General features: G+C 38.1%; 1 protein-coding gene across 9 annotated transcripts; it reads left to right on the top strand.

The window, feature by feature from the left end:
• The first annotated feature begins 9,860 nt into the window (after positions 1 to 9,860).
• On the top strand, positions 9,861 to 71,789 carry LGSN (lengsin, lens protein with glutamine synthetase domain). Of its 9 annotated transcripts, none has more exons than XM_048299309.1 (13): positions 9,861 to 10,015; positions 12,758 to 12,871; positions 22,685 to 22,873; positions 33,486 to 33,624; positions 35,657 to 35,750; positions 36,771 to 36,868; positions 41,672 to 41,760; positions 45,630 to 45,700; positions 51,102 to 51,181; positions 56,869 to 56,928; positions 57,980 to 58,976; positions 68,373 to 68,551; positions 70,201 to 71,789. In XM_048299309.1, the coding sequence occupies exons 9-13, from the start codon at positions 51,152 to 51,154 to the stop codon at positions 71,398 to 71,400; spliced, it is 2,466 nt and encodes an 821-aa protein (XP_048155266.1). In that variant the 5' UTR covers positions 9,861 to 10,015; positions 12,758 to 12,871; positions 22,685 to 22,873; positions 33,486 to 33,624; positions 35,657 to 35,750; positions 36,771 to 36,868; positions 41,672 to 41,760; positions 45,630 to 45,700; positions 51,102 to 51,151; the 3' UTR covers positions 71,401 to 71,789. The 9 variants fall into 9 exon arrangements, with proteins under 9 accessions (XP_048155266.1, XP_048155267.1, XP_048155261.1 ...); XM_048299310.1 differs by having other exon boundaries at positions 35,654 to 35,750; XM_048299304.1 differs by having other exon boundaries at positions 33,486 to 35,750.
• Positions 71,790 to 129,229: the final 57,440 nt, after the last annotated feature.

Below are 129,229 nucleotides of genomic sequence, written 5' to 3'. Positions count from 1 at the left end.
TTTGCTATGGTGAATTTCTCCTGTCTCTATTTTAATCTTTGTTGATCTGGATTTATCGTGACCTCTCTTAGAGAAATTATTTTGTCTAACCTGTTTTTTTTTTATTAGGATTTAAATGATTGTTTCAGCTATATCCCTGAGTGGGGTTTTTTGGTTTGTTTGTTTATTGGGGTTTTTTTGTGTGTAGTTTTCCTCTTCAGATTATTTCTGTTTTATTTTTGTTGTGTTGCTGTTTTCTTGGTGACCTACTTGCTGTCATTATGTCCAGACTCGGTCTTTTTGGCTACGCACTTTTTAAAAGGCTGTTTCTAGAAATCTGCCTGCTTGAACAGCATACAAATAAAACAACATTTCAAATCTTCTTCTGACAATGTGCAATATTTGCCACAGCATCTCTTAGTTTTGGTGTTTTTCTGTGGTGGCTTTAGCTCTGGTATTGAAGTGAATATACAGCTTTCTATCAACTCTAAGATATTGAATACTGCAGTTTCTAGTGTATTCCAATTCTAGTTGAAGTATCAAGCTGTGGCTTTCCTTGGACACTGTTTTTGTAAATATGGCACTTTCTTACGAGGTTAATCTATTCCTTTATTACTTGAGAGCCACCCCTGTAAAAGTAAGCAATTGACAAAGTTGAAAATACATTCCAGCTACTCCCATTCACATTCCTGCTAACTCCATTCACATCTCTAGATTTAACATCAAGGACATATTTGTATGGCTGATTTTAGCTGGCAGCAGTTAAAAATGGTATAAAGTCTGTGGACATGTAGCACAGACTAAAATTTCAAACCTTCAAAGTCAAGTGATGCTAAAACCAACTGGGCAGTAAAAATGTCCTTTAGAGGTGAAACAGGGCAAGAAATGATAAATTTTTATCTGTTCTGCTGTTCATTTATGTGATTTCATAGCCTGTAGTGAGAGTGAATCCTTCCTCCATTAGTGTATTGATAATTTATTTTTCCTGATGGTCAGCAACTGAAAGATTAAGTTCCAAAACAGTAAGGGACATTATCTCTTCAGTGACTTTTCAGCTCACACAAGAGTTGCAAACATGCAAGGCAGGTCATACAGTGAGAAAAACTGTAAATACAAAATATTCTCAGTAGTGATTAATAACAATTACAAGGAGAAACAATTGTGGCACTCAGAAATAAGTCCTTTTCTATCCAGAGTCTGTAGAATTTAACATAAACTACAGACTTAAAGTGCTGCAGCAGCAAAATTCACTGTTTTAAAGACTACAAACATATGCACAAACATAAAAATGTGAGTAAGGTTGAGAAACCAAGCACTAAAAAGTTCATAAATGCCAAAATGAAAAATGCCTCTGCAATCTTAATTTGGCATTCCAGTGCTTATGTATTATGACATAGAAGCACATATTTATAATATTACCTAATTCATTACAGCTGACAGTGCATACTATTGAAATTCTTCTCTGAATCATTACCTTTCTCACAGATTTTTCTATGAGATGTATCACTTGCATCTGGAAGCACCACAAAATTCATTGATTTATTACTTTATGCCTTGTGAAACAATGGAATATTTTATCCTTATCTAATTTGAAGGAAGCTGAAGTATGGAGAGGTTAAGGTCAAAGGGATCCTTTAATTTCATGTATCTAACTGAGAAGACTGAGGCCTCATTTTTCAAATTAGATAGTATTTTTAGCAAGCCATATGTCTAGAGCAGAGGTTCCTCTAACAACTGTTACAGTGTGAGTGCTTAATACTTAAAGAAACAGGTTATAACATTGCAGTTTTCACTTTTTGTCCCAGGCAGAGCAGCTGAGACAGCCAGGAAAATGAAAAAAATTTCTGAATGTGCGTGTGAGCTAAATCATTCACTTTGTGAAGATGGTGTAGGAACAGGTTACTCATCACTCCAAGTCTTGTATAACTTAAATGTGTTCAGTGAGTACGGAATTTCTAAGGATTTTGACTCCTCTTTCACAGGATTCTGAGGGTATGTGTCAGTGATACTTTTAAGTTTACAATGTGGCCATTTAAGATGGTATTTCACAGGGACAATGACAAGTTCATCCTTTAAATGTCCATATCTTGCTCAAGTTCAAAACTGTGGCACGAAGTAAGGAAGTGGGGAAGACAGGAAGAGTGAGATAGGGCTAAAATATTGCCAAGAAAAGACCTCAGATTTTTTTTATTATGTAGAAAACAACCTGGGTTTCCTTATTTCCTTCTCACAAATAATCAAAGTATTATTGCTAGTGTTTTCTAGAAGTTTTCAGGCTCAGCCAGATTTCCAGCATGGAAACTATTATCCTAAACAACTGGTGTTGGGCAAGTTTAAATTATCTGATCCAACTTCTGCTGGAAAGTGTTAGCTATGGTTATCTCAGCCACCTGCCCTCCCTGTAAATCTAAGGGCTTCATTCTGCCTCAAATTGCATCAGTACAAGTCCAAAATATTTTCATTTTTTCAAAATAATATCAGTGAAAAAGTGATAGCAAATAATAAAAGTAACGTCAAATTAAAAAATTTTATAATTTCTGAAAACAAGAGATCTGAATTGACCCAGGAGAAAAGAGGATCACAAAATATCTCTGTTCTCCATTGCATTTTTTTCCTATTCCTTTTAACCAATTTCCTATAGAAGTTGCAAAATAGGATTCATGTTACTAAGGTGGTTGCACTGTTGGAAGAGAGGAGTGGCAGCATTCATGTTAATTTTCTACATTATAACAAGAACTACTTTCATTAAAATGGAAAGATGTTGAAATATCCAGTTTACCATAGCTGGAATATTTCTCAGATGTGTACATTTTCAGAAATCTTCAGCAGAATTTAATAGCATGATTAATCTCTGGCAGGGTTCTCTAATTATTACTAGTGATCGCACTTGAGTTCTTGAAATTTAAAGGGCTGTTTCGACAGAATTTCATTGGGAAAAAAAAAATCTACCTTTTTTTCTTTTCATTCTACATCTAAATTAAAGTGATCTCAAAAGCTATTAGCAAATGGAATTGTTTTCCATATAATCTCACTAATTAACTTTTTTCCAGTAGAGTTACTAAGTACAGTAGCTACTGCAGTTCATCTTTATTAACCGAGGCATGGCTGGCAAATCCACTTCTGTTACACTCCCTGAGATGTAGTTTAATAACCAGTGTGTGTCAAATGTCAGCTCTGCTGTTCCTTTTGGGATTCTTCCGTCAAGAGAATACATGTTCTTTCTGTGCTATCCTGGCATTTTCTAAAGCCATCCTCCAATTTGCTTGCCCAAGACCCACAGTGGATTCAGAAAAACAGTGCAGGAAGTTTTTTAAACTACTACATGAGTAGTTTTAAATAAACAATTCTTTCTTCATCATAAGTTAGGGAAAGGTGAAAATGCCATTTCAACCAACTGTTCCATAAAAATCTATTTTACTGCCCAGGAGAAGGAGTATTGCTGTGTAGCAATTGTGAATGAAGCAAAACTTGGTTGGGAAGAGGGGCTTTCTTCTCTGGATTTGCAAACTCAGTGGTATTCTGGTTCCTTTCTGAATTACACACTGGTGATTTCTCATTCTCTTTTAAATAACTGTCTGACATGTAGTTATTCTAAACATGCTGTCAAAGGCTTTAAAATAGAAGATACAACATTTAGAAAAATTTTGTTCTTTCCACAAAATGATATGATTGTCTGTCTCTAAATTTACTTTGGGAATTCATTTTAAGTATCATATGTTCATAATGCTTTGGCACAGAAAATTAAGCACCCTTCAAATATGCTATGATTTAAGAAATGTAAAGGGTTTAGTTAGATGGCTTTATTTATGACTGCAATGTACTCTGTCTGTCATGGTGAGACACTGGAAATACTGGGACTGAATCCACAACTCTGCAGGAAAAGTTTTACTGAAAGTACATGGAATTTACCCTCAGCAAAAGCAAAATTATTCCAAATTTGGGAAAATATTGACATCTTCTTGATATTCATACCTTTGTCTTCTTTTCAAAAAGAAATAATGCGCTGCCATATGACCTGCACAGAAAAAAACTCAAAGGCATTAATTTACAGGTAGAACTTAATAACCACTCTATTTTGTTTGAATAAATGCAGAAAATAATCATAAACCAGTTGCTTTTTGGAAAGTGAAACTTCAGCCATTTGGGCCCTTTATGTGTTTTTATGACAGAATTCCATTTTATATTCCTAGTCTTGTTTTTGAAATGATAATATATATCCACAGACATGCATACCTGCCCGTCCTTCCATATGGGCATATGTCTATTCATTCTGTACATATAAACTAGATGTTTTGGTACATATTCTGGAGTGCATAACATTGTTTTGTGAACTACATAAACTAAGTGAAATACTGTGTGATTCTTTGTCATCAATTTTTAAAAAGTATGACTGTGTTTAAAAAGTCCTTCCTTGCACCATCAGGGTGCTTTGTTTCTTAAATATGAATAAAAACCATAAAGATATAGTGTAAGTTAAATTGATATTTTTCTTAAAGAGGAAAAAAAGGAAAGCTAAAAGATAAGGTTGTGAAGACAACTGGGAAAGAGAACAGGAAGAGGAAAAGAAGAGAAATGAGAAATTTTAGTCCTGTAAGGCATTGAGTAAAAATAAAGATCCAAGCTAGGTTAAAAGATAAAAAAAAAACAGAGAGGAAGTTAAAATCATCTGTCCTGAACTCATTCTGTCAGTCAGAGATAGGAAATACCACCTTCAGAAATCTGAATACACTTTATCCATTGACTCATCAATCACAGAAGAATTTCAGTACACTGATTCCAAAGCCTTGTTTACACCATTGTAGGAGTTACTGAGTGAGGATTAGAGAAATAGGAGGCTTATTTGGGAATACAGTTTCAGGAGGAGGTTAAATGAGATAAAAATAGAGTGAGAAAAATGGAAAAGATAAACTAAATAGAGCAAAATAAGAGAACCAAAAGAAGAGAATCTTTCAGTAAAGTCTTTTCTATTTCAACATACACTGTTATGTTTGCTGTTTTCCTGCAACAAATTTTTGTCCAAAATGATCAGTCGATGCCCGTGCATAACAAGTGCTGGATGCTCTAATTCTCCTTTAGATAATGAAAATTATCTTGATACCTGGGAGTCAGGCTGTATGACTGACTCATAGTCATGGCATGACTTGCTTGACCTGCCTTACTCCTAGTTTGGAGCATTAAAGTGAGCAACAGACAAACATTTTCAAGCTTGAATGCTCACTTAAGTCCTAAAACTAAAATTAAACCTGAAATAAATAACCAGGGGCAGTCTGTGTTGGTGGAGTCAACACTTCTGAGCAACTTCCTTCAAAGAAGGTGCTTCTTTCACTGTGTGCATGGTTTCTGAGAATTTACACTTGAAAATGTTGGCTTCATTCCTCAGAATATTTCTGTGCCATCTGTAAGTTTTCCACCCCCTTATTTTGTATTGTCCATCTGTTTAGACTAAGCATTTTCTCATAGGTCCTGAACACAGTGTGTTATCCTAGAAAGCGAGGTGAATGACTATCTTTTGGACTCAGAGCTTTGCAATTTTTAAGGCATGGATTTTCCCCACAGTCCCTGCAAGATGGGCAGATAATGGTTCTCTCCATTATCTGAGGCACTAACGTCTAATACCAAAAGATGCTTAATGTAAAAGTCTTTCCTTCAGGTAGAGGCAACTTCTTCAACTTTGCAGAGGCATTATCCTGCAATTCATGTAACATCTGAACTTCTGCCACCGACCTGCTTCTGCCACCTTACACTGGATATCACTGCATTGCTTGGAGACCTGCACTGAAAACTATCTCCTGCAGGATTGCCAAACCAGGCATCTTCTCAGCTATCTTTTCTTAGGGGACCAGTTTAGAGGATGCTTTCATACAATTTCCAATGAATGATATAAAAACTTTCACTGTCTATGTGGAAGTGGATATATTAATTCCCTCAAAAGCAATGTTGGGTTTTTTTCCCACTTATATGGGAGGCAAAAAAGAAAGGTATATTTAAATTTTCATTCTAATATATCAGGGTCTGGAACAGTCTTCCCCTTTTCTGTGAGAGCACTTTAATCAACAGAATATGGGTTAGAGTTAGGAGAGAAAAAGACACATAGAAACACTTTCAGGTTATCAAATAATTATTTACTTGTTCGAAGAGAAAAGACAACAGAGCAGATTTAAACTGGGATATAAGAGAGTCATTAGATTAGTTTTAGTATACTTTATATTTTTCCATTTGAAAAGTAAGACACTGAGTTTGGCAAAATGGAGCAAACCACAAAAAACAATTTATGGAGGATAAAATCTACTTTTTAAAAAAAAATCATGTATTTCAAAAATCACAGTAGGCAGATATTAAACATTAACAGATACCGATGTATCAAAACAGCGAAAGAATCACTTCAAACTTTAGGCTAAGGACAACTCATTTTGAGGGTAATTTACACAGTGACTTTTGGCATATTTGGCGAAATTAAATGGCAATAGGATAAGCCAAATCTGTTACTGTAATCAAGAAAGAAAAGAGTTTCGTGTTCTGCCACTCATCTTTCATTTTCCATAGATGTTTTTTGCATCATACATCTCCCGACAGACTTGAAAAAATAATTATGGGACTCTAAAATTTGTGTGTGCCTTACACCACGGTCAGGATATATGTGGACTAGTGGAAGGCTTCTTGTATCACCTCTAGAGCTCATTTCCCTTGCACTTAGACATCTGCTTCTTTTCTGTAAATAAAAAGAAATAAAACTTTACCAAAATTCTGCAGGAATACCCAAGACTATAGCACTATAAACAGCAGAGAAGGTGTAGAGTCACAGAATGGTTTGGGTTAGAAGGGACCTTGAAAAGTCATCTAGTTCCAGCCCTTCTGCAGTGAGCAGGGACATCTTCAACCAGATTAGGTTGCTCAGAGCCCTATCCATGATCAGCTTTGTCAAAGGTGTGTGGGTGAAATGATGCCAAGCCTTTTGGAAAACTCCACAGGTTCTAGCTCCAGTTCAAGGGATGAAAAGGGGTGCCTCTTTGGGAGGAAGCATTCCCATTTCTCCTGCACTTCCAGTGCAGCATTCTTTCTTTGGCTTCATACCACAACCACTGTGAGGGAGCAAAGCAGATTCTCCTTCCTGAAGCTCTCTAAAGTGACACAGATCAAGACAAACATAAACACAATCAAAATGAAGTTTTGAAGGGTCTTTGTGTGTAACAGCAAAAAGAATAATCAGGACTTGAGAACTGGCTGAATGGCAGGTCACAGAGGGTTATAATCAGTGGCACAGGGTCTGGTTGGATGCAACCCTGTGCAATGTGCTCTAGGATGACCCTTCTTGAGCAGGGAGGCTGGACCAAATGATCCTCTGTGGTCCCTTCCAACCTGACACATTCTGTGATTTGGGCTTCATTCTAAAATCAACTGTGGTAAATAAGATTTAAAAAGCAACATTTTACAAACTACAAGACTTGTTAAAATTTGTCTGCATACTGAATTATCTGAGATTCTGGACTGTATAATAAACACCATGCACAAAGCAACAGAAATGAAAGTTAAGGTACTGCACAGGTACAGTAAAAATTGGCTAATAAAACCCCAACATCTTGATTTCTACGTATACTCTCACAACTGTATAGTCATAGTGAGCTGGCAAGAATACCATGAAAAAAAGGGGAGCTTTAATCACATTATTTTGAAATTGTGAGTATTTCATTCAGCACTGGATCTATCGCCAGCCAAATAAGGGGCAAATTTACTTTATCATTAGATATGAATGTTGCTATGTGACTAAACAAAAGATTTCAGATATCATTGCTGTCAGAATTTTCAAGAACAAGAGTTTACTCTCACTATAAAAAGTAAAATGCAATCTGATCTGTTTCAATGGAAATACCTGAACATTTTTCCATGGCATGTTATCTGTGAAAAATGGAAAATCTATGTGAGCTAAACAGCAAATAATTGCTCCAGATATACTGGATTTCACATTACATAATCTTTACATTGTTAAACTTTCAGAAAATATTAACCCAGGCTACATTAACCCTCTTGTACTAAGCATAAATAACACCAAAGAACTAGAGCAGTTATGAATATGTCAATTTTTAAATGTGTGAAACAGTTCTACTGCACAAAATGAAACATAAGTTCAAGAAATACATAATTTAAGCATGGATTGAGAATATTTAATGCTGTCACTTGAACAAAGTCATAAAAAATACTAATTGCTCACATTAAAAATGTTGTCTGTACTTTAAGATAGAGGGACATTAATAAAAAAGCATTGCTGAACTGTGATTTAGAGGCACACAAAAATACAGATGGCATCTAGAACAAGACATATGAAAGACAATGATACTGGGCTAGATATTAAGACCCTTCAACTTAGATTTTTTTATGTTTTGATGCATATAGACATGCCTATGGCCCCATTATAGTAAATGGAAATCTAATCAACACAGCTGGAGTCAAAAAAGCAATTTAGTTCACCTGAGAGCAGACATTAAGGCTATGACCTTACTAGCAAATAAAATAGTTCCACATCTTAGATACCTGTAATACTTAAATCTAGGTGTTTGATGTCCTAGCGTGCTCACAGCCATGGTTTTTCTCCTCGGCTTTGTGGGAAATTTATGGAGAAAACTACTAGTGAGAACTTAGAGAAAATTATTTAAAACCCCCTGATTTCAGTCAACCCTAGATTTTCACTCACTCATACCCACATAAAAGCAAAAATATGTTTGTTTAAGTGGTCTGGCAAGGATCATCAGTGGTTTATGTCAATGGCAAAGGATGTGGTTGTTGATTCCTCACTATGTCTCTTGCCTTTTTACTTACTGGCGATATCAAACAGGTTTTTGGACTGCTGTTCAATACCATTTCGAAATGAAACATTATTTCAGGGTGATTCTTCTGTTTCAGAATTTAATTTCTCTTTTCATAATTCTTAGAGAATAGGTTGCCCTTCGTATATGTTTCCTCATTTGAGGTATCTTTAAGCTTACAGTCTGCCTTCCTTTTAGAATAAGAGGAGTGATACATACAACATGATATTATCTTTATTGCCATTCTTCTGTTATCAGACCACAGACCTTCTGGTCTTGACAAAACCTCAGTCATTTCCAGTTTGGTTGCTGTCAGTTTTGTTCTTTGCCATCAACACAAGCCATTCTTTTACCTCTTGCTTTATTGTTTCTCATAGAACCATAGAATGGTTTGAGTTTGAAGGGACCTTTCAAGGCCATCTCATCCAACCCCCCCCCCCAGGGACATTTTCAGCTAGGTCAGGTTGCTCAGAGCCTTGTCCAATCTGCCCTTGAACACTTCCAGGGATGGGGAAGTATTCAAGAGCAGATTAGATGGGGTTCTGAACTCTGTGTTGCCCACCTCTCTGGGCAACACAGTTTGTTAGTCAACACGCAGTTTGTTAGTCAGGGAAAAAGCTCTCAAATTGGTGTTTTAAAATAGATATAAAAGCAAAAGCTTTCTCATATTATACTTTTCAGGAAGTGATAAAAAAAATTAATCTGGTGTTCTATTACACAAGACAGTCTGTGTTTTCTCTCTGGGGGAATTCAAATATGAATTTATAAAACTTGCAGGTTTGAGAACATATGGTTTATTTGATTTTAGACATAGATACGAAATTTAATGATAAGAGCAGTTATGCTTTATTGTGCAGAGCCAGATTATCTGGTAGAGCAGATTAGGACCCATTCAATATGCACTTGCAAGGTCAGGTCATGAATGGTCACTGCTTGCCTTGGAAAAATCACGTATTATGATTTTGTGCTAGTTTATCTTGTGTATTTCATGTGATCATTCTTGTCTTGTGTCTAATTCTGTCCCAGTCAAAACCAACACCCTAATCTTCTATTCACTTTCCATGAATCTACCATATCCAGCACTTCTCTTATATGCTTTTTGCTTCAGAGCTCAGGTGCTGTGCCAGGAGGCAGCTGCACTGGAAGCTGAGTCTACCAGATGTAGCAACTGCTTCTATCTGACTTCCCACCTGGGTTGGAGTGAGAGCATAAACACTGCACTGGAAGGACTTTCGCAGGTAAGTACTGATATGTGCCCAGCCTCTGAATCACTTCTGAGCTCAGTGGGACACTTAGAGCATGGAAATTGTGCAGTCCAGACCTACTGGCTGGCTGGGACATGCTAGCTTCATCACCACCTGTGTTGGTCCCATCCTCATTCCACTCAGTTTCTGAGTTTTTAGAGAAAAATGGGTGTTAGTTTTGCTGTAATGACTGTGAATTGATGCAAAAGTTTTAAATGAGGACAATGACATTCCCATGTTTCACATGCTAAGGAAGAAAGACTGAGTGCTAGAATTTTTTTACCTGAGACTCTGTTAGGTATTGGAGAATTGGTTTAATTTCCTGCCATGCTCTGCTGTGAGCTCAGGAGTGTCTTTGACCTTGGTATCCTGGAGTACCTAAGGCCATGGTGAACCCTAGCACGGCAAAGGAGGCAAGTGTCCCGTTTCAGGTAAGAATATGAAAACACCCATTTGCTTAATCCAAGAGAAGACTGGATTAATTTGTCTAATAGTGTATCAAAACATGATACTGCAAGGACAGGCAAGCACCCAGGCAAGAAATAGTACCATCTGGAATATGGTGTCGCTGGAAAAGCAAAGTTTTGCAAAGTGTGCATACCACACATTACCATGATTGGTAATAGGTTTCTTTCTGCCAGAAATCCTTCTGCAAGGAGGGGGTTATTGCTCCCTGGAGATTAACTGATTCTGGTTGGGGTGAGAAATTTGCAGAGATAATAGGATAGGTCAAGTGGAAGAGAGTGATGATTTGTTTGAACAAGCTTGGTGCCTGCACATGAAGGAAAGACTGTGTTCAATCTGTGAAATCAGTCATTGAATGGCTGTAATGTGACAGGGACATTGATACATGGGATATGTGTGGTCTTTGTGCAGACAAGCCACAGTTCCATAGACAAAATGGAACCTGAGGTAGAATTCTGGCCAGGAGTTCATAGTGATAGCTTCATAATTATATCTCTTGAGGCAGAATGGGTTTTAAATCCAACCAGTAAGATGTCCCTGTTTGCAGAACACCCAGAGCCCAGTTGTGTGCCCATAAAATGGAAAAAAGTTAGAAGCTTAAGCATATACAGTCTGATACCCTTGCATACTCATGGAGGAGGAGCGATAGTGCTGCCCACCTGGGCTAGCCGTAGAGCTCCCTATGGACACTGAAGTTAATTTTCCTTGGTTTCAGCTGTAGCAAATAGCCTTACACATTAGGGGATGGTTGTGTGCCCTTCAGAAAAGTCATTAAAAAAGCCAGAAACAAGGTCATCATCCCCAGAAAGGATGAAGCCATTTTCATATAATCTGGAAGATTTGATAGGGTTTGCCGCAAACCTTTAAAATGCCCTTTCTTTCCTGACATCATCAGGTGTCCATGGTGGTCCTTCAAAGAAAGAGTGAGGCAAACAGCTAAAGTTAGTCACAGCTTCAAACATTCATTTAATCCTCTGCTGCACTCAGGGCATCACTTAAGAGCACTGAGTTACTACCCTGAATACAGCTTTAATATCTCACAGGGGATGCAGATAAAAAGCGTCAGCAGAAGTGTGTAATTCCATTAGACCAGCTCTGTATCTCAGAGCTTATGCTATTCAGCTCTCAGGGAACTGTTGTGGTTTGCCTGATTCACTTGTGCCTAGGCAAGGAACTTGTGTAGAGGAAGGTGTTCCAGGTGAGGTATCAGCATCTGAAAGACACCAATGTGCAGCTATATCTTACTATATTTACTGTCTATTCAGGATGTAAGCTTACATTTATCAGAATGCATTTATTAGCAGTTTATCAAAATGTTTGGTGTAGATCTGCTTTGCCAGTGAAGTATTTCATGTCTAATAAGCTCTGACATTTCCATCAGGTTGTAATTGCAAAAAAAACAGTGTTAAAAACCTAACAGGAAAAAAATGGGAGGCAAGATGGTTGCCTTACTCCTTTGTTCAGGGAATGGGAAACATCATTGCAAAGATTTTGAATAAGCAATTAATACATGGCAAAGGCAATAAAGTGTAGCCAAAGTAGAAGCAGAAACACTTCTGTGGTATTTACAAGATTAAACAGTTTATTTGTGTGCCTCACGAGGTATAGAAGACACAGCAGGATAGAAATATAAAACTGATGAACAGACTTATTTCGGACCAATGGGGAAGGCTCAAGACAGAAGTATGATGGAAAGTGATGTGTTCATATCCTTAGAGAGAATATGAAATAGGATTTAAATATGTTATTTCCTATTTTATAGATGGAGCAGCCTACCAAAAATTTGCGTAACAGAATTAACCCCTTTTGCAGATGCATTTCAGTTCTAAGTAACAAGTAAAAGCAAAACTAGAAAAACAGCTGAGTTAAGAAAATATGTTCAAAACATTTAGTGGTATGCTGGTCTTGCAACTTTGTGCAAAGTAAGCAGTTATCTCCTGAGAGGGCAGAAATGGATAGCTGGAGTGAAAACCTCTTACGAGATTTCAGCTAAATCAATCCATTTCTGTTTGAGTGCAGAAGGGTTAAGTGGCATTTGAGTGAATCTAAACCTCAGAAATCCATCAATGTGCAAACACTACAAATTAAAATATTATTTTCTCTCATATTTGTTTACTTTTGTTGTGAGAAAGCTGTAATTTTAAAAGAAATTATTTTTAGTCTGTTTGACTGTGTAGCACGCTATTAAGTATCATTAGGTTAGAATTTGCCTGGCTGAACTGGTAAATACAGTCATTTATAGACAATTAGCTGCTTCCTGATGTCTTTCAGATGCTGATCACGGTGAAATGTAACCCCCATGCCATGTCTGTGCAAGCAGTTCCTGCCATCCTCCCACTGCTGCCTGTTCTTCTGGACCTCAGATTTTATAGCCCCATTTCAGCAGTAAGTAAAGATTTGACATTGTTGACAAATTTACAACTTTCTGGTGCCTGAATTACAAAGATGCTGTGCAGTAAGCACAAACTGGCAGAAAGCATCTCAGTCAAATCTCAGACTATCTGGAATTTAACAGGTATCAAGGGATTGTCTCTTCTCAATATATTTAACAACTTAAACTTGCTAAACTGTTATTAAACAGCCTTATTTGTTCTGCTCTCATGGAACCTTGTCGGTGTGGATTTGTCAGTGTTGAAACCATCTAAACTTGATCTATCTAAAATCTCTTCCGTGTCTGTATCTGATTTCTCATCCATGTTATCTGAGCTGCTAGTGATGGTTTCTGCAGAGCACAATACACCTCAGAATCCACACATCCTGCAATCTGCCTGTCTTCTGAGCAAGACTATGTAATGACATTGATGAAAAACAATTATATTCCACAAAATAATTATTACCATATTTAAATTTCTCACAATAGTCAAGGAGGAAGCACACTCTAATGAAAAAGATGCAGAAAAATAAAACAGAGTTACACAGCTTGGAAAAAATAAAATGTTTATTATTAGCAAGAAACCTCAGTAGTACTGTCTTTTCTGAACTAGTCATGTGGCCTCACCTTGAGTACTGTGTGCAGTTTTGGTCACTGCAATATAAGAAAGATGTTAAACTATTAGAGGGCGTCCAAAGGCAGTGACCACTGACAGGACCCAAGAGAATGGCCTGAAGTTGTGTCAGGGGAGATTTAAGTCAGATACTAGAAAAAGACTGCTCACCCAGAGGGTGGTTGGGCACTGGAACAGGCTCCCCAGGGGAGTGGTCACAGAACCAGCCTGACAGAGTTAAAGACGTGTTTGGACAATGCTCTCAGGCACATGGTGCGACTCTTGGGGATGGTGCTGGGCCAGGAGTTGGACTCAATGATCCTTGTGGGTCTCTTCTATCTCATCATATTCTGTGATTCTATGATTGATTTTCAATAGTTTCTAAATCCTTCACTATGTTCAGGAAGCATTGTATAAACTAAGCATTAGTAATGAAAATGTGAAAGAATCTCTGCTTCTTTTTCCTTTTCCTGCCTACCCCATCACCTTCCCATGGCTATTCAACAGCACAATACCTTCTTATCTATTAGGAAAACACATACTAAAAGAGTAGGCAAAACTGCAGTTCAGCCTCATCACTGAAAGTAATGAAGTCTCTTAACATGGGCTCCATTCATACTCCCTCCACTAATATCTTTCTGGTCATTTGCTATGGTCTAGATTGGAGCTCTTCCATGGAAAGGAGAAATAGTCTGAAATTTTCATTCCATACACTGCTTAAAATTAGACAAGGGCCCCAGTCCTGAAAACTGGTAGGTGCAGGGAATAATCCTGAATAGTGTCAATAATTTTTGGAAAATTAGTTTTCCATTACATTACTGAGGGTTTACAGAAGCACATCCTGAGATCTTGCATACAAGATTGCCTGTGCCAACCTTACACACAAGGTTGTCAGGACAAGCCTTGTGATGTACCCCAATCCATATGTCTTGCTAATGAAGAGGGCTGAATTATACTGAACTAATGGGCTTTTCATTTGGAGTTTTATTGTGAGTATGGTTTTTGGATGGAATGATCTCATCTCTGGGAATCAGACTGACCCCATCATACAAATCAGCCATCAAATGACAGAAGCTTCTACTCATTTCCAGACTTGAGACAGCATCAAACCAGTAATTTCATCACTAGCTTGCAACCACCATCCAACCACTATCCAGACACTAGTAGAAAGTCTAGCTTTTCTTTAAAAGAAAAGAAAGTCTGACTTTTTCTTTAAAAAATGCTCACTTTAGAATAGGAGTGAAGTTCATACTTCCAATAAAAAAAGAGTTGAATTCTTGTGTCAGAACAACTTTGTTAGATCTGTCTGGCTCACTGATCTGTCTCTGACAATGGCTACTAGTAGATATTTTGGGAAAGGCAAGGACATAATTTTTTTTTCCCGTGGTTATAAGTTTTGCCAGTCTTAGTCTTTGGGACTTCCAGAATGGATATCTTGCATTAATTCATCCATTAATTTTGTCTAATTGCTTTTTGAGCCTATTTATACTTCTGGTATCCACAACATCCTGTAGCAATGAATGTTACAGTGTTATTATATGTCAAACAAAAAGATACTTCCTTTTGTTCTAAACCAGTTGCCTGGTAATTTCATTGTGGTCCACCTTGCCTTTATGTTATGGGAAACAGTCAATAGTTATTCCTTATCCACCCTCTCTTATGCCTTCAACAGTTTCTATATACTTCTCTAATTTCCTCCTTTTTTTGTTTCATAATTTTCTACAATTTCCTCATTTTTTTCCCATAAGTCTTAGTTTATTTAATTCCAAATCTCCAATTATACTTATTTTCTAATTTTACTGTGTCTCTTTGGGATAGAATCACATTTTGTGATGGATTATTTCCATTTGATTCTTTACTGGTTTCATAATAGTTCTTGATATTCTATTTTTGGCTTTGATCATTTCTTAATATTGAAAATATGTTTTCAGAGAACTTTCCATAAGATCTACTTCCAGAATCACCTTCCTCATGGTCATTTGAGGTCTAGTATTTATAAGTTTAAGTTTGTCACCTTATGGTTTGTTCCCCTTCACGATGATAGGTATGGATTTCCTTTCATGAATGATGAATTTAACTGCCCCTCTATCACGCAGATAAGGGCGCATATAAGACCATTCTGCAACTTGTCATTTCCAGTGCTGATTCTTGTAATTAATTTTGTTCCATTTGGAGATTTTTTCCCCTCACTTTTTATTTTTTAACCAGATCATTTAAGAATTAGTTTAGTATCATATGTCTAAACACAGATACCTGAGGGACTCTGCTGGCGCCTTCTTTCTTTGTGAAAAATCTACCATTTCTTTCTAATATTAGTTGATTGTTCTTTGACCAGTTACCATGAGAGGAATTTTCTTCTTCCTCTCTTGACACTGAACTTTTTTGAAAGAGCCTTTTTGACAGATTCTTTTCAAAAGCGTCTTGAAAATCTAAATTCATTGAGGAGATTAAATACTGATTCCTTAAGATAATTATTGTTCATTATAATATAAATAATTTATAGTTCTATGGGGTAGAATTCAGCCATGGGGGTAGAATTCAGCCACGCTTACACTTCTGAAAAATCCTGACTTGCCACCAGCCAGTCTCTATTCTATCATGAAGAAAAGCTCAAGGAAGTAGCAGAAAGCTGGTTTTTGAGTATCTCCAAGCAATGTATTCAGCTGATAACCTGTCTGTGGTTCCGTGGGCCAAGCAACCCTGTAGGTGATTAACATGGGAGGATGAAAGATGGGAAATTTATTTTTTAAAATCACAATTCAGATAGGAAGTGTCTAGAGATTTGCAGTAACTACCAATTTAGAGGACTTGGCTATCACTGTAAGCAGAGATAAATGTCCATGTGTGCATCACTGCAACTAATATGTCTCGATTATTGACAGAAGTAGTTTCCTAAGATTGATCAGCTTCATAGCCTCTGCAAACTTATGGGAAGTTGGCTGATTGAGGTTCTGATTAATCTCTTCCAATTTTCTGGGACACCAGAACTACAGTTTCTATATTTTATATTCTTGGCTCCACAAGATATTGTGTTTACCCAATATAGATACTTTTTTCTCCTGTAGGTCTCTCTTGATGTCTTTTATTCCTCTTCAACCTTATGGGGTAGACATACTGGGTCACATTGATAAAAGTAGTCCATTTGGGATTGTGGGATAACAGACAAGCAGAGATGTCACAAAATGTGCATGTATATGGTCTTAACTGCAGGTTACCAGAAATAGGTACCAAATGTATCTTGGCTTCACTGTGTGACACATGACAAGTTAAGGAATACTTAAATTTAATCAAAGAAGCAGATGAAATCTTGCCAAACCTTCTAATTTTTTTTTCTCATTTTACTGCCTGATAGTCATTCTTAATTGGAAATAAGATTTTAATCTCTGAGCAATAGACAAACTTTACTATGACCCATCTTTATTGTGGAGACTGAATTTTCTTTGTCTAGAAAAAGATGCCAGTATATTGTGCAAGTATCAGCTGTTTATGTGTAGAAATGCTTGGGTGAAAAATATCATACTCAAGGAAGGTTTAGATGGGGAACAGGAATTGGAGATTGATCCATAAGAAATTGCATCTTAGAAGTACAAAGCAAATATCGGTAATTGGCATTTTCTTAAAGGTGTACCGTACTAAAATATTCATAAATAAAAATGAGGGTTTCAAGGGGCTGAAATTCAATATTATCTATAGAAGAAAACATATCTGAATAGAGATATGTAGTAAAGCTGCACTGCTTCTTAAACTATCATTCAACATAAAAGTAATATTTACAAGTTTAGATATTTATTTATTAACTCTATTGAACCTCTGGAGTCTCGCTATGGTGGTGCTTTACCATTTGGACTTCAGTTATGCACCTAAATTTGGTCATATATGATTCAAAGTCATTATGCAAGATAAGAACTCATTACAGGAATAGAGTGGAATTGTGGACTTCAACACTGAATTTTGAGATTAGAATAATAAAATAAAAACTCATGAGATGCATTTGTTAGCTTTTACACAGATAAGGACTTGCTGACATAGCAGCATCCTTGTTAAATAAGGTCTCTGTTACATAAGGACAAATGTAGTCTGCTTCTGTCACCAGAGTAATCCTAACTTATTCAAACATATTTAATGTTCTGATATTTCACAAATAAAGCTAAAAAAATAATTTGTAATCTAAAGTGCTGTCTTTGACGCTGCATCTAATATTTTTCTAGTCACTGTGTTTGACAATCAGAAAATTGCCATTTGGAAATTAACCAGTTTTGTGTTCAACCAGTACTTGGGGCAATTCCCAATTCTGCCTTATTCCCTAAACATTCCTGGCCAGTAAGCACAGAATCTTCCTTTTTGTATCAGTATAGATGAGAATGTGTAGAGATTGCAGTCATGAGATATTGTTTCTACTACCTGGTTGAAAGACATACTTACTTATGAAGAGTAAAGTGAAAGGGGAAGACTAAATTTTATACTTTCAGTAAAAGTTTAACTGAATCATAATTCACACAAAAATTTATTAAACTTTCAGAATTTACAATTCTTTTTGATTTATCAACCTGTAGTCCTTTGCATATGTGTGAAGAGCAACACAAACTGAGGAAAAACTGTAGATTCCATTTTAATAAACACTGCATGTACATATGGCTCTCCCTGAAAAGACAGTAAAGAAATAAGAGGAAAAAACGTTATTAAGAGGATAAAGAAACTCTAGCATAATTTGCTGAAAACTTGGTGGTATGTCAGATGCAGATTTTGAGTTCCTATGTAAAAACCCACATTTAGAAAACCAGCTGAACCTCCTATTAGAAACAATTATTGTTCTACCTTGCAGCAATCGCTTGTATTGTTATTTGCATGATGATTACAAGGAAGAGCTATTTCTTTGAGAAAAACTATACAATAATTATAATAATTCAGTTTTATTTCTTGACTTTCAATGCAGTTTCTGAAAGGATTAGCTGATATAAAAAAACTCAGCCACAATTTGTTCTTCCCTTGAGAGAAGCCATGTTCATTTAAGAAAGGCTGAAGTCCCCAGCCATACACCATGGAGTTTTGTTTGCCTCTCCTTTAGTGCAGGCTGCCAGGCTGCCTTGCCCAGGGTTTGGACAGGCAAGTAGATGTGCATATTGAATTCAGAAGCAAAACAGGGAAAAACAGTACGCTTGATTCACACAGGAAAAAATGTTGGAGACCTGTAAGTATTCACATATATTGTTCTCTCAGAAAAGCATACAGAATTCCAGAGTTTGTACAGTGGAATATTTTCTAACCCAATTGCATACACAAGCAGCTCAGCAGTTCAGTCTGCAATAGTTTGAATCTAAAACTGAGTAACTGTTGCCCTTGTACTTGTTACTGATATTTTTGGAGGATACAAGCTGACTTTAGGGATACCTGATTTCTTTAATATCAGCTGACATCCATGACTGTGCTGGCCTGGACTCTGTAGAGCTACACCTTTGACTGCCTTATATTTATTTCTGGGATGAGTAAATCCCAAGACTTAAAGTACACTTTATCCTCTTCCTGCCAAAAGTAACTATAATAGAGGCTAAGGCATTAAGGGTCCAAAAGCCTTGTTTTTGCCTAGAATTTTCCTCCTTCTGTGAGAAGCAGTGCTGTAAGCTCCCTGTCCTTCGGTCAGGTACAGATGCTATGGATAGATCAGACCCACTTAGCCTGTGGAAAGGGCCTACACATATAGGAGCACAAGAGCATAAAGTAAGTAAAGGTTCCAACAAAAACAGTCAGAATTTTTCCACTTCAGATTTCAGGGAATTTATTATTATTAATGATTTTATTTATATTCTTTATAATAATTGTTATCTTTCAATTTATTGTAGGCCTGATGCTATACTATGTCTAAAAGATGTGCAAATCCCAGGATAGGATAATTTCTATCTGTTCTGCTGCAGTCTGCTTTCAGCCCACTGTGGACAGTGGTATGAGCAACAAATTATTCTGCTCATGCTTTTTCTGGAAATAAAGCATTTGGAGAATGAAAGCAGACCATTTCACTGGGCTGTGAAGACTGAAGACAGTAGAGATCTTGACCTCATAATTAGGTTGTACACTGGGAGAAGAGTGACCTGAATTTCGAGGTGTTTCTGTGATGAATGTTGATATTAGAGCATCATAGGTAATATATGTAAAACACCTCTGGAAAAGTATCAGTGCTTAGAGCTCTGGTTGCTCTCGTTTGCCCAAAAGTGTGTTTATGCCTACTTTGTCATGTTCCCTCACGCAATTGTGTTTTGTGGCCAAATGACGATGTTCTTCTGTGTACAACGACAACTAGAGCAAAAATGATGGCAAGTACCCTTTTTATCAAGTTAGTCCCTTCTTTGGTGCTTAAGGTACAATCCGAAATTATTTGGGCTTAAATTTCCTCAAGTAGTGGAGGGTGCTGAGGTTGCACCTCCACCTTGCTGAAAGAAATGTGGCATCAAATTGATGTTCATGCATAAAAATTAAAGGATAGCTTTTTGTACTCAGTTGTCATTTGTCTTAAATATAAGCCTCACTGCCTAGTTCTTAAAAATGTGGCTTTAAATACAAGCCATCCATGGATAATTCTCAGCTTTTGATCTCTGGGGATAGATGAACTTAACTGCTGGTTTAGGAAAGGAATCAAATCTCCAAAAGAGAGACCAGACTTCCCTTTTTTTGAGAAACAAGTGGCTCCTTTTGGCTGACTTTAGAAAACTTCTTTTTAGCCTGTACACTGGGGTTGGAGGTGATTCCATTTTCTCTATTGCTACCTTTTTCTATAGGCTATTTACAAATTCAGGGTATCTAGCAGAATAGGTACTTACTGTGGTGATCAGATGCTTAAGGTGAGCATTAATGTTTATCTTCTATAAAAGTTAAACATTTGTTGCTAATATATATTTCCTCCCCCAAATTCATAGATCTGTAGAATTTGAGAGTATCTCAGCAATATCTATGTTCCCAGTTCATTTCAAAAGAGCAGAGTATCTGCTGTACAACTCACATTCCTTGGCTGCTTCTCTTCAGAAACAGCAGATCTGTATACATTTTCCATTATTGCAAGACACTGCCTTAGCCAGTAAGCAGAGGGGACATTGAGTAATGCCAGGTCAGATCCTAGGGCAATCAAGAAAATAGTTTTGTTTTAAATGCAGTACCAGGAATTCTTATTACTAGAATATGTTTGATGGAAAAGAAATAAAACAGTAACTGTGTGAGTTGAATTTTACACTGAGCTGAAAGTGTTCCAAAAATATCGCTGAAGATAAACATCCAAAGGGGGTTTCTGACAATTAGGTATGATTCTCAACTGAAGATTTAAACCAAAATTATGCAGGTTCATTTTGCTGCCTTTTGTTAATGTACAATCTGACTTGCTTTGTCTTTCCTTTTCCATTTTTCCCTACGATTTACTCTATTTCTTATACTGTATTTATTATAGTGCCTTGTGCTTTGTTTACTGTGGGCAGAAACTAACTTCTGCTGAGGTAGAAAATGGCTTTCTATTTTTTTTTTCTATGCTTGTACAGCACCAGCAGCATAGACCTTAACTGACACACCTGTAAGGGATAGATAATAATAGTTTAATACATGGCAAGACAAGAAATTATGTCCAGTGTTGATATATATATATACATATAGCAGTAAGATATAAAATAGTCATTCAGAATATTTTCAAGATAGATAAAATGTAATGTCAGATAAAACTTCCTACTCTCAATCTTGTAAGAAATGTTTGTGATACCACTGATACTGGTGTAGCCCTTGGACTGATTTTTTTATTTGTAGGAAAGCTGCAATAAAGAAAGACTTATTACAAGTGTTGCTGCAGCTTTATGGTGAGACGTTTCAGGGCCCTGAGAGCATGAATTGACTTTAATGGCTCTGATGAGCCTTCCCTGGGACCCTCACCCTTTTCCTCAGGGATCCCTGCCCTTTATTTCTCTCCTTAATCCTGAGCTGTGGTGTAGGTGTGCCTGTCTCCTGGATGGACCTCAGACCTCTGCTGTAGGTGGCTGATGTCCTGGGAGGGACCCCTCAGATGCCTCTCTGAGCCTGTCTCCTTTGCTCCTGGCTGAGGACCCTGGGTGCACCTGGGCCTGGCACATCCCGTGCTTGGCTGTGGCTGTTGAGTAACCCTGCTCCCAGCTCCTACGGGGCTGTGTTCCACTGATGGGGTGCTCCCTATGCTGGGGCCACCCCGGGCTCCAGCTCACCTTTCTGTGTTGGCTGTGTTTCAATGTGCCTGAGCAAAGGTTTCATCTCTGTTTGTAGCTAGAACCGGTAATTTCAAAGGGAAATTTTTGCCAGAATTACAAAATAAAAAAGGGCAACCTTGCAGAGATTATAGTCTATGGATAGTTTTAAAAAAATAAGAAAAGAGAGTCAGCATGTTTTATTCACAGAATGTTTAAATGCCACTTTTTATTGACTAATTCTTTGCCTTGCATAACCTAACACTGTCATGTTGAAACATTAGATTAAAAAAAAAAAATTTCCTTCTGAAAGGAAAAAAGTAATAAAAATTGTAATAAAATGAGTCGAGTAGTGTTCTGCAGAGCTCAGTGTATGCTGTCCAGGGATGTGGCTATGGCAGAAGCATTTATAAGCAGTTCAGTATTCAGGTCTTGGTGATGAGGAAAGCTGCTCTAAAGTGATTTCTTTGACCACCAGAAGCAGTGGTGTTTCTTCAGCACTGTTTTACTTTTTGCTAATCCGTTTCTGTGTCAGTAAGTCTGGCTGCTTTGTTCTGCCATAAACCCTGGAGTGCACCGTGCCTGATGGGGTCATGTGTGTGCAGGTGACTTAGAAAGCGATACCCCGACATTGCACCACCATTTAATTCCTGGAAGGGAAGTTCCTTGTACCATATACTGTCACAGCCCATGAATATGACCACATGTGGTCCCATTTGCTTTAAACAACCAAGAAAAAGTATTTAGAAAACTTACAGGGAGATGATTGTTTAGCAAAAAAAAAAAAAAAGTTTTATTTACTGACCTCAGAAAGGTACTCAAAACACATTCCAATACAAATCTTTTGCCTTCAGAAAACTCAGACTCTTTGGATGAGGAACATAAATTACATGAAAGCATCAATCAGGCTGTGGGAAAATGTCTCTTCTAAACCTGTCTCAGCTGAAGCCATTAATGGCCCCAAATGTGCTATCTAGTTCTTTATGACTTGGCTACCAAAACACTTGTGCATTCAATTTCTAATCCACTTTCAGACAAGACTGACAAGATAGCCCGTGACAGAGGTGATATCAGCCCAAACACCTTTGCCTGAAGTCAGTTGGGGATTGCTCACATGTTTCACCAACAGCCTCCTACAGACAGACCGACAGACAGATGACCAGCCTGGGACTGCCAATGTTTTCAACCATCTAACAAAAGAGCATGGCTGTCTAATTCACTAGGTTTGTAATGCTACCTTTTCACTGTCATGTACGTGGTGACCCAAACCACAATATGTATGTTGCAGATGTGGTGTAAATACAGTGGAATACAAATGTACTTTCCAGTGATCCATAGCAAATCAGGTGGTAATGAGTAATCCGTGCTCTCAGACACTCGCTAAGAACAGTTCTGACTTTACAGCTTAACAGATGTGTCAAGCAGAAAATAAGCTACTTCAAAAAAGAATATTAAACAACGGTTATCTTGCAATTTGATTGAAGTAAATTTCAACTGCCAATTGCTCATCCTCCAGATTTCTCAATATCCCATCTCTGGTGAAATGTATGAGCCTGATTCCTAATTTAAGATGGCTAGATGGGGAAATATTTTAACCTCCTTTTTCATTATGTGTATATGAGTACTTGATATGTAAAAATACATATCTGATACTGACATACAAAAGTAGATTATTTGCTTGTCTCTATTGTGTTCCACTCGTGTTTATAACGAATAAAATATCAGGACAGATATCAAATTTTCCATACATTTCACCAATGAAAATTTAATCTGATTTATCATCTGCAGTAGGATCTGGATAGACCAGGTTGATATACCAAGACCAACAGTATGAGGTTCAATAAGACCAAGTACTGGGTCCTGCACTTGTGTCACAACAACCCCAGGCTGCACTACAGGCTGGGGGCAGAGTGGCTGGAAAGCTGCCCAGCAGAAAAGCCCTGGGGGTGCTGGTCAACAACAGCTGAACATGATCCAGTGTGTGCCCAGATGGCCAAGAAGGCCAGTGGCACCCTGGCCTGTATCAGCAATAGTGTGACCAGCAGGTCCCGAGAAGAGATTGTTCCCCTGTGTTTGGCACCAGCACCGGTGAGGCCACGCGAGTTCTGTGTCCAGTTCTGGGCCTCTCACTGCGAGGAAGACATTGAGGGGCTGGAGGGTGTCCAGAGAAGGGCAATGGAGCACAAGTCCTATGAGGAGCAGCTGAGGGAGCTGGGGTTGTTTGGCCTGAAGGAGAGGAGGCTCAGGGGAGACCTTTCTGTTCTCTACAACTGCCTGAAAGGAGGGTGTAGCCAGGTGAGGGTCAGCCTCTTCTCCCAGGCAACCAGTGACAGAACAAGAGAAAATGGCCTCAAGCTGTGCCCGGGAAATTTGGGTTGTCCATCAGGAAGAATTTCTTCACTGAGGATGATCACAAATGTTGGAAAAGGCTGCCCAGGGAGGTGGACACCATCCCATGGGGTGTTCAAGAAATAACTGGGCATGGCACTTAGTGATATGGTTTAGTTGACAAGGTGGTGTTTGGCCAAAGGTCAGACTTGATGATCTTGGAGGTCTTTTCCAACTTTACTGATTCTGTGATTCTAAGATTCTATGATTTCTTAAAAATTCTTCCTTCAGTTAAGTTACATTAACGCTTTATGTTGATGGAAGATATCATACAACAATTCAGTTTACAGTCCTACAGATGTGAAAGATGGCGTGTGCTACCATGGGCAGGTAGTATTTGTGATGATGCAGTAGTATTATTTTTAGTGAATATAGAAGTTGAAAGTGAATTACACAGACAAAAAGAATTTCAGAATGTTAGCTAACGTTTTTGCAGTGAATTCTCGTAGGGGTCAATCTTTGATTTAGTTGTTGGGTTTGTTTGGCATTTCACATAGAAAGAAAAGATCAGAACTAAGTAAGTCAGATGGCACTCCTACAAGATGCCATTTACATTCCTGGCAAGGTCAGCAACCTACACAAGTTAAGCCTCAAAAAAAAAAGCTACAAAACTCTAATCAATCAACAAAGCAAACAAATTTTTTCTAAGCTTTTTCCCCCCGTAGTCTAATTGAGAATTGATTGGTGTTTTAGAATATTTTACAGTTGACAGAAAAGACCACTCTTGATTTGTTGCCAGATCATATTGTTTCTAAATATCTTAGAGGGGGGGTTGTTACTTTTCCACTATAGCAGGCCCATCACTGAGGAGCCAAGCTCTGGCAATTTTCCATTGTGTTTGCTAGGTGAGCCAGTGTTGGGGTCTCCCCGCCCTGCCATGGAGCCCTGGGAGATGGGCCCTGAGGGGGAGACACGGGGTTTCCCTGCCCCTGGTCAGCCTCATTCCCCATTGGTTGGTTTGGGTTCCCTGATAACGCCAAGGACCCTGGGGTCCCGTGACTGAGAGTTCCTGAGCAGAGCCCCGGCCATGCAGCTGGAGAAATAAACATCTCTGAAACATCTACCACAAAACTGTCCATATATACATCGCTTTCCACGAGACTCCTGGTTTGATATATGCGTGTTGCAGTAATCCCCACTGCAACAAGCCAGAGTTGATTTTTACCTCTGAAGAAAAGTTAGAGGTTTCCTGAGATTGAAAAACTATTTTCAGCAAGATGGACGTTAGACACAGCCTGGTCATCTACACTACACTTTGTTCAGTGGCTGGAGCACTGTCATGGGGGGACTCACTGCAAGCAGGTACATCACCTTGGAGTCTCCCAGCCCTGAGCTGCATTTGAAGAAATCCCTGTTTTTGTTCAACAGATAGGGAATTAGAGCACTTGCCCAAGAAATGCAAGACCTTGGCCATCACCTTTGTTTTGGGAGATGATGAAACCACATCTTCCTTGTCTCAGAGTCTGGGGAAGAACCAGGCTGCCAGACAATCAACAGTGCAGATGGAGTTGCACCACTATGCCAAAAAGACTGAAACAAATTCATGGACCCAGGAAGAGAAAAACTCATATAAAATGAGGAAATATGTACTCCCAATACTGTTTGTGCTTTTTATTCCATGTCTCTTAAATGGGTATTGCAGAGCTCAGATCAGGAATTAGGAAAACACTGTCTAAAAAAGGCTGCAGACACATGTGTCCTCATGTTTGCCCTCCCAGGCTACGGCACACTCTAAGGCACCAAATGTAGACAAACTTGGTATAGATGAGGTGTAGACGAGGGCCTTGTTTGTGTCCAGCAGCTGTAATATTTCTTGCAAGTGAAGGAATCTCAGCAGCATGAGAGGTCGCTTCCGGTCCAGGCACATTCATCCCCAAAATCCAGATTATAGGTGGGTGGGATCAATTTTGGCCACCCTGACTCTAGTGTGCTTGAATTTGTCCATGAACTCTTGTATTTCACAAACTGTGTGCCATAGTGTTGGACATCATTGAAGCCCATGAGGAAAATGTTGTGAAAACAGATGTTAATAATGCAATTTATTACAGATACTGGCCTATTAAATTGAAGGACATTAAGTAGTGAAATAAATTATTAAGAAAAACAGACAATTCCAGGCATTCTCCTGGGGAGAAATCTATTTTGTGCTCAGCCACAAGCTCAGCAGGGGTGAAATGCAGTCCATTTCATGCAGTTTGAAATGTAAAAGCACTGACTTGATCCCATTGTATGAACTCTATGCTCCAACACTGTGTTCAAAAATAAATATTGCAGAGACGTACAAGAAACACATATACAACCTTTTCCCCTGTGGGAAAATTCAACAACTTTTTGTGTAAAGAAACAGTTTTATCACCTCAGAAAATTCTTCTAAAGCTAATCACAGTTGTATTGATGTTGTGTTTGTCCTCATTAGCAAGTTAAGAGGTGCTGCTTCTCCTTATCATTCAGGACCAACTCCAACACTTCTGTGAATAGGTAATAATGAAGAGAAGATGGGAGAAAGAATCTTTCCATCCTTTAAGAGATAGTTTAGATATGAAGAGATTAATAGCTATCACTGGGGAATCTGAACCAAGAATCGGTCTTCAAAACCTTCCCAGGTGATAATGGCACAAAGAAGACTAAATCAGATTTAAATAAAATTTTTGTAAGTTCCTGTGGTCAGGTCCAGGTTGTAAGGTCCAGAAATTCCTCACATTTTAAGTACAGATCTGCATCTTTTACAGTGCAGTCTTATGTAGCAACCTTCAGATTAATGCAGCTAAACCAATCTTGGAATTCACAATTCTAATTTTTTTTTTTAGGTTTGGGTTTTTTGTCTGTTTGTCAAAAAGAAATGAGGTTTATACCACTGCATGTGCTGAGGTAATTCTGCATGTATGGTGATTTTTTTGAATCCTCCCTAATAGGTGGAAAGTTCTGTCTGATTTCTACTACTTTTTTCAAAGTGGTAGACGTTTCAAAGATAATTAAGCCCCAAGATTCATGCAAATAAATGAACAGTTAGAGGAGAGAAAGTCTGTTAATTAAAGTCTGCACCAAGCATGTATACTCTATTAGAATGTGCATGAAATAGAAGGCCTGAAGCTTGGAATGAAAACTTCATTTGGGCAGCACAGTTTGTGAAAAGCAGTGTTTCCTGTGCCTTGTCTGGCCAAAATCAAACAAGTTCAAGGCACAGATTTGTAAGGGAAACAGGCTTTATCAGCTTCAATGTTTAGGAATATAGGTTTTTTACTTAGTAAATAATCTATTCCTTCGTTTCTTACAGTCTGATGTGATTTTGACTGGGTTTGGGAGAAGAAATTCAGTAACACTATGAGAAAGGCCAAGGCATTTCTGAGCCAGGCTAAAGCAGAAAGTCTGGGCAGTCATGTGAAAATAAATTTGTGATGAGATTTGTAGCCCAGCTACTAAATCAAATAGGTTTTGATAATATGCATCCATTATAATGTGTCTTGTTCCAGTCTTTTTTTGGGTTGTTTTTAGATGGCTGTTACCTTTATATAAAATGTATTAATCCTAACTATCTAGTCTAAGACTTTTCTCTCTCCACAATGCATCATTTACAATGAAACCCCCTGTTTCTGGGGCTTCAACCACTTTGCTCCTTCTTCACATCTCTGATTGAGGAAAAGCCTTTTCCTGCTTGCTAAATCAGAATCTCTGCTAACTGTGCAAGTACATGTGAGAGTGCAAGGACATTATATATATGTGCATATACATTTAGGCTTCATGAAGAAAAATCTATTAAATTATGGAGCTACTTACAAATGCTTTAGTCCAAGGAAGTTGACATCACTGAAGCTGAACCACAAGATTGATCAAAGTGTAGTTTATGACTGTGTCAGTATCACAAATATATAACTGAGTAAAAAGGTTTTTTTCTCCTTTCTCTGTTTTTCTACCATGCACAGTAAATCAAATTTTATAAATGTTTCCAGCAAGCAAATGGTATCCTCAGTAGCTACCATTTAAGCTTAAGAATTTTTGCAGTGGGATTTCCTAAAAGGCTTCATAGAAAAAAAGGTTCATTGTTTGAAGCCAAATTCAACTTTTGGTTAAGACTGATCAAAATAGTTTATACAGATTTTCATAAGCTTTTTGCTCATACTGTGTATTATTTGGCTTAGTGATCACAGCTGAAAAGCATGATTTTAATAAAGAAGTTGAATAAGCAGATTGTGGGTCACATGGCCTGCCTCATTCCAATGGTAAACAAAGTAAACTACTTTAATTAAGGCAAGATAGGTAATATATATAGCATGTGTATTATCATTGTCTGGTTTGCTTATTCCTTTACATTCATATTTTAAATAGCCAGCATATCATCTTATCATCTTATCAGATGATAAGAAAGATGACATTTTATTAAGCAGCTGATCTCCTTATGTTTTTACAATTTCTTCTGATGAAGTAAGACTGAGCTGTTGCTGTAAATTCTAATTCTAATCAACATCCCTCAAACACCCAGGAATCAATCGTTTGTTTATAAGACCCCATCAGGAATGACTGAACTAATCACTTTGAGTACACCCCTTGTGCAAGGACAAATCCATGCTCCTGTGAATGCCAGTGCTAACTACAGATTGATTTTATTGACTCAAGTATTCTGAATTAGATGAAAGAAGTGGTAGGAAAGACACTGGTAGTACCAGTATCGCAGGCGATGTGTGCAATGAGGCACATAAGCATAGGGTTGAATGGGTTCCCAGGCTTGGAACTGGGAGGGAATTTTGTTCAGGGCGTAGTGGCCACAGACTGCCAAGGATTTTGGAGGTTTTCTGGCTTTGCTAGAATCATGCGCGTGTATTTACACAATCACATTCCTGCAAGAGCCGAAAAGAAGGTGGTTGGTGACCTTGGCTGCTCTTTGTCCTGCTGCTGTGGTCTCCAGGATGCTGCTCTTTCTGAGCTGCCTTTGCTAATTGGAAACCTCCAGCATGTGAAAGATGGGAAAACATTAGTTGTAGGCACATGATTACTGACAACTTTGACATTAATCAGCAAGAAATCATACCTACCAACCAAACACCAATGCCAGCCTTCTGGGGAGGGGACAGTCAATCTCCCTGGGCAATTCATATGTAAAGGAGCTCTACTGCTTTTCTTGTAGCATTTAAAGCTTCGGGGTATTTCCCTAATGAAGGATTTAAAAACGTGTGACCCTTGGCCAGAGATCTGGTTCTGCCACTAATGCTGCAGCCCAAAATGTTTGAAAGTGAGTGACTATGCCCCATCTCTCAAAGAGTTCAAAGCCAGGCTGGATGGGGCTTTGAGTAACCTGGTCTAGTGGAAGTTGTCCATGCCCATGGCGGGGGGGGGAGGGGGCATGGAACTAGATGACCCTTAGGCTCTCTTCCAATCCAAACTTTTCTATGATTCTATGACCCAGAGCCCTCCGAGTCTTGGGGTGGAGCAAACATCAGGTCCCAGTAAAGTAAGCTCTATTAAACTGAATCTCGTCATTACAACAACATTTATGCAGAGACAGCGTTGCATTGTAACGCATGAATTTTTATTTATTTTTTTTAAAGTGTTTTTCCAGATGAGTGACTAATCTCAGAAGCCCGCGGGCCGCTGGGGATGCAGGTATCCATGGTTACTTTCGTTGCCTAGCGACACCTCCTTACGCTGCTGAGCGAGCGCCTGCTCTTGCCTCTGCTGCTTCGTGCAGCCCCATCCACCTCCACCCCAGGCCAGCTCCCTTGACATAGGAGAAGTTGCTCTGCAGTCCAGATTAGAATTAGAGTTGGTGGTTTTATATGAAAAAAGAAGGAGGAAGGGGGCCAAAGAAAGACTCTGGTCTCTCTAACAGCAACATAAACCCATTTGTGGCTCCAGGCAGGATCTGAGTCAGCATGTTGATGTAAATCGTCACTTGTGCTGTAAGACACAACTTTGCACAAAAGTTCATTTAGGGTAGGATTTAAGGGTATTGATTCATTTCTCAGCCAGACATAGACCAACAAACAAACTAGGGTTTGTACTAACAAACTAGAGTTTGGCTCCTTTACTGGGTGAAATGAAGCATAGCTTCATTTAAAAAAAAAGTAATATTTATGGCATTTCAGAAACAGAAGATGCATTTGTCTTATAAATGAGATTTAAAAATACACTTATAAAAAGGCTGTGAGTCAGATTCTCCAATTATGTCAATTTAAGATGAGTTAATTGCAAATTAAGAACAATAAATTTTACTGGACCTGGTTATGAAGGGCTTCTCAAATGCTGCTGGTTTATGCATGCCATGACTCACCAGCATCCAGTCATGGTACACAGAGGTCTGCAATTGATGTCACAGCCTTGGGCTCTGCTTTTCAGAGCATTTTCTCAGAACAATGACTTGCAAGTACTTTTCACCTGAGCACTCAGGATGGTATTTGTGGTCTAGCTGGGTTGCTTACACAAACAAGAGAACAAATTGCTTATGTAAGTCAGGCACTTCTGGTGCAATCTTGCCTGTAAATAGGGATGCCCTTGTCTTCCTCCTCCTCAGCCTTCCCTGATGCAGCACTCAACTGCCTTGCTGTAGAAACAGACAAAAGAAGATCGTTTCTGAGTTTACAGTCCTGAGTTTGCCCTTCCAAACAGTGTTCTGCTGAACAAGAGCTCCTTTAGGAGGTTGCTTTCTGGAGTATTGATCTGGTACATACAGGAGGTGCAGTCCAATTAAAGTGCTTCTGAAGTAAATCCTTGAAAGCACCATTGTTTTCTGATTAATTCTTGCTCATGACTTCCTTGAGTTTAGTGCCATGGGAGGTGTCTCTTACTCTGAATCTGCCACCTTAATAAACTCAGTTGCCTGTAATACTAGGTCATTAACCTTGTCCCTGGTTTGGGCCAGATCAGCTCAGACTCCTCCTAGCAGTTCTTGGGCACTGCTTGGGAGTTAGTACAGAACAGACACTATTCCCTCTAGGCAGTTTGAAAGCTGTCTATGGTGCTTTGGAGACAAAGTGGTCATTAGCACTGACATTCTGGACATTTTGGTCTAGCCAGGTTCAGTAGAAAAAAAGTTCTGGGCATGTTTAATCTTCTGTGAAGTAGTGCAGTGCTTTAACTGCTTATTACATTGTTTATTTGCCACGTCTTGAGCAGATTCAGCCTGAGCATTTTTGCAGAGATACGGACAAGTACAGGATTCTCATTGTACTACATTTACTGAGATCCACTCAGAAAAACAGAAACCTGCAAGAAATGCGTTTAGAGTGCAGATAGTAGTGGTTAGGATGCAGGTGTTTTTCAACCAATGTCTGTCATGGGGAATAAGAAAGTTCCAGCATGTTTTCCCATTTTTATGAAGTTGCTAAGCTAGAAAGTACCACATGGATTCACTGGATGATGTTCATCTGTGTTTATCTGTTAATTTTTGTGTTGTAATTGGATTGTTAGCAGTAGGGAGCTTGTGAAGCACATAGCAATTAGGGTTATAATTCAAGACTCCAAATAAGCTCTACAGTTTATTGAGTAAGGATAGCAATGGCCTTAGCAAACCAAAGGGCCTGTGTTGCTAAGTATGATGCTGCTGTCCTTGTGCAGTCAGAAAAGAAGGGACTTCTTGCTCACTTGGAATGTTCTCCAGAATCTTTTTAGTAAGTTTTTCTCCTTTATTTCTAAGCCTTTTTCAGAGCATGTGGAAATTTTCATTGGTATTCTTCTTTTTATTTCGCATTGTAACTGCAAGTCAGGACTAAACTCAAATTACACCCTTCCTCTCTTTTAATCTTTATGTCCTATCTCTTATGCTTAGCATTAAAGTTGTATATTTCCTTAATACATGTTCTTCCTTGTAAAGCACTTCCTGGCTGAATATAATTTGTTTTCCTGTGTTAATTTAGGCTAATAATTCCCCTTGCCTCATTTGCAGCCCACAGAGTGATGCAACTTCCCCTTGTTTTGTTCCCAGATAAGTATTGCCACAGTGCTTCCATAAAATGATGTAGGACTCTGTTTACAAAAGAGTGCTTCTGTGGTATCTTACTGCTTTCACAGGAAGCTTAACAGCTTGCAGAACAGTAAGTGGCAAATGTTTAATGCAACATTATGCCAACTTGAGGACAAACTGTTCCTCTCAGGAATGTTTTCAGGCTTAAATGAGAGGAAAATCCCCCTTGCAGAATGTGAATTCATGAAGGCGGCGGGGAGTGACTGCCACTTCTTTGCCTTGCCAGCAGCTCTAATTCTCAAGCACCTTCCAAGGCTTTTTTAGATCAGCTGTAGTGTACGCTCAGCAGCAAGTAGTGATAAAGCTGTGACTGGCTTTTCTGAGGAGCAAAGATTCCTCTTTCATGGAGGAGGCAATAAGTCTTCCAGTCTGCCTCTGACAAAAAAATTGGCTTGTGCCCACAGATGCTGGAACGGTACAGAGGGAGGAGACATGAGGCCATAGCAAAGCTATTAATGTGAGTAAGAAGAGACTAACAGTGTAGCTGCAAAAACTGTGAGACAGAAGAATTCCAACTTAAACTGTGATGAGTCAGACTGAAATATGTGGAAATTCAGACATGGATGCGAGTCATCCATTAAGAAGATATGTGGATATTACTGAACTAGCAGTAGTTTGACTAAAGAGTGAAAGGAGTTGCATTTCACAGAATTAGGTTGGAGAAGACCTCCAAGATCATGGCATCCAACCTTTGACCAAACACCACCTTGTCAATTAGGCTATGGCACTGGATACCGTGTCCAGTCATTTTCAGAGCACCTCCAGGGGTGGTTACTCCACCACCTTCCTGGGCAGCCCATTCCATTGTTTAACAACCCCTTCTGTGAAATAATTCCTCCTGACTTTCAGCCTGAACCTCCCCTGATGGAACTTGAGGCCATTTCCTCTTGTTCTGTCACTGGTTGCCTGCGAGAAGAGGCCAACCCCCACCTGGCTGCAACCTCCTTTCAGGCAGAGACCTATATGGTCACCCCAAGCCTCCTCTTCTCCAGGTTAAACACCCCCAGCTCCTTCAGCTGATCCTCATAGGACTTACCCTCAAGACCTTTCACCAGCTCTGTTGCCCTTCTCTGGATGCCCTCCAGCCCCTCAGTGTCTTTCTTGCAGTGAGGAGCCCAGAACTGGACACAGCATTTGAGGTGTGGCCTCACCAGTGCTGAGTACAGAGGGACAATCACTTCTCTGGTCATGCTGGCCACACTACTGCTGATACAGGCCAAAGTGCTACTGGTCTTCCTGGCCACCTGGGCACACACACTGGATCATGTTCAGCCACTGTTGACCAGCACACCCAGGTTCTTTTCCACTGGGCCCCTTTCCAGCCACTTTGTCCCCAGCCTGTAGCGCCGCCTGAAGTTGTTGCAGCCAAAGTGTAGCACCTGGCACTTGGCCTTATTGAACCTCATAGTGTTGGTCTCAGCCCATCTACCCAGCCTGCCCAGATTGAATACATTTTAACAGATTTTATCATTCTCTGTGTTAACGCTCCTAAGCAGGAAAACCAGCAAGTGATCTCTGCCCATCATCAGTATTCTTAATCTCTGGACCTGACCCTCCGGTCAAAATATTCTGCTGGCTTTCTGAGGCTCTTGGGTTCTGGATTCTTTGAAGGGGGGAATTGTGTGGCTGTTCTCTGTAAGTAATCCAAGACTTCCAGGTGAGTGCCTGAGCTGAGGGATCCAGAACTTCCCGATGGGTGGTGTGCGGAAGTCATAGAAAATGTGTTGTATGCTTTCTACTTTATATCCAGTGTTATGGGTAAGGCACCACTTTGGGTTTTCTAAAGATGACAGGGTGCTCAACTGATACTGTGAATTTACTGTAGGGAAGGTACATCAATCTGCAGCTCATGTCTTTCAAAGTCCTAGCAGTGCCTGAAGACTTTGTAAAGTGTGAATGAATTTCAGACCTTGATGTCCCAGTCCTCCACCTCAGAAACAGGGTGTAATATGGGGGGAAGAGAGGAATAGAATTAAAACCTCATCAAATGAAATCTGTGTTCTTATAAGGAAATACCATTCTTCACTATAGTAAAGGATGTTTCCAGTTAATCATGAGAAATGTAATCTGTCCAGGAAGCTTCATAGGAGACAAAGGGGAACAACAGCTTCTAGATCACAAGGCTCCTGAAGACATAGTTAGAATTCATTATGTAGGAAACTTTTATGTTCATGATAAAGGGAATTGTCATGTTTCAGTGTTTTTCATGAAAAAATAATTTTTCAATTGAGCTTTCAGATTTTGCAGAACTTCTGTTTGTCATGAAAAGCTGTTTTAACAAAATTCCTCCTTCATATGTGTGCATAGGCTTCAGCTATGTCTGATCAAGGGGGAAGAAGCATTTCCTGTGAGGACCCACAGCACAGGCTGGGGTGCTGCTGGTGTGGAGAGGGACCACATTCTGGACCAGGTGCCCAGGTTGCCTTCAGGTGGAGGCTGCAGGGAGTTGAGGTGTTCCCAGTTTTCAGCTGGCTAAAGATTTAGACAGGGTCAGCATGTGCTTTCAGACCTGCTCACTGGAAAGTGTCCCACAGCTTAATCAGCAGGAAAGCATCACTTGGTGACTTGGCCATGACCTTCAAACTTGGTAGGCAAATTACTTTTGCAAACCACCAATAGCAGAAGATTTTCTAAAGAAGGTACATTGACAAGAGATGGCCAAGAAGATTAATTTACATGACAATAAAAACATTTAGAAACAGATATTTCAGTGCTCCAGAATTTTTACCTTCCCATAGAACTAAATATGTTTGGGTTTGGTTTTCTTTCTATAAAAAATAACTATTTTTCTGCACTAATTTTATTTTCTATCTTCAAAATTGAAAGGCAGAATTGTTAGTCAGGTGAATTTCAGAGGGCCAGTACCAGAAGAAGTTGTAGGTTTTTTCAAAAATGGTTTTAGTTATTTAGTTTTTCAAGCACATAGAAGCAAAGTACTTCTATGCATTCCTGTGGGGAAGAAAGAATTAACTAGAAGATTCCTCTATGATACCCCTGAAACTTGGCTTGGGGGCATAGAGTTTGGCAAGCTTTTGAGGAATTGTGTGAAAAGTCCAAAATATACTTTAAATCATGTGGAAATTCTTTACATGGAAATCATGCTTTAGTAAAGAAAAGGGAAAGAGCATGAATGATGAAATATTTGCTTTATAGGTGAGAAGATGTACTGATCAATGTAAAGAAAACACTATTTTGTGACATATGATCCATTTTTCATGGGGATTTCAAGCACCAGCAACTGGGGCTTTTTTAAGGTGATTGAGTTATACTCGTATTGAGGGATAGGAAACATCATAATGAGGATACATGATGTGGTCTGTACTTCTTACGTCCTTGACAACAGTTAGTCTGTATTTATAAAAAGAAGACTATACTAGAAAATTAAAAACTGGGTTCAAGGCCTTGATTATAAGAAAGTAAAGATTAAAGGGACAGTACCTTTGATTACAGTGCTGTACCTCTGTAAATTAATAACTGTCTGATGCTTTGTTAGGCACAAAAAAAGATGGAGTCATTTTCATAATGTTTTGTTCACTAAAAGCTAACAATATGATTTATTCTCATAGATAATTAATTTCTAAAAATTCTTCTTTCTTTGTGGCAATTTTGCAATGGCAAAAGTATGCTAGTAAAATATTTTTTTTCCTTTGTTATCTTCTGCAAGCAGGATTCCTATTCCTGAGCCCTAGATTCACTTACACATGACATTAAAACTCCAAAGAAGGACTGCAGGAAACAACAATTGTCTGAAGGCAGAAAAAGTCAGTAAGTTTTTGTGCTTTGCTGGTTTTTCCTCAGTTTTATTAAAAACAGTTGTGTAAAAGTTCACCTCCTGGCATGCAGTTATTTCCCATATAAAATTATCATAAACGTGTGTGTTACAATAGTATTTTTCATTTCATGCAATGTTTCATATACCTTTATGATATTCATGGAAAAAAACCAAAAAGAATTATGGTTTAATATTATGGTAGATAGTTAACAGATGTTTTATAGCTCTTCAAATATAAAAATTATTACATTAATGCAAAAAAACCGGTGGCATTTTGAATAATCCTTAAATAGTAAAAATCCTGCTTTCATGCATATGTTTATTTTTATAATAATAAAATTGAGATCCATAATAAAAACAAAATGACCCTGTAACCCTCACAAAGAATGTTTTTCTCAAGAAATATTTCCACAAAGCAACAGAAATTGTCTGAAAGAGTCATATTTAGTGCGCAGTAGTGGATTTGACAAGGACAAGCACAAGCCATTATTAATTGCCATTTCTTGAACAGATTAGTTAGAGGTGCCTCTTGTGGGCAGTAGGTTCCCTGTCCCATAAGCTAATACAGCAATGAGATAGTATAGGCAATCTATATCAAATGACATCTGATAAAAGTCTGATTTTAGTGGAGAAAAAGGCATTTCAGTAGCATGAAGGGTTTTTGGAAAGGAAGACTCCCTTAAGAATCTACAGTATTGCCTTTTAAATTTTGCTGTTGCAGCTATTTATTAGCTCCAGGCACAGGATAACTGGTGTGAGCCATAACAAACTCTCAGAGCTGTACATTGAAAAATCTGTTTTCCTAAATATTTGTAAAACAATTTCATATAAAAGCCCATCAGCCAAAAGTTTGTATCATAATAAAACTTTGTAAGTCTCAAATTATTCCCAAGTTCCATGGGAGCATCGAATCTTCTTGACTGATTAAATAGGTTCACAGGTTAATGACATCTAAGAGTTTTTCATCACAATCCTGGAGTATTTGGTTTCTTTTATGTTCTCACTTTAGGCTTAGTTATGAGACTGAGAAGAGAAGCCAAAATGAAGAGCATCTGTTTGAATGCAGCCAAACACACACTGCAGCAAACCCAGGAGCACAGGCTGAAGGTATGGACACACCAAAATAAAAGTAGCCATGACAGCTGAGTCACACAGTTCAATGAAGTGCAAACCTGAGACCTGGATTGTATTATCCATAGACTAGAGGAGAATGAATGAACTTCCTCAGGACAATGCAAAAAAGCTTACAGGATTTTTAAACAGTGATGTGTTGGAAAAGATGCTTTTAAACCGGCCTTGAACATAAACAGCACATATCAAATTTTCTTGCTTTGCCAAGACAAAAAAAAAGGTTGTATTTCCAATACTCAGAGACATGGACCGGCAGGCACAGAAACATAGTGTTCTTCAGGGAGGTCATCCCACCCCTAAAAGTTCATTATAACTACAAAGAAAGGAGCTGATACAAGTAAGCAAAGCTACAAACCATTTCTTCTCTTAAAATTCATGTGGAAGCTAAAGTACACTGAGAAGAGAATTTTGTTTTATTTGTTCTCTGCTGTCTTGTCATTGCCTGGTAACATTTTCACATGATGCAGGCTGACACTTAGAATCAGACTTAGTAGGAGGATTGATTTTGTTCCCTTGAAGAACATACTGGCTTTTCAGTGAAATATTGAATGCTTCAGGTGTGAGCTCAACCTCATCAATTTTCAACCTCAGACTTTTATGTTTAAAACTATGGGGATTTTATGTTGAATGTTACTTTCATGTCTTGTGGGAACTGCAGCTCAGCTGCTTGTATCCCATTTTTTTTTTTTTTTCACAATCATCGGTGAAAATGCAATATCCCACATGAAAAATTTTCATGTTTAAGTGTTTAGTAGAAACAGTTTTCTTCTGGAAACAGACCAATGAACCATTGAAACTTTTCACATGTGTTGTTATTCAAGCCTGGGCTGCACAAAAAGCAAAAAGTGCCTTTGCTAGCCACCTGCAGAGCTGTGGTAAAAGACACTCAAAATTCACCTAACTTTGATGTTATCTGTTTATAAAAACTCACACATAATAAAAACTAAACCTGCAAAAAATATAGATTAGGATGAAAGATCAAGCTGCACAGAAACTAGGGATCACCACAACCAAGAGTTGCCTCTGAGACCTTAATTTAACTACAGTGGGAATTAATTTTCTGTGTTAAAAGGCAAAGAAAAAGGGGAAGAATAGGATATGATTACATAATTAAAGACTGTATTGAAACACAACTACACAAGAAACAGAATAAAGGTTGCCAGGAAATAATTTATCTGGTATTTCCTATCTTCCAGTGTCACACCTCAATTTTTCAGCCTGCATTCCCCAATGGATGATCACACACCAGCTGCAGTCTCATAGTTGTACAGCCAAAATTGTAAATGACAGCAAAAGAATTTGCAACCTAAGTGATATTATATTCACGTTTTAGTTTTGTAGTTAGTTACCTTATTGGTTTGAAAAGGTGGCTGAAATCTTTTTTTATGTGACAGTTTAAGAACCTTCATCAGATTTGAACCCTCTTGTTTTTCACATCACTGATGTCAAAGCTTGATGTAGGTGATCTTTGGACAGTAAGGGTCTGTTATTTTTTTGTGATAATATTAGTCCATGTGCTAATGCTTAGATGCCCTTATGAAGGAGAAAGAGTAACAAACAGTGGTTGCTCTGTGGAATAAATCTGTGCTCTGTGTGGCACTTCTTGACTGAGGATGGATAGCTGTGGCCTCCTTTCAAAGCATGGGTGGAGAGACTTGCTTGTTTTAGCATGTATTTTTAATTTCAACTCCTCACTGGAGCTGGAAGGTCCTCAAGCCCGCTCCTGGTTGTCCCAGGAAGCATGGCATTGCTCCAGTGCTGAAGGTAGGCTGTTCTTCAGGTGCAGTGGGATCTGCTTCTCATTCCTAGGCATGTGAAATGCCCAGGCCTGTAGGATATGGATCAGCTCCCTTTCTCCACAGTTCAGTGATGACCCCCTACAGTAACACAGTTGTGTGTTAGTTGTTTTAGTATTGCCAAATATCAAAGATCTGGTGGAAAGATAGTTCCGTAACAACTTTTAAGAAGAGATGCAATACTGTTTTGTAAGAGTTGTGGAGCCACAACCAGGAGTTGTATCTCACTGTTGAAACAACCACAGAGAGGTTACTGAAATAACTAAGAAAAGTTATAAGAAAAAGAACACCTTGGAACTACAGTTATTTCCCTAAATTCTTTTCAAAATACTCTGGTGCAGTTGTACACATGACTCCTTGACTCTCCATATGGACTATGAGTCATTCTAATGTCAAATGCCCAAAGCCTGAGGAAATTGCAGGTTTAGTGTTGCTGAGTCACAGTGGCATGTACATCATGTTAGCTTCAGCTGGCATACAGGAAAGACTGATATACACCTCTAACTTCTCAAATCTTTTCTTGTCTCTTAGGCTGTTGGGAGGATTGTGGTCTACTTTGGTGATGTCCTTGAGAGTAATGTTACGAATGCCCTCAGATGGTGGTTATTTCCTGGTTGCTTCTTGAGCTCCTAATTAAAATGGAATGCTAAGTGGAGCATAAATGAATATTATATAGAATGGGTCATTAATGACCTTTTACGCTAGTCTGGTATTTCTGCTGAAATATCATTTTCCCTGCTGCAATAATGGAAAGAGAAGCACCAGGGTGAGAACTCTGTGTGTCTGTTACATATGGTGCAAGCAGCGCCACTTGGTATGCACCACTGAAGACACCGCTGAAAACAGCCTCCATTCCCATTATACAATACTCATTTTAGTTGTTCATACCTTTCTGAAGCACCAAATTTAAGCCAAAATGTTTCGTATCTTTCCTGTGCCTCTGACTGAACTCCAGAATATTTCAGCCAAATAATTCAGCTCCTTCAATAAATGAGCCTAGGAAAAAAAATGCCACTTTGCTCATGTTAATACTTTGAGATCTATTCTGTAAAATTCTCCAGCACCACCCTGCAGGTATTTTAAGTTTGGCAGAGAGATAGCTCTCATGTCAAAAATAAGCCTGCCTTCCTTCCTGCCTGTGAAAATCCTCCCAATTTTTTTTTGAAGTCATAATGATTATGTCAATTGCAATTCATACAGGTCCAGAAAAGTTGTGAGAAAGCTGTAGTTTTAAGCTTTTTAGATATCTTCCACAGAAATTTGCAAACTTCATTGTTACTTTAAGCTGTTGCTTTACTCTTGGCTGATCAGGTGTATAATGTGTACTTTTCTCACAGTATAAATATGCTTCTGTCACTGACTTTGGGGGAACTCAGAAAATCTTTCCGTGTCTTGGAACACTTTTAACCCTATACTGGCTTTCTGTGCCTAGAAGCAACATAGAGTAGTGCTTAGCTGAGAAAAAGAAAGAATTGCAGAGCACTTCTGCCCATGCAGTTTGCCTTGGAGTCTTCACTGCAATGCAGGTCAGGCTCCTCTTTGCTGTTTTTGTAATGACTTTTGCCTCTGGCTCCTACATCTAGAGTTCTTATGCTTGACTAGATCAACCTGCTATATGGATCACTGGGAAAAAAATTGTCTTCTAAATTACACTGAATCAATAACAAAGAAGTGGGGATTTGGCACCTTCTCATCTAAGCAGATAGGGAATCTTTCCTCATTATCTCTCCGGATTATATTTGGAAGGTCAGGTACTTGTTGAAGATGAAACTGTCTGCAAAAAGTATTCATCCATCATTAGAAATATCTACAGGGTAGAGGGACTTATTTGTGAGTGGAAATTTGAACCGCTGGACTGGATATGGGAAAGAAAACTTGCCTATGGCACTGCAACTAATCTGCTTGGAGAAGACATGTTAGGTGTGAACTGGCCTGATAAGGCAGTGAGGAAGATCAGTCAGAAATTACATCTACACAATGCCTTTATTTAACAATCTATACCAGTGTTGTTCAGCTTATTACAAAAAGCTTACAGAAATTCAAAATGTGCTAAGTGATCACCTCTGGACTATGGCACAGAGGGGCAAGTCCCTCACTGCTCTTATCAGAGATGCAGGAAATGATCTGGCAACCAAATTCTTTTAAAAGGTCATGGCAGAGCTCATAGGAGCCACTCATTTGATAGCCTCCTATGTGCTGCACCATCTCCTCCTTTACCCACACTGGGCTGTCAGACTAAATGTAAATCAGTACATAAGTACAGCCAAGAACAGCTCTTGAATCCTCAGGTTGATTGGAACTGCTTGACTCATGCTCTCATGCTTGATAGCTTATGCCTTCCAAAATAGGTTTGGCATGTTTAAACCATTTATTAGAAATGGTCCCTGGCCTGTTCTGAGCCCTGAATGCCACCTGGCACATGAGCATGTACAAAACACAGTCCACTATGGGCAAGTAAGGATGATGGGCCATGAGTGCACTACTAGAGGGCCTCCCAAACTGATTTTGGTGTGCCTTCAATCCATTCATCCGTTGTGCACATGGAAGTTTCCATACCATTGTTGGAACACCTGTTACAGTTTAAATCATCCCCATGGATTAAAAGAACAGTAATGACAATGTATGAATCTATTTGTATAGCCTTGACTCAGTGGTCTTTTAGTGGTTAAGGTAGAAGCACTTAATGTGTGTATTAGAAGGTATCAGAGGCAGCACTCAGCTTCACTTTGTCCAGTTCTTACCTCCAGCAGGTAGTGAGTATTTCACTCAGTGGCTCAGCCTCAAGGATGTTTGCTTGAAGCACTAGGACAAATGACAAATGACATTTGTGAAATCAACTTCTATTAACTGGCTCAAGTAAATGTGCAAAATTGCAGCAAGAAGAACACTCACTATATTCTGTACTGCAGTATGTCTTGCTGTATGTGTTGACTCCTTTTAACTGATGTAGTTGATTTTTTATAGCCAAGCCTTTTTTTTACAGCTGCAGATACAGTCCCAGCAGCATAAACTGTGGAACAAGCCTCTGATTCTTTCCTCCGCCTTCTAGGTCTGGGCTGTGTTATTACCCCAGTAAGTGTGTAAGAAATACACAGGTGTGTGGGAGTCAATCTTTTGATTTTTCCAGTTTTCTAGGACTACTATGGTTTGCTCTATTGAAAATACATCCAGATTACTTGTAAGTTGTATAAATGCCATGCATTAGTCAGCTACATGTTACCATTCTCCAACTGACTGAAAATCCCATTATACCTGCTCTGTAAAAGCTCTTACAAACAGTAGGAACTCAGAAAGATACTTTAGGGTGACCTGGTAACCCTTGCTGTCTAAAAGCATTTTCAGCAAGATTTTTCTGCACATCTTTGAAAACGCTTTAACAGTGACACCAATGTAGTTTCTTTTGGAGAAATAGAAGAAGCATACTCAGTTACTTTGCAATATTTTCTAACCTTTATCTCTGTTATTTGAGACAAGTTCTTGGTTTTTTTTTTTTTAAATAAATAGAGCAGTCATCCTTAATTCAGCTCTGAAGCAGCAATATGTGCAAGAAAACAGAGTGTGTGTCCTATAATCAGTCCAGTCTTACTTAGTACTTAAGTATTCTGATAGCTTTAATAATAATTTCATGGCTAGGCATTTAGGGCCTTCCATACTTTAACATGCTTTCTACCTAAATCACCAACCCAAAGTCATAACTTTGAATTGTCATTGCTTTTTTGTGTTGACATAAACGGAGTGGAGGGATATTCATCACAGGTTGTTTGGGTCACCTATCTCTGTGAGCGTTGGTAAATGGCATGAATTCACACTGGGGTGAAATTTGGTATCAGAGGATCATCAGCAATAAGAGCAGTAAGGTACGTGGAAGAAAACTTCAAATAGCATCATTTGCCTTTATAAATTTGATTCTAGCTACTCAGGCCATGACAAAGAGTGACAATGAGCTCCTAGTATGTTAACCTAGAGATGGAACAATGAAACGGAAAGTCACTTCTATTTTGAGGTCCTAAAATACTTAGGCAGTTCACATCCATCTGTTTCTATCTGATGGACTGTATGTAATTTTCCAAATTTGGTAAAACTAAAAATTAAGTTTTAAAGTTTAGCTCTTACAAGAATTCTCCTCATGACCAGGAGCACTAGTGTCATCAGTCTTGTAAGAATTTCTTTCTAATGAGATTTTCAACTGTCATGGCAAGTTAACAGCATGGAAACAGGACTACAGGCACCTGGAACACTGTTACAAAGGGCTGAAATACATCAAAGAGAAAACATTTAGCAGAAACACGTTTAAGAATATATGAAGGGTTTGTTTTTAATTTTTTTCCCTTAAAAGACAGTAAATATTCTTACTTATTTCCATTGGTTTTGGGACACAACCTAGAGACACTGGATATCCATGTCTAAGTCCATGCCTTGCCTGCCATAGAGATGATTTGAGAAGAGGCTGATCTTAATTGAATTTGATGTTGGTTGCTCTCACCACTTACCCTCTCCTTCATTCCATTTCTAAAAGTTCTAGCTTCATTTTAACACAAGGAGAGCCACACTGTGTAAAAGTGATGAACGTTGCGAACGTGAAATTGGCAATTCTCGACTTTTTTGAGAAATTCCTCCATTAATAAGTGAAGAATGAAAAGGTTCTGGCAAACTATCATAACCCAGCTAAGTAAGTTGAATCATAAGGGGGTTTTAGCTATTGTTTTTCTGGGAACAGAAGCTGTTCAGAGATGACGAGTGAACTGTGGGCTTCATAATAAGCCTATTACAGAGCAAGGTTTACGGGTAAATCCATCAGCATTCCTGCTTTCCTGCTAGCTATTCCTTGCACCTTTTTTTCAGCAATGGAGATTTCTTTTACATGGAAACTGAATACTCATTCTTCTCTAAATAATGTCAGATGTTCCTATTAGTTGTAAATCAGGCATCAACTTTATCAAGGTATTTCATATTCGAATTAATGAACATAATTTCAGAATTAATGTTTTTAAGCTTTTTTTACATAAACAATAAATCTGTGAGGATGGTGCCACCTAATGTAACTAGAGAACATGGCAGTTACTTTTTATTTGATGCTGTTAAATTACCAGCAGGGATTGAAAGGTTAGGAATTTAGTACTCCTTTATCTTTTCTGTTTCTTCTCGCACTAGCTTGCTTTCAAGGCTTCCTTGAAAACATGATAGAAATACATATTTTAAACTAGAGATTCTTCATTTTACCCCACTGAATCTATTCTATGCTAACAGCATTCAAAACTTGACTGGCAGAAAAAGTAGTTGGAAGACAACCTCAACATAAAGTATATAATTTTTACCAAGGCAGAGATTAAATACGTTTCTCCCTCTGTCTGGAAGAATCTTTCACTAGTGATAGAGATTTAAGCTTATATTTCTTCTCTTTATCTGACCCAATGATTTTTCAGTCAGTTTACATCAATCAGAACAATTTTAACAAGGAGGACTAAGCACCTTTGTTGTCTATTCATTTAGCAACAGCAGTGGTTAGCATAATATAGAATAGAATAGAATAGAATAGAATAGAATAGAATAGAATAGAATAGAATAGAATAGTTGTAGCTGGAAGTGATGTACAATCCAACTAGTCCAACTGCCTGACTACTTGAAGACTGATCAAAAGTTGCAGCATATTATCGAGGGCATTGCCCGAATGCCTCTTAAACACTGACAGTCTAGTTACATGGACCACCTCTCTAGGAAGCCTGTTCAGTGCTTGATTCCCTCTTGGCAAAGAAATGCTTCCTACTTTTGAGTTTGAACCTCGCCTGCTACGGCTTTGAATCACTAAGCCTTTCAAGATGATTATTAAGGGAGTCAGTAAAGGGGGCAGAATTACATATCTAAATCCATCCAGGCACAAGCTGATTTCAAACCATATCTATTGTACCCTAGATAAGTACACTTTATTGAATGAGAGAAGAGTATATGCTCTCTGTGTAACTAATCTACTAAGGAAAAAGGAGTATGAATACAAGTAAACCAGAGTGTTCTGTGCATGCAGACAACATAAAGGAGAATTTACTTCCAGAGTGAACGGATTTACCGAGGAAATAAAATAAAGAAAACGAGTTGTGGTGCAGTAACACAAATATATCAAAAGATCTAGATAGTTAGGCTAATAAAGCTTGTGTCGAGTTTTAATCATCAGAAGTACTAAAGTTAAAAGTAAGCATAACACCCAGTGCAGAATTCCTCTTCAGCTGTAGTATGCTAAAAGTTATTGCAAAGAGAACCTTAAAGATAATTTCCTCTAGACTTGTTTTAAGATTCCAGAGAATTACCTGAGAAAGACCCTAAAGTTAGTGGATATAAAGAGTTTTTTACAAGCAGGTATATAATGTGGGCAAATATGTACTTTTTTGTTTATTTCTTTGATTTTGCCAATTTATAAGTGCAAATCAAAGTAACAGACACTATTAATTTATCATTATTTATCTCATGTATATAAATTTATTCTTTTTGGACATATAATTAGAAAATTTGGGATTGGAGAATGAATGGCATGAATATTGTTAGTATACTCAGATTGCATACTAAATTTCATTCTTTTTACATAGTGCTTTCAGTGATTCTTTTTACATAGTGCTTTCAGAGATGATACACAGATAACTGTGTACTAAGAAACCACTGATAGTTCCTCAGGAAAAATACTTGACAAATCATCTACCAGGCAGGCTATATTTTCACACTGCAGAGAGGTTGGGTCAGTCTGATCCCATTGTACTTGAGGGATGTTTCACCTTTTGTTGCTGTATTGCCATGGACCACCTTTCACTGTAACATTAATGCAGTTTAATGGCAGCTGGCCATCTGCTTTAAAGTGAGACAACTTGGAAACTGTTTGGAGGCACATCTTAACTCCCTTCTTAAGTCTAAGTAAAAGGCCAAGTCTATTAAGTGACATTTTTCTCCTCTTTTTCCAGCAAGCAGGGATAATCCTGGAAAAATTGAAATGATTGAGGCATGATGGACACCTTGCTGTGTTTACCTGGAGGTAAGAAATGCAAGACATGTGAGTAAGACCATAAGATGCCATGAATTTTCTCCAACCTTCTGCTAAAAGGGGTCTAGTAGGCGTAATATCAAAAGGCTCTTGAAGACTCAGTGTATATATACATGGAGGGTGGTGGCAAGTAACAAGAGGCAACAAGAATCGAATGATGATGCACTGGTCACGGTCCATGCTGACAACTAGTGGCAACCATCTAACCTTCTTCCAGCATGGATTCACAGCCTCCCAAACTAGTGTGGTTCCAGATTAAATCATGAAGACTTTACAGAGAGTGCCAAGATCTGTAGTTACAGAACCTCAGCCAGTGACACTGCTGCGTTGATGTGTCAAGTAAGGTCTGTTACATCTGCCAGGAATTTGAACGGTATATTAATGTGGAAAATCCCAGCTGCCATAGATGGTGTTAGGGCTTCTGTTATGCAGTTTCTGCTGTGCAGCTTCTTGCAGTTCACCTCAGGGAGCATGTCATAGTGAGACAGAATTACAGGGGTAGCTGTAAAACTGGAATAATGGTACTAATGCTCACATGATGTATTCTGCAGGACTGGAATTTCAAGCACTACCTGGATTTACTGTAATCCATATTAATTGCTAATTACAGTCTGCAGGGCCAGGTGCAGCCACAAGGCTCACTGGAAGAAGTGTTTTGTGCCTTGCTTGCTGGAGCACTTCTCCAGACCTTGTCACAGGTCATGGTTCCACGTGGGGTGATGAGCTCTGCTTAGGGCCACAGTGCAAGGCAGCCTTCCCATGTGCTACTGTGCTGGAAGAGGCACAGAAAATAGGACAAAAGTCTCAGACTGCTGCATGGCTCTGTGGCTGCTCAGCCAGTCCAGCAGCTGCACTGTGGCAAAGCATGACTGCCAGGGAAGTGAGCATACATTGCCGCCACAGGGGTGAAGGAGGAGAAGGAAGGTGCATTGGGTAGAGCTCGGGGTACAGGATTTCTTTTTCTAGTCATGGTCTTATTTTGGTTCCAATTCAATGTGAGCACCATTTGTGCCCACCTTTTGAGAATGCAGGAAGGGAAAACCGTATGAGGAGGATTTAAAAGGGGACCTAGGAGAAACATAGCTACAATAATTGAGACGGATCAGTGCAAATCTAAGGTCTAATAATCTGTTTTACTAGGTGGCAATATGGAATTTAATTAGCTGAAATCTTTTGTAAATCTTGATGCTGAATAATATATCAGCTGTGAAAAAATGCAAAGAAAAAGACACTGAATAGAAGCTATAGTATTGTTTAGTAATGATGGCAATGCACAGGGTTGGAAGTAAAAGAAATATATCCTGTTGGTGAAGGAGCACATTAGGTTAGATTTTCTTGAAGGAATTTCAATGTTCAAATTTCTCTTCTGGCTTTGTAATACCAGCCTTTAGGTATTAGTTCAGAATTTTTTGAATTTATGATGGTGTGGGAGAGACTTAGTGAACACCTCATTTTGTTGGCCATGTAATTGCCAGCCTTGGAACTGGAGAGCTCAAAAGTCTTTGTTCTAAAAAAGCTCCTGTGATAGGTCTGGCAAAACCCACTATAACCTGTATATCTGTACAGTACTGTATAGTGTGGATGGTAGTTGGCACTAGTCAGCTGGCATCCATTTGGAAATCTCCACATTATAAGAATGCTAAACAGCTTTAATAGGCTTTTTATTTTGAAGGCTTCTGAAATGGGAAAAAACATTTTTTAGCAGTTCAATGTAACCTGCACTAGTTAGGAGAAAAAGCAATTTCCTGGTGGATGCTTCAAAGTCTGATTCTTTGCTGCTTAAAATGATGTTAATTCAGAAAATACAGAAATTTTCCCCCTTGGAGAACCAAATTAAATGGGAGGAGAGTACATGCGGTGATAACTTTTTGTTGGAAAATACATGAAAAAACCCACCCTTTTGTCAGTAGATGAAATCAGAAGTAGTTCTAAGCCACGATGATGGTGAAGTCTGTCTGAAAGTTGCCATCAACTCACCCACTGATCGTTCCCCTGAGTTGGCAGTTGTTTGCCACAGTAGCTGTCACCAGAGAAGCTGAGTCCCTTTTTTTAGCTGCTGAAGAGCTACTAATGGGATAATGAGCAGCTTTCACTTTCTCATTAGCACTTATTCATCATAGATAGCGCATACAAAGTATCTGTAGTTGAAGTATTAAGTAACCACTTTTGTGATGTTTGTTCTGTGTCATATTTCTGAAGTGTCTAGACTTTTATATTGGTATTTGATCAACTGTGGTTGAAGCCCTGCTTCAATTTAATTATTTAAATTAAATAATTATGCAAACTCATGGTATCAGTTCTACATTCTAAAATAAAGGGATTATTTTGGGTAAATCTTTGTTTCTCCTCCAGAAAACACCTTTTTGAGTTGTTCTTCTCTGGCTCCCTTTTCTGTGATGCCACAAACAATATATAGCTGTGAAAATATTAGTCTGCACCACACATGCCCTTGAGGAATTTGGTTTACTTACAATGATGTTAAAAACTGGTTTTTTAGCCAGTATAGCTGGAAAAAGAACATTTTTAGCACATTTATGCTAATGCCAAACTGAAACCATCTCAAGGCCACTTAGCAAGGAAGATGAATTTTGCTGTACCTACCTGAAGGGTTTAAGGACTAGAAAAGGTTCTCCTGCAATGAAGTGGAAAAGGAGGAGGGGATGAAAGATCGGACAGGCATTTTAGGACAAGCCTAAGAGGCAGGTCTGCTCCAACCCATCTATCTGCCTGGAAACAAGGGGTGGATGAGCATGGCATGACTGTTTCTCACAGCTGTGTTCCTCATCAAGAAGTGAACATTACTCCATACTTTTTAGCCCTTTGTTATTGTGGCCAATGCTAAACTAGGTTTTCAGGAAGTTGGAATTCACCACTTATAATGTTTCTTATGCAGAATTAAATGAAAAATGTAAAATAAACATGATTCCATTAGTTTTATCTTCCCTTGTCTCTATTGTCAGAATACTTCTCCCTCTTAGGATGCCTTCCTCTGGAATTTTCTTTTTGAAAGACTGTAGAGAGGTCTGTTTTAGGAAGAATACTCCCACATCTGTGTGAAAGTAGATTTTTGCAAAAGCTCAGTTACAGAAACTGCCTTTCTGAAAGTATCTATAAAAGCCATTTTTTTATAAACGCCTGGATTTTTCTCATGAGATACAGTAGATTTGTCTTGATTTATCCTATTTCCCAAAAGTGGGAAGATGATGAGTGTTACTGACCAAACAATGCTCTTTGCAGTAGTCTGTGTGTTGTGGTAGATCTGAAATGGGCTTCGTCAGTTTCTGGATCCAATTCTCAGATTCTCCAACCAGCACAGTTTTTCTGAAACCAGCAGCATCTTGCAGCAGGACATGTTGACAGAGGACCCCCTCCCTCTCCTCTTTCATTCTGTTCACAAAGCAAAACAAAACAACAATTTTTAGGAGGACCTAATAAGTACTTGAGATGGAAATAGTTGATTCTTCCAGCAGTAATGAAAATATTGTTTCTTGCTAATGGTGTTTGCAAGATTGGTGCCTCAAAAACTACACTGTTTGGGGCAGAGGTTTCTCTTTCTTGTCTTTATGATCTGTTTAGTGGAACAGAGTAGAAGAGAATGCAAAGTGTGCCAGAGATGCTTAGTACTTGGAAGAATGTAATGAAGTAAATAAAAATATGTATAAATTAATCAGATGTAAAATCATAGGAGAATTTATTCTGGATAGTATCTGTGGTAGTTACCAAGCTTGATCTGCCACTTAAATCAGAGCCAACTTTGAACATGTCTCAAGTTACTCAGGGCGTTATATAGTCAAATCCTGAATACCTCCAAGGATGCATATCCCACAGCCTGTCTGGGCAACCTGTGCCAGTGTTTGACCACTGTTCTTGTGAAGAATATTTTTCTTGCCCTGACAAATGAAATTTTTAACCTGAAATGTGTATTTTTCAAATTAAGAACTGAGGTTGTTCCTGCTTGTGTTCAAAATGGTAAAAATGGGAAGCCAGAAGATTTGTTGCTGTCTGGCCTCTGCCTCTCAGACTATTTGGTGTGAGTAGTCCTGCTCAGAAGTGTCCTTCGGACATAGCTCATCCTAACATAGACTCACAAGCAACTCTGCCCTGGCAAACTGTAGGTCTATGACACCTGTCCATTGCCTAGAAAAGAAACTGCAATTGTGCCTACTGATCGTATGATGGCATTCTGTGGTGAACATTTTTGAAAGAACTATTCTGAAAGCAAAATGCTGAGTTCCATCCCATCTGTCTTGTAGGAGCCTGGTCCTGTTGAGTGGTCTGGGTGACTTTTTTAATGTCTGGGTGACAAAAGGTCAAATCTTATAAATAAGCCTATTTCTTGAATACTAGCAAATTTCCAGCTGTTGCCTGCTCTGGTTTGTGACAAGTGGGGCAGTTCAGAATGGGGCAGTTACAGAAATTGCATAGATGGATTCACAAATGTTGGGTCTCTGGGCTACAAGAAAAGGAAGGATTTTCAGAATCCCAGTTTTGGACTTGGGCACTTATATTCATGCATTTGACCGATGATGCCCAAGATTTTTGTGAATTATAGCTCCCAATGCATAGTCATTATTTTGGGGTAATTTTAACAAACTTTTTTTTTTTTTTTTGAGTATTAAAAAATGCCAAACCTGAGTTTTCGCATAGTTGAATGCCAATCTGAACATCATGTTTACTTGAGTTTATTGAGTGATGGGTTGTCAGGTAGGGTTGCTGTAAGGACAACAATATGGCCATCCTTTAATGTTATGTCGTCCAAAGGAACTTGAATGAATGAAATGTCATTTAAAAACAGTCCTTTGAATACATATGAAACCTGAAAAATAATTAAAAAAAAAAAAAGACAATCTTAACTATCTAATCTTTGAAATATTTTTAGAGATCTAATGCAAAAAAGACTCCTCCCCAATTCTAACACAACTAGATGCACCACTATTAATTTAGAACATGGAAACCAGAATAACAGGCTGGTGCTGCATGTTGTTCTTGCAGTATGCTGTGCCTTTCAAATCCCTGTTCATGTGCCTCAAAAACATACTGCTGTTATAATGCCCAGTGTAGGTTTTACCTCTAAGGAGCGTAACAATAGCTTCTATTCCAGAACAGGAATGGCTTGTTACAGGACAAAAGCCTTTTGTGAGGAGAAAAGTTGAGCAAACCAGTTTCATGCTCAGTTGTCTTTGTTTCCAGGCAGGCAGCTAATAATGTGTGTTTGTCAGTTTACTACTTCAGCCCTGTTCCAGAAAGCAGTGCTCTTGGGCATGACTCGTTGGGGTTGCTCTTCATGGTTCATCATCTGCGTGGCCTTCTGGGAAAAGAACTTTACAGCAATTCTGTTTGAACTAACCTTCATTGTATCTGTGCCTATAAATATGGGATATCTTTCTACTAGATTTTTACTAGGCCATTTCTGATGGTGACCTGAACTAGAATGAAGTGGACATGAACAAAAAGGAAGATCTTACTCAGCAGGTAAGAGACTGATCATGAATGATTTCCGAGCAGATATACTGATATAAAATACTTCTTGCACCTACCTCAAGATTTCAAGCGAGTGCCTGTTCCTTGTGAATTATGTAGAAGGCTCTTCATGCATGTATGTTGAGCACGGTCTAATTCTGAAGGAAATGGAGGTCAAAGAAAGGCTTCTTGCTTAAGCTGAAAAAACCCCATTTGCTTTAAGAAGCAACTCTAACAGATTTTAACTTCCTATTGGTTTCATTCATAATTTTATCAAAAGTAACAGAAATAGATGTATTAAATCTGATCCTATTAATATTATTGGGGAAACACATTGCTTTGACTTCGTTAATGTAAATGAAAGCACTACAATCTGTGGATCAGGATCTGACCTGGATTAGAAAGTGACACTCTTGAGTCAGGCTACCGACCCAAGCGAAGTTGCTCAGTTTCTATATAAGTGCATTTTGGCAGATTCTGGTCCTGAATTCGTACTTCTGTGGTCCCAAACCACTGTGAAGGAAGGATCAGCTTATTCATTTTGAGGTTCTGCCTTATTTAGGGATTTTTTTTTTTACACAGTGCGGGTGGCATAGTCAAGGGAAAGTAATTACAAATAATCTTGTTACAAGGACAACTCTGTTGCTTTGAAGCAGCAAGATAATCAGTGACCTTGAGAAGCCCATCTGGTAATTGTGTATGTAGTATGAAGGCTTTGAGTGGGTGTAACAGACAAAGGCAGGTGTCAGATGTGAAAATAAGTAGCGTGATATTGTGAGCGAGCCTCACTCCATTCATTTTCACATGGAGGATGCTAACAATCTTGAGTATATTTAAAAGTTTCAAAGAAGGAAGGAGACTTTTTCTGCTCCTCACATGTCCACACATCTCCCTTGACCTATGGCAAGTTTGTGCTTCAACTTCTCCAACTGCAAAATAATGAGATGTACTTAATGTTTATGCCACTTTTGCATCCTTCACAGTGAGGTTTCTGTAGCAGTAAATCACTCTTAAAGAGCCACTTTATCAAACAAGGTCACTGAGGGAGAAATTAGTCACAGCAATATCTTGACAAAGTATGTGATCCTCATGTTTCTCACTTACAAACAACCAGTGTCTGTTTATCATCACACGCCTTGTTTTAGCACTGCACCCAAGAGCCAAACCCCCCCTCTGTGCTTGGAGATAGTCCCTGGATATATCTGTGTTGTCCTTGGTAGAACTCCGTGGCCAGATTCTGTCCTGGTTCAAATCTTTAACTCCAGTGACTCCAGTGAAGCTGCATTAATTCCCAGCAGTAGGTAATTGTTCCTGCATCCTCTGCTCCTTTGCTGCCTGGTTGCTGGGTAAGCAGCAGGGCAAGGCCAGGGAAAGGGGCAGGGAAAGCACTTGGATGCAGAACTACTTGCTTTATGGGTACTGTTGCATGAGGTCTTAAGCAGCACCTCCTGCTGACTTGGCTTCAAGTATTTGAAATTCATTTGAAATTTGAATACACAAAAAGATTAAATAAACTTGATGTACCAACCTGGGGGTGCTCTAAAGTGTAACCTGGTAACAGCTAGAGTGGGACAGAAAAAGTTCCTCAGCATTTAGAGTATGACAGTATTTCAGTAACTCTGAAAAACTGACTTTTGAATTAGAACTGGAAAAAAGTTCAAACAATGTGAATAATGTCACATGTCAGCTTTTCCTGAACAATATTTTTACATTTTTTTAGACTGGAAACATTTAATTTCAGTTTTTCAACAGTGTTTTATATGATGCAAAAAAAAAAAACCAAACAAACCAAACATAAGTGAAGCAGTTAACTTTTCATATATAGAAAATTCAGTCAACGAAACCTTATATATGTTTGACTTTTGTTTTAGTTTCCCATGTTTTTCTACTTCTTAGGTTTACCAGATTTTGACATTTTTATGTTCTTTGCAAAAATAATCTTTCATTTTTGAAAAATCTGTAGCACCATCTTGGAAGGATCATCACAATTTGACCTCTTAACAATCAGTTAACAATATGAAACAAAAAAAGAGAATGTGAGTGAGCCCCTATCGTACTTTGTTGAATTCTTGCATCACTTTTTTAGGTAGCCAGTAGCAGGAACATTGAGTTATTTTGTTGATTAGATGTACTAAAGCTCCTGCTAGAATTGCAGCTTACCTCTTTCACCTTTTCCTTTGATAGAAACCCTTCAGCAGCTATTAATCTACAGTTACTCAGAGCACATTTTAAACTAACTCAGTTTCTCTCTTTTTCTCCCCTTTCAAATGCCTTACTGAGAGTTTATTTTTCTCATTTCCATGTCTCTTTTTGTCAGCCTGTTTTTGAGAGAGGTTTATAAACCACAATAGTGTTTGCCGTCTTGCCTGAAGTCATGACACAAACAAAAAGTAGGAGAAAAATGGAAGGTCCCCTCTGCAGCATCTGAATTTGCCACACAGAACACTGCAGATATATTTTCAGTCACCTATAAAATCATTTTAAGGCAAAAGTTCAAGAATTGCCCTGGATTTTCACCTGTTTCACACACCACAAACCTCAGTATTTGTTATTCCTCCCAAAGGCAACACTTTACATTTCCAATGCTCTCAGCTGGGCAGGTTTACAGATGAACAGCCTTTTGGTAGTGTTGTATTTCATGATATAGTTAATGCTCCACTTCAAAGCTGTACAAAGCCTAAAAATGAACACAAACTGATTAAGAAGAATTGCTTTAGATTTATATTTTCTGTGTTACCACAAGATATAAAATGTCCCTCAGATGCAGAATCCTGACCACATGCCAGAAGTGGAACTTAATTTGGTTAAGTAGAGCAAGCAATTTCATCTGCACAGTGCTAAAATATTCACCTGCTGCTACTGTCCTCTGTTCTCTCCTCTTCCTACCTGAATGGTGCTTTAACATGGTACTGCAAAGCTTAAGTGTAGCCCTTATCTGTTGATAGTCAAAGACATCCAGACTCTTGTGTACTCAGAGTGACACAGCAGGCATGTAGCGAAGGCAAGTAAAGCTGTTATTTGTATGAGTTGAGATTATCCATAAAGGGAAATTAAGTGTGATCCAGCCCTACTCTTCCTGCCTCTTGTAGGACTTGCACTGGTCCACTCTACCTGAAGCCTTACCAGGTGCAAACTCCAGTGCAGAGAGGATCGATGTATGAGCACAAATTGCAGCACTGGGACAAGTAGTCCTAATAGAAATCAGAACTTGGGGAAGTACCAACAAATATCAATGAAAAATAGCATCAGATAAAACCTTAGAAAGAAAAAACTAAATCTCAGATTCGTTGGACAATGCAGCCTACATTCTTTATATTTTGGACCTAATTCTTCTGGCAGGAATGTTTGAATTGCTGCCCAAATGCTCAATTGCTAAGACAGAGAAGCAAACTTCAAAACTGCCAAGACCTCTGACTTAAGTTGCAAGTAAATATTTGAAAATCAGCAAAAAAACCTAATTGATGTTGAAACAAATGTTGGGTAAAAAAACTGGTACTGTTGCTGCACAGCAACAAAAATGTAGGAACTTTCAGGAAGGAATGTAAAAGTAGTCAAAATTTTTGCTGTATTAATGCCATGACTGTTTTGCTTTCAGCACAGCATGACACATGGTTCAATTAAATTAAGTAATGGTTTGTAGCCAGCTCACATGCACTGCATCTCATACAAGGCACTATTTCTCTGAACTGTCTCCATCTTCTGTAGGGAAAAAAAACCTTTCAAGAAACAAAAAGTTAAACACATAATTCATAAGTCCTATTCCTGAGTGCTTTCCCCTCTGTGCCCAGGTACTGAGCCTTTTCTGATTGCAGACACCACATAAACTACTAGACAAGTAAATCTAAGTCTGTGTTATAGCTCATGCATATGACTGTCTTTAATATGAAGAGATGCTGTAGCAGTACCTTGCAACGAATAAAGAAATGTTTGTTTCACTGCAGAAAATACTGTGAATGATTTCTAAATTAAAATCCATAATGTCTGACTTTATTTGGAAATTAAGAGTAATTTTCCTTCAAAAAATCACAATGTGCCTTTTGCTGAGGACCCAAAGTAATGCATAGGTTGTTCTCTGTATGATTGTAAGAGTTTTGTTTATTTGAAAGTAAAACTGATCACTGTTTTTGTTTAAGAGTAATGGGTGCAGTATTTCTTTTGGGTCTATAATCAAACTGCAGTACCACAGCCTAATTCTTCATGGAAAATATACCCTTTGCAAACATCTATAGATACATCCATCATTAGAGATTTGTTGCGAAGGAGCATTTCCATTAAAGAACTTACAAGTGATCAGTCCTTATCCTGCTCACCTCTATTCAGAAGGAATTTGTTTTGTTAAGGATTATAATGTGGGGATGGTACCTTGTGTTCATGAAATCCTTTGGAATGGCTAGTTATGTGAATAAGCAGTTTTCTGACATTTTGCTTTTGACACATGAACAATCCTTTGTCTGACTTCAGTACAGGTGTTATAAAAAAGGATGTGCTCAACTTTCCTTTGGTCATTTTGCTGAACATTTTTCAGAGATCTAAAATATAGATAGCAGGCAAAAACTTAACCTAACTTTAAAATTTTCAGTAGTTGTCAGCATACATTATAAAGCAGAAATGCATATGGCGTTATGATTATGTTACTGATTTCAAGTTATTCAAAGGAAACAGATGAATTCTGAAAACCTCATAAATTTTAAATCAAGATATTTTGATGATGGCAGGCTCTGCCACAAAATGGCAGGAAATATTTGTCATAAATCGCAAAACACATTTTTTTTAATGACTGTAACTTTCATAGCTGGAACTCTTCCTTATTTCTGTCAAAAAATAATGTTATATGCTTAGAAATTTAATATGATGAATCTTTTATTTGAAAATTTGTGGTTTTCCATTTGGCAGACACTGGTTCCTCCACCCCTACTGTTTCTCCCCCAGTGGCATTCCCTTTTTTAATTACTAAGGAAAGTATTAAAATTATAATTCTGAATTATAATCTGTTTTTTTTCACTTTGCCTGTCAAAGAAGTTATTTTATTACGTTTCTATTCCATAATGATAGAGAGCTGTAGGAATTAGGTCTATTCTACATGGGTGAATGTATAGGGGTATCAGCAAACACCCAGAGTTATTTTATGGGGTGTGTTATGGGAATAAACCAAAGCCCTTGGGTGAAGAAATGGGTTTATTAAACACTGAGGGCTAAAACTGGGGTAGCCAAGGACTTCTGTTGTGAATGCGCCAGTAACTGTGTTAGATTGCAAGTGGGCATCACTGGCATGTCCCTGTCAGGATACGTGCATGGGAGTGACAGGTTCATCCTCCCTGCAGGGCTGCTGGCCAGCTGCCTGCCACACTAACTGCAGTGTCCCAGTGAGCTCCCGAAGCAGCTGTACACACAGCCGGCCATGGAATTTTGGAGCAGGCGGGAGAGACAGAGGAAACATTTCTATGAGCTCTTCATTAGGAGAGAAGCCATAAACCTCTTTTGACTACATAATAATGGAAAATAGCATGGTGAGAAAATAGTGAAGAAAGGGAGGAATAATGCGGAAAAAGGGAGTTGTTAATGAAATTAATGTAGGCCGTGTAGCTGCTTCCTTCCCTATGCACAATGGATGATGCTGCCTTTCCTTCTACGTGCTTTTGTCTGCCAACAGAAATCACTTTTGCCTTATCCAGACTGGCATTCACTTTGCTTTTGTGCAGATCTCTTCTTCTGGAAAATCAGAAATTGGAGAGAGTGCAGATTATTCCTTTGTGGAAAAGGTAAAGAATGGTCTCATTCAGAGGCTATCCCTTGATTTCCCAGTGTTTTTACAGGTGCTAATTCCAGCCCAACCCAAGCAAACCAAGGACTGTTAATATTTCTCCAATGCATACTTGAGTAGGCATTCATAAGTAATATAATAATTTGGGATTGGCTATGCAGTGATTTTGGTTAAACTATGTCAGGCAGTCTTTTTTAAGACATTGTGAGATGGAGAATTCCATCACTACCTTGATAATCACTCACAGTATTGAAATTTGTGCTATTTTTTTGATCTGCAAGTGTCTGGTTTTGATTTCCTGTCCCTTTCCCTGTCACCATCAAATTAATCACTCTTGAGGTAGGATTAGGATACTTAGGAGAGATGGTGATCCAGACACTTCTTGATATTTTTGGGGATAATGCAAGCACATTAATTTTTGTAGTTCCTTTTTGTACCTTTTCCACATGTTTACATCCATTTTAAAATCTGCTCCCACCCCTGCAATATAAACTATATCAATGTCATATATAAAGGTAAACATTGGGTTCTTTCCTGTTTAAACATCCAAATACGAGTTTTTCCTTTTGACTACTGCTCTAAGTTCAGTTATTTGTCCAAATTAGGTCCTGAAATTAATCTAAAAGTTGCTTATTTTAAGGTTTCAGTCCTCACATTTATAAGAATTGCCAGTTTTCTGTGTTTCAGGGCAATAAATTTCCTTTATAAATACAAATACTTTTAATATGAACAGGAATACACTTAATTGTAAGTACTAAAATACATTTCTTTCACATTTAAAGGACATGTTTGGCAAATGATGTCACACAAAGTACTATGTCTTACAATGCTAAATCTGCCTAAAAACAGTATTATGAAGGTATTTTCACCAATTTTGTTCTAAAACATAAGAAAAAGAATTCTGTGAGATATTTTAAAGCTCAAAATAAGTGTTCACAGAGGCTTCCATCACCAAGAAGTAATGGAAGCAGCTGGTGGTAGTACTCCATTGCCATGTTCTGTGTCATTCATGCATGTTGTTTGGTTGTATATTTTATTGCTGGTTACAGAACACATCTGAAAGTGACAATGATGAAGTTGATGGCAACAATATATGTGGTTTCAGAAAGAAAAAGGGAAACAAAGGTCCTACAAAGTATATTCCTCCTTTAGAAAATGAGAAGATGGAACTGTCCTGCACCTCAAAAGTCCCAGATCCTTGTCCCCTTAAAGGAACCACTGGTTGCTCAGAACTGCCATCAGACCAGTCTCTCCAAAACCCCACTACCTTTCCTCCAGTACAAAAGGACAGAGGAGGTCACAACAATTCCAATTCTGGCAGTGATGGTAAAGAAGACAGGTTTGGAGAAACACGAGAAACCCAGGAAAATGCTGAAATTGGGAAAAGAATAGTGGGAAAAATGAACGAGGAAATAGATACAGCAGCTCAGATGAAGTTGTCCGCAGGTGTGCAGCCTGCGAGGCGTGCAGAGAAAGGTGGCTGCACAGAGGCTGTACAGAGGGCAAAGGACAGTGAGCAGAGAGGGGGTAAGCCAGAAGGACAGGCTGGGATGGAAGAAAAAGTTGTCAAGTTTCATGTGACAAAGATGGGCTCCCTGGGCAGTGCTGCATCCATGCCAGGGAGCCATACTGCCGAGTCCCTCACAGGAGCACCTGGCATTTCTAAACGAAGTCTACAAGAGTTGAAAAACCTGCTTAGTGAAGGTCATCTGCCTTCTCATGGGCCCATTTTCTGTGGCAAGGCAGGTGGCACTTTTGCTCAGAAAAATTTGAAACCCCGGGAGAAAGCAGCTGATAAACAGGGCGGGCCCTTTGAGACTTTTACTCCCCATTTTGGAGAGGAAAAGCAAAAGTATCTCAGCTTCCACAAAGAGGGAGTGGGGCAGCAGAGCAAAACCGTCCTGGTCCTCAGCTCTGCTGGCTCTGATCAGCAGCAACCAGTGGGAAGCAATGTGGATCAACTTATTCTGGGACTACCAGCAGCTCCTACACCTGCAGAAAGCACAGCTCCTGAGGTTCAGTTTGACTCCTCCACAGGCCACGCCGGTAAGGATACTTAAACATCACCTGCTCTCCTCTTAAACAAAATGCTCCTGTTGTTTTGTGGTGTTTTGCTAAGCTGCAAACTTAAGTCAGAGCTAGTGCACAAGAGAACTGACACCTGTGGTTTCTGTGTGATCAGGATGGATTGGATATTGTGCTCTACATCTATGCTGCTTTTAAATATTTTTGAAGTAAGGCATTTATAAAGCCCAACTGCCTGCCAAAAAATGCCATGCACAACTGGTCATGTCTTTTTCACTAAAACGGAAATATTTCTTCATTTAAACTGAGTGCAGGCAGCACTTCCCGAAAGTCTGCTAGATACTGCAAAGCTCTGATGGCATCTGTGCTTCTTAACATTTCCTTTTTTTTTTAACATTTCCAGCAGTAGAAATTGGTCCCATGTAGGGATGATGTTTTCAATTATTTGTCCTGTGAGAGGACTGGAATGCAAAAACATCTCTTATAAATTATAGTGGAAGAAAAGCAAATGAGGCAGAGAGAACTTCCACTTATTTTCATGCTGTTCAGTAAGTCCATTTTGGAAGTGTTTATAGAGACAATTAATTGCTACTAATAGGCTGTGATTTCTTTGTAAAAGCTTCTGGGCTAGCTGGATCAACAAACCAAAAACTATTATTAGCTGTGATAATGTAATGGGCTTGAACAGTTTGTTGTTCTGTTTCCAGGAAGCACAAAAACACCAGTTTGTCAGTTGTATAGATATCACATTAATACATTTCCATGAGCATCAGTCTGAGATCACATTATCAGCTTTCCAGGATAGATATCTTTCTTTTTGATTTATCTTACTGATACAAGAAATACCAACCTCTTAATTGATAAAATACTTTAGTCATCATTAACTATGTAACAAAATATAATAATAACAATCAAATGTTTACAATAATATTAATTTATTCTGCTTTTTTCAAGTCTCCTGACAGATCGGTAGAAACCCTCCTATGCATACTCTGAAAAAAATCAGTTTGAACATGTCAATTGTTGTTAGCTACTGCAGGATTTCTTGGTAGACATTTTGTGTTACCCAGTTTGACCGAGTCTGAACAAGATATCCATGAACATTATCAGTGTTTACTCGGGGCACTGCATGAGAAATGCAAAGCTTTGAAAAGATATTTTTCGCTCGAACCATTCTCTATGCATATCTATTAGAATAAAAAGGTTAGAGCATTAGTTAGCAGCCTACACTTGATGCTGTTCCCTCTCCGGACTACATTGTTTTTCACATTTCTAAAAGGTGAGCGAAATGATTATCAAATTTATAACACTACTGTTTTCTCATTGTCTGCAAAACCAGCAAATATGTTTTAAAACATAGGAGTAATTATTCTTTGTCATAGCACTATTTACAAGGTAGAGGGAACTGATGAGATTAATTGTAGATTCCACAGGGAGATTTCAACTCAGCTGCAGCCACTCAGCATGAAGTAACTAATCCAAGCTTATTACCTAGTCAGTAAAGCCAGGCATTTTGTCTTCAAAGAGGTATTAGAAGTGGATGAAAAAATGACCTCTGAAGTGTGTTTCCACTCAGTGGGGAAGAAGCCCCATGATGATTAGCTTAGATCATTTGTCTGACTCTGAGATGCCTAAAGCTACCTGGGATTAATCCTGCCCTGTATCACTGGTGGTAGTGATGATTGTAAGAGACCTACAGATGAGAGCAAACTATGAGGGGAGCTGGGAGAAAACTGTTTTGTCTCATCAGAAAAGTATTCCATATCAAATGTTTTGGAAACTCATGAGATTTGGATTCCATTTGGGTTTGACCAAAAAAGTTGAAGTGCTCACTGTGCATTTCTACTAGTAAATGGAATGCACAGGAGTTTACACTTAATAAGAATGGTATGTGTTCAAAAATTAATTTTCATTGAAGACGTTCAGTAACTTAACTGAAGAAAAGAAACATTTGGATAAAATTCTGCAGTGTTTAATGAGCCTTTGCATAAACAGTATTTCATTGCTGCCCATGGTAATTTATTGATTGATAAGATCAAGTCCTAATTTTTTTTTTTTTTTTTTTTTTTTACTAAAACATTACATTAAATATTTCAGTTACCAGAGTGCCTGAAGTCTTGGATCTAAAGATATCTCAACACTGAGTAGATCTGAAATACAAACCCCAATAATTTACAAGTTTTCAAATAGTTTAACTTGCTCAAATCAGAAGACTTCATCCAAAACGTTTGGAAAAATTACAAGAGGTTATATATCAGATCTACTACGTGTTGAGATACAGCCAAAACAGGAATATGCTTTATTGTTGCTAAAAGTAGAGAGTTAAGGGACAATTTCTAGAGATCAGCAGCAGAAAGTTTAAAACATATGTCTGTGTCAGTAATTCAGAGGATTTATATACAGTCATGTTAGTTACACGGTAAACATCTCTCCAAAATAATAAATCCATATGTTTTTTCCAAAATACTGATTGGAAAATGTGGAAATATTACTGTATGTGGATTTTGTCCATTTCTTGTCAGCTCTTTTGTAAAAGAAGTGCTTGGACATGGGAAAAAAATAATAGAAAAGAAGCAGACATGTCAGATATTTGGGTTAGTAAAAAAAATGTTACTTGAACAGTGTCAGAGAAACTGGAGCTGAAGCTAAAACTCTTAACCTAAATCTCTTTTCCATGGAAAGATAGAAACTAACACATGCAGCTGATTAGGTGAATACACTGACTGCACTAACATGAATTTAGGAATTTTATTTGCCTAAGTGTCTATATCTAATAATGATGCGCATTTCTGCAAGTTGATATGTAGTCATTAATTGGCAGGTGCTTCTTAAGCTGCTCAATGCCTGCATTCTTGGACAAAGAGGGATGATTCCAAACAGTAAAGAATAAGATGAAATTTCATGCATGTAGTATTAAATAACCATCATGTACATGCACACAGGATGAATTCATGCGTGTGCTATATGTATAGTGTAAAGAGCATGTAAGGTAGGTGTATATTGACCTCTCTGAACTCAAACCTTGCCATGTGCTGCTCTGCATGCTACTAAATTAGAATATTAATACTATAGTAGCCAGGGACAGAATGATGAATCCTTCAACAAAGAAATAACCTAGGCTTTTTTCTCTATTGACATACAAAATTTGCTCACATACTCTGAACCAAATTTGAACTCCCCATGTGGTTTGGCTGTCCTCTGTGTGCACCTGGAGGAGACATGTCTGCCCCAACTGATTCTGCTCAGTAAATCTTGTCAGTCACAAGGAAATAGAAATGGAGGCTCTTTGGGACCTGTAAGTGGACAATCAGGAGATATAAGTGGTCACTTCATAGTCACTGCCTCTGCTCTAATTCCTGGACCATAACGATGTCTTACTTTGGGACTTAAGCCTGTCTTTTTCACTTGGTACCCTTTTCCGCTTTGTATTTTACACAATCTGTGCCATTCTTACGGCTCTCTTAAGGTGAAGAACCGAAGCCATACTGTTCTTTCATGTTCTTTGCTTATGCCAACAACATTTTTCTTTCTTCTTCTATATTTTGAACTGAGTTTGAGCATAGCAGGGCTGAAGCTCAGCTCCTTTCTAGAGCCTCTTGTTTGCCCTTATTTTCTGTTGGAAAAAACATCATATTTTTTTGTCTTTTTCTTTCCTTTTCTCTCTGAACTGAGCTATATACAACTCATCATATTTTTTTTACCTCACAAACTCTAAGAACAAACCAAAGCAACCAAAAGCTCTTTAGTCCTTTATCTTCCATACTAATAGCTGAAATCTTCCTGCTATGTGATTCTGCATGATTTCCCATTTTTCCTCTTGACCTATATAAAATAAAAATGCTCAGACAGGACTTCTATCCAGTCTTTCTGATCTATTTTGTCTTCTTTTAGGTGAGATTCAACTCATCTATCTCTGGTATTTGTAGTAAGCTAGTCATCCCGTGATTCTGTGTGAGAAAGATGTGTGTATTCTGACCATAATTCCCACCCACTGGAGATCCTTACTTTTTTTATAGTAATAGTTATAGGTTGCAAAAACAGTTAGATTGGACCTAATGTAAGGGAAATGTATTCTCTGCTTTTTATGTCTGCCAGCTGCCTCTCCTTCTACAGTATATTCATGAAAAGTTTAGTCCTTACCTTCAATACTGTACAAAATCTCTTCCCTAAATAACCTTGCTTCCCATTTAGCATAGTGATCTCTTCCATCCTGGAAGTGTTCAAAGCCAGGCTGGATGGAGATTTGAGCAACCTGGTCTAGTGGAAGGTGTCCTTGCTCATGGCATGGGCATTGGAACTACATGATCTCTAAGATTCCTTTTAACCCAAACTGTTCTATGACTCTCAGTTGATTTTTTTAAAATAGGACAAATATTTTTAGACCAGAGGGGGCTTCCTAGTTTGCAATAGCGTATGCCTTGCTTCACGCAACTTTGATCAGTGATTCCTTCCATAAATCCAAATTTTCTGTTTGATTTTGAAGAAAGATAGGCCACTGTAGTTTCATCTTATTTAGGATTATCTGTTAGGTAGTACTATTGGGTATTACACAACTTAAATTTCTTTCAGACACCTGCATATTTTGTTTTCAAATCCTCTAAATTTTCTACAACTGTGATAATTTTCTCATCACTAGAGAAGAGCCATTTTTATAAAATATCCTGGAATGTACAAAAATATAGGTTATTTATTTATCTTTCATTTATTGAGAGATAAAAACTTACTTTGCATTTGACTCTTGAAGATGTATCTTGTCTGAGAAGCTGTGTCATGTTGTTGTCATCCAGTTTGGAAAGAATAATTCATGACTGATTGAAGCTCTATGTCAGTCTCTAAATTAGCTATAGAACTCAAGAAAAACCTGAGTTTCTCCACGGTCATGCTGGTAAAAAGCCTGCTTTGCAATTAAGTTTAGAAAAGAAAGCAGACTGTCATGAGAAAAAGAAATGAATGGAAAACACATTGCAAGTTTCATTGTCAAACAGATCAGGGAAATATTTTAACTGTCTCCTATCCTTTGGGAGTTTCTAGTATGCTTACATAGTTATGCCCCTGTTACGAGTCTTATAGGTGAGTAAAAATACAACGTAGGAAATAACTTTTTATGTACTTGACTGCAGAAATCAAATGAGTAAACAGTTTTGGCAAAGCTTTTTTTTTAGGTGAGAAAGAAATTGAAATTGCATATTTTTTCAACTGAAGACGCTTCTGGTCACTATTCACATCAATAATGCATTCAAATGCAACTCATGTCTACTTACCATGTCAAAAAACCAGATGGGAATAGAAAAGTAGCAGTAAGAATGATATCTGGCATAGGAAAAGCTGTCATATAAGGTTTGAGAAATAAAGGTGGTTAACGTTTGAAGACAAAAGTGAGAACAGTAAATAACATGCTGTGCAAAGCAAGTAAACTGACTGTCCTTAAATATAAAAACCAGAGTATTGTAAGGAAGGACAGACATGTTCAAATTAGTGCTGACAGGAATTTCCATAGGATTTAGAAGTGTAGTTGTGTGATTACCCTGTGGGACTCTTCACTAGTGAGTATCATCAACACAAGGTATCTGTTTTTATAAAGGGGGTCAGTATAGATCTTCAGAGCACCCTGTGCTGGATTTCTAACACAGTCACCTCTTCTAGGCCCGAGACACTGTACTTTAGTTGTGATGTGGTTTATTAAGGGATCACGGGAAAGGGTTCCTTTGAACAAGTTGAAAACAAGATTGATCTGGGACGTGCACTTTCTTCTGTTTTGGCACTTTCCTGTTGCTGAAAAGGGAAAGCTGATGTCAACTATTTGCCCTAGCTGCTCTTAGCAATCTGGGTGATTTCGATATTAATAATCTAAGAAAGATGCCACTCTTCTATAAATAATAATAGTAATAATAATAATAGTAATTGTTATCATTATTATTGGTAATATTTTTAGTTCATTGTGTGATTAATATGTTTTAAATATGTGAAGACAGTTTGTAGGTATTTTGTACTAATTACAGTAGAAACAGGAATATTACCAATTGTTTCTCAATGGTAACTTAAATGGGAAATGCAGACAGAACCATAGACAAACCAACATTAGGTTCTTTTCTGTGTCCTGCCAAACTGATATAGATATTTAATGATCTGCTTAAAGAAAGATGACCAGTCTGGATTTTTATTTTTTTTTTAAAATGAAAATCTGAACAAAAATCTGAGCATCTTGTTGAATTTACATGTTTCTTTAAGAAGATTTTTCTGAAATGAAAAGGCAGATGCCCCTCTTCCTAGAGGCTCAGAAACCTAGAGAAAAAGTTTTACTCATGAACAGAATCCTGCCTCAGAAGAATGTAAAACTTTTAGACTGTGATTCTAAATCAGCAAGGCCTGTCAAATACTTATTTATTAGCTATTTTACCTACAGTAACTAATGCTCTGGATAATGATTATATGAAGTGAGTAAAGACAGAGTACTCAGTTCCCTCCTATGCCTTTCCAAACTTAAATAATTATTGGCATCATGGATGCAGTTTGAGTGGCTCCAAAGAAAATATATTTTGGGTCCTGTGCTGTAGAAAAGTGAATAGTCATTAGTTATTCAGTAATTATTACTTCAGAAACAAATCCCCTCTCATATTCCCAAAATCAATCAGAGATATTAAGTCAGGGTGACATTTTTATCTATCATACAATTTACAGAAACATTATTTCAATGAGAAAGCTAATCTGCAAATGATATAAAAGATGAACTCTAAAAAGTATGTGAAGGCTACATGACTGTTTCTGTTGATTCTAAAAGATTTTGGGAAAAGGCTCTTGTAAATGAATAAGTGTCTTTTGACTAGCAGGGTGTCTACACTGGCATATAGATTAATTTTAATCTAATACTAGACCAATATGTATAATTTAGTCTCATAATTTAACAAGATATATCTTTGATCATAAAAGATCCAACTGCAGAAGACAATTTCTTGCTTCTTTAGTTATTAATATTTTCTGTCTTAATCTTCTTTAGAAACATTTTCTGTTTATGAATTTTCTGTTAATGTTTGTTCACATCATGTAATTATATATTTATTCAAATACCTTTAGCTCAAAGACAACACATATATATAAAATTTAGAAAATTACCTGATATTGGCAGATGTTTAAGTATATTTGTAGCTTTATTTTTTAAATGAATTTATGCAGCATTAATATGAATTCCTGTAACATTTGTGTTTTTCTTAGATACTGATTTATATAATCTATATCTCTTAGGAATACTGTTTTAAAGAATTAATATGATCAGAATTAAAGTTACAGTTTTTTCATGAGTTGTATGTTTTTACCTGAAAAATATTTGTTCAGTAGATGGAAATTTAACAGATGACATTTCAGGACATTTTAAGAAATTCTTGCAAGATTTACATCAAAAGCTGACTGATGTCAATGATTGTCAGCCAAGCTTCACTTTGAATAACACAAAGACATAAAAATCTCAGTGTGACAGGTGGTTGACAGGAAATGTCTACCATCTTTGCAGAGGAAATGAAACTTGTATGGAATAAGGCATTGATCACTGCTTTAAAGGTAAAAGCCTCAGATTTCTGTCCCTGGAGTTGAAAAAAAACTTCTCTTAATATAAAATTTGGAAGATTTTCAGAATCTTTTAAAGTTCTGTTACTCTACTGAACAGTCACATTTTATACCTGTTATTAAACTTCTAAATAAATGTCATGTTCATGAAGAGGTCGAATCTGGTAAATGCCAGCAAACATCTATGCTATAAAACAACATTACAGGATGACTGAAGTGGTATTCAAATAACTTACTTGCTGGCATAAGCAAGACAAGACCAGTCCTCCCTGCTTGCTATTGTGTTTTGGCAGCACCTGTAACAGAGTGAGTGTTACACAAAACATCTAAACCAGGCTTCCTTATTTAATATTCATCTTTTAAAGGACATATTGCCCCAGTGTTTATAGAAGACTTTTGGAAAAAAAACTGTTTCCATAAGGAGCTTAGAGCTGAAACAGACCAAAGGGAAAGATGTCATGAGAAGTAGATATGACAGAATTGCTTTCTAGATTTGTCTATTCAATTTTTACTCTGTTCTCCTATTTACTTGAATTTTGTTCTGTACTTTCAGCTGCCATACCTCAGAGAGCACAGTTACTAACTTTTTCTTACTTGTCTGTCCTAAAGGATCCTCCTTGCCGTCTGAAGCTGGAGGATCCAGTAATATCCAGCAATAGTCAAGGATTCTGAGACATCTATGACTACAACTGAATCTGTGGCCTTCTCAGGGAATAATCTGATAGCCTTGTACTGGGCCAGCTTGTGAGCCTTCTTACAGCCCCACAACTGGCAGTCCTGCTTGCCCCAAAGGAGAGGTTAAAAAGATGTGTTTGTACCTACTGGCTACTGCTAGAGGAGACCTGTTCTAGTTTGGGTAATTTGCTACCAGAGAGATGAGGATTGCCCCCACCAACCTTCAGAGTACCTCAGCATGAAGCTTTAAACTTCCACTTGAAGGCTGGTGGTGAATGGTTGCTGTTGGTGATCTTCCGCTGTGGTTTTGAAATACCTGCAAAAATTCATCTGACCACATGCTCAGGAAGAATGGAGGACTTTTCTCCCAGAAATGCAAAAAGAAATATATTTTTCACAGTTTATTGCATGTTAATATAAAATTTTACTCTTGGTCTGCTTAGTTTATTGTACTAAGTGGAAGTTAATGCCTTGTGTAGTTTAACTTGAGTAAAAACAATAGTTAGATACCAAAAAGAAAGCAGGCTGAGAGATCAAGAGGTTGGTGAAAGGAAGTTACTTTGCCCATCTCTCTGTTCCATTATAGAAGTTATATTCAGGTGTTATCACCTTCATGTCAAGAAGTTTATAGAGCCCTACAGCTTCTGCAATACAGTTAAGAAGATAACTCCATAACAGCAAATGCATAAATGCATAAACTTCCCTTGAAAGTCACTGCCTGTACTGGAGGAGACTGCAATCCTCCTCAAGAGGCCTCAAGAAAGGTTTAGTAGGAGACAAGTGCCCTTTTCATCATGTTTCCGTATCAACGCACTTTACAAAGTCATAGAAGAAACAGCACCTGTATTCTGTCAGTTTTCCATGGGAAATAGGTATCCAGTTACTACTTTTGCTCCTAAAAACACTCAACAAACCTCATAAACTCCTGGTTTTACCACATGTTCTCTTCTTAACTTGGAAAAAAGTTTAAATTACAGACCATTCCAAAAAATAAGAGATTTTATACAGGATGTCAGGGAAAAATACATGTGTTTATTTAAAAATCTCTTTCATGTTCCATATCTTTTTCTCATTTCTGTTTTTACACTCTATGCCACAATTTCCCACTTTTGCACTTTTTAGGAGAAGAGCCGTATTCCAGCTTTCTTCATTTTGTTTGATGTGAACATTCCTCTTCACTTCTAGCATTCAACAGAGACCCTGATGTAAACGGCCTTGGAAACCCAACTCTCCTTCACCTATTCTCTCATATTGAATTTATTAAGCAGCAGATGGCCAGGGACAACGTGCAGTTTGTCAGATTTGAATCAATAGACCTCCATGGTGTGTCAAGATCAAAGAATGTTCCTTCTCGATTTTTTCACGTAAGTTTTTTTGTTTCCATTTTATGTGTTTTCCTTTTAACCTTTATGTATTTTCATCCCCATCCTTAAATTATATTTTCTCCATCGTGCAGGCAGCAACTCCAGCTTAGAACAAATTATCTTCCTCCTCCCCTTGCTCATGTTCCTGAAGGATCTAGACTTCTTTCATCATTCCAATCATTTATTCCTCTTTTCCTCCAAATAGTAATCTAATTAGATAAAGCTAAAAATTTCAGTTTTTGATGTTCTAATCATCTCTTCCCTCAGAAATATCTTTTCAGATTCAATACATTATAAAAATTTTAGTTTGCTGAACATCTCTAAATTGCAAAAAAAGAAAGGAGTAAACATTGAAAGAAATAAAATGACTGAAGATAAGTTCATTTTAGTTATGAGAAATTTTATAGTTATCAATCACATAGGAAAATATCACTGAGTTGCAAGATGACTTAACAGCAATATTTGCCACAGTAATGATTCAGGAAATAAAAATCACATTAGGAAGCAGGATAAATTAGGTAGCAGGGTCAGAGAAGGGAGAAGTACTGCTATAGGGTAGTCACCTTTGACACCTTTTTCAGTGCCAAATGGACAGCTTAGACGTCTTGGAACAGAGTTCACCAGAGTGTGCAGTTTTGGTTTGGGTGTCACACATACTGATACCGTTTACTGCCACCTGCTTAAGAGAAGACAGACTTCATTCATTCATTCATTCATTCATTCATTCATTCATATTAAGAGAAGCTACCATATGCAGTTTGTCATCTGGATATGCAAAATTGGGTTTTTTCCAGCTCTGAGCTTGCCCCTTTCTAGGTTTGTTCTGTCTCCTCTGCTGACACAAATGGCAACCTTTTCGCTTAGAAGAATAAAGGTAAGATGTAAACCGGAGCCAAATTTCACTTGGTGGAACTTGGCCTAATTGCAGCTTTCATCAGAAAAATACTTGGTCATAAGGTAAGTTGTAAAGGTGCTTGATTGAAGGTAGATGATCCTTCCTTGGGGTCTTACCTGCATTTCATTTTCATCAGCTGCAGCTTTCTATTCAAATGGAGAAGAAAGTATATTTATGAGTTTTTCTCACCTGGAAGTGCTTCCCTGCATTTACCCCAAACTTTTGAAGTCCAGAAAGTGAGATTTTTCTGCTAAATGTTGCATCTGAAAAACAGTGAGGTGCATGTTATGGCATTCAAAGTGAAGTTACAGCCTGAACTGTATCAATATGAGTCTTTTGTGGTCACTTGCATCTATGTAAACAAAATGGCCAGAGGGTGGAAGCTAAATAGACTAACTACAGATAAAAGTTTGACTTGCAAAATTTGCACCTAACTGGTGATACCCATAAATGTCTAAAGACCATGCAAGAAAAGTGTTGAACATTTTTTTAGTTCCTTATGGAAAGTTAAAAAATGATCATTGTGGTAATTGATGCCATAGTTTTCATACCAATCTTGCAGAAAGTTGTTCTGCTTTATAAGGACACAATAACTGTCTCTTACCCTTCATGTCAGTGATCATTGCATTTTAGTGTTCTTTATGAAAATGTTGTCATTCTACCTGGGAATCTGAATTTAATATATTTTATATACATAAAAATACCACTGAGCTCTTTTCTGATTTGGTAATATGTCATTCTGCTCTGTGTTTAGGAGAAAGCAATTCATGGTGTTGCCATGCCCAGAAGTTACCTTGAACTGACGCTGAATCCTAAAGATAATGAACTAGATTACATAAATGCAACCAATTTCAATTGTGACATAATCCTGAACCCTGATTTATCAACATTTCGAATACTACCCTGGACTGAGCAGACTGCGAGAGTGATATGTGATTCCTTCACTGTGTTGGGCACCCCACTAATGACCTCCCCAAGGCACATTGCCAAGAAACAGCTGAGCCAGCTTCAGGACAATGGCTTTTCTTTGCAGTCTGCATTCACTTATGAATTTTGTATTTATGGCATTACTGAGGTTGTAAACTCAAAGACAATATCCTTTCCTGCAGCCACGATACTAAATAACCATGATCAGACTTTCATTCAGGAGCTCATTGAAGGAATGTATTATGCTGGTGCCAACATTGAAAGCTTTTCTTCTTCCAGTGGGCCTGGGCAAATGGAGATCACTTTTCATCCAGCGTTTGGCCTAGATGCTGCTGACAGTGCCTTCACGTTTAGAACAGGCCTTAAAGAAGTGGCTAAGAAGTATAACTATGTGGCTAGCTTTTTCTCAGAATCAGGATTCTACAATTCAGGGGCTCTATCACACAGCCTGTGGGATCTGAATGGCCAGAAGAATCTGTTTTCTGCTGGTTATGGAGTTGAGGAGCTCTCAGAGCTTGGAAAAAATTGGTTATCAGGTCTCTTGGCACACACGGCAGCTATCAGCTGCTTGATGGCTCCTACCACCAGCTGCCGTAAGCCTTACTCTAAATACAGTAAAGAATCAAAAGAGACTGTAAATGCAAAATGGGCATATAATGATAACAGCTGTGCCTTTAATGTCAAATGTCATGGTGGAAAAGGCACTTACATAGAGAATAAATTAAGTTCTGCTGCAGCAAACCCGTACCTGGTCCTTGCTGCTACTATTGCTGCAGGTCTAGATGGAGTAAAGAGAGGACTTAGCTATGATGACATGCTCGAAGAAGAAAATCACACTGGTGATCTGAAACATTCATCAATCCCTCTGAAACTAGAAGATGCTCTGGTTGCTCTTGAGAAAGATTCTTGCATTAAGGAAGCATTAGGCGAAACTTTTATCCGATACTTTATTGCTATGAAACATTATGAGTTAGAAACTGAAGAAATGGATAGTGAAAGGAATAAATGCCTGGGATATTTTATTTAGAAGGAGCACTCTTCTGTAGTGGTGCTGTGTAAATGCATACAGTGAATGGTTAAGATTCTTGAAATTAGTACATATATTTAAAAATGTTTTAGTGCTTTGGGATTTTCCCCCCCTCCTTTGTATAGTACATGGTAATTACACTTTATTGTCCATGTACATTCATGGCCTTCAGTAAAAAGCTGATATATTCATGAAATAATATTAACACGGTTTTAAAAAACAGGTGGAGTTTTTTTGGGCAGACCTGCTGGTGAAAAGAAGAAAAGAGAAGGTGAAATGAAGAGCAACTACACAGCTGTCATAGGACTATAACATGCAGAAAAGTGGGAGTAGTGGGGACAGTGATGAGGGGTGGGGTTTAGAACTGAGGAAGGCAGGGAATTTCTTGTTCAGCATTGTTGCAGTGGGGATACTGCAACACGCATATATCAAACCAGGAGTCCCGTGGAAAGGAAATATATACGGACAGACAGATTCTTGGTAGCTGTTTCAGAGAGATGTTTATTTCTCCAGCCGCATGGCCGGAGCTCTGCCCAGGAGCTGTTCCAGTCACGGGACCAAGGGTCCTTCTGCCCGCACAGGGAACACAAACCAACCAATGGGAACGAGGCTGAGCAGGGGCAGGGAAGCCCCATGTCTGTGCCCTCAGGGCCCCTCTCCCAGGGCTACACGGCAGGGGAGGGACCCCAACACCTCACCCGTTTTATTTTAATAAAAGGAGAATGAAAACAACTGGATAAACATAACAAGAACAGTTTCAAAACAAAACAAGCCACCCTCCTGAGTCTTTAAATGTCCAAACAGATTCTCTGGAACATCTTAGGGCTGACAGAAGGGAGACAGAATTCTCTGAGCATGCTTTGTGGGGAAACTGAGGCAGGAGAGGGTTTAACTTCTTCCCTCCCCCTTTTCATCCCCCACTCGGCATTGGAAAGGGATTTTTGGGGAAACAATTGGCAAAAGCATGGTTTTGTGAGGGAAACCATGGGTGAAAAAACGGATTGGGAATACACTGGGGGTAATAGGACATAGGGTAAAAGGGAAAGGTGGGATTAGGAAAGGGAGACTGTAGGGAGGGCTTACAATGGAGATATTGTCTAACATGACTACGATTTTTTGCATATATACTGCCTTTTACAGGAACACCATCAGGCCCAGTGACCTGCGATGCTTGTAACCCTTTTCTCCCTAGTACAATATTAAATTCCACCACCTCTCCATCTCCCAAGCTTGGGATCCATTTTTCAGGGTTATTCTTTTTAATAGCAGTTCTATGCACAAATATGTCTTGCTGGTTGTCACACCTTGTTATAAAACCATAATTTTGCTTAACATTATACCATTTTACTATCCCTAAGGTCTTAGTTACTATGATTTTTTCCTTTTTCCGAGTGGCTGCTGTTTTCTGTCTCGCTGCGTCTTTGCTCTCTCTTTCGGTCGCTCCCGTGTTGGAATTGTCGGAGCTGCTCATGCCTGCGCGCTCTTCCCGGGGTCGCGTTTGGGGCTGCGCGGGCCGGGCCGGGCCGCGCCGCTCAGTTCTCCGTGCGTCGCCTCCTCTGGTCGCAGCTTCGCTGCCGCTGCCGGGCGCTGCACCCACGTCTCGGCCGGGCCCCCGAGCGACGACCCCCCCGCGCCCTGCTCCAGCGCGCGTCTCGGCTGGGCACGGCTCCGTTCCACCGCCGCTGCCGCCCGCCGCCGCCCGCGCGCCGCCCCTCTCGGCCGGGCGTTCCCAGGGCTCGCTCCACCACGCGCTGCACGGGGCCAGGCGGGCACCGCCGGGTCCCGCCGCTCCCGCCGCGCCTCGCTCCGCCGCCGACACTGCGGCTCGCGTGGCTCCGCCCGCGCGCGGGAACTGCCTCGCTGCTGCTCGCAGAGCGCTCGGTGCACGTGGCCTGGGCCGCACGGTCCCTGCGCCAGGCTTCCCTTCGCCAGGACACAGCTGACATTGCTCAACAGTCTCGGTAACTAAATAATATTCACGAAAATATTCTTCCATCGGCATATATTTTGACTCCAGTATTAACTGTGTCCAAACGGTTTTCCAAAAGCCCTTGGTAAGAATTAAATCCCAAGAAACATAGAAAAAGTTCTTAAACAACCATGCCAGGAAGTGTTTCAGTTCTTTTTGAGCTTGAATCAAGCTAAAATTTACAAATCGTTGTTCAAGAATCATTTTAAGTTTAAGATAAATGTCCATATGCGGCTCTGAGAGCCAAGAGTCTTCCCACGGTTCCTCCATAGTTTAGATACGGAATAGCAAAGCAAAACCAAGAAGAGGAATCCAAAGTTTCCAGGGTTTACTCACACAAATCAGTCGCTTAGGGATCGGGGATCGTTCTGCTCTCAATTCTCCACCATTTGTTGCAGTGGGGATACTGCAACACGCATATATCAAACCAGGAGTCCCGTGGAAAGGAAATATATACGGACAGACAGATTCTTGGTAGCTGTTTCAGAGAGATGTTTATTTCTCCAGCCGCATGGCCGGAGCTCTGCCCAGGAACTGTTCCAGTCACGGGACCAAGGGTCCTTCTGCCCGCGCAGGGAACACAAACCAACCAACGGGAACGAGGCTGAGCAGGGGCAGGGAAGCCCCATGTCTGTGCCCTCAGGGCCCCTCTCCCAGGGCTACACGGCAGGGGAGGGACCCCAACACAGCATGGTTATGGGATTTGTCCCAGCCTATTCAGTAACTGATGGGTTGCTAAACAAGAAGAATCTGAGTTTGATTTAAAACCTAAGCTAGAACAATGAGCATTGTAGAGAGAGGGGCAAAGGACTGAGGCTGTAGAACCTGAGAGGCAGGAATCAGTGTCTTAATGGACATAAATAAAAAATACAAGAGGGATTATATAGTAACCTATAAATCATGAATTCTGCTGCTGAATGGATTTTTCAAGAATTATAGTTAATAAAGATACTAAAAGAAATCAAATGGTGACTTGAAGACAAAATAATTCATAGAAAGGCAGCAGAGTCAGGCCACTGTGCAATAAAAAATTAGCTCATTTGATGTCTGTTTTGATAGTTATTGGGTTAATTCAGAGTTAAAAGGCAAATGTGGAAAAAAGGGCAAAAAACCCTAAGGATTTAGAGTTTAAACTGTACTTTACTGGGAAACCTGATTTTATCAAGTATGCAGAAGATGACTGAGAGGAGAGGAGCAGAAGGAGTAAGTTAAAACCAGAAAGAAAGAGTGAAGATGCAAATTCAGAGACTGACAAATTATGGTTAAAACAGACGGAAGACCCAATCCTAAAATTAGAAATGGCAGCTGGTATAAAGAAAAATAATCTTTTAGGAAAGGGAGGAGGTGGGGTTTAGATTTGCTCTTTGTTTTTGCTCCTACTCTCATCCTTTATTATTAAAGATAACACTTGTTTCATACACCACCTCCACATTACCAGTAGTTTCTGGTGTTCTTTATCTTGTCACAATATTTTGATCTATGTGTAGGAATTTGTGAGTAGAAGAGTTTGGTCATCAGTGGAGTAAAAACAAGATTCAGTCAATGCCTCTGTCAACTTGCAGAATTAGAAAGGTGTGAACAGAAATGCTCTACTTGCCTACTGATGGATATTCCATTCTTCCTCTACAGAGTCCTATACTTCAAATGTAGCACCTGGTATGCTAAAGCTTTTCGTATGATTCCAAAGAACTCATTTTTTACTCAGGTAGCAAGAGGAAATAAAGAATCTAAAGAATCATGATGAATTCCCTTGTCTCAGTCTTTGGTTGGCGGGCGAATTTGATTCTCTCTCTTACTCACATGATATATTTTTTGAATGAGCAATTTTGGGGCATATATAGGACTATTTTTCTTTGCTACAGGCTAATTTGCATTGGCCAGGTCTAGCCTTGCATTTAAGCAGAACCTCCCATTCTGAAAAAAATTCTTCTAATTTGCTTCCCTAACACTTCAGGGGCTCTGGAACTCTGTCCTCTCTCTTCTCTTTCTGGTTACTTACATTTTCCCAGGTTTTGGCAGAAGACACACATAAAAATTATTTCCTTGCTCAGACAGCTTACTTACCATACTTAATATTTAGTCCCAGCAGTCATACAGATTTACAGTTATTTGTTGGTGTGGCTTTATAAGACATTTTTTCATTTGTCTTGGATTTATAATTAACTGCCACTGTATACTTTCACTTTTAAAAAGATAATATATAATGGACTTCTGTAACTGAATTTAATAAACATGAAGTTTATGATATATACTACATATATTATCCATATTGTTTTCTTATCAACATCAGACCTAAACCTTTTTCTGTATATGTCCAACTACCTGATTAGATTAATAGAAAGACATTATTTACAAACAAAAAATCCAGCTATCTAGAACTGGTGCTCTACAAGTTATAAACAGTTATAGCAAGATAAGGTAAATCAATAAAATAAATCTACAGGTATTTTCTAAGTAGTCCTCAATGACATAGACTCTGAAAAGACAGTGACTTGATGACTTGATGACAGTGACATTAAATTGAAACATTCCTTGTTTCTGGCAAATGAATACCCTTTTTTTTATTATTATTAGAAAGTTCACAGATGGAGCCTGAAGCTAGTGTGCCCCAAATTTTTGTCAATATATTGTTCAATATTTTTTCTTAAATATATTCTATATAGTGAAAAATAAAGTAACTCCAACTCTGTGGGAAAGCATTAAAACATTTATTTCAACACGAGCAGTTATGAATTTTAAAGTTGCATGTATCCCCAACTAAGTTTTCATGCATGTCCCTTAGAAAGACCGCAAGAAAAAGATATTTACTTCACTCTGCCCAACTGAAATTAATTATTATTGACCGTTGTATCACTAACATTTCATCTTCAAGTGTTGCCTGAAAATACTCTTCACTCTTCTACAGGTTTGAGGTCAATGTCTAGAGCATTGCTAGTTAGATAATATAAATATGTGCAGTGTTATAAAATAAAAAAGCAAGGCATCTGTAATTTTGCATAAGCTCCTGATGATTTTCCAGGATCATAAAATCATAGAACCATCAAATGGTTTGAGTTAAAAGGAATCTTAATAATCATCTAGTTCCAAACCCCTTGCCATAGTCAGGGACACTTTCCACTAGAAAAGGTTTTCTTGGAGCCCCATTCAACATGGACTTGAACACTTCCAGGGTGGGGCCTCCACAACTTCTCTGGACAACCTGTTCCAGTGCCTCACCACCCTCACAGTAAAGAATTTCTTCATAGTATGTACTCTAACCTACCGTCTCTCAGTCTAAAGCCTTTCCCCTTGCTCTATCACTACATGCCCTTGTAAAAGGTCCCTCTCCAGCCTTCCTGTAAGCCTCCTTTAGGTAGTGGAAGGCTGTTGTCAGGTCTACCCAGAGCCTTCTCTTCTCCAGGCTGAGCACCCCCTGCTCTCTCAGCTTGTCTTCACAGGAGAGGTGCTCCAGCCTCCTGTTCATCTTCATGGCCTCTTCTGGGCTTGCTATAACAGGTTCATACCCTTCTTATGTTGGGGCCCCAGAGCACTCCAGGTGGGGTCTCATGAAAGCAGACTTGAGAGAGAGAATCACCTCCCCTGGCCTGCTGGCCATGCTGCTTTTGATTTTCTGGCTGTTTGGTTTTCTGGGCTGCAAGCGTAGGGTCGTGTTGAGCTTCCCACCAGCAGTCCTTCTCGTGGTGCTTTTGTACACAAATGCTCTTTTATGTAATTCAGCCCATACCATTTCTGCTAAAAGAGTCACAGGAGCCATCCCACCATGTCTCTGTGGTACTAATAAAATCACAGCACTGCAGGCATGTGCACATCCTTAACTCTTCTCATTTATTCCCCACACTATGTACATTGGCACAGAGGCATTTAAGTGGGGGGCCCTATGAAGCTGACTTACTGGTTGTAGACTACAGTCAGAGGTTGCATAGAAAAGAAATAAGAAATTCCTGATATTAATAAAGCATTTTTAAATCTTTTTAAGCAGACTGTGTATTTATATCTTTGTTGGCAAAGTGGGAGTACTTTTGACATTGAGCTACATCATGACTGCTTTTTCTATGTTTTCCTGTGCCAGCTTTCATTCCATAACACAGAAGAATTACAAGGAGGACTTCTATAAACACGTAAGCTGTCTAACATTCTGGAAGGTAGGTTTCACAATGCCAGCATGTTAAAGGCATTATAAAAATTTGTGGTTCCATAAATGCAGGTAACTAAACACTTCCTGGGCTACTTAAGCCTTTTTGATCAATACCAATAATAGTCATTAAATAAATATCATTCAGAGTAGTGAAATAACTTTTTTCTAGAAAAGTTAGAAGCCCTGACTATAGTTAACATCTAGGGTATATCAGCTCTTATGAAAGAATATTCCATATCCCATAAGTTGTATTTCCTATTTAGCATTTGCATCATTACCAGTCTTGCTTATAATGTGAAGTGGGAGTTTTTCCACAGAAAGTGTATGCCTGAGAGAGAGATAAATATAAGTGATATTTTTCACAAGTAGTTTATTAATAAAAACAATTTGTCTGAAACTAGTAGCAAACATGATTTAGTGAATTTAGTGTTAGATTTCAGTGGAACAAGAAATGAAGTAAATTTTAAAGAAAAAAAGTAAAAAGAGAAATGGATAAATATAAAATATTTACTTGTCAAAACTGAAGAATATATAAAATAGGATTCAATGGGAATCTGTCCTGCAGTCTAGTGTTCATTGTTTTCTCTAATCACAGATAATGAAACAGGCATACTGTCTTTGAAACCATTAAACTTTGGTTTTGGTTGTTGTTGTTGTTTTTGGTTTTGCTACTTGTGTCAGGGAGCAAGATAAAAAGAAAAAAGGCTGTTACCAACAACATTCTGGGAAAAATATGTACTTGAGTAAGAGTAAATGCAGGACACTACACTGAGACAAAGATGTGAAGCGCCTCAGTTTTTGCTTGTTCAGAGAGGAGTCTGGGTTGTGCTCATTTCACCTGCTCAGCAATTTCACTGAAGAGGCAGATGAGGAAATATTAACAAGGGTAAGCTTGCAAGAACAAAAACCCGATCATTTTGCTCAATTAAATTCTTCTCAGGATTTGATAATGAGGTGACACACTTCAAACACATTCAGGTTTATTGGAGAAAATCCTGGGGACCTAAGCAAATAAACACATCTAGCTAGGACCTATTTACTAGGAATAACTGAATTATTGTGTGCAGCTCAGAAAGGGGAGACAGACTATAGGTTTTACTAATGGTTTCCAGGCATGTAAAAGATGTAGCTAAGGAGCAGAATAATATCTTTTCTTCCTGTCCATTGCAGTTAGAACATAACAGCAGGTTTTCATCAAGGAAGATTTAGATTAGACAGTCTGGAATATGTCAGAATGTTAAAGAGAATGAAACTAGAACGAGGGAGATGTCTGTGGAAAGTGGCATTGTTTTGATAAGGGACTCCAAAGGGTAACTTATGATATATTGAGATAGTATATCCTGATGCATGGTACCTTCATAGTGTTTACAGGTATAATAGGATGGCTCATTTTCCTTGTTTGCTGGGTCTCATGTTGCTGTGTGATCATTGAACTGACTCTTAGACTGTGGTCTTAGCTGAGTTTATAGGAAGGGAAAATACTTTATGTATTTTAGGAGATAAAAAATTAGCTAAATCACATTATTTTTAATGGAAAAAATCTATCAATAATGAATGTATGCCAGAAGGAAACAGACCAGAAGACACAGACTAACAAAGCAGCCAGAAAAACTGGTGTACAACTACAGTTAGACATATCATGTAATGGAACACTAGGGACACAGTGAAAATGCACTGAAACACTATACTGTCATTGATCAGGTAAATTTTATGTTGAATGTATGCAATGAAAAATGAAGGTACCTCATACCCCTGCTACACAACATGACTTGGTCTCTTTTGTGATGTAGGATCAGAAAAATAATACAAAAGCTACAGACACCTCCATACAGTAGCTTATTTTCAATTTGGAAATGCTATGTTTCTAACCAGACTTCAGGTTTCATGAGATGTGAAAAGAGAATTGAATTTATTAGCTAATATGTCTTCAGCATGTCAAGGTGATGATACCATGTACATAAGTGAGTATTCAAATTTTATTCTTTCAGGCTCCAGCCAGAGGGCAGCAGTGCACCGTGCAGGGTTCCTCTGGGATCTCAAACTGTCATGCTGTGCTGAAAAACACCCCATTAAAATCCACCCCATATATTTCATATATGTACTTACAATATTTTTTTAAAAAAGATAGTGTGGCAGCTGAAAACTAATGCATATCTTTGTCATTTGTTTAGCTAAGCTTAATTATCTGTTGAATTTGCATGGACTTTTCAGTAAAGGACCAGAGATCCAAAATAATGGTTTTCATTCTTGATAACAGCATTTAAATATTAATCTACTAAAAGGCTTGTATCTACATTCACGTGTGTGTATCATCTTTAGGTGTATCATCTTTAATAACATTGCAACAAAAGTACAAGTCACTTAATGGCAGTATTCCATTTTTGTAATTTAATGTAGGCCATCACTGGAATTTCTTTCATGTTTCCATCTTACTCAAACACTTTGGGAAGTCTGCTTGCTTATAGGGACTTCCATTTTACCTATACTGTTGTGTTATTTTTTTCCTGTCTGCTGGAGGAAAATTGTAAATGCATAGAGAATAAACACACCCTAGATGTACCTATTGTAACCACCTTTCTATTTCTGAGCAGAAACATAACTTTACGCAGAATCTGAATTATTGAAATTTAGATACACATTCTAGATATCTGTCAGCACGTGGGATAGCCATTTTTTCAGTGGTTCTGACTATATATATCTATATGGCTTTGCTTTGCAAGCCTGCTACCACATTTTTCAATATTGAATTTCTTCACAAAGTTGCAGTATTCCAGTCTTAGCAATCCTTTTCCTCCAAAGCTTTCTTTGCAACACCTTCATGGCTTTTTGGTTTCACTTGTTTGGTTTTTTTTTAACTAAAGAGCTCAATTATGTTCAAAAGTCTTCAAATGCTTGAAATAAAAATTGATCCTGCAAGATTGTTGCAGAGCATTAATTTAGCTGCTCTGAAACTCTCCTGTTTTAACATATTTGAATACACCATCTGTGGAAAATCTACAGATGTGGTCCCAGGGTATGGCAGTAAAGGAAGTAAAGAGGAGAGGAACTATTTGCAAGCAATTCTACTAAATACGTGTTAGTCTTGAGCAATGGGAGAAAGATGTGCAGAGGACTGAGCAGGTGAGAATGCTTTCACTGTAATTCATCACCTGAGAAAAAAGACCAGCTCCTGGATGAAGAATGACTGGTTGAAGTTGAGACATCACTTGGATGAGTTTGCAACTACAGAGCAATTTTTTTTGATTGAAGGTATACAATAACAATTGTTCAATTTATTCTGTGATTTCAGAGTGCTTTTTTATTTCTTTGCTGATGCTAAGCTCTCATCATAACAACATCCACAAAGAGAGCCTCCTACCATCTCACACTGGCTATGATGTTCTGTCCTGGTAAATGTTATATCCTTAGTTTTTTGCTTTTGTTGTTGTTTCATTTTGGGTTTCTTGTTTTGCTGTTACCACTTACAGAATCACAGCTAATACTGACACTGTTTTGTGCCTCTTCCATACACACTCTACATGGACTTTCTGTAGAATATTAAATTGAATTCAAGGCTATTTGGCTCAAACTCACCCCAGAGAATTTTAGGCACTTTAGTGGCACACTTCAGTTAGGATCTTAGCTCCCATGCACCTCTGGCTATTGCTTGTTGCCACAGATAGAAATTGCCAAAGGGCAAAAAATATTCCATTCTTTTTTGTACGGTACTGTTTAATTCTCAAAATTAAGGCTGATGACAATTATACTGAAATTTGCTTTCTTAGCTACTGTACAACAGTGCACTGGGTCTGGTTGGGATGGAGTAGATTTCCTTCACAAGAGCCCATATGGTGCCGTGTTTTGGATTTGTGAGTAAAACAGTGTTGGTAACACATCAGTGTTTTAACTACTGCTGAGCAGGGTTTACATAGCATCGAGGTTTTCTCTGTTCCTCGCTCTGCATTGCCAGCAAGTAGGCTGGGCTTGACAAGAAATTGGGAGGGCACAGAGCTGCAGCAGCTGGCCCAAGTTGACAAAAGTGATATCATAGACAATATAATGTGATCAGGAATAAATCTGGATTTATTATTTATTATTATTACGGAGCCTTTTCAAAGTAGTCGTGGCTTGGAGACTGGCTGCACACTGATCTCCTTGTGGGAGGTGGTGAGTGATTTTCTTTACATCACTTGAGGTTTTTTCCTTGTACATGTTTAATTGTCTTTACTCACAAATTCTTCCTGTGTTTGCACTTCCAATTCTCTCCACCATCCTGATGGAAGGGTGGGTGAGTGACCGGCTGTGGGGTTGCTTAGCTGCTGACTGCAGTCAACTTCCTACAAACTGTCACTTGAACACTTGTGCCCCTGGCCTAAGACAAGCCTAGGTGAAAGACAGTGCATAAGATAAAAATCTTGGAGTTTTTGGAGAGGGGAGTAATTGATTTTTAGTGTTGGTGATACTAGGATTTTTGTGGAAAAGGTGAACAAATCATGTTTTATGACACCTTGTTAGTGTCTGGATCAGAAGCAAGTGTGCTTTAATCCAGATTCCATGTTCTTAAACCTGTTTTTTATATTTAAGTATTTCATTGGCTTCAGATACTTTGCCATATGGTAGCATCAGTGGGTTGTTAAAGTCCAGCCTTATCCTCCAGTGGGACTCAGTGAGCACATCATTTGAGGGTCACAGCAGTCTGTGCCCCCTGTAAATCAGAGCATTTCACACCAGAGCTACAGTCACAGCTGCATGATATTGGAAGTGAGCAAGAAGAACCTCACAATGAAGCTACATCATAAGGTTCTGTATATTGTACAGCAAATCAATATAAATTTACAACAGAATTACATGCTAAGCGTCTCTGTAATATGTGCTAAATCATGGAGATTCACGATAAGGTTCACCTTTAAGCTCCCATGTAATATAAAATAAATCACTAAGTTATAGCAAGGCCCAGCAAGCACCTTGCTTTACTTGGGCTATTATTACTACTGCTGTAGTGATATGGGGGTATCTGTCATTGACAGGAAGAGTTAGGTAAAATGGTAAATCAGTTTGACTTTGAGGATGTACATGGAATGTGGCCACCTATTACTGATTCAAATTCCCTTCCTTTGGGATGCTCATAAATCTGCTTAGAAATGTGGTAGCTTTGCAACACACAGGGACATATGAACAAAAGATTTTTAAACATCAAAGGGCCGTGAGGTGGTCTCTTTAGCACAGGTATTCTGCACATTGCTCCACCACTGCTGACCTGCTGAACTTGCTTGACAGTGAGGATGAACTAATCCTAGGGCTCTGTAGGTTGCTGTAACAGCATATGCATTTAAGTAAATAGTTGAAAGTAACTTTCAGTTCTCCTGTGGGGATACTTTACCATTCCATGAAGTCTTCACTAGACACCAGGAAAACAGCATTCACAGGAGACTCTGTAAAACATCAGTTTAAAACTTACCTTAGTTTTGTTTTGACAAATAGCTTCAGATCAGTCACATTTTCTTGTGACTAATATTTTCTAATATTTTCATTGAAAACTTAGGGCAGTGCTCTTAAGGATATACACACACAGAACTGTTTGCACTCTAATTTTAGTGTGCTGAGGGTTGGAAGGGGAAAGGGAACATTCATGTACAGGCATCAAATAAAACCATAAGAAGAATGAGAAAGAAAAGCTGATGCTGATTGTGGAAAAGCAAAAGAAAACAGAGATCACGTGGCTGCTTCAGGCAAAAGGCTTCATCCTTCATCCAACTAAATACTTGGCCATGACCCATCAACAAAGAAGTAGTTGTGAAGGATGCCTCTAGAGGCAGTTTCCAAGTGGAAGTTATTTTGGAGATAGCTTACAAAGCTACTTTGTAAACAACTAACCTATCAGGGTTAATATGGAGCTTCCCCACTCAGAGCATATTTTTGACCTTGAAGTACACATGACCAACAGTGTCAAATGGTATCATTGCACTGAGACATCAAATATTAGTTAAAGAAGCCACATAGAGACCAGTGGTCACTCAGTTAATTGTTGGCTTCTCCAGAGTTGTTGTACACTTAAGCGATGAATTAATCTGACATTTTAAAGAGGGTCTGGTTCCAAGCACTCAAAGCTCTGGAAGAGTCACTGCATGCCATAGGACCGATGTGTGATCTCTCCTAACTCACCAGAGCCAAAAAAGGCTGGTACTAAAATGGCATCCAGCAGATAGCAGTTTTCCATCTGCTCGACTGCTGCTTCAGCTGAGTACTGCTGGATCTGAGAAGCCTGAAGATCCTTGCTCTGTCCCATGAGTGTTACAGTTGAAGTGCTGCTGTCATCCCCTTGCCTCTGTGCTTGACTCCAGAAATGACAATGTAACCTATCATTTGGATCAGGGCTCAGCCAAAGTCCCTTTCAGTGTCCACTGATCTATACATTGTTTATTGCTTTCTTATGAAGGAATAAAAGGGATTAATATATTCCTGAAATTTAGAAACTGTACAGGTCATTTCTGGGAGCCCATGGGTAGCCTTTGTCATAGCAAGACTTTTGGATGCCAGCAACATCACTGTGCTGTCATTTTGCTTGTTGTACTATTAAAACCAAAAGCTCAGTACTGATTTCAGAAGGAGCTGTGTGGCATGACGAGGGAAATGCCAATGTCATCTTGTATCATTTTAATTAATTCTTGAGATGCCACAGAGCATCAGAGGATCACTTTTGTGGATCTGGGTTATTTGCTCAGAGGAAAATACATGGTTGAAAAGTCTGCACTATCCACCTTGCTGCTTTCATGAACAGAAATGTATGTTATCACCTGTTAGCCTGATTGCAGTGGGACAGATATCTCCATTGATCCTGTCAGAACCAACCATGCAGCTCATACTGCTTGTGTACTGCATTATGCACCTTCACAAATGACAAAAAAAAAGGTCTGTTTTGTCTTGTTGAAGCCAGTTAATTAATCACACAGTATCTTCCTTGCATTTTCTTGCAACCACTGTTCTGTGACACCAGAGGATGTGTCTCTCTGGGTGCACTGTGTGAGCTGGAAACCTGTTCCTTCATAAAATCATGACCTTGTGGAAATGACATTGGAAGAGGTATTGAAATATTGGTTTTGTCAAAGATGATCCCAAAGGCAAATTCTTCTAACATTTTCTGTCTTCCACACATCCTCAGTGTGGCACTTCCTGAAGCAGATCAAAGACTAGACACAAAATTAGTTTGTGTAAGCACCAGCATCTGTATGTTATGCCACAAAAGCTCTTCTATATACACAGAAACACAGAGAAGTAAGGGTGCATGGAGGAAAATCCAAATAATGCCCTGTTCTGGGTCCTTCTAGGGCTATCCAGGATTCATCAGCTCACCACAAGCCTACCTCACAACCCCAGAGGGGGAGAGAACCCCATGGCATACTGGAACACAAGGACTCAGAGGAAGGGACACTCTCCCTGGGCCCCTCTCAGGACTGTTCCAGGAGTATGTATGAGGTGCATATTTGTGTTCTGTGTGTATGTGCCTACTGGGTGTCTCTGCTCAGCCTCCATTGGGCCACTGGATCCAGCACAGTATAGCTTCCCCACACATCATACGCATAATTTGTTTTAAAAATGAAGTTGGACAGATTCTTCCTACAGAGCCATACACAGGATAAATGCCCACAAACTCAGAGCAAAATAAATGGAAGAAAAGTCCATACAGCTTGCTTCTGTCACATCACATCTTATTCAAAGGGCAAAACATATTTCAATAATCAAATTTAAATTTGATTTAAATTTGGGAAACTCCAAACAGCACACATACAAGCTGACAGTCAAATATTGGCACCATCTTAATTTTGTCTCATCCAATAGATGACTATCCCAGCAGTCCTGTGCAAACTGCCAAATGTCAATCCAGCAAATTTCAGGATACAGCACACAATTCCTGAAGCAATGAAACATTTCCCGAAAGATCCAATGAAATTTGTTTCTTAGGTGAGATATCTAATGAAAAGACAATACAGTTGGGTAATTTGCCGTTTTTACTGACCAGATTTCAGTGTTTGAGGGAGCAGACTCACATATTTGATGGCATTCACATTTGTATCCAGCTTAGTTTTCCTGGTGGCTACAAGTATACTTCCAAGAGTGGTGAACACAGAAGAGGCTTTTATTTTAAAGATTCTTGCGTAAGAGAAGAAAAATTAGTCTGAGGTTTAACTCTGCAGTGTTTCTTGCTGACTTGCAAACTTAAAGTACTGCTAATATCTGTCTACCTTTTTTTTAAGTAAAACCAAATTATTCAAGTGAGACTATTTGGAACAGAACCATAAAATTTTTTCCCTACAGCAGTGTTACAAGTGGAGATGGGAACATGAATAAATGGATAATTAAGCAACATAGTACTAAGTCTAAAAAAAAAGAAATGTAATTTCCACCTACTAAGACAGGAAAGAACTTTAAGAATATTTTTATTCTCATTAATTTCCTTCTGTTTTGCTGGATCCTGGTCTTGGAAAGAAGAAAAATAAAATGTATTTCTGTAGTCTTCTGTGTGTGGATCACTGTGTCTTAAACATGCTTTTTTCTCCCATGCAAGAATAGAATTTTTTAATATTTATATGTTCTCTAATACCAATTAAAATCAGCACTATTAATTATCACAATTATGACTAATTATTCTGTTACAGATTATGTAAAACTAAAAGGTTTTTAAATATCCTCTTTTCATCACTCTTGCCTGTCATTTCTGCTGTTAAGAGCTGTTCTGCCAACTAAGTGCATAATAACTGCTGACATTTTTTTATCTTTGTTCAGGATTTTCAATGAGGTACTGCATAGCCATTCCTCACTACAGCATGGAGACAGAGATAGCTTTTAGTTCTGTCTGACACAAATGTTGTTTTGTTTTAAAATATCACGTCTCTTTCACCTGTTATAGTGTAGACACAATCTGTGTGTATTTAATTCTAAAACCAGTTTGAACAGACACTATTATTAAGAAAAAAACCGTAATATTCTTACAGAAAACAAATCTCACCTCCAGTGAGAAACATGGAATCTTACTTATATTAGTGTAATGACCCCAAATAATCACAGCATTCTGGTCCTTGATATCTTTTAACGTCTTTGAACTCTTGTCTGTTGCCTTGTAAGATTCTATATTTTTAAAGATAGAAGTGGAAAAACCCCACCCATTCTGCTTTTTCAAAATCAAGACATCATTTTGATGAGTAAATAATAACAATTAAAGAAATTATTATCTTTAAAAAGATTTATTCTAGCTCATCTGACATTTTAAACCCCATTCCTGACATAGTAGGCTACAATCTCAGCTCTTTGCATATCGGACCTTATACTGTGAAAATGCAAGGGCACTCTTTCTTCAGAGACTTTTCTTTCACACTCGGCTCTTGCATGCCTTAATTTTACATAATACTATCCCAAGGAGTGGGAAGACTCCTTATTATTTGGAGCATTGCCCCTTGTTTTACTTACCTTCGTTTTATATCAGTTTAAATCCACCAACATGAGTAGAGCTTCTCTGTAATTACACCATGGTGATGACAGAATTTATTCCGACAGTTCAGCCCTTAATTTGATCCTCATGTGTGGTCTACTTAGTTGCTTTCTTCTACACAGCAACCTGAAGATATACAATCAGAGGAGTCTACTGCAAGTTATGGCTCTCAGGAAGAATGGGCTTTGGCATTCTCACCCTTTATGATACAGACTCATCTTTTATACTGTTGCACTTGAGGGGAAGCCCTGGGTCTCTGAAACCAGCACTGTACAAATAATGTCTTAGAAGGTGTTACTAACACAGTGATGTTGTCAGAGGTGTGATGAAGAGTGATTTTTGTGCTTACTAGCAGAGTAGATTACATTTTTCCCATTAAGAGCTAAGTGAATATAAGTCATGACACATATATATGTTTGTGTTTACAAGAATCAACAGGAAAAGAATCTTTGTTCCCCAATTATCCAGAATGGGAAAAGAGTATAACTTGTTTGGATCCTTACTGGCAGTGGATGCCCAGGTTTCCATCCCTTCACAGAAACGGAGGTGAAACAGGATGAGAGGAAGCTAGTGTGCATCATTGTAATGGTAATGGTTTAGAACTGATTGACCCTGAACAAGGGTCAATCTGGATTAGACCTAAGAAAGAAGTTTTCTACAATGAGTGGTGCAACACTGGAACAGGTTGCCAAGAGAAGTTGTAGGTGCTCTGTCCCTAGAAAAATTCAAAGTCATGTTGGACAGGGCTCTGAGCAACTCGATCTAGTTGAAGATGTCACTGTTCATTGAGGGGGGTTGCACTGGATGGCCCTTAAAGGTGCATTCCAACCCAAACCAGTCTGTGATCAATATTCATCCCAGTAAAGGACAGCACAGGGTGTGGGCTAGGTCCCGGTGTCCAGAAGATCTCTTGCAATTAGCAGTTTAGACATATCCCTGAAGAGCACATCTGTGCCTGAGGCACACTGGCAGCTGTTCCTTCACTAGCATAACCATCTGTCTTAGAGAGAGGGTGGAATCAGGTATGCTAGTTTTTCCATGTATATTGCAACTCGGAAGTGTGCCAATATATCAACTTCCACGTGTATACTGAGCCTTAAAAAGAGAGTTTCTTTCCTTTTTTCCCCTTTCTCACTGCTGAGTTGTTTCCTTTTCAATGCAAGGGATTCAATCCCTACCACGTGCTCTTTCCCTTCATTTAGCATATTTTAGACAGGGACCCCACGCTTGATTTCCCTTTGGCAGGCTGTTCTTGCTGATTTGTTGTTAGTGCCCTCTTGGGATGGCCCAGGCTCCAGTCATGAATTCTATCTTCCCCAGCTGTGCTATGACTAGGTGAAAGAGGAAGGGCTTATATCTTCAGCTATGCCCTAGATATATTGCCACTGTCTAAATTCTACATATTGCCTGACTGGCTGCAGCGCTCCTGAGCGTGTAACTGATCTCCCCTGTTTGCCGGGGCACTTTGTACTTCTCTGCATGACTCATTACTTGTGTTGCAGGAGTGCCTGCAGCAGTAGTCTACAAATCAGGAATTACAACTGGAAGCAGAGTGATAGTAAGAGATGTAAGGGAGTGTTGTAAGAAATGCAGTTATTTTTTACTGTATTTGCAGTTGTGTGTCTGGAGGCAAGCATGAAGAGAAGTTGCAGTCACAAACAATCTGGGAATGAAGCCCATGGTCTCTAGTAATGACTAAATCCTAATAGGCAAGGTGCAATAGAGATAGCACTTGGAGGCAGGAATATATGGGTTACAATCTATGTAGCTATTTATACAATTTAAAAAGGTGGGGGTGAAATGATATCCCTGCAGCAATGTAAGGAATAGTCATTTAAAGGTCCAAGAAATAAATGTTGGAAATGCCTCATCTGAAGACCAGGAGCATTTCACCTCCCTGGGAGTTTTCTAGTGAGTATTTTCAAAATGTGCAAATAAAATTAGTCTATGTGGATGCATCATAGCTTGAACCTCCATTTGGGAGGCTGATACATTGCAAGCTGTTAAGTAGCAGTGTTTCAGTATATCAGATAAATGCCTCATCAGTATCCTTGCATTATGCACAGCTACTTCCTGTTGTAGACAAAAGGACTGAGGATTTGTAGAGGCTTTTAAACTTCTTTTTTCCTAATCTAGAAGAAATAGTCTGATGGGTTCATTCCTCATTTTTAAAGGTGTAGCTGCAACTATGCTAGTTACCATTCAATTAAGTGGCAGTCTCTGTAGAAAAAATTCCTGTTATCTACTTATATTTAGACTTTTCAGGTTTTCTGTGAAAATTCACCAAGGGACAAAAAAGTCTTAGGAATTTTGAAAGTTTTAATCAAAGTACACTAAGGTGTCCAGTTGTACAATCCTTCTTCATGTTGTAGCATTTTGACTGTGAAATCATTGAATTGCAAAATGGTGAAAATATTCCTATTTTCATTCCAGCTTTTAATTCAGCTAATTGCTTATGTAACATCAACTGTTTAAATGGGTATATATTTTTTGATTTAGGAAACAAGCTAAATCAACAAGACCTGAAAGTGTATACAATATTAATGGGACAGATAAATATTAGTATTTATCAAAAATATCACAATATCTTAGAATTGATATTATTTCAGTGGATCACTGTCTTGCACCAAAAAACCCCAGAAATGTTCCCAGCCCCAGCATAGTAATATCTTAATTGTAGTACATTTTTTTTCTGAGCATCCCCTCTTGCCAAGACTGTGCTCTGCTCTCACCAGACTTCCTCTGACATTCTCTTCAGCTTCAGGCAAAAGCAGTAATTAATGATAAGACCTGAGTGGTGTACAGTTAAGCACTAAACAGGACTGCCTCTTCTCATCTCTGCCAGTTGCTTGCTCTCTGACCTTCAGCAATTATTCAGACTGATTGTAGGTAAAATTCCATGTTATGAAAACTATGATGTGTATGTCTACTGTTTCAAAATAGATTAACTTAATTAAAATCTGTGCTTCCATGGTACTCTCAAGATCTTTGGTCTAAACAAAGGTCTGCTAAAGCTAATTAAGGACATTAAGGTGAAATTTGCTTTACAGGAACCATTATCTCTGCTGAAAGACCTTTCAAAGTGTCTATACTTTGAAAAACACTTGGAAAGAAAGGTTTAAAAAGTATTGATTTAAAGCTAGGTCCATGCTAGAACCTTTTTATGTTATGGTGATTCTAGTTGCAGGTTGTGAGGGTATGAAGCCTGGGAGGAGGAGTATCTTTGTTAGAAATACTTCTGTGTTAAAATTAATGACATATATTCTCAATAAATAAAACTTGTCTACTTTTATAAAGCTGTGTCAGTTCATCCAAAAAAATCACTGTATCAACTAAAAAAGTCACAACACTTAGCAGTACAGTTTTCTATATTTCTTGTTGTAAATCTTTATGTAAGCACAGTTATACTGGGGTGTCAGGGACTGAAATATTATAGTTTATGGCTTAAACATTTTCTTGAAGGACTTTTAAGACTGTATTACAAAAGCTGCAGAGAAGACTATCACACCCTGAATGGTGCCCTGACTGAGGCCTTACACCGCTCGCTGATGAAGATAAGATAAAGTAACAACTCAGGGCTGGGGACATTCACTGAGCACAGGCTTAACACCTCCAAAATGGAGACCACAGCCCCAGAGCTATCAGCTGCCAGGCTCGAATAGACTCCCTGCACCAAAAGAGTGGGGGGAGGAGAGCCTTTGGGTGTCTTGGAAAAGCCTCTGGTCAGAGGTGCAGTGACCGCCCATCCTCCACTGTGCAGAGGAGCCCAGCTGAGGGGTCCTGATGGGGTGGGGGGGAAGCTTATCCACAGCAGAAGGGGTGACATGACCCATCACAGGGGCCCCCTCAAAGGGGTCCCCAGACCCTGCACCAGAGAGGATGCAACAGACCCTCAGTGTTGCAAGGGACAGTGTTAAACCAGCCCCTGCAAGAGGAGACACATGAGCATTCCCACCTGGCCAAAACACGTATTAATGCACAGGATTCTGTACTCTCTGGGGTGTGGTGGCGTGGCATAGCGTGTGGCGGAGTGGCCACGGAGGCGACGGGGGACCCTCACCACCAGCAGACCGGATGGAGGGGAGCAACGAGACCTCGTTGGGACCCTTGGATGGGTGATTGCTTCCACCTAACCCCTGTCACCTCTCCCTGTTCCCCCACCCCCCACGCACACTTCTTTTTTCCATTTCTTTCTTTCTTTCTTTTCTCTTCCCTTCTCTTTGCCTCTTTTACTATTAAATAAAATACATCCATTTTTTGGCATCAACATCTAACCTCGTTTGGTTTTAATCTCGTTTCTGGGAATATTTTGAACCTTCTAAGTTCTTTCTGGTTTATGCACAGAGACTTAGCTTGCTTTGCTTTTCTGGGTTTAAACTGGGTCGTTACATGGGGAAAGAAAGATTTTTACCAGTGCATTTTAATTAGTTGGAGTGAAGGTGTATATGTTACATTGCCTAAAGGTGTGTTTAATTTAGGATTGTCTCTTCTTACAACATATCTTCTTCTAATCTACCTAAGCCAATGATCTTTCATTTCCTTTCACTTCTCTTTTACTTTCCTGACATGGTCCTGATCTATTTAGATTTGAGTAATTTTTATTGCAGTTATACTTCCAAAACTTTTACAATGCTGGTCCGTTGCTGAAATCACAATACACCAAGAAGTTGATGGCCTCTCAAATGAGGTTTTTTTCTAGATTGAAAGCTCTTCTGTGCAAAAGTTAAAGGAAGCTAGTCAAGATGTTTCAGCAGATCAGTGCTTTGGCAGTGAAGAAAGTTTCAACTACAGAGGGATTTACTGATCAAAAGGAAAAGCTGAACATTGTTCAGAGTTAAACAAGAGTTCTTGGAAGAGAAAGACATTTCTCACTCCAGTAAGCAAGTTGGCAGCTACATTCAGCACAAGCATAAATTCCCTGTAAGCCTTAAAAAATAGCTCATATGGCAAACATCTCATCGGTTCATTTGGGAGACCCTAAATACGCATAAATTTGTGCAGTGTGTGATGATAACGAAGAATGTAATTGAGCTTTCACATCCTTCAGTCTGGCAAATATCTTATTAAGAAACGGGTGAGCATACTTGCTCAGTGAGGTATAGAGGGGACCTCCCATGAAATCTCATTGAACTCCTCTTGCTTTTGTGAGGGGACCTAACAATTAGTTTCAACCCCTTTCTCAAATTTAATGAAAAGTGTGATTTTTCACTTGTAGTGTTAGGAGATCCTCTTAAAATTTTTCTCCCTCACCTCATGCCAGGCCTTTGGGCATCCATTGAGTCCACAGCAAGTGCTGCAACCCCCATGCAGGTCTTCCTCCTTGCACAAGCTTTTGCAGGAAGGAGTAGGTGGAAGCCTGGACTGGATTTACAGCTAAGTTTCAAGAGGGAACACTGTTATTAGCTAATAGATGTGTAAACATTTTCATCTCCTATTGTCTTTCATTTTGTCTTAATAGGTATAATATGTAAAAATTACGACAAAGATGCCGTATTAAACTGCCTTAAGAAAAGTTTAAAAATATTACTTTTTATGTTGGTATTATTGTCATTATGATTTTTATGCAAGACTGTGTGTAGAGGAGACAGGCAGTATCTTTGTAAACAAAGTATTCATAACCAGAAACTGATAATGCAAGAAAAAAGAGGGGGAAAAAGAGGAAAATAATACCTTTCAGTAAAGATCTAGTTTGGTCCAAAACATAAAATTTCTTGTTTAACTCCAAAGAACTTATGTGACTTGTGCTTTTGTCTAATAATATCAGTTGCCTAATAAAATATTATTTCTCTCTATAATCCCACCTCACTGTTTTTGTGCAAGAGGAGTAAAACAGAAGTAATATAAAATAATACAGCCAGTTTTGCTATTGCATTAATCAATTTATAGACAGCATAGCTACACTAAAAGTGAAAAGAGAAGGTGTTTGTATTGTATTCAAATATACAGCAAAAGCACTAAGCAACTTTTGCCCAGCAAGCAGAATCTCCTTTCCATCCACTAGAGAGAGCTAAGGGACTTCGAGTGTGGCAGCAAGGCTCTTGGCATGGCACGCCTGTCATTCCTGCCTGATGGCCTTGGGCTCCCCTGCTCTGTTCTGAAAATGTAAACAAACACATTCACAGATCTGGGTAGGTTTCTCTGTTTGAAAGCTGGTTTCATATCATGTGTTGAATGACATGTTGAGGGCAGTAAAATAAAAAGTGATATTTTCCTTCCTTTATCCTTTAAAATTTTTTTGTTTGTAGGATACAGCTTATATATTTTGCCTTTCTTCATATTAATAGGGGCATTACAGCTTCAAATCTTTTATCAGACATATTTTTTTGCCTTACCTGACAAAATAACTAAGAAAAGAGGTAATATAACCATTGAAAAATACACCTTTTGAAATTTAATGTCTCTCATTATTAGACCTTTATTGCCTTGACAGTAAGCAAATATTTTACGGAAATGCAAAACTAAACATCATATTCTGAGATTTTGTGGGCTTTGATGTTTTGGGGTTTTTCGGGGATTTGTTTGGGGGGTTTTGGAATTTTTCTTTTCCCTTGTCAGTTTTATTTCCTTCCTCAAGGAAGAATAGTATAAGATTGAATTGGGATCAAACCAGTAAAGCCCCACAGATATGAAATCCAAAAAGCATAGCTTCTCTAATGATGCAACCAGAGCTAGGGAAATAGATTTCCATCGATTTTTTTATACCTTCTTAAGAAGTTGGGGTTTTTTTAAAATACCATTTGCCATTACGTCTTACTGAATTAAATAGAATGCTTCAGACTGCTCCATTTTGTAATTGTACTTATCCCTTATGTTTGAAAAGCGCTCTCCCAAAAGTTGCTACACTTGCAAAGGCGAACACTGGCACAATATAATTGTTATTAAGCAATCCACCTCTCTGAGAGAAGGCCGAAGCTGCAGGAGGCAGATGGAGGTGAGGCCCTGTCTGCAGTCAGCTGGCCTCCTCTTTGGCTCCAAATTAGAAAGTTTTCAACAACACCATGAGAGCAACCAGGGACAGACAGAACAAAAAGTAGACATTTGAGGGAAAATTATCAGTGCAGTGCTTGAGAAAATTGAATATTCCTGTTTATCTATATTTGTCGGGGTTTTTTTCCCCCTCCTCCGAGTTTATTGCTTGTGTTTTACAGAAGAACTGCATTCAAATGCCTGAGCAGGGAAGGATGGAAAGAGTAGGCATGCAAAGGCAAGGGGGCTCTATCTGTGGATAAGAAGAGGGGAAAAAAAAGGGACAGATGAGAAACTTTCCCCTGAGAAACAATACTGAGTGATTAAGGAATCCAAGTTCCCTCTGCAGAACCCCAACATCCTGTATTTGAGGTTTTTTCTTCCTTGTATTTTGACCAGGTTACTTTGGTTATCCTGCTTGCTCTAGGGGTGATGCTTCTGTAAACAAACTTGACAGGCTTTAAAGCAAGAGTTACAGCACATGGAGTGCAAAATGTTGAGGATGGCAAAAGCAGATTCTAAATTAGGATGGATTTCCATCTCTTTCCAATCTCTTCAGTGAAGAAGGGGAATGCACACGTCATATTTCTCATGGTAGATTCTGCACATTGTACACTATTTTTGATGATCATAAAAGAAAAGCTATATATGAATGTTATGCAGTAAAAGTGTAGCCTCTTGCTGATAAAAGGAGAGAGCTTAATTGTGCTGTTCCTTGAAAACACATATGTTCTCCAGGTGTTTTCAAGTACAGTCTCACTCCTTGCATGTGGTTAACTTGGAGATAGAGCAAGATAATGACGAATAGCCACTAAACTTGTATTTATTTTATATATATTTATATAAAAATATATTAATAATTATTAATAAAACTATAAAATAATATTTTAATTATTAATAAAATATAAATAAATTTATTTATTTATATAATTTTGTATTCAGGTCAGTGTTTCTCATATTGAAATTTTTGCAAGAATCATGCTAATAAGTGTGTTAGAAAAGTTGAATCTCAAATATGTTTCTGTTCCTGGTGATATCACATTATGCTTTCAATCCAGGGACTTTATGTACCACTTTATCAATGTCTTTATTCACTAAAGTACACCCACAAACCCCAGCACAGGAATGGAACTAATGTTAGTATTGTAGAAATATTTTTCCCTCTATTCCTCCTGAGGGTTTGCCAGCATAAATTCCCTTTACAGCTTTTTTAGCAAAATCCTTCTCTCGAAAGAACCATGTGTACAAACACACTCACACATTAACTTCTGACACATCACAGAAATTTCTTGAATGAAAAAGCATAGTATTTAACTCTAGGGCTAAGTATTTTGGCCAGTGACTTTCAGGTTGGCAGGTAGAGCAGTGATGCAGGATTTCCGCCTAAGGAAATTTACATCAGATCTTCTGCTAACACATATTTCTCATGTGAGATGAGCAATAGTTTCCCATGTTATTTTACTGACATAATATACCCTGCTGGGAGCCATAGTGTCCTTATCTGTGTTTTGATTCTCAGTATTTCATGAACATACTAACTGCAGACTGAACTGCTACTGACGAGATCAAAGACAGTAATTTCCCTCATCGGTGGCTGAGATGGAGATTCTCTTTTCAGTGAAAGGGTTCAGTATTTATCTGTATCATTCCCAGCCATCTTTTTTCACAGACTTAGCCCAGAACCTGATGCTATCTATCCTCAGTGAGACTACTGAACATACAAACTCTTTCTGCTGGTCCCAATTTCTCGATGTCTAGCCAGACATAAAAGACTTTGCTCATTAGTTCTAAATGAGAAAAGTGGGTCCTATGTCCTGTCAGGCTTACCATTATATAGACACACTAGAAATTTGACTCTCTTCTATTTTCTTTCATAAACATTCCAATATGCCTTCAGACATTTTTCCATATTTTCCCAATTTCCTGATTTGGGGATGGTATAATCACAGTTTACTAAACTGTGTAATTCAGAGGACATTCTTGCGTACCTGTGGAAGAAAGCTGCAATTGAAAGAGTATTCATTTGACATATAACATATTTTCTTTTGCCAAGCTGTTTTCTCAATCTGAGTAATATTTTTTCATGTCTATGTTTCTTCTCTTGTTTAGTACTACTTTCTTTTAGATTTAAATTAATTTTGAATTCTCTTAAAAAACCCAGCTGTATGGGAATCAATAACTCCCAGAATTCAGATGGAACTGTTTTGAGTAATGTCTTTTCTCCATGGAGCTAATTCTGCTGGGCATTATCTTCGCTGAAGTTGAGGCATGTGGCTGGACTATGTCAGTCTTGGTCCTTCCTGTATGAAGTGGACATCAATAATCTCATTTTACATTAGAGTACAAAGCCTGTGTCTACCTCTAATATAGTTGTGCTTGTTCCTAGTCCTTCTTGATTTTCATGCATCTGACCTGTTCTGAACGTGCTGACTTTAGGTTCAGCATTAAGTCAATTGCACTCCAGTGCATTTATTTTCTCTCCATTCACTATAAAGAGATCCCAAAAGGTCTATCTCCAATTCAGACATTCATACTGTAGGCAACTTCATTTGGACAGATTAATCCTGCCAGTCTAATCTACTTTTTATGCCTTATCTATGTGACAAGAATAATGCTGTTACACTCAGTTGCTGAAACTAATGTGTAAAAACTCTGTCACTACCACTTCAACTCCAGCAAACTCTATTTAGCACTTGTTCATTACTGAATTATCTGCTACACATGTAAGATACCATAGTTTTCCTTACAAAGCTAAATGTATTCAGACTGGAGACCTGATATTTGGATCAATAATGGCAATTCAAATAAAAAGTGTGTTTCTTTTTAGATTATACATGTCCTGTTAAATAATCTTCTACTGTGTGTTGCTGGAAAAATGTCAGACAAGACATTAACAAGGCAATAAGGCTGAAAATCACCCTGTTTTCCAAATACTCAGGTTTTCAGCTAGAAAAGGCACTCCAGTGCACTTTTCTTCATTAGTCTTTGTCCAGAAACTTATTCTTAATATTTATAATGATTTGAAGCAACATAAAGCTGATTAATCTTCATTAAAGAGTGATTTGGTTTGCTTATGTGTATCTTTTCTGTGGTAGTTCATGAAAAATAAACACATCTAGGCTCTTTCAGGAAGTGAAAAAGTTACTGTGTAGAAAAAATGCAAAAGTAAGTATTTGTGTCTTCCACCACATCTTCTTTGCATTTTTAATACTTCACACACTGATAAACACAAATTTAAAGATCTATATTTATTTTTAAGTGTCTAGGACATGAAGCAAACTGCCAAAATGTAATGTGGAATTCAGCTTTTTTTTCTTTAAAACAAAACCCAGCAGAGGCATCCAAATAACCATGCTACATGCAAGTTGCTGTTAGCACTTCCCTAGTTAATGTCGTGGTGCTCATAACACCACTGCAGCATAGGTTTTGAATTCCCAGTTAAAATTATCACAGTTTGTGCTCACTGTGTTTCAGCTCTGTTTTCAATTATGTGCTTGAGAAAAAAAATAGTCCAGTTAGCCCTGTCACTCCAGAATGCCCAAGTATGCCTGAATGAATCAACATAAATACGGAGTATTTCACCCATGAGGTGTGAGTGTAATGTTTCTCTTACAGGTATGAAAGATGCATTGCAGCTTTTGAAGGTTTTATTTCTTTTAAGTTGGCTGAAATGTACACCTCATAGAGATAACGTGTTTTATTTGTTCTGTCAAGATTCATGTCGATTTTTAAATTCAAACAATTACAACTTTAGCAGCTTGGCATTCTGTTATGCCTGGATGAAGCATGGATGAAGAAGGTAGATGATGTAGAGGGCAGGCTGAGGGAAATCTGTCTATGAATTATGCTTTTCAAGTGTTTGAACTTCATTGTCATAAAATGGACAGTAAATTAACTGTCCACATTTATTAAGACAAAGTGTTTTGGAAATTACATCTTCCAAAGGTGCAATGCTCTGCTTCCAAAAATAGGAGTACAAAGTAGCTCAGGACTGTGGAACTTGATGAAAATCCTCTCGTAGCCTGTGCAGAAGAGCAAAGTACACACAACTTATTCTTTTAAAATGCCATGAAAGTATTTTTTCTTTTCACATTCCCTGGGAGCCAACAATAGTCGGTGCTATAAATTATGAACCAAAAGCCTTAAAAGAACTCACTTTAGTGGCTGGCTTGATTGCAAATAGAAGAGAGAGATGTGGGATTCAGGAAGATTAATTTCCACTTTTTCTTCTGACCAAGACTATTTCTCTTTCAATGTGCATATTTTTTACTTTCTCTTCCTGAGTAATTCTGGAATATCAGTTTTCGGATACACACTTTACAGAATAACAAGAAGCATTGCATAACAGTCTAGCAGTATCTAATGCCACTATTACATATTAAAGTAAAATTTGATTTAAAAGTAATTTCTGTTGTACTAAAATGAGGTTAATAGCTATATTTTTGGTAGGTTTTTTTTTTATTGCATATTTTTCTTTTATTTGCTACACTGATAATTCTAGGGAGGAGTGGATTTTGTTGACTTTTGTATAGCTCAGCATGAGCTATACAAACATCTTGAACCATTTTGCATGCATGTGGTGATGTATAGCATATATGAATTTCCTTACTTTCCTTTTCATGTTTTTGTAACCATTTCTCTGCAGGTCTTTCAAGCAGTTTAAGTGTTTTGGAGAAGAAATTGATACATTTGATTTAAATAATTGACTCTATGATTGATTAAATTGCAAAATAGATCCAATTATTTAGTATTGCATACTATTAGTTATGTTGATACGGAAATACAGTCTGTGAAAGGATAATCAAAATGATAATCAATTTTGATTAAGCCATACCTCCTGCTAGCTTCAAGAACATGCACTTGTACAATTATTTTTCTGATATTGATGTACATATTTGTATCTGAGAAAATTAAGACAATATTTCTTTGAAAATCTTCTAAAACTGCTTCTAAAACTCTCATTTGAAAAACCTTTGTTGAATTGCCTGGTGATATCCTGATGCCATATTCTAATTTGATGGGATCATCAGTATTTATTACATTACATATTTCAGAAATTCCAGTCTGATTTTTCAAAAAAGATCACTGAAGTTGAGATTCTGGAAGAACTAAAAGAAATTATGAGAGAGAAGCTCAAGAAACAGAAATACAGAAGAGACATTTTTAACTACAGAAACTGTAGGGAAGGATAAGAATGTCAGCATGAGAGATCTTACTGTGATTTGGAAGAGAGAATGAGGTATCTTTTCCTGGTGCTTGAAAATAATACTTGAGAACTCTGTGAACATACTCAGTTGTTTTGTCTACTGTTAGTTATCACTGAAACCTAGGCTAAAACTCTCCTCATAGAAGTATTGGGGATAAGAAACCTAACAAATTTATTGGAAAAATTCATCTTGATAAACACTGAAAGCAACTATGTAGAATGGGTGACTGCAATGGCAAGGAATTGAATAAGACAATTAAGGAGAGCTCTTTGAAACCTGTGCTCTTTAAGAAGCAGATTCACATGTCAGTGACACTAAAAAAATAAAAATACAAAATTTCAGCTTGTTGCAAAGTTCCTTTCTTAACAAGATCTCTCCTAATCTCAGCTGTGTTAGCATACTCATCAACAATTCTTTTCAAAAGCAACTGTTTTTACGACACAAAAAACCCTTCCATCTTCCCAGATCTATTTTTATAGAGTACATACTGTTCAGTTCTTAAGCAGATCATGACAGAGGATAATACATTTATCCTACTTGTTCATATTATTTATCACAATATCACAGGAGCTGCTTGACATGGATGATACAATAGTCTACACAGTCCAGAGCAGAGCCAGTTTAAAAAGCCAACTTGGTTCCAGTTGGTCTACTTGGCTGGGATTTCAGAGTGGACTTTTCTCAGCCTGCTCTCCACGGTGTGTTTCTGCTGTGCACTTCTGCCAGCATGACTCCCATTAGCTTTCCAGTCAGCCAGCTCAGACAGTTCATTCTGCTAAAAGCTAATGCAGAAAAATATTTCTTTCAGTAGGGCCAGTAGGATGTAGCCATGTGCTTGATTGCGTAAAGTCTTGTACTGACACAAGGAAAAGACTGGGAACCTGTGGCCAAGTGTAAGGTGAGATTAAGTTGGTTTAAACTAGTTTAAGCTTTCTTCAGAACAGCCAACTGATCTTAAAGGGACCAATTTTTTTAGACATAGTACTTCATTTTTATTCTGACACTTTATTTTCACCTTTCTCTTGCTACAAAGGTGCTGAATTAGTTTACAGCATTTTGGTACTGAATTTACCAGAGAGCCTGCAGACATGCCACAGATAGTACTGCCCATCGTTCCAATGGCACTTTATTCAGCTATCAGTGGCAGCTATATCCAGATTCATCAGCAGTTGTCATGCATATAAAGAATAACAGTAAATTTGGTCTTGACAAGTAATTTTATCCTTTTGTTTTTTTTTTTTTTCTACTTTAATCAGAATAGAAACAGATGGGGGGGGTGAAGCTATGAGTATCTCTCATTTGTATGAATACATCAGCAATTCTAAAATTCTCACTCTGTAGGAGGCACTATGCAGAATCCAGATGTCAAAATCCAACAAAATTTGTTATTTACCTTAGGCATTAGACAGAAGTATTACAACTGCATTCAGAAGCCCCTTTACAAGAGAATCTTGTCCAGTTGTGCATTTTCCAGTTGTTTGGTGTTTTTTGTAATTAAACACCCACCTCTTTTCACATCTGAATGTAAGCAGAATACCAAACCTTTTTATCTTGCTCTAATATTAACTAATTAATTATAGTATTTCAGATTGTAAGGAGGGATGGCATTTGTAACTGAGATTTTTCAGCACATCAGGCAATGAATAGCTCTTTTATCTAGGGTTGAAGTGCAGCAGAACTAAACTGGTAAGAAAAAATATTAATTACAGATATGTTTTTCCCTACGAAACTGTCAAAACCAGACTGTCCAAAATAAAAGCAAATATTCTTATTAATTATTTAATAGAAATGTTGGATGTTACTGCTTAAAAAACCCCTCAAGTTTGAATGTTTATCTTGCATTTATTAAAGACTAAATTTATGAAATTAAATTATTTCTAAATTGAAATGTCTTATATTCTTATATTCATGTAGAATACTCTGGGTCACAATTACTGACAGATATATGTGCAAGAAACAAAACTATTGCACTTTTGGGTTTGGTAGCTCTAGATTTAAATTATTACCTGGGTTGCAGAGAGAATCAAATTTTTTTTTTTTTTTGACAAAGTAATGACAGAAAATATTTGTTCTTCATGCAAACATTTCTCTTAAAGCCTACTGTAGGACAGAAGGATGTTTTAAGAGACAAGGTCTCATTATTCAATAACTATTGAATATCCCCACAATATTTACTTAGTATCTGAGATGTCAATAAGGATCTCTTTGTTTCTGTGTTCTAGAAGCACTGAGAAACTTTGTTCACATGAAAGTTTGTTATATTAGGGATGATTCAGGGCAGAAGTTTTCCATGTGAATTTTGATCAGTTTTAGTATTTTCTAAAATTTAGTTATCTTTCTTGGCTTTTTTGATTCTTCTGTCTGATAAATATTCAGACAATTCTTCATATAAATTTGATTTCTGAGTAAGAAACATGGTTCAGATTTTTCTCCTCATTAATGTCTCTGTTGGGCTGACTCTGTGCCCTGTTGCAGGACTGGTTTTTTCCTAGGGAAAGCTGAATCTGTCTGCTCTACATGGTGGTTACCATTGCATCTCCATGTAGCATTGGACAACCAAACTTGCCAGTTTGAAATCACACTCAGCAACAAAGCACTGACATTCAAAAATAATAAGTGAAACCCATTCTGTGCTTGCAGAAGCCAAAATAGTCACAAACGTTTTAACTTCTTTATAAATCAACAGTGAATAGAAGGTGGAAGTTGTGATATTTCAATAAATTGAAAAAATAGTAACTACTAAACATATGGAGTCTTGCTGTTTGCAAAACATACTGTGTAATTTATTCTCATATTGCTCTCCCTAGCAATAGAGTTATAAGTTCTGTTTTCTAGATCATAATATCCTCCATATTCCACTGTTTTTTAACCCTGCCACTGCTGGACAATTTAAGCTAAGAACCTTTATTAATTTATGGACATAGGCATGGTCCTGTATCCTCCTCTGTGGGTCTCAGGCCTCTGAACGAGTGTAGAGATAGATCATATGTGTCATGGGGAAAAACTACTCACCTCATGTGGTTTAAATCAAATAAAGATTAAAGTGTTTTGTTGATTTATTAATGACAGAGGTAACTGCAACTGGCAATCAGTGAACTGGCAATCAGTGAACTATACATTCAGGATCAATATTGGTGACAAAACAGATAAACCACAGTTCCAGATGCTTGAAAATCATTAGTACAGCCCTACAGATTTCCAAACCCCCTTCCATAGGTAATGCCCCCCTATATCTGCATGCACCCTTGCACCCTCTGGCAGCACAGGCAACCTCCCTCCCCTCTGTGTGGCTGCAGGTCCCATGGGTGGTGCCAGGGACAGGTGACCCAGGTGTCCTGATGTGCCTGCTGAGCAGGGGTGTCCCCACGCCCCCTCACTGTGGGTCACTGCCAGGTGCAGGTGCTCCTACACCCCACAGGGACGTGCTGAGCCCAGCCCAAGGACGGGGATGTCTTGGGAGGATGGCAGTGCCATCAGGGTTTTCCTGCTCCAAGGCCTCTATCAACACCTTATAGAAATTTCCATTTCTTTCATAGTGCTTTGCAGACAGTTTCAATAATCTGTCTCTAATTTTGTAGTTACTGTTTGATCTGATTCACGGTTGTCCTGGAGTTCATCCATAGCATTATTAATTTGAGGGGAAGGCTCTCTCAGAGGGGTCTGGCTGTCCCTTCACACACCCTGTTCCACACTACCATCCTGTACTTGGTGTAGTTGTCAAGGTGTTGGTAGTAGGGGGTCTGGTTAGTGACCTCCCTGTCTTTACCTCCCCAAGGAGTTTTTTCATCTACTTTCTCACCCTTTCCTGTCGAGGAGGGGGAGTGTTTTGGTCACATGTATGTCCAATAACATATTAGATGCATTGATTTATGACATGCATGGCTATTTATAACTTCTATGTTTCTTGGCTATTAAAAAAAATAATTCTTTTCTATTTTGAAAAAACAAATATATCTGCAGTTCACACTGTGTGGAAAAACACTGATGTCCATTTCCCCAGACAGGCTAATTGGCTCATCATTCATAAACACTTGAGAATTCATATAACACAATATAAAGGTATCATACATAAATATCATGCACACACATATAGAGAACACATTTTTATATAGGTGGTTTACCAAATTTTCATTTAAGAGGTGAGGCCTGGATATTCTTCCCTTGTCCATTTACATTTGAGTCTGTAACTTGATATAACTTGATATATATTTAATTTTCTGTAGATTTGGACTTGCTTGTGCAGTGTGTTTTGTGGATGCTGATTCCGAGAAGCAATTAATAGACATGATCCTCCTATGAAAAGATATTAGGGTGAAGGTAAACTACAAGAAAGCATGGAGTTAGTCTTGAAAGAACACTCAGCTGGTCTGAGAAATAGCAAGGAAACAAACTGCTGATCTGCTTGTGTGTTTTGGAGGCAGATGTAAAAGAAAAAGGAAGAACAGAGGTTTTTATATTCTGCATGTCTAATTTTGCTACCAGCTGGACATGAGACACTTTTTTTTCTCTGCATTTTAAGTTACATTTCCCTATTATCCATTGCTATAACTCCCACAGTTGAATGTGTTGGAGAGATTAAACACTTGAGTACAAATCTGAACACATGCTGCATATGCTTGTTCAAAATGGAAATCAGGCAACTATGTATGTTTTGTTCTGTACAATTTTCAAGCATTATAAAAACTTTTGAAAGAATATATACATCTGAAGAACTGGAGGAAAAAATGGAAAGACAAAAGGCTATATGATTTCATTGATAGTGTCTCAATTTTTAAATATACTGACAAAGGAATCATGTTGAAAGAGGGATCTTTGTTATTAATTCAGTCTTTAAAATATCAGCTAAATTGAACTAATTGCTAAATTGCTAAGTTTAAATGTGTTTTGTGCAAGGTGTGTTAAAAATCATGCATATGATCCTTCTGATTGCTATTTTAACTCTAATTTACATTTTACATTTCAATAGACTATAATTAATACTTCTCAGAATTTTGTGGAGGGTTGAGATATGATTAAAAAAGTCTTTTGATTGACACAGTAAAATTCTCTGAGTTGGGAAAAAGACACTACACTAAGGAAAAGCTTATTATTTATTAGTTATCTAAAGGAAAGGAAATTTTAGCAGGATTTCCATAAGACATTTACTTCTAGTAGTTGCACCAAATCTGAGTGTTTCCCCTGGAAAAAGGGCTCATTCAGCAGTTATCCAGGGGCTGCCGAAGTTTCTTCTAGTTATAGGAGCTCCTAAGTCTTCTCAAACATAGACAGACTCATCCTTGCTCTTTAAGCTATGACCTTACCTACTTGCCAGTCTTCTCCAAACCCCATTGAGTCCTGCTGTGTCCTTTAACATCTGGATGACTCATTCCAGAGATCTGGGAAAGCTTGGAGTGCCACTGTGAAAATAAAAAGCTCCTTTTTCTTAGCTGATAGCAGAAGGCAGTCAAAAAGTCCTTGTAGTCTAGGGAAATAAATTAAAGTGCTTCACCTGGAAAAAAGAGTTTTAATTTAGCTGCAGCACTTAGCATATTTTATCATTTATTTTCCTTAACTCCTTTATAAAACACATGTTCTATTTTAATTTAAAAAGATAGATTGTCATTACTAGCCAGAACATTTGTCTTTGCAGGCTTCCTTTGAGTTCACCGAGAAAAAGCATTTGAGTACAAAATGCAATTTTGTTTTTCACATCGGACTGTGGCCTCATTTTCCAACTGCCAGTAAAAGTCATATGGTCCCATTAGCATCATTAAATCAAAAAGTGGCCCCAAATTCCTGTAGAGATGTAGTTTGCTGCCATAAAAGGACCCCAATGCAAACAGCAAGTACTTTTCCACCGGCTGAAAACTTATTTCAAGAAATAAAATGGCCAGAGACCTTATGTTCTAAGAACATAAATGCAGGTGCAACTTACCAAAGCCAAGCACCTATGAGCACCATCTGTGCTACTGTGACATTCTCAAAGCAAATACAAGAGCAAATATTGCATGGATCCATTGGTACATGAATGGACGTGTTTAGTAATCTGAGGCGCCTTTTTGCCTTTGCAGAGAAAGCGGGCATGACTCCAGTATTCCAGTTCCAGAGAAATTCCCACTGAAATCCTGTCTAAACAGACCTGCAGAGTGAGGTGAAAGAAGTAGAGCAATGAAGTTAATGGTATTTGTCTGATTGTAACCTCTAAAACTCACTACGTAGCCATCTGAAGAAACTCCAGGATTTTTATTTTAACAGTGTCTTTATAACAGATGCCCTTCTTACATATGACATATTTTCAGACATAATCTTTGTGTGAGATAATACTAATAAACAAATAAGAAACCCTAGAAAGTTAGTAATTGCAACCACAACAACAACAATAATAATAAAAAATCAGAGCTACTCAGAAACATTCTGGAAACCGGTCAAAAATGTTCTTCCTCTTTGTGAAGACAGTGTGAGGTATTTTTGGAGAGCCTCGCAGGCTGCATTTTCTCTTTTCTTCCAGGAATGCTGTGCTCACAGGAGGTATTAGGAGAACACTGATAAAGTCACTGCTTTCTAACATTACAAAAGCAGCTTGTGTCCCATGAAGAGGAGCTGTAGAAGCTACTGTGCCTGTGCTGGGATTCAAGAACCCTCTCTTTTCTGTTCAGCCCCTTTTTTACTCTGCTTTTGCCTACCAGTATATTTAGTATCTGATAACAATATATTCTAAAAAAATGTTGTGCAAAACCACTACTTGATAATATTTATTTAATCATAAAAATACCTTTCTCCTAGTAACAGGTAAAGCCCAAACCCTGTATTTAAGATTGGAAATATCCCAATTTGGAGTTGAAATACAGAAATGTACCTAAGTATACTGCTTATCAAAGACATGTAGGGAGTGGCAAAAAAGCACTTCAGTTTTGTCTCTATTAACAAAAACTGATGAACAGCTGTACCAAGTAACAGACCTTACAATTAGAAGTCTAAAGAAGGCATCCATTAGGAAAAGGATATAAAAATTGTCTCTTGCAGGAGCAGGTATTATAAACAGATGTTTCTACTAAAGTGTGAAAGTATAAATTGCAGAATAAGACAAACTGAAGAGCAAGATGGATTCCAGGATATAACAGTGTAGGTTGTATACAGCTATGAGGTCCATGCAAATCCAGCAAATCTTCCAAGTCAGCCACCTGAAGAAGTGTCAAATAAAGTACTTTTGTCTGTGCAGCAACCACCAGGTGAGGCCTGGAATTACTTTCCTCCTTTTCCTTCTTTCTTTTCAGCCAATGGATAAAAGCAGATTGCACACTGTACAATACTGCAGCGAGCAGGGCTGTACTGACTGCTAGAGAAATGCACTGCTCGGTTAAAAATTCATTCCTTATGGGTATAAAATAGTTTCAATGGAATTATAATAGGTCCAAATGTGTCCCAGGTTATTCGATCTGTCATAAAAAAAGGTTTTAAACTTTGAAAAAATACAACTTTGTGAGGTCTGAAGGTCAGGCAGGGCTGACAGGATCAATTTATAGCAAGAGTCATGAGAGGTTTTTGCTGAAATTGATGTGAAGTAGAGCACACAGACAAAAGAGAAAACAACTTTCTTTTCCTAATGATAGCATTGAGCTTTGAAAGTAGGCACAGCAGGTAGAGAGAGATCCCATACAGATTTCAAAAGAGGATGCATGTCCTGGTACCAACTCACACTTAAAAATGCCATGGAGTTGAAAAATCACTACGTTTAACAGTAACTTGAGCTTAACAAAGACAAAGCTACCAGGCAGCACAGCTATTAATGCCGAGCTGCTGTGCAGCATTTAACAAACCTAAAGCATACAAACATCAGTAATCAGCCCCTCTGCATTTCCATCTAGCTGTTGTCAGTACAAAGGGACTTCCATTTTGCTGATATGCATCCATCAGAGCAGGGCTCTCATTTAAACTAAAAATGAGGGTTCTTTGTTAAATTATCTTTTAAAAATTAACAGACTCTAATTTCTAACTTAAATTTTAAAGAAAATTGAGAGACAAGCCCAAACAAACCCTTCTAAAGTTACAGTGATGTATTAGACCTTCCATGTTGCTAGTGTTGTTTTAGCTGAAAACCAGTTTTGTTCCTAGCAAAAGACTAATAGGGAGATGGCACATCATCATGCCTTTGATTGTCTTTAGTTTTCATTGGAAAATTTGCATCTTTCTGCATGCCCAAATCCTTTTTTAAAATAATATGATAAATTAAATTCTCTTTAGTTTTATATGAGAAAATTTTACTGAAGCAGGCAGCTCTCTACCAAGACAGAACAGTTTATGGAGATGGGCAAGGATAATGAAAAAGAAGATCATGCACGCATATCATTGTCATTAGGGGTTAAATAGGATGTGTAATGACCTGTGCAGGTATTAGAAATGCAAGTTGATGCTGTGTGAGTCAACTTCGTTGATCCTTGCAGACAAGAATATTCAAATTTAGAAAAATATTAATTGTCAATGAGACTTAAGGCACAGAAATTCTAATGTAAGTCTGAAAGGTAAACCTGTGTAGGACTTAAAGCTTAAAAACATATTTTAAGTACTTGTGAGATGAAAATGAAAATGTACAAACAGAAAAAAGGGCTCTTCCAAGTTTGTTAGGCCAGAAGTGAAAGGAGCAGAAGGATGCCAGGAGAAATTGGATTGGTGTTTATTCATGATGGTTTCTTGTTCAAAACAAGCAAATATAAGGAAACAAAAGTAGTTATGGTAAGTGGGAGGTTCCATGTAAGAACACAGAAATAATTCTTTCCCAGTAGTATACAGGAGGAGAAGGAGCTCAGAAGTTTCACCTTGCTGTTGTGTTGTTACATAGCTTGAGACAAACACCTGGAAGTGTCAAGTGGTGGTATTAGACCAAAAATAATGGAAAGAAAAACTGGAGATATAGTTGGGTCTCTGACAAAAAAAGTATCAGCATGTTGAAGTTTCAGCTTAGCTAGAAGACAGCAGATCAGTCAGCCTATGGAGAAAAACCTTTCTGGTAAAGGTATTAAAAGGAGATAAATATACCTCTACCTCTGGTAAAGGTATAAAGGAGATGGTGATAAAGCATTATCACTATCTCCTTTAGCTCCTTCAGTGCCTGAGGTTGTTCAAGAGTTCCCTATCCAGGCCAGTGGTGATGCCTTAGGTTTTAACTTTCATATTTTTCAAATCCTGTACTGCCCAGTGTGTAACTCTGAAGTTTCTTGTAGCCTGTTAACTTCTGCTCACTCATGCTAGGTAGACATAACAAAGCCTCTCCGTGCCTGCTCTCCAAGGACACCCAGACCGTCCCAGGCCCAAAATGTAAACCAAAGCCTCTAAAAGGGGGCAAGCTGAGGGGAATTACATAATTAACTGAAGCTTTAACTGGAGAATTAACCCTGATATGCAAATGAACCAAAAGTATAAAGTGTGAAGAACTCGTGACCTGCCGTCCATCTTGGGGTCCATCTTGGCAATAGCCTCTGGCTCCCCAGGGTGTACCTTTGAAGGCCTTTCAAATAAATACCTACCTTTATTCCCTTATTCTTGTCTAGTCTCTGTTTCTAGGTGGCCTCTTCAGGCATCAGAGGGAAAGGTGCCAGTTTTCTAAAAATCAGATTTGTTCCTGAACTAATTTAAAATGCTGACAGGCTGCAAACAATTGAACCTAATTTTTTGTTTTCACTGTCAAACAGCATTGAAGTAATGTCAGCAAAGGTCATTTGCTGGAATTGAGTCAGTTAAATGCCTTAAATGTTTTTTAATCTTTATTCATAATGCCATGTGCTGACATGACAATGCTAGAAAATGTCAGTGTGGGTTTTGTTAAATATATGGTAGAGAACAAAACCTGCCACCCATTCACACATGGTCTGGAACCAAGTATCCACTCTCTACATCAATCAGTCTATAGGAAATATGAATTTTGCAGATGGTGTGTGCTTTTACATTATGTTCATTGGACTATTTTGGTATTCAAAGGTGTTTGAAATCTGGGACTGCTTCTTGTTTTGATTTTTTTTTCATGGCTCTCCTTTCCATAGATCAGTTTGGCAGAATAATTTATTTGCTTCTACAGATAAATGAATTATTTTCCATATAAAAATATATTTTGGGGAAAAAGTATTCAGCATGCTTGCTAGGCTAAGATGAAGGAGAATGTTAGGGTTGTAGTCTGAGAGGAAGGACTTTATTTCCATGTATCTGTACCACGTCTAATATTATGATGGTCTCATGTTGTGGGAAGATGACTGGTGGTAAAATGGTAGAAAACTGGGCAGTTATACTCACTTTCTAACAGTAGTTGTAACAGTACAGGTGTTACAGTGAAATGCAGTTGCTGCTTCCTGGATGGAACGCAGCTGGCGTGCACAAAGTCTATTCCACCATGATTCCCCACACAACACAGCCTGCAAAATTAAGCACCTGCTTAGAGGGATGGGATGGAGGGTGGAGCAGAGTGGAGAAACCATGGCCAGGCTCTGTTGTAATCCTCTCAGGGGGGAGCTTGATGTTTCCACATAGCCAAAAAACCACAAAGTACCTGCCAGCCAAGGGAGATAGGAGACGTCCTACTGCTGAATCAACAACTGAGGTGAAATTGCTCCTCTTAGGTGAAGTTGGTCCATTTTAACCAAATTGTAATACTAACACAGAGCTCCATCCCAAAGTTACCCACTTGCAAGACATGACCACCCCTCCCTGAGCATGCATTCCACATTTTCTTGACAATATCTTGTGATTGAAGTGAGAGAAGTTTACAACAATCAGTAATGAAAGTATGTAAGACCAGAGTCACTCAGGTTCCACCTAAATGTAAAGAAAGAGTATAAAAGTAATCTAAGCATGGGGAGAAGTTAAGGAAAACTCAATCATACCTTCTGGGATTAGTTGACAGCTTGAACCTGACTTCTTCCCTTCCTCAGGCCTCTCCCCCAGCCTAATAGGGACAGCTATTGAAGAAGAACCTCACTCCATGCACCATAAATTATTACCTTGAGCTAACTCACTGGTGATTAGAGCTTGTCTGTATATTGTGATAAATTCATTTCTGCAGTCAGTCACTATCAATGGCAACCATCGAACCTTAACCTGTTGTTTTTTTATTATCAGTAACGTGTTATTCTGTAAACTGTTTATCCTGAGTCCTTTGAAGGTGCTAGCAATCACCAGGAATGGATAACATACTCAGCAAAACTGGGGACATCTGGGAGGGTTGTCGTTCTTTCTAAGTTGACTCCAAAATGTTGTTGTTGCCTGTCCCCAAACAAGTTCACAGAAGCAGCAGACTACAAGTGGAGTCCCTTTAAGAGGCTGCAAGCCTTTCACATCTGATAAAGGAATTCTGAAAATGTATGTTGCTAGTAATAATGGGATAATTTTATTACTAGTATTTTCAAATTTCCCTTTTCTTAATTTTTCCTACTAGAAAGCCTGGAAAACCTGTAACTGAGGAGAAAAGTAGATTCTTTCTTTTTCCATGAAAAATAATTCTTTTCTGTTCTACTTTTAGAAAAGTGTTCTTTCTTTTTCCATGAAAAAATTTCAAACAATGCAAGGTAAGTTTAAGTAATTTTCATATTTTTTCTAACTTATGTTTTATACTTTTCCAGTAGAAGTAATACAAAAAGTGAGACAAAGTACAAAACCAAGAATTTAAAATTACATGCTCCAAAGCAAATGAAGTGTGGAATGGCCTAAATTGATTTTTCTCTTGAGTAATTAAAAGAAAAAACATTTAAAATTAAATCAAGACTTCTAGTTTTCTTCTACAGTACTTCCTTAGCTCTCACTTTCTGATGAATTACATTATTTAGGATTTCACCTTTTTTATGCTGAGCAGAAGTGCAGACATGCACTAAGGTCACATTATGTTAGGCCATACGTAGGATTTAGAAAAAAACCCTCAGCTCCTAATCCAAATAGACTTTAGCCTAAACAGTAAAAAGAAGAGCCATGAGAAAGTCCCTATTCAGATGCCCTGTGTGACCTTAGGAAGGCCATTTTAACCTCTCCATTACTCAGTTCCTTACTTGTTTAATATGGAGAAACTACTTCCATTTTTCACTGACATATACATACAAGATCAGTTTTGATTCTTGAGACTGTAGTTATGACAGCTTAATAAGGATTTATTGTCTAAACAAGTAGGTCAGTACTGTCTCTGAACCCAGTACTGAACCCTGGCTCTTGAAACTTTCTATCCCTTGCCTACTTAAACTCCTGTTAATTTTTGTCTTGAACATCATTAAACTTCCTTTTCCTATGCAACTTAAATTAAAGCAGGTGTTTTTTCCAGGGGAAAAAAACAGTTATTGTCATCATGGTCAGGTGGAGAACCATGTAAGAATAATGTAAATGAACCCCAGATGCCTTTCACTTTACGGCCAACTCCTTTTACCTTTTTCAATGGGAAGAGAGTTACAAGTATATTTGTCATGTCCTGCAGAGCTCTGCACACAGTCATCCAGTTTCTCAAATAATATTCAAATTTCTTCAAGTCTTGCAATTACATTCTCTCCAGAAGTGAAGTAATGACATTTTCATCTTAATTTTGCTTTCCCATCTATGTGCTTCATGATGTATCCTTCACATTAGACTTTAGGATGTGAGAAAAATTATGTAAGTCTGCAGTTATCATTGAGGAAATGTACTTTGCTGCATCACACAGCTCAATTTAGATTAGGAGAATGAAAATAGTGTTTGGCAGAAATGAAGAGAGGAATCTAGCTTTAAGAGTTAACACACTAACTGAAAATTGTGTGCAGTATGGGCAAATAATTCTGAAACATCTGTAAAGATGTTTTAAATGAAATCAGAAATCCCCACATCCTCTCTTTGCATATAGGGAATGTGTTATCAGATCTTTCATGTAACTCCTGACTTCTTGTTGGATCCATAGAAAGTGGCACTGTCAGAATTGCCAAGCACTCAGTAGGCCCTGCTGGTTTCAGTGGGAACTTCTGAACCAATAATCTTCTGAAAAGCAGGTCAGTAAGACTTCATTTCTGTGTGTGGTCTGCTTGGAACCTCTTCCTCAGTTCAGTAACTCTTTGTGGAATTTTGGAGTTAGGACACAAGGTCAAAGACCTTTATTCAGCATACATACGTATATATATGTATCAGAACTAGACCTGTGTAACCCTGCTTTGAAAACCTTGACCTATGGATTTGTTCAGCTTCTGAAGGAATGAGATGAATAAGTCACACTGAATTCTTTTATATTCTGTCACATCTGATGTGACCCCTGGAGTTATTATTTCATGACAGATGAAATCAGTGTCTTCCTCCAGTGTCAAAATGTCAAGGAGGAACTATTTCACCAATTTTTTTTTTTAAATAGGGGGCTCTTTCCTTATCGTATTCCTGATAATTTGAATATTGTATGTTTACAGAGTCAAAAAATTTAATTCGCTAAAATGTATCATAAAATTGCAACAACAGTAAGAACAGTAGCAGAACCAAAGTCAGAAGCCCTGCAAAGGCTACATTTATAGAACTCTTTATCTAATTTTTTTCCCAGTGTTTCTGTTTTAATGGTAGTATGATGAAACTTTTTTACCTAATTCTACCATACACAGAGATGTAAACAACTATGATAGTCTCCACTTAAAAAAAAAAAATATTTACTGAATTTGGCCCATATAATGATGTCAATGTTTGTCAAAACCAACAGACAAGACAGAAAACAATTCACGTAATAAAAGTAGCACCAAAAAAGCAAACAGAAAGAATAAAATTATCTTGTCATACTGATAGCAAAAGAGACAAGAAAAATAATCTTATCAGCAGTCTGAAGAATCCTGTGAAGCAAAGAAATAAATATGAATGTTGGCCAGACTAATTCAGACAGTTGATAGTGGTGAATAGCAGCCCTTCCAGCATATAGTCTTTCAGAGGTTTTCAAGAAATATCATTTTGTCTCAACCAATGGCACCAAAATTTGTCCAAGGCTTAAAAGATGTAATGTAAGTAATTACCATTTCCACAATAACAGAAATCACACTTGTCTTACTGCAGTTTTAAAGGCAGACTTTTATCTGAGTTCATTAATTTGTTTCCAAGATTCCCAGACTTGTAAGTGTGACTTTAATGTATCAAATACATTTTGTATCAAAATTTGCAAGAATTTGCAATTGGAAAGTCGTTCATCACTACAGCCCAGGATGAAGATTCCTCTCAGTCAGCCTGATAAATATATTTCCTTTCCATGTGCTGACCTTATGCAGAAAAAACCAACAATAACTAGGAGAACAGACAGCAAATGGTGATGGGAGAGTGTATTGCTAGGAAGCGACTTGGAAAAACACAGATCTGGGAACCTGTTCCATCATGAACTGTCATATCACCTTGGGCAGAAGAAGTCTAGGGAAATTTTACATTGTGATGATCTATAAAATAGGGTGTAAAGTGAGGGAAGAAAGTATACTGGTAATTTGTAATTATTCAGGGTAACGAGACCAGGGCAGGTTGTGAAGAATTACCAAGGACTTTATGAAATATTATGATTAGGTAGTTAAATAAGAGATGCAAATCCATTTTATGCAAAATAATGCATTGGTAGAAATGTGCTGTTAGCACTTAGGAGGGACACTTGAGGTTCTGCCTTATAGTTTCTGGAAAAAAGAGATCATTTATGCCATGGGAATAAATTTATTTATTTCTTCCCCCCATCCGTCCACCCTGCCCATGGTGTGCTATTCTGATCCCTTTATCACAGTAAAAGACACATTAAGAGATTCAGGGAAAGCTGATGGGAATGATCAAAAATAGGAAACAGTTTCTGTGTGAGGCAGGACTTACTTGGAGTCTGCTGCAGCCCAGCCCAGAGCTGATGTAGAGGGGATATGAAAGAGATGGGTGGAATTATGGGAGACACAGGGAGCAGGGTTAGAAGCTGTTCGTTACCTCTGTCAGTAGAAGAGCTGGGGCCCTGCAGAGAGTGTTGCTCCTGTAGAAATCCTTTCCAAAGGATTTTGAGGAAGTAGAATCACAGGATACTTAAAAAGTTCTTGGAAGAGACATCCAGTAAAGAGAACTAAATGACAATTCAACATCAGTCTCGTGAACCCCTCTCAGCATAAAACAGGCAAAGGCTGAGTGGGAGATACCAAAAATGTGCGCTGTTTTTCTTTTCCCTAGAACTCATGTTCAATGCTACAGCTGGGGATAGGATAATGGGGGGTCATTTTTCTCATCCAGTACAGTCATTGGTAGGTGACCAGGATTTGATGCAATGTTGTAAATCTCATTTCTGCAAGCACTGTTTCTAATCAAAGATGCACAAAAATGAAGTGATATGTGAATGGGGTCTGGTTTTCTTTATTCTCTGAGACTAATAGTGTGTTTATTTAAATTTCACAGAAAAAAATTTGGAAAAAATCCCATTCAAATATAAAAAGAAATTAATTATTTAAAATGGTGCTCAAGCACCTGAAATGTAAAGCATTTTAAGTGGAAGTGAATTTTCACATCTTTGAATACCAAAATCCACAGATGTTTCCAAATAGTGCACAGAAAAAAATGTTTGGACCCATAAACTATCACTCCAGACCAAATAACAATCTCATAAATGTTGTGAAAAGTCCTTTCCTTGCCTGTTTGATTTTAATTCAGCTCTGGCTATTTATGATGAATAAATAAACAGATATATTTGTACATCAAATATTACTGCATATAAAGATATTATTACTACTTATAGTACAAGTAAACAAAAATTGAGAGTCTACAGCTGTAAAATGTTTAATTCATTAAGTTCCTTGGATTCTTTTAAACGGAAGGTGTGATCTCTTAAAGAATGTAAAATTACTTCTTGCAGTAAATTACTGAAAGTTCTAGATTCGACACCTGAGGTATTACTTTTGGGGCCTGAAAATACAAAGAAAAACATAAAGTCAGACAGCTGAAGAATATTCCTTTAATTTCTTGCTGCCTGGAACATCTACCACAAGCAGAATTATATACCCTCAGTTTCCATAGCACACCATTTAAAAAGAAGTCAGCAAACAAAACACTACTTGGAAACTTTAAACATAACTTTGCCGTATGCTGTCCGATTACAACATCTCTTTTTTCATTCTCAACTCAGTGAATTCACTGAGCAAGAGTTTATTGGCAAGTTACCAGATCACTAGCAATTTCATTTGTTTAGAGATATTTATAATTTCAATTATTTACATGCAGTACACTTCAACCGCCAGAGGTATTTAGACTTTTAAATGGGGCCCAGAAGGATCATTTTGATAACACTCAGATGATTAGCTGAACAAAGGCTCTTTTTCCCTTAATTGGTTGCAGGCACAGAGTGTAATAAAGTCCCTTTATGAGCTTGTCGTTGAATTGGGTACAAATGATGTGGCAATATTGCACAAATTAGCTGGAACTAAAATCCCCCAATACAGAAGTTTTCTTTTTCTTTCTCTTCTTAATAGTGCCTCAGTAACATACTCTACCTAAGCATAGATGCAAAGACCATTAAAAACCAAACCTCTTAGGAAGCTGTGAATGCCACAGAGTGAATCTAGCTGGTGACAGCTCTGCATGTATGTTGTCTCCTAGTTTTATTTCACATCTATTTAATTATTTGTTTATATAAATTCACTGCACATCTCTGAGAATAAGCCTTCATTGGTGGTTTGCCAAATCAGATATGAGGGATTATTCTGCTTTAGATGACAAATCTGAGTGAGGTGCAAGAATATCTTGTGTGGTCATGTCCGTGGCCAGAGTAACTCTGCCAACAGAATGAAATTTTAGGCCCCAAATTAATTTTTCTATGAAAGGTGCAGATTCAGCAACTGACAGAAGTGCTTTCTATGTGTGTTAGTTTCTCCAGTCACTTTCATCTCTTCAAAATTATGAAAACTTAATTTGCTTTTAAAATAACTTTACTCATCTGCAGAGGGATGGGAATATAGTTTTAGCAACACACTCTCAGACAAACCAGCGTGCAGAATCTTGCAGGTATGATCCCCCCTCATGTGCAGATTTTATATGGTTTCAGACTTCAAATTAGCTGCTTGGGTTAATGGCTGGTTTTGACATTAGCATCTTTCCTTCCTTAATTATAATAACTTCATTGTTTCCTCAGGACTCTCCGATCTTCTTGCTATCCATTTCTTATTTTATGCCTGCGTGGCAAGATCTTTCAAGTAAATAGACCTTAAAAAAAATACACAGTGACTAACATAAAGGAGCTGTGATTGTCGTAGTACAGAGAAAAGACGATTAACAGAAAAAAGTGGTTGACGTGTTAATGTATTTTGAGTGGAATGTAGAATAGCCAGTTGCTGCTGAATACTAGTATGGTAAAAAAGGCATTCAAGGAGCTGAAAGATGTGGCCAGGTTTTCTCTATTTCTGCTGAAAGATCAGGTGCTTAGTGGTAAATTTCTCATGGAAGCACAGAAAAGTCCAGTACAGCCAGAACAGAGACTATGGAAGCTTCAGGTCTCCAGAAGGGGCACCTGTCTGCCAGAGTGAGGGGGACAGAAACCTCTGCTGCAGCCCTGCAGGGGCATCTGGTGCCTCCCCAGCTTTCCTATGAACTCCTATATTGGTGGCAAGGATTTAACTCCGTGTGTATATTGGGTGGGAGGGTAGCACTAAACAGCAATGACCCTCTCAACCTGGCTGCTACTTGATGCAAAAACCTGCTGTCTTTTTACTGGTGAGTACTAACAGCAGTGAGTAAGTCTAGTGTTATGGTATGGTGCCTATCCTGGAAAACTGGTCATCATGGAGGCAGATTCACTTTTACTCTGAAAAGGAATTTGAGAAAAAAGGAGATTTTCCTATTATATCATGAATTTCACCATCTCCCAGCAAAGATTGGCTTAATAGAAAGAATGTAATGAAAAAGTATGCCTAAATTTGTCCTTTTAAGATGAGGGAAATTGTTTTATTTTCATTTTTTGTCTCAGATTTGTTGCGTAATGTTCTAAACATACTAGAGGGTCCAAGGGGAAAAAAAATCAATGAGATTTTATTTGAGGATACAAAGCAAGGCTTCATGGAAATTTGAAGTTTTTTTGCAGTCATAATAATCAGTTATATTTATCTGATGTGATATGCTATGAAGTAGGAATGATGTACCTAGTGATATTTGGTTTATACAGCAAAGTTGAGCATTGAAATATTCCTAATGTTCTCATGCAACTAGGACACATTTCCTTCTTTCTTTTCAGCATGCATAATTCAAACATTATTTCTCTCTTTTTATGCAATTTTCTTGCCAAGACTGATAGACTGAAGTCTGTTCAAATTCAATATCAAAATCCTCTGTTGGATTTATTTCCCATTTGCTCCTGTTCATTAAGGATACAGTTGATCTTGTTGAAAACTGAAAGAAATGCCATTTCAGCCAGAGCCTCATGAATAATGTTCTGGGTTTACACAACAGTAGCTCAGCTCTTTGAAAAGTAGAGATTAATGATCATGAGAACCTGGAAGTTTTCTAATTGGTGCTTTAGCACTGCATAATACAATAATATAAATTAATGGAAAGAAAGGAGAACCACAGAATCACTGTATCACAAAATATGCTGAGTTGAAAGGGATCCACAAGGATTATTGTGTCCAACTCTCAGCCCTGCACAGCATCATCCTCAAGAATCACACCCTGTGCCTGAAAGGATAGTCCAAACACTCTTGAACTCTGTCAGGCTTCATGCTGTGACCACTTCCTTGGGGAGCCTGTTCCAGTGCCCAACCACCCTCAGGGTGAAGAACCGTTTTCTAATACCCAACCTAAACCTTCCCTGACAAAACTTCAGACTACTTCCTTGGGCCCTGTCACTGGGACAGAGAAGAGGAATAGCTCAATAGCCTCACTAATGTCTTTAGAAACAACGGTTTTTTTCATCTTCAGTCTGAAATCCAGCCAAAAGTTGTAAACAAAACTACAACGTAATGATGTTACAATGATGCAGCATTGTCTACTTAACAACTAGGCAAAATATTAGGGTTCTTTGAATAAATAACAGTGCTGTTGTACTTTGACAAGTGATAAATCTTGAGATGCCTGTTAGAAATTGACCCTGGCCCATCATCATTTGCAGCTGAAATACATCCTCAGATGCTTCCTCACGACCCCTTGCAGGGTGGGAAGAGCAGTGGGAGGTGGTCACCATAAACTGTTCTTCGGTAGCATGTCATAGAATCACAGAATCACAGAACATGCTGAGTTGGAAGGGATTCACAAGGATTGTTGAGTTCAGCTCTCAGCCCTACAGAGCCCTGTCCCAAAGAGTCACATGTGACTGAGAGCATTGTCCAAACGCTTCTTGAACTCTGTCAGGCTTGGTGCTGTGACCACTTCCCTGGGGAGCCTGTTCCAGTGCCCAACAACCCTCTGGGTGAAGAACCTTTTCCTGATATCCAACCCAAACCTCTCCTGACACAATCTCAGACCATTCCCTTACATCCTGTCACTGGTCACCACAGAGAGGAGATCAGTGTCTGCCCCTCCACTTCCCCTCACAGGGAAGCTGTAACTGCAATGAGGTCTCCCCTCAGTCTCTTCTCCAGGCTGAACAGACCAAGTGACCTCAGCCACTCCTCATACGGCTTCCCCTCAAGGCCCTTCACCACCTTGTGGTCTCCTTTGGACACTCTCTAAAATCTTAATATCTGTCTTATATTGTGGCACCCAAAACTTCCCACAGGGAAGCTCACTCAAAACTGCTCAAGATGAGGCCACCTCATTGCAGAGCAGAGCAGGACAATCCCCTCTCTTGTCCGGCTGGCAATGCTGTGCCTGATGCTCCCAGGACAGGGGTGGCCCTCCTGGCTGCCAGGGCACTGCTGACTCATGCTCAACTTGCCATCAACCAGGACTCCCAGGTCCCTTTCTGTGGCACTGCTTTCCAGCATCTCATTCCCCAGTCTGTCCGTACATCCAGGGTTGCCCCATCACAGGTGCAGAATATGGCACTTTCCTGTGTTAAATTTCATATGGTTACTGTTTGCCCAGTCCTCCAACTTGTCGAGGTCTCTTTGCAAGGCATCCCTGCCCTCAAAGGGCTCAACAGCTTATCCCAGTTTTCTATAGTCTGTGACCTAGCTTAGTATCCCTTCCAGTCCTGCATCCAGGTCATTAATGGTGGTGTTGAAGAGCACTGAGATGCTTTGAAATAAGATGCACTATTTTATCTGTTGCAGCTGGGAGTTTTAAATGAATATTTGAGTAAATGAAAAAAGATAAAGAAGTCTGCTAAGTTGTGCTTACTGTGCTCTTGCATGAGACCAGGATGCAAACCCATCAGGCACTCTGAAGTCTTGGTTTCCTGTTCCTCACACAACCCTCATGTCTCAGAAAAGTGACAGGAGAAGGACACAGAGTAGATCCTTCCCAGCTCACCTCTGGCACCTAAAGCCAGAAGATTACTCACAGTTGTGATTTCCCAGTTAGAAAGATTCTTTTGTTACTGGAGTGAACTTAGACTATTCCCTGAGGATCATGGCCATGCTCTGTGAAGATGCAATGGAGACATAACATCCTTGTTAGTAACAATGAGGCCAAAGTAGAAGAGCAATATTGATGGATTAAAATACTGTTTTGAGTGGGCCTGAAAGTCCAGCTTCTGTTTCCTGAGATTCATTACATCACGGAGTACAGTGTATTATTTTCTGAGAGAATCCCAAGTACTCACAATGGTGATTTTCAAATCTGATGCCGATATTTCTGCAAGTTTTAGGGAGATTTCAGAGTTTTTACCCAAAGATAACTTCATTTTAGTTTCTGCTTGATCAGAAAAAAAGAAAATTTATTAAAATGCTAATTTTATTTGAAAAAAACTTTTGTCCAAAACCAGGCTCCTTTAAAACAATGAAAGAACACATCATAAAATATCTGAACATCTAACATTTCATATACATGATCTAATCTTTAAAGAAACATATTCCACTCTCATTTCTATTGACCAAGTCAAAATATGAGTGACTAAATATTCATTTAGAAAGTGAATTAAGGAGCTTGCAAGTACATTAATGTTGTCTTTGCCCTTGACTACATGACCCATGTGTCAATTTGATGGAGGAAATCCAAACTCATGGTTTTTATGGTTTTTATATTTGCTTGTTCATCCTTCTACTAAAACTAAACAAACACATTCTCAATTTGATGCACTCCAGTTTCAGAGAACTAATTAAAAGTGGCAGAGGGTGATGCCCATAACTGTGATAATCAAAGTCACAATTTAAATTGAATCAATAAATCAACACATTCAAATGCTCAAAACACCAATTAATACAGCAGGTAATCAAGTCAAATGACTCTCTGTTACTCTTGCATTGGAAAATTTGAAAGAGAAGTCACTTAACACGCATTTTAACATTTAACCAGTGGGATTAGTTGACCTATTCAGAGAGGAATGAAGATGTTTCATTTTATATTTTTATGCTTGCTTTGAGGACAGAACATGCAATGGTGTCTCATCTTCACAATTCCTTGTATCTAGCTACCTTTTTCCCCTATTCCCAATATAATACGGATTCACCATTAGATGTCTGGAATTTGGAGAGCATGCAATATCGTTCAAATTAACAGGAGCTTTATTATCTTGTACTCCTTCAGGTTACCTGGTAGAGAAAGACACACAGTTTAAGACATTACAGCTGCAGGAAAACAACAGCACTTCTAGAGAAGAGTCTTGTTTTCCCAAGACCACATGGTGTTGCTTTGTTTGAGATATTGATAAATTGCAGCCAAAAAGATGGATCCATGCATTTAGAACAGGCACTGTAGCCCAGTATTTTCAAAATGAGCAATTTTGGGATCCTAATTAATTATAGAAGTGTCTTTAAAACATTTTGGATTTTTAATGAGTTGAAAGCTCTTCTAGCTGTAATCTAGGTAGGTGTTTTTCCAGAAATACAAATACCAGTTGTAATTGAGATGCATGCCTCAAAGGTCAATTATGATATTTCTTTCTCTTGCAAGACTTGATTCCATAATTAACCACCTTCTTAAAAACAAAAATCTAAACAAAGAAATCTAATCAGCATGTATCTTTCATCAGTCTTTCCTCCATAAAATAATTTTCCTGTCCTAAATAAGGGAAGTAATAGAAAAAAACTTTTACTGTTTTATTCATTTTTGGTCTAGATGAAAATCAGAAGCCGATATTACATTTTTTCACAGTAAATTACATTCATAATTAAAAGCTTAATTTTCCTCCAAATCATCTCAGAATTAGATCCTGCCCATCATAGAAATTACATGTGTTTTCTGACCCACTTACGTGCAAGAATAAGTAAAATTACTTCATTTATTGAGGAATTAATCCTTACTTCCCATTACTGAAAGGCATGATTAAAGAGAGTTTTCTTTTAAATAAACTGGAAGGAATCTGGTTTCTTTATATTTACTCTGCAGCTCTTTCAAGATGTGCTTAACTGCAGAAATTTATATTCCCTATATCTTTGCAGACATTGGAAAGAATACAAAAGTCCTTAAAACTCAAGGAATACAATTATATTAGTATTGAATATAAGGCCTACAGAACCCAAACAAACTCATGGAGAGAAATTCTAATTAGAAATCATAAACTTGGAGGAGATAGAGCAACCTATTTAACCGGCAGAAGTGAAGTTCGTAATCTTTATAACTTCCATGCACTGTGGGATTTTTCAAGTTTACTGTTTTGTGAAAGACATTTGCATTTGGGCAAAGGAATTTACATTCCCATGTTGAGTGTTAGAACAAAGATATCAAAGTACTATACACATGTGCAGCTCTTAAGAGTGCTGGTTTTGTTAAAAATGCTCTTGTGGAAGTTCTTAGAAAGAATTTCAAGCATCTTTATGAAAAATTAGGTGTTATCTCTGATCTGACAAAGGGCTCCTAGCACTGAGCTCAAAATTGACAAGAACTACACTGCCCATGCGAGCAGTGGGAGACATGAAGGATGTTTGTTCCCTGAGCAGTCAGGAAGAGAATTCCAACTTTTTACTGCTCCTTTACTTTATTGGGTTGGGTATAATCTTGATTTCAGGCCCAGGAAATTTCTGGTCTCCATTTCAATGAATCACCTTCATCCATAGGTGAGGGTGGCCTGCATAAAACCATTCCATTTACACATCAAATGGTATCATCTCTTGTTTTTTATGTCCCTCTCACAGACACTGGCTCTGCAGATAAGTAGGGTTTGGGGTTTTTTTCTATCTAACATAATCCCTAATGGGGCATAGTTACAGAAAAATACTTCCTTTTCAGGAAATATTGACCTAATCTTCTGCATGCAGGAACTGTAAAAGCACTCCTACTAGTTTTAGTCAAACATGATTAGAAAATATGATTAGAAAAAAAGTTTCTTCTGCTATACAAATGTATTGGGGCAAAAAACCTTAATTTCTCCTCAGGGTTATTAGTCACTTCTGAACATTAGATCACATATCTTTGTATAATAAGAATAATCTATGCTCTCAACTAAACAGCTTTCAATATTTTAACAGGGAGAAAGAATGCATGGTTTTATTCACAGCTGAATGCTAGGTCTATAAATTGTTTAAGTCTGAATTGCTATGAGCATTAGAGTAACAAAACACTAAATCCTATTTGGACATTGCAGCAATTTAGATTAGAATTCTTCTGATAATATTTCTCACATTCCATAGCCATCTATATGCTAATGCTCCCAGCAAATTATCAAATGTTATTCTACACAACCTTTTTTCCATAAATGACCTGTCATATTCGTAATGGCGTCTGCATTTGGTGACAGTTTTTATTTCATCTGGCAAAAACTGCAGGTCCATAAAGAAACTAATTATTTAGTTTCACGGTTGATAATATGGTTTCTAGTTTTATAACTAGTAATATGCAAAATGATTCAGTACAAAAAATTATCTTTAAACTCAAGGGATTTTCAGAGAGCTGGACCAGTTTTATAAATGATAGAAAAGATTTCATAGTTGTTACTCTAAGGCATCACTTTTTGAACTTTTCTGACCATTCTGAATAAAGTTTGTTCTTATATGCCAGTGTTTTGTCCAGTATTTCTATTTCACACCACATTTACTTTTTATGCTTCTACGGCAAACCCCCCAAAACAGCTAGAACTAGAGATCCTCTCTTCTCATATGCAGAACAAAACCAGCTAGATCAAGGCTCCCAAAATGAACCCAAGAATTACATCACATCTAATAAAAAAATCAAAAGGACTGTCCTGGTCTGGAAAGGAGCAGGAAACGATACCATAATTGTGGGGTGATCATGAGCTGTAAGGTTCTTCTTAAATCTTTGCATCACTCAGATTCAGTTCAAATGCAACAGCCCAAGACCAAGTTGCTCCTTTCTCAAAGGTGCAGTGATATTCTCAGACAAATTAACATGATTAACATAGTTTGGCATCTGCATCTCTTTTCTTCTGGGTATTGTCAATGTCTGATTACAGTGATAAAAGCTGTTATCTTCAGAAGAAAACATTTTTATTCAGCTCAAAATTTATAGTATATAAATATATCTCTATATGCATTTTTCTCTTAATTATTCATTGATAAATTTTGACAGATTAAATCAGCTAATTCTGTCTCTGGAAAAGATGGAGTTCTGGGGCAGTGCTGCTTCTTTCCAAGGACTTCCACAGACTGATGAACCTTCAGCCTTTCTATCCTTATCAGCTTTACTATTGAGCCCCAGAGCCTCCTTGGTAGAATAAACTTTATCAGCTGTATCCTTGAGTGTTCCCTTGTTAGGAGTTCTTCCTCATTTGTCATTAAGATATTGAAATACCAGTGTCAATCCTCTTTCTTTACTATTTGGGTCATTTCCTATTGACTTCTCTGCTATAGCACTCTTTGGATATAAGATCATCCAAAATACTGTGATAGACCTGGATTGATTTCTGTCTGCTAAGGATTGAGGTTTGCTTATTCAGGACAAAAAAAGAAACATGAAGGTAGGTCAATTTACAGCCAACTAGTAGTATTTGTTTAGTGTGTTCTGAGCCAGCCTTATGCCACTGGGTAAGATAATATTGTTTTAAATCAACATATGGAAAGTGTTTGTAAGTGATGCCTTAGATTTCCCACTTGCTTCTCAGCAATGCAATATGCAAATGGTTCATTTTTAATTCTCCTGAATTTGGGAACTCTTAGTTCTCTAGCAATCCTGAGTAGGTTAACAGATGTTACAGATCCAGATCTCCTGAACATTCCTCTTTCTAAAGGTTCGCACAACCCAAGCCTGCCTTTTTCATTTTATCATTACACCTTCTGCTCTCTGCTGAGATACCAAGATCCAGGATCACTTTTATGTGAGTGGCTGATTATGGGTTTTGTTGCTTAAATATTGGGGTAGCACATAAAAAGTACTTCTTGGTAGGAATTTGTCACTTTACTACGCAATCATTTTTCTTTCAAATAAAAAAATACTTAAATTGTTAATTCTCTCTGTCAGATACAGCATATTAAAAAATCAAGCCCAATATGACCTCAGGGCATCCAGCTGTTACAACTGCAAATGCAAGCATTGGGTTGCACAGAATCAAAAGACTTTTTAAATCAAAGTAGATATGAAGTTTCTAATCACAAGAAGTTACCATTCTGTTCCCCAGCTAAGGAATGTACATCACTAGACCAGGCTAAATCTATTCCATGGAAAGTTTGTACACTTTATTGCAAATTTGGAATCACCTACTGATTTTGGGGCTAATCCTCATGCTAAATTGCACTCTGATTTTTAGATTTGTGCAGTCACAACCTCTTGGTTGTAACTATTGGAGCCTCTATTTCACAGCTTAGAGGCTCTGAGGCTCTTTCTTTGTTATTACTATTTATTATGAAGTTGATAGATGCAACTTGTGTCTCCATCTAATTGGGGCATAAAAGAACTCATTGATCTAATCTTACTCTTTAACTAGGTATGAGATTTCAGCAGATGGTCAATATGTACAGTGTATAATAGAGACTCTTTGGAACACCAACAAAATTAACTTCATTGCAGTAACTCATGAATGTATTCTCCTTCCTTTCCTTAGACAAATAAACCTAAAATTTATCAAGCATTTTGAGTTTCAGAGGCTTACTCTGAGCTTTTTCATGAAAGTTAACTTGTTTGTATTGTATCTTGGGGAATAGTTTGAGCAAAACTACTCACACCTTGCAATACTTAATTTTGTTTTCTTTTCCACTCTGACTTGAAAGGAACTGTCAAAACCCATTTCTACAGAAAAAAACCTTTGCTTCTCCTGAATACACTTAGAGGGTAGGCACCCAGTAAAATTAAACCACTGGAATAAGAATCTGTGGGTACAAAATTATGGTTTTGAAAATCTGTTCTAAATTTAAATATAAAAAAATTTTAATGCATAGTAGTTCATATATTTAGTAAATTTTTTTCCCTAAATATTTCAAAAAATAAATGGTGGACTTGAGAAAAATGCCCAAACACAGCAAGATAAGAAGAGTAGTTCTCTTATGGTACTTGTCAGGAAGCAAGTTAGTCAAATAACAGTGCAAAGGTGACTGCATCTACATGAGCTAAAATCAGATAAAAATATCAAACTTGAAATAGTGGTCACATGTAATGCCGTTGTTTGATGGATTATTTAAATGAGGAGAGAAAAGAAACAGAGCAATGGAAAGATAAAACAATGTGAAAGAGACAGAGTGTGAAGTAAAGGAACAATCAGACAGAGAAAAAACCCTACAAATCCCCTGAAACAGAAAAACAATTACAACTAAAGATGTAACAAGTGACAAAAGGACAGAATGTAATGTACTTGGAACTGAATAGAAATGTAATGGGACATACAGCATGATGGAAATCATCTGCTTTGTATTCCTTTCATTTGAATGGTGCACATAATTAATTTTCCTTTTTTGAGATAATGTTTTGAATGTTCTACCTGTATTTCCTGTCTGACTTTCTTAATAATGATTATAGTTTCACTTTAAAACTCTTCCAATTCTCACTAACATCAAACACTTCCTCAGTTTTAATACACTAAAGATTTTTTTTCCGTATCTTGAAAATTTGCATCCAATCACAATTCAGTTATCCCAATATCTCATCTTCTAAAACAGACACTTGAAATTTCAATGGGGAAAAATTAAAGCACAGGGCCAGCCTCTGACTTCTGTCTGCTGGCCTCCAAGCCTAGGGATTCTGGAGTCAGAGGTTACATCTACACATTTTTGTTTAATAGCAATTGACAAATTAATTTTATCCTTTCATCAGTAACATTTTGTAGCATTGAATTTCATAATAAAGGCACATTGTATGAAAAACAATTTTAAAAAATATTGTAAATCTACTTGCTCTCCTTTAAATCTTGAGTTATGACTAGTGAAAATCTTTCCCTAGTAATTCATCCATGAACTTAATGATATTCTATTCCTTTACAATCTTGCCCCCAGTTTGTCTGTCTCCAAGCTGAATGGGCCTAGACCATTTTGTCTAGGTGTTTGTCTGGTTTGGCAAAAAGTAGGCTGAGGTGTGACCTCATTGTTCTCCACAGCTTCCTGAGAAGGGGATATGGAGAAAGAGGTGCTCCTCTCTTGTCCCTGGTATCCAAGGGGGTTTAGACTAGATATTAGGAATTACTTCTGTATCAACAGGATTGTCTTACAAGAGGTAATCAATGCCTCAAGACTGTTACTGTTTAAGAGATGTGTGGACAATGCCTGTAATAATGTATTTTAATATTTGATCATTCATGGAGTGGTCAGGTAGTTTGACTCAATGATCATTGCAGGTCTGTTCCAACTTCAATATTCTACTCCTATTCTATTCTATTCTATTCTATTCTATTTTCCATTCTAGTCTTTCCCACCTTATCCAAGCCCTTACACTTAGTGTCTCTTACTTTTTACTGGACTTTTTGCAAAGGTGGATTTGCTTCTCCATCCATGACTTTATTACATCTGGCAACCCTCTTGGTTCACATTTTGCACTTACCTCTTTCATTATTAAACTCCAGAACATTTGTACTTCTGTGTTAACTGCTCTTCTTACAGATGGTGATTTACTCTTCCATCTAACATCTGCTTCTCCATTTCATATTACTGTCTAGTTTCATTCTACCTCCAGATGCTCTGGCATGGATCAAATGTTAATGCATTTCAGGCAATGACATCACATCAAAACCCTTTCAAAAGTTCAAGACATATCCCAAAACAGCACTCTTCCAAAAATGCCTGTATACCATCCTCCAAGTTCACTTCCTTCAAACTTGCAACGTGCTAGCAAAAAGATGGGAAGAGACAAACAGCTCTTTCAGTGAAGGAGAGGCACCAGTTTAACCCCAAGGGGTCTGTGTAACAGCCTGTTTCTTAGTATCCCTAGAAAAAATCCTTTAATATCCTTAGAAAGTTCTCCTTGGAGAACTTTGCTGATAATGCAAACTTATCCGGAATGATACAAATAGGTACCACCTAGAACAGTTGCACAGGATCTCTGACAGTAAGTAATAAAATTCAACAACATTAAACCCAAAGTGTGCAAATGGGAAAAGTAACCTGAACTTTGCACAAAAAACAATGGGCCTTGAATTAACTCTATCAACCAGGAACAAGAGACTGGATTTTTACAAGTTTTTGAAAAATTTGCCTTTGTTTACAGCAATAGTTAAAGATGGTAAATAAAATTAGCTGATCCCTAAGCAGTCCCAATCCCTTTCATTGGTTTAATAATTACTTTGAAACAGTAAAAGAAATTCAAATCCCAACATTGTGTAGGGTTGTTCAAAAAATGTTCAAAAAAATGAGGAAACATGGCATTTTGTGATATGGTTTAGTGGGTATGGTGTTACTTGGGCAAAGGTTGGACTTGATGATCTTGGAGGTCTTTTCCAATGTTAATGATTCTATGATTCTCTGATAGGCTCTGTGTTGATCTGAATGCTTGTGTCCAAGATCCAGTACGGAAGATAGTGGCTGTATTTTTCCATGCAATGTGCTCTAAGATGACCCTGTTTGAACAGGGAGCTGGGAACAGATGACCCCACTGCTGGTCCCTTCCAACCTTATCCATTCTGTGATTCTGTGATTCTGATTCAGTTGTTAGGTGTTACTCAAAACTATTTTCTAAGCTTTTTTAATGCTTTCATCTAATGAGTACTCAGAATGCCACTAATCATAATAAGAATCATTTTGCATTCTTAAACAAGCAAAAATTCCATTAAAATAAATTAGCATATTGCCCAAATTGGCTTGTCAGCTGCAGCATAGAGCTACCAACAGGCTGTGAAGACTGGCAGTATGCATGCCATTCCCATTGCAGAGCAACAGATTTTGTTTAAATTCCACCTATATTGTTAAAGATAGAAATTTAATCTAGGAATTAGTGATAACTTTAGTCTGATCAATATTCACATCATGCTCAGAAAGATCCATTTCAGAAAAGCATCATATTTAAAACCAAGGAACAATGTACCTCCATTTCTATTCAACACCTGTGCAGCTTGTTCTGGACTGAGGCCAAAAAATGCTTTAAGTTCCCGAAAGATGCCACATAAAGCAAATATATACACACATCCCAAAATGAGTGCTTAAGTTCTACTTTTTCCCTACCCTCTGGCTTGCAAGAAATTATTATACAGTCCTTCTTTCTCAATACCAGCACTTGGAGTTGTTCTTTGGCTGAGCTTTCAATAGCTGGGTTTATTCCTGAGACTCAGTAGTCAAAAATATGTGCAACAAGGCCAGCCAGACTTTGTGTATATATATATATTTCCCTCTTTCCTTAAAAGAAGTAGATAGACTACAGAACTCTTCTTAGACATAACCAAGTCTGGTAAAAAATTTATTGAATATGTCACCCCAAAATTTTACAACCCATTTATGATGCAACCTCAATCTGATGAAATATTTTATATACAGAATAAACAACATTTTATATAGCTGGTGATCTTGCTCTACATGAGCCAAAAGTCAGGAATGAGAGAACACATTGGGAATTTGGCTGAAAAATCTCTAATAAATAAGACCTTTGAAATTCTGCCATTAGGCTTCAGAAACCTTTCAAACATCCAATTAATGTTTATTCTTCTGATAAGAAAATAAAGGAAAGATATTCTTGTTATGATGGTTTCTTGCTGAAAACCTTGTCTGAAGTACCAGAGCCATTCAGGGAAAATGCACAGCACAGAAATTATAAATAGCTAGATTATAAAAGAA

Source organism: Corvus hawaiiensis, chromosome 3, assembly GCF_020740725.1.
Source record: "Corvus hawaiiensis isolate bCorHaw1 chromosome 3, bCorHaw1.pri.cur, whole genome shotgun sequence".
NCBI lineage: Eukaryota > Metazoa > Chordata > Aves > Passeriformes > Corvidae > Corvus > Corvus hawaiiensis.
The sequence above is the reverse complement of the archived record's forward strand: the minus strand, read 5'-3'. Positions and strand labels throughout refer to the sequence as shown.

What these genes read in the sequence shown, in the direction of transcription:
- LGSN (XM_048299308.1), top strand. Translation starts at nt 51,152, where the DNA reads ATGAACAAAAAGGAAGATCTTACTCAGCAG. An exon ending in AGGAAGATCTTACTCAGCAG is followed by an intron (nt 51,182 to 56,868) that starts GTAAGAGACTGA and finishes GCTTTTGTGCAG; the next exon opens with ATCTCTTCTTCTGGAAAATC. An exon ending in CTCCTCCACAGGCCACGCCG is followed by an intron (nt 58,977 to 68,372) that starts GTAAGGATACTT and finishes CTTCACTTCTAG; the next exon opens with CATTCAACAGAGACCCTGAT.